This window comes from Pseudorasbora parva, chromosome 6 (genome assembly GCF_024679245.1).
Source record: "Pseudorasbora parva isolate DD20220531a chromosome 6, ASM2467924v1, whole genome shotgun sequence".
Classification (NCBI taxonomy): Eukaryota; Metazoa; Chordata; class Actinopteri; order Cypriniformes; family Gobionidae; genus Pseudorasbora; species Pseudorasbora parva.
In genome coordinates this window covers 13,214,703-13,358,881 of record NC_090177.1, presented here as the reverse complement: position 1 = coordinate 13,358,881, position 144,179 = coordinate 13,214,703, and the positions used below count along the sequence as shown (strand labels likewise).

Genomic DNA, 144,179 nt, shown 5'->3' with positions numbered 1-144,179 from the left:
GGCAGCGTCCAGTCATGAGGATCGTTCTGCGGCTGTAATGCAGCTTTAGAAGGCTACAGATGTCACAGGATTGTAAAACCCATGGAGGCTTTCAGTAGAAGTGCCGTGATCCCACTGGATGCTCGCTTGCCGTTTACGTGATTATCCGAGACTCTGGAAACAAACATCACTGGACGAAATGAAATTGAAGTGATTGTTTATGTAAGGCATATGCAGCAATGGAAAACAAAAACCAAAAAATTGGTTTCATCTGTACGGTTTTATTACACGAATCCATTGGTTCCTTGATTCTGGTTGATCAGTTTAATTGTTTTGAACATTGATAACAATAAGAAATGTTTCTTGAGCGGTAAATCAGTATATTAGAATGATTTCTGACGGATCATGTGACACTAAAGACTGGAGTAATGATGCTGAAAATTCAGCTTTGACATTAGAGGAATACATTTCATTTTAACATGTTCATACAGAAAACTGATATTTTACATTATGTTTCACAATATTACTGTTTTGACTGTATTTGTGATCTTAGGTGAGCATAAGAATTATTTTCAAGAACATTAAAAAATCATTCTGACCCCAAATTTTTGAATGGTATGGTGTTTGTTTTAGGGTTTAATTCTCACTAGTTGCTTATTAGCATGTACATTACTAGGATATTAGCTGTTTACTAGTACTTATAATGCACATATTTCCGGTTTCCCAGACAAGGGTTAAGCTAGTCCAAGATTAAAAGGCATTATTGAGCTGTTTTAAATGAAAGAAACTTGCACTGACATATCTTAAAATATGACACGGCCATTGTTTTGCTCAAGATGCACACCAGTAAAGTGTTTTTCTAGTGTACATTTATAAAAGCTACATGCAGTGGGCAGAGCTAAAGAGTCACAAGCACACACACCTATGCCCCACAAACACATCAGGCCATTATATAACTTTCGATTCATCATATGTTCGTGCCATTATATGCACTTTCACACGACTGCCAACAAAACACAGACATTTGATGCAGTTTAACTCACCGCCTGCAGGTTTCCACTCATGAGCGGGTACGGACAAACACTTTCAGAACTCAGTAGCTGCTCCAGAAAATCAAACTGCATCCACTGTTTCCTTAACTCTGGGTTATTTGGGAAGCTGAACAAGGTTAAATTTCCCTCACAACCAAAAACACACTTTTTTAGTGACATTTGTTGATTTTGTGGTCTAAAGACAAAATGAAAACTGAATATGCAGCTAAAAAATAATGTAGGTCACTCTGGACTTGTTTTGATGAGGATTTGACTGGCTCATAATAGTTAGGCTATGATATTATTGGCTAATCTTATTTATTCCTACTCACAGCCTTGGCGACGCCAGCAGAAAAGAGGCTACTTCAGAGGCAGAGAAAGTTATTTATGTTATTTATTTATGTCTGATGACACATTATATTTTAGCCCCGCCCCTTTTCAGAGCTGCGCTCATTGTATTCTGTCTTCCGGTTTGTATTTCCACAACATAATTGGTAAGATCTTACTGGTTTATGAATGAACCACACGTTTTAAAATCTTTTAACATATTATAACATCTGCTTTAAATATTGCAATGCTCATTATAACTTTCGTTAACTCTACAATAAGTAAATCCACTTCACCAGCGATGCCATAGAAATATACTATTTAACCTCCCGCGGTCTCTCTTGCAGCCAATACGGAAGTGACTTAAATTCATCGACTGGCCAAAATGGAGTCTCCCCCATGTTAAAATGCCCAACTTTACACCAGAAAAAAAAACATTTACAGATTGGTACAAAAAGTGGTTTTAGTCTATATAGCTAATTTTGCCCTTCATAACAACGGCAAAATTGTGAGGGGGGTGAATTTTTTTTATAACTCATCCGTTTACATTATATTAAGCCTTAAAGTTCTGCATAATTAAGGACATGGCCACTTGAGTGACAGGTTGATTACCTCTACAGTCAAACTAAGGGGGCATGGTTTCAGCAACCAGGCTCCTCAGCTCCACCCACGTCCTGCCTCTTTGCCCTATTTCAGTTATCCAGGAGTGACGCGCTGCCTAAATGGCACCGGCCAACTCCGCCCACTTTAGGATTTAAAGATGCTCTTCAGAAATCTATTTTTTTTAACGGCCATACTGCGTTTTCTCTTGCCCGCAGGGGGAGCTGTTGAGCCCATGCCGTTGCGACGGCTCCGTGCGCTGCACCCACCAGCCCTGCCTGATCCGCTGGATCAGTGAGCGAGGCTCCTGGAGCTGTGAGCTCTGCTACTTCAAGTACCAAGTCCTGGCCATCAGCACCAAGAACCCGCTGCAGGTAAAGCATCAGTTCGCTCCTCTAACTCCAGCTGTGAAGAAACTGGGTCAGGGCTAGGCACTGGCTAGCATTTCTATTTATAGGCTTCTACAAGCAAAGCAAGAAAATGCCATCTCATAGTATTGTTTTTTATGTCACACTTTTCAGTGGCAGGCGATTTCTCTGACGGTGATTGAGAAGGTGCAGATCGCCGCCATTATCCTGGGCTCACTCTTCCTCATCGCCAGTATCTCGTGGCTGGTGTGGTCTTCTCTCAGTCCGTCCGCCAAATGGCAGCGCCAGGACCTGCTCTTCCAGATCTGCTACGGCATGTACGGCTTCATGGACATCGTGTGCATAGGTGAGAAGTTGAACAACATGGGTAAATCAGTGCCAACACGTTTGTTTTAATAACGTTTAGGACCTCTCTTTGACTTCCTATAGACTAACATACAACCATTTGCATATACGCATGATTGGATATGTATAAATGTAATTTTGTTATGGGGAAATATGGGAACTCTTTACAATGAGGTTTGCAAACCGTAGTTAATGCATTAGGTATCTTCAACTAACACTGCATTTTTAGATGGTTATGTTAATTTCTACATATGTTAACATTGCAAAAACAGTTGTATTTAGTGAACAATAAATAGTAATAAATATACTATTGTTAATCGCTTTCATGATACTTTTGTTAATAATATGTGAACTGCTGTTCATTTGTGCAATATATTATGTAAAATAAACATTATTTATATTATTAAAAAGTATGTTTATATAAAAAACTTGTATGATTTATATATCATTTGTAATATTAATATAAAGCATTAGGTATCTTTAACTAACAATGAACTATACTTTTTAAGCATTCATTAATCTTGGTTTGGTGCTAGTTTCTACAAATACTAATACATGTGAATGTTTTAATATTACAAAATAATAAATTTAAGTATATTGTGAATTAATCTGTTAAGTTATTAATAGTAATATTCAAATGTTTACAAAACAATTAAATTAAATATATATAAAGAAAATTATGTTAATGTAAATTATTTATATATTATATATATAATTTATACAAGCAATTTTAATAATATTTTAAAAAGTAATTAATTTTAGTGTTATATGTATATAAATACAAAATTTTTAAAATAAAATAAATATATTAGTATTTGTAATATTAAAAGTAATGTTTAGATAAAGTAAAACATGATTTACATAAACATTATATATATATATATATATATATATATATATATATATATATATATATATATATATATATATATATATATAGTAATTTATTGTTATACAATATAAAATGCATATGAAATAAATTAAATTCAGTATCTATTTTTTATATTAAAACTAGTTTTTATATAAATTAACGTAACAAACTATGATTTTTAAATGTTTATTTTAATACGTTTCAAAAATATGAATATACTATTAACAACTACTAATATTAATTTGTTACTTATAAAGTAATATTATCCTAGATGAATAAATGCTGTTAGAAATGTTGTTCATTGTTAGTTCATGGTAATCTAGTGCATTTTCTCATAGCCTAAACAATTGAACCGTGTTGTAAAGTGTTAGCGAATCGATTAGTAACATCCCCTAATCTATAATTCCTCGCAGGCCTTATAATCCACGAGGGCTCCTCCGTGTACAGAATCTTTAAGCGATGGCAGGCTGTAAACCAGCAGTGGAAAGTATTGAACTATGAGAAGTCGAAGGACTTGGGAGACCCGCTGAGCTCCAGCAGTAAGGCAGGCAACCGCGGCTCACGCAGCAACCCGCACGGCCTGGCCAGCGGCAGCAGGGGGGGGCAGCGAGTGCGCAGGTTAAGGACTATCCTCAACCACCACTGCGGCTACACCATCCTCCACATCCTCAGCCAGCTGCGGCCCAGCGACCCGCGGCTCGGGACCGCCACCAACCGCGAGGTGGTCATGCGGGTCACGACCGTATGAGGATGCCACCGCATTTCAGGCTCCAAGCGCCTTCTCCTGCAAAAGCCAGGACGATTGGGATTTTTCCTTGCATAACGTCTCACTTCGACTTTTTAACACGGACAGGAATCCACACGGGAGCGCGACGAACAATGCGTGAGACATTGGCACCATTCGTTCCTGGAGTTTCTATTGGCGAGACTCTCATGATCTAGCACACTATTGCATTTTTAGTTCGATTTTTCTTCGCTGGTGTTGTTTTTTTATCGATGCGGTTTTTAAAACTTTTTGATTTTCTAAGGGAGAATGGTACATGAAGCGACACCGACGTGCGATGTATATGGTGACTCATATGGACCTGTTGTAAATGATGTTTACGGATGCTTCTGGCGCAGCAAGAAAGCCAACCATAACCAAACGTTCACCACACAATAACCAGGGAAACGAAATACGAATTGTTACATACTAAAATATATCAAAGGGGGAGGGTGCAATAAGACATCATAAGATTATACAGAGAATAAAAAGACGGAAACATTTAAAAGAATTTGATCTTCTCTGCAATAAAGATACCTGTACATTTTACAGTGACCTTTGCATGAGGGTAGAGTTTTATGCCTCCTCGACACATGGACATGATGAATTTTATTCAGAATGGTGCTCGTTTGAATAAACACTACTATTCATCTGCTGTTTGTGAAATGCATCCTCACACGAAGGCTTTTGTTTAAGTGGGTTCCTTTTACAGATACACACCTGTACTATACCTTTTTGTTTGCGGTTTGGAGGGTAACCTTTAAGCAATGGCTCAGCGCATACAGAGCTTTCATTTGAATATGAACACCAGCGAATTACAATCATTTGTACCATAAGCAACATCTTGATTTGAAAGGAGGTTTGATTAGACTTGGTATTACAAACACAATGAATTGAGCGCAAACATAATGTGTCAAAATGTTAATTATCACCCAAAAATTATTTAAACTCATCCTTCTTAAAAAACCCTACAACGATGAAAAGAAATCCACACAGGTTGAAATAGGAATACAAGGTGAAAGCTTTCCCCATGAAGATTTTGCACCGGGTTCAAGTTGGTCATGACCAACATAAAGCTTCTTGGTTTGACTTCTGCGTGAGCTGTGGTTTGTCCATCGCTACGCTTTCAATAGCAATCTATGGAAGCCACGGAATAAAAGTTTCAAGTTTATATCTAACGATTCTGAGAAGAAAAATCCGAATTGCGAGATATAAACTCAATATTCTGCCCTTTTCCCTTAGAATTGTGACTCTCGGACACTTTTCACAACCTTTTTCTCTTCTTAGTCCTCCTCACCACATTCTTTATATAAAAAACGACAACAAGAAGTGGCCAATTTTCCACACCACAAACCGACACACACATCTTAACACAGGGGCGGTCACTCATCCAGGCCATCCCTACAACAAATGTTGAAACCACAACCCTATTTAGTGTATGGCGATCGATCAGGCTGGGGCCGTGGAAGAGTTCGCTCTTGCACCTTCAATTCCATTTTCCTTTTCTCTTTCATTGTCCCATCTCTGTCTCTCACTTGTGTGTGTTTACAATTTGCACAAATGTTCTTGTACCTGTCACTTTTTCATCAACATCTGCACATTGTTGCAAAAACAAGCACCTCATTGTAATTTGTTTGCACATAATATACATTAATTTTAGTTAAAAAAGTATTACATTATGAACACGTTATTGTTTTATCTCTAAATGATTTAAATACCAGATTTATCAAAACTAGACTTTCTAAATTGCCTAAAATAGTACAATGATAACTACATCATGAAAAAATCTTTATAGAAAAATCCTAATTGTCATGATTCATATTTTTCCCTTAAGAAAATAACCATGGTTTTATTTTAGTAATATAGTAACCATGTTTTTGGCTGATTGATTTCCATTTCTATAACCAGAGTTTTACTACAAATACGATGGTTAAACCATGTAGTGTAGCAAAACCATTGTAGCTTTGTTAGTTACCATGATTTGACTAGTAACCATGTGTTGTTGTTGTTTTTGTGTGTGTTTTAGTAAAACCATGGTTAAATTTCTTAAGGTGTAACATTAATTGTTGTCTGCCCTAGCTCGCTCTAAAACTTTTATAAAACGATGTAGATTTTTGTCTGCTAAATTACTACTGTAACAATATATTATATAACGATGTCCTTTTGCATACGGTATTTTGAGTGATGATAGTAATGGGTGCTATTGCTAACAGTTGCTAGCATTTTAATTCTTAACTAAGTAAGCATACAACACTACAATAACCTATTTTACGATTACAGATGAAACTGACCTGCACTTGAAGTCCTGAACAGGTCAGTATTTGCCTTTCTGCTCCACCTGGGCACTTTCACTCCATTCTCAAGTCTCTCGCATTGATTATTACTCTGTCTGTCTGACCAAAACCGTTTGGCGAAGGAGCGGAGAATCACGTCGCCAGTCAAGACTAATCGATTTATTAACTTAGAGCTTTATAATTGAATGGCGAATTCAGAAATAATCACTTTAGAACATTCAAAAGGCAACAATATATAACAACATCACCAATACTTCTACTACTACTAATAATAAAAAGATTAAATAATAATAATAAAAAATTGACAGCTGCCAGGCCACTAGGAATTCTCCCGGTTCTCCCCTTCTCCCACGGCCAGTCCGCCACTAATGTGTAGGCCTACTGTTCTAGTCATAGCACTTGCATAGTCAGTTTGATGGCTTCTATTGTTCTCCTCATTTGTAAGTCGCTTTGGCGTATTTACAGCATCCCACTGGTTCCTGACAGTATCCCACTGTACAGCACCTGGTGTACAACTATGCAATATCTTATATGACATTTTTGTGGCTCATGACTCAATAGAGCTGTTTTGCAGTTTTAACCCTCTCAGACAAAAACTACTCATACCGTGTCTTGACCTTGATCCAATGCATCTTTGCTTTAGCACTTCATAGATTATCACTCCAGGTTCCTTGCATGAGGTCTCCTGGGTGCCACTATCATTGGGCGGCCCTTGCATAGGTCACATCACTGCAGGGAGGGCATCTGTCACATGCGTTCACCTGGCAGATGTGTGTCAACGCCAGGAACACACTGCGAGTCCTCTCACAATGTCACACCACTGAAACATCTAAAGACAGCAGCACCAGTGTATACAGAGTTTTAAAAATGTTCTGAGATTAGAACGTGTAAACGGTGTGTTCACCCATATGCTTTTATTTATTTAGGAGTTAAAAATCCTGGTGAGCAAAGGAGTATTTAGAAATGCACATGGTTGCACTCCGGAACCATTAGGAGCTTTATTCAGGAATTATATTTTTTCTTAACAATTTCCAATCCCTATGGCAATATTTAGCCAAGCATGGGAAAAAAATACACAACTTTTCCGATTTAAAACTTCTCCAATATTTTTAGGACTGGGAGCCCTGTGACTGTCTCTATACCATTTGTAATAAACAACACTTTCCAATAAGGTCCCTATAGAAGCTTGATTCTCAACACGAACATAAAAAAAAAACAAAAAAAAAACAAACAAACAAAAAAAAAAAAAATCTTACACTTCTGACTTTGTTACAATTGTAAGTTTACATCTTGCAATTCTAACTTTTTTCCCTCTCTGATTTTTTTTATTTGTAACTCACAATTGCAAGTTTATATTTCACAATTATGCAAGAAAAGAAAAAAAAAGAGTCAAAATTCGGACATAAAAAGTTGCAATTTCCTTTTGTTTTGTTTTTTAAATTCTGTGGCAGAAACAAGCTTCCAAATGTCTCATTAGTTAACATTAGTTGAATGAATTAAAGGATCAATTCACTTTAAAAGGAAAATTACCTCATGATTCACTCACCCTCAAACCATCCTGTGTGTATGACGTTCTTCTTTCTGATGAACACAATCAGTTATATTAATAAATATCCTAATGTTTCCAAGCTTTATAATGGCAGTGAATTGGGCTAACGAGTTTGAAGCTCAAAAAAGTGCATCCATCCATAATAAACCAGCGATGCGTTTGTGTATAAAAAAATATCATATTATATATAAATATTATTTGATGCAGGGCTCCCACATTCAAAAAAAAAAAAAAAATATAAAGAGAATTTTTAAATGGTGTATTAGAGGCCTGGAAACGTCCTGGATGAAATAGCAAATACATATATATATGTCAGCTTATTGATTCACGATTCGGATCGTTAATGTCACGTGATTTCAGCAGTTTGACACGAGATCCGAATCATGAATCAATACGCTGATTCATAACCGTTTGAATCTTTATTTGAGGATTGAAAACAAACGCGGAAGAGGAGAAAATGCTGAATAAAGTCGTAGTTTTTGTTATTTTTGGAACAAAATGTATTTTCGATGCTTCAAGAGATTCTAATGAACTAACTGATGTCACATATGGACTACTCTGATGATGTTTTTATTCCCTTTCTGGACATGAACAGTATAGTGTGCATACAATTAGATACGCCGTCGGACTAAATCTAAAATATCTTAAACTGTGTTCTGAAGATGAACGGAGGTCTTACGGGTGAGGAACGACATTAGGGTGAGTCATTAATGACATCAATTTCATTTTTGGGTGAACTAACCCTTAAAAGGACTTCCTCAAGTGAATTAGATTTTTTTTATATATATATATATATCCTACCGTACACTATTTTATTTATACAGGACAGATCAAGTCTCAACCTGTCTTTAAAAGCATAATTTCCTATAGCGCCAGAGGGAGAAAAGCCAAACTGGCTCTAAAAATGGCAGTGACAATGGATCATCACCAGAATACATTCCCCTTAGAGATGATAAAAATAAACCCATAGCTATGAGTGTAGTAAGCGGTTTATTCATCACTCAGGCTGGCTAGTGTACCTCAGATTGATCAGGCCCACACTGTGTTCAGGATGAGTTTATTGTGATTTCTTCTACTCAGCACTCCACTTCACACGGTGATTAAACGGTACAAACAGCTATCATCGCACCAAAGCCAAGAACCCCGGCAACATTCACGACTCACGAGACGAGCTCAGTACAACACATCAAGTGCTCGAAGATCAACTGAGATGAACAGCTAACATGTTACCCATCTGTCTAAGCGCTATCGAATTGATGTTGTCTGTGAGAGGTCTCGCTCTTATTTCACTGTGCACAAAGGGCAAGTTCTCACACGACAACACTGCATCCAAGCATCATCTTTTAGACATTACAGAACAAATAACAAGTAACTGTCCACACAATTCACACTGACAAATTCAGTCTTAGGTTATGGATAAAACACTTAAAACACAAATTAAAAAAAGATTCAACTAGTAGAATAAGAAGATACTTTCAAATCAACGTAAAAATATACAAAGTTGAAAAGAAATACAAGGATTTAAAATAAAGAGTAATCATTATTAGGTTAAATAAAAACAGATATAAAGTTCCTTTAATAATCCACACATAGTCAATAAATAAATTAAGCACAATACATTGAAAGTGAAAACTTGATTATTTAGTGCGTAACTAATTGATATGGCAATAAAATGTCACTTTTTAAACATTATATGAAAATCTAAAATATTTTAAATCATGTGCTTATGGTTCTTTCAAGACAAGTGATCTATAGCTGTTTAATGCTAATCATAAACTCAACTAGGAATATATTTCAGAATAAATTTGATATATAAATTTGCCGTGTATCCCTTTCTCCTGGTATTTTGGCAGGTTTCCCATCACCAAACCATTTCAGGTTCCCATCACCAATAAAACGCAGCGATGACATCCTGTGTCTGTGGCCGCCACTTCAAAATATGTCGCAAACATATTCATCCCAAATTTAAAATTTAGGTCAGTCAACAGTACGCTTTACTGTTGTCAGAGTGACATCAATATCACGTATCATAAATATCTTTCTAGAGGAGAGATCACTCCTGCTGACGCATGCCCCAAAGACAGTTTAAACAATTGTCGGACTGCCACTTTAAACTAATTCCTCCATTATTTTCAAAATTGTTGCCTATTTTTAAACATCATTAACATTTTTTCACAATTGACACTTTGACATGGAATACTAGCGTACTGTGCAGTGTACACTGCTTAAAAAAATAGTATGCAAAACACAATTTTAATGGGATTGAGAATTAGGTGAGGAAATGTGCTTAGCTGCAATGAAAATATAACAAAATTAAAATCTTATGTTATCTTAAATTAATCTTGTCATCAATATTTTTTTGTAGCATTTTTAATCCTATTTTTGTATAAAAATGTCTTAAATTTTGCCAGTCCAATCAAATAAGTCAACAGAGAGATGTTAAAGGTCCTATTCTTCGCGTGTTTTCGAAGCTTTGATTATGTTTACAGTGTGCAATATAACATGAGTTCATGTTTCGCGTGTAAAAAAACACACAATTTACTTATTTGTATACCGGTGTTTCCTCTGTCCTAAAAACGGCCTGATGATTTCCTTGTTCTATGAAGTCCCTCCTTCAGAAATACGTAACGAGTTCTGATTAGGCCAGCGCTTCCCGCGCTGTGATTGGACAGCAGCTTAGCGCACTTTGCCCGGAAAGGTCCCGCCTCTTATCATATTGGGGAGATAGGGAGATACGCGCGCTCAATGTTATTGCAAAAATGTCTATATTGCCTTATCAATTTGAGCCGGAATCAGACCCGGAGAATATCGAAGAGGATCGATTACAACCTGCTCAGGAAAAACTTTTGCTGGATGTTTCAGAATGGTAAGCTGTCTATTCAGTAGTTTAAACTGATCATTACAAACACCAACAATCGATGGTGTCTGAATGAATTACTACACTTTTATATGCTAAGTTTTTCGGATTAGTTTCAATTACCATCTAACGTTAGTTAACAAAGCTAAACAGCGTTGCACTTTGTGTCATGAGTTACATAAACTGTTAAACGGACTTAAATAATAAAATACACTTACCGGTTGTGGTCCATAAACAACGTCTTTTCCAGACAAAGAGGGAACTGCGTCGTCTTTTAAGAATAATCTTTCTGCGAATCCGGCATTAAACTGATTGAGACTGAGGAAGCAGTCCTCAGCAAAATTTGCTGCACAGTTTTAAATTGTGATTATAATTTTCCGGAACCGAGTTAACCATAAACTGTAGCCATTGATCTCTACGTACATCGTCCGTGGGAAGGCCAAACACAGGTGATTTGACTCCGGGATGAAAATAACAGCATTTCAATGGCATGACGACAAATACACTCTACAAAAACAACGCTTCCTATTCTCGACCCTCAAGAGCAAAAGGACAACGCCCCCCGAATTTGCGTGTTCTTGTGGGCGGAGGGTTCGTCAACAAACAGTTTTAGTTGCGTCATTACTGCAGGAAGTGCAGGACTGAACGGCCAAACCGGCCGTTCACTGTAGGCTTTGAAAGGGAACTTCTGTTAAATAAAATATCTCACTTGGCATTGAACTTTGAGCTTTATAATTTTACAGGTATTATTTATGCTCTAAGAGCAACATTACACACTAACTAAAGTTTGAAAGATGGAATCGCAAAGAATGGGACCTTTAAAATCTTAGTATGGATCATTTGTAAGTCACTTTGGATAAAGCCTAGTAGGTCATACAGGTATTTCCTTTGCATACTGTACACATTAGTATGCCAGCATGCTATTCCAAACAAATCAAAATCAAAGTTTGATGTGTTTCAATGAGATTTTGGCCCTGTCCACACCTGGTATTAAAGGAACTGTATGTAAGAAATGTATTTCAATGAATCATAAAATGGCCCTGATATGTCATTAGACATTAAGAAATCATGTTAATTTCAAATACTTATATCACTGACAACAGTAGTCCGGCCAGGATATTGTCATTTAAAAGTTGTTGTTGCAGCTTCAACTGATGTTGATGATGACATGTTGTGTTTTGGCCTGAAGCTCCACCTTCCATCTATCATCTACCAATCACGAAGTCAGTAGTGTTTAGGCATCCGGGTTGCCAGATCTGCTGTAGTTATCAAACGTTTCTGCTGGATCCTGCAGCTTATCTGGCAACCCCGAGTCAGGGGGGAGGGGGAGAGGGGATACACCGCTCTGCAGTCATTCGAAAGTGATTGCAGTACCAGTTTTGGCCACAATCTTGAATACACTTCCTTTAAGAAGCGCTTTGGTCAATCGGATTACAAGTGGACGACACTAAATACAGATTTAAAGCGTTTCGAGCGTGTCCACTTTTGGCCACTTCCAGATGGAGTCGAACATGCATTCGACCGGTTTGCTTATGAAGTGTAAACGCTCATGTGGTCAAATGCGCTTGAACAGCTGCAAATGAACGCCTCCGCTCCACCCACTGACCTAATTATGGGAAGCGTGCCAACCAGACGGGTTTAAATTTTGTCGGCTGGAGACACAAGTTTGGTTTGAAGATACCAAAAAAAATACCAAACACAATGTTCTCACACCATTCCTGATTTCTAACACACACTCAGCTGGTCTTGCAGCTTTCAGAGCAGGAACGAAAGCTGATGCTCTCTGCATGTCTTCTCCAGTAGTGTTCATATGTAAATTTAGTGAACTTGTTTTGTCCATTAGATTAAAGGATCTGAAAAAGCCCATACATTTATCCGGCCATAAACCCTCCCTTCAAAAAAAAAAAATCAGGACAGACATGGTTAAAAGTGGACAAAAGGGGAAGGATTAGAACACACAATGTAAACGGGAATGTCTCCCCCTCGTCCACTTGTGATCCTAACGGCCAAAACGCATCTTAATACCAGGTGTAAACAGGGCCTTTGATGCATTAATTTGGACATCCAGTGGCTTGTTTCAGACATAATGGGTGATATTTTAAGAAATGGTTGAAATAAGCCCAGCATGTTTGAAATGCAAGAAGTACTCCTTAGAAATGCTGTAAAGGAAAAAAAAAACACACCAAAAAAAAAAAAAATCAATAAAATAAGCTAAAAGGGCATTTCCACTTGAACACCCGTGACACCTTTCTGACATTTTCCACCAGCATGTATCAAACCTCATGTCCAGATGCCTGGTCCTCCTCACAGGTACGGGTACTGGTTGAGTTTCCTCTGGCTGAGTGGAAACGCTGCGGGACGCTGGTAGGACTGTGCCGAAAGCTGCTGTTGCTGGTACGGGGCCGAAGCCTGACACATGACGCCCATGGCACTGTTCTTCTGCAGAAGGCTCAGAGAGGCAGAGTACGGCCCGGCGGTGCGTGCGTGGCGGCCGGAGGAGGAGGAACATGTGGAACCGGCTGAATTGTGCAGCTGGTCCACCGCCTGCGACACAGAGGCCAGGGCTGCAGATGCCGGGTATGCGTATAGGCTGGAGGCGGAGCCGAAGAGCGACGCTTCATGAAGCCTGTAGGAGTGGGAGGGGCCTGTAGGAGGGTAGGTGGGTTGGCGTCTCAGTGGTCCGCCCCCTGCACGATCATGGGATGACGTCATTGATTGCTGCACCTGTTGGGACAGACATATTACATGCATTTATCTGTTACATTTTGGTTTGTCAACTTTTAGGAGTATACTAACATTTCCTATACTGTTCAAAAGTTTGGGGCTGGTAAGATACCTTGTACCTTTTCGAGAGAAGTATCTTTTGCTCACCAAGGCTGCATTTATTTTCAGCATCATTACTCCAGTCCTCAGTGTCACATGATCCTTCAGAAATCATTCCAATACGATAATTTGTTGTTCAAGAAACATTTATTATTATCTTAGTACTTAGTTATTATATTATGCACAATGTTTGTAATTGTTGGGCTACTTAAGGCAAGACGGCCCAGGTGAATCTGGTAAAAACATTAACTACTAGATATCACCATACTTGCCCAGTTCATCGATTACATTATAGGGTATTAAAGGGTACATAACACACACAGTGTCTGCCATCTCATGCTAATCTTGAGTACCTATAGAGTAGTATTGCATCCTCATATTACCAAAGATTCTTTAGGTTTATCATATTTATAAAAGACAGATACGCTGTACCGATTCTTTCTGAAAACAGCCGAACTCGTGGAGGAGGCCTGCAGTGGGCGGAGCTAAAGAGTCAAAAGCATATATATACACACACACACACACACACACACACACACACACACACACACACACACACACACACACACACACACACACAATTGAATAATTTTCAATTTACTATATGTTCGTGTTGTTGACATTATATGCACTTATGCACCGACTGCCAACGAAACACAGACATTTGATGCAGTTTTCACATTTACCGCCTGCGGTTTCCACTCTTAACCAGGAACTAGGGGTGGCCGATATAGCCTCAAAAATATTTGCGATAACGATATTCATGACAACATAGGAAAAAAATTATTGAACATTTTATTGGTTATTGCAGCGTGTAGGCAGCAACATTTATTAGTGCAAACAAGGGTATTGTCCATCCTTTCCCAATGAGGTACAGTCATTGATGAGAGAATATTTAATTCATAAATCTATTGTCATAAGGTGCAGTGGCGTGCACAAACTCTCTCTCTTTCTTGATAATTAATTTAAATAAATGCTATAATCCATTCATTCAAATAAATGCAATCGTTGTCATGTAAGGTCCCTGTTCTTGTTGGACAGACATTAAAAATAAAATTGCATTTTGTGTCTGTTAAGAGGCACAAAGACACTCTTTACATTTATGCCCCCAAAGCTGCCGTTTTAGCTGAGTGAGGGCTCTGGGCATTAACTGTAACAGCTCCATGTTGCAAGCACCAATCCGGTTAATTTTTTTTCTCTAGACTGTAGTCACCAAGGTTAAACGATCAAGATAAACGTAAAAATTTGCCGCAAATGTCCTTTAAATATGCATTAATGTGCAAATATTTTAGAACAAACAAAATCTGAACATTGGATGAAGCCAGGTTCAAAAATCTTCATTTTTTTTGGCATATTACAGTCAAAGGTTTTTACAGAGAGGATTTTTGATATCACTTTTATTACATAAATCAGTAAATATTGTCAACAGCCAGACAAATAAAAAAAATTGGGAATAAAATGTATAAAATCTGCCAAGTCTGCCATGAAACCCCTCTATAAAAAACCTTCAGAATATAGATAGGAATAAAACAAGATTGGTGTATGTAAGTGCTTCTGAAGTGGAGATTTCTGACTCATTTTGAGAAAATGGCCTTTAAAGATAAAGTACAGTAATTGAAATCTACAGATGCAAACAGATAAAGTGCTATAAAAGATGCACTTAAAAGTATAATTTCGAATGTTTTCTTTCCACTAGTCTGAAAAGCTAAAAACTCAAATCTCAAAATGGACATATGCATGAAAAAAACACAAAAAAACAGCATTTTGCCTATAGTGTCTCTCCTTAATATATTTGCCATGATACATCTTTGATGAATAAAATGTTTAAAAGAATGTTTATTCAGAAAATAAATCTTTTGTAACATTACAAATGTTACTGTCGCTATTTGATGCATCATTCCAGAATAAAAGTATTGATTTCTTACTGACCCCACACTGTTGACTGGTAGTAGATGACCTCTAACTAACCGATATTGTCTAAAAGCCACAAAACTTCAATTCTGATGTCACATGGTCTGTACAGATGTACCTGGCTCAGGTTGAGAGGCTGAGATCTGTTTGATGCCACCCTCTGATGCCGGTCGCTGGACTGTGAGGCCGTTCCTTTCTTTGATTTTCCAGAACTATTAGCATTGTTCTCTGGAAGTAAACAAAATAATATTTAAGGGTCAGATCTGCACAGCTATGATGTCACACATTATCATATGACTGGCATATCCATGTCTATTCAAAATGTAACAGTTTGTTCTTTCACATGAGCTTTTCACATTTGCTTAAGGTATAGTAGCACGAAAGCCTGTTTAATTATCAAATGGGCATTTAAAACTGATTATGATTGTTCTTGGTGTAAGAAGCAATTACTATCATGAATGGATTCAAGGGAAAAACTAATATTCAGATGATTAGAAGTCAGAATGACTCTCACTAACCTCCTGTCGCGCCGTCCCAGAGCTGTGTTTTCACTGAGGGCGCGACCATGGCTAGAGACTTGGAGTGTGTGTTGCTCTCGACGAAGTTAGAAAGGCGTTTGGGACTGAGAGGGGTGCTGGTGGAGGAGTCAGAGTCCTGGGAGTCATGGACAGTCACACAGCTGATGACGTTTGTACGCTGGTTCACACTGCAGCTTCCACACAAGAGAACACAGATTTGTTTATGTTTTTGAAAATACTCTTATTATTTCCAAGGCTGCTTTCACTTTAAAAAGGGGTTATTGTGAATTATCATCACAATTTGAAATGATTTCTATTTGTTTATAAATGCATTTTAAAATGTAATTTATTCCAGTAAGAAGAAAAATCTCCAGTCTTCAGTATTACATCCAGTAATCCTTTTGGAGCTTATGAAATATTTTTTCTTATAGACAAAATGCTTACAGTGCTTATAGGCTTTATTTTACAGTTACATATGTTCATGGGTGTTGGAACCATTGTGTGTGGGCGGGACAAGACCCACCCACTTTTTAAGACCAATGATATTGGACCCACTCACTTTTATCGTCTCTAATTCAGTCTGTTTACCTTGACTACACCTTAACCAAGAAACTTATTAGGAAACTTATTATTAAACACATGTTAAACGCTTTATTTCCCCTTTTCTAATATTTTCTCTTTTTTTATTGAAAATAAATACCTTTCCGATCTGATATGTGATGGGGAAAGGAAGTAGAGCGAGTATGGCAAAAGGTGGATTCGAACCTATGCTCGACGTGCGCCAAAACTTGATGCTGTACGCCCTACAGCCTCAGTAAATAATATGGTGATTTCTGTAATTTTGTCTGGCCCAATCAATCGTTTAGTAAATGGCACTTTTTCTGTCCGGACACGGAGCATAAAAAACATGCAACTTGTTCATTATCATTATTTGTGAAACTGTTGATTTCTATGGCAGTTAAATGAATATAGCCTTTTTATTAGACTATTGGAATTGACTGGTTTGAGGTCTTTTTTTGGTATAGGAAAGGGATATGGCCTCACACGCACCATAATGCTGGAAATCACATCTATGGAATTTTTTTTTATGGGGGAGAACCCCCAGACCCCCCGCAAAACAATTTCCCCATTATTTTGCTACTGACCCACCCACTTTTTATTTGCTTCCGACGCCCATGCCTATGTTCCATGTACTAACCATATTAATAACTATAAATTATGCATAATTACATGCAGCTAACCCTCAACCAAATCCTAATCCTACCCTAAATCTATAGTAAGTACATGTTGTACATTTATTTTATTAGTAATTCATATTAATTTAATGACACCTTAAAATAAAGTGTAACCAATATGTCTTATTATTGTGACTGACTGCTGAAAACATTGTGCTGGTTAATATTTTTGTGGAAACAGTGAGATATATATTTTTTCAAGATTCTTTGAATCTTAATGAAAATTTAATTCAGAAGAAATCTGTATTTAAAATAAATACATTATAAAAGTATTTACTGTCACTTTTGATAAATTCAATGTGTCCTTGCTGATAAAAGTATATTTTTTCTTCTTACTGACCAAAAATGGTAACGTATGGTGGTGTATAGCCACTTTTCCACCGTCAGGCCAAACCGTTCTCACTGCTTAACTGTTCAATTCCATGCCAATCCGGTCCAGATATGGTTTTATTTTCCATTTGGGGCTGATAACAGACCTCTTTGGAATTAGAGCTTAGATCTGGGACAAAAACTGAAGCCCAACCCTACCCGAGCCCGTCCCAGCCAGACACATTAACTGTAATTATGAGCCAGACCCCGATTTAAACCTGACCATTTTTTAATACATGGGTGTTCTGACGAGAACGAGCCTGTAATTAGCGAAGCAGACCGGTGTGACTCAGCTTATCTGATTATGATAAGTGCAAAGATGTGAGTGGGTCAGAAATGATTTTGGTGGTTATATTCCTTTTAATATAAGTTTTGTTTTGTAGAAAGCCTTTCTTTAAAGTGAATTTTGTTTTATATAAATTGTTAAAATCTAATTTTTAATAAAGGTTTCTTCGGCCAATTGCCTGATTTAATAAATAAGAAGCAAATAGCAGACTATAATCGTGACATGAAATCGATCGCTTTCATTGCTCATGAACTGGAGCTCGTCTCATTAATAAACTGAAACTCAGCAGTCTACTTGCCTCACAGACATGAGAAAAATGTGTATAGAAAGCTTGTAAGTCCACTTTTAAACGAAACGATTTGAAATGAAAAGATTTATTTAAGTGCACTGTTCACGCGAGCAGCTCATGACTCCATCGCTGCATGTGCTGTTAGTTTAACGGCAATTTTTAGACTAATCCTGACTTGTGCAACTTTGTACCCTACACAGTATTATTGCATAGCTTTCTGCCCACCCAATTAGGCTAATAAAGTAATGATTAAAAAACACAAACGCATGATCAAGGGCCCGGCCCGAGGATTTTGCCGGGAAATCTCGGTTTGGGCTTGGGCAGGGAATCTAAACTCAATTTGGAAAGCAGTACAAGTCCATCAGTTGTTGCCTTGCTAAGGCAAGAGATGCTAATAGTGGCCACATTATGAAGGATGATCCGATATTTCTTTTCATTTTATTATTAACTTGTTCTTACTTTGCTCAAATAGCTTGCCTGGACAGCTACAGTGAAACCGGCATGTAAAAGTGATCACACCTTTCAGGAGGAAACTTCCTGTCGTCCTCGTCCTCCGTGTCGCTGTGGATGGTGATGATGCTGACGGCAGGGCTGGGCGTGTCGGAGATGACAATGGGCTGGGACGCATCACCGCAGTTGTGCGCTACCAAAGAGGCCGGCTGCTGGGAGGACGTGGGTCTACAAGATAAATAATAAATAAAATTACTTGAAATTAACAATTGATTTTTTAGATTAACTTTTTTCCATCTGTGTAATATTATTCAGAGATGGCTGCTCATGGTGAGACTCATTAAGAGCGTTACCTGGCTCTGCTCTCGGCACGTCGACCCTTTGACCTCTTCACTCCGCTCTGCTGTGTACGATTGCTGCCGGCTCCCGCGTGGGAGGGCTGAGCGCTCACGTTACGCCCCTGCGCAGAGCCCTGCTGCGTCCCATCGCACTGACCTCCATGTCGACCCCTGGCAGAGTGTATTAAATGCATGCTGTTTTGAGAATGGTTATAATTGGTTATTAGCTATTTGCAATTCATAGAATTCAGTTTTCACTGCAGAGGCATATTGGTCTACATTACAATCAGCAGCAACAAAATCACAACATCAGTCTGCAATTTGTTCTAGAAAGAAATATGTCTGGAAGCACAGGTAACAGCAGCTGGGTGTAATATTCCAGTTTATTACTTTTAAGTTGTTTTCACACCTAGTACATTTGCAAAATGCTTTTTTTGTCACCCACCTGAGAACCACCAGAAGTGTTGTCACTGTAATCAGGCAATAAAGCACATGCGACTCAAACAAAACATGCCAAAAACATGGCCAGGTCATATTTCATCCTAAATCCAAATGATTTTACGCATCAGACCTATTATATATATATATATAATTTTACTTTAAATTGTTATATAATATATATATATATATATATATATATATATATATATATATATATATATATATATATATATATATATATATATATATATAATAGATATGATGCGTAAAATCATTTTGTATATGTTTGTATATGTGTGTACACACACACACACACACACACACACACACACACACACACACACACACACACACACACACACACACACACACACACACACACACACACACACACACACACACACACACACACACACACACACACACACACACACACACACACACACACACACACACACACACACACACACACACACACACACACACACACACACACACACACACACACACACACACACACACACTCTCTCTCTCTCTCTCTCTCTTTCTTTGATGGTAAAGTTGCTTACCTGTAAATCAAATAATATATAAAAAGTAATAATAATAATAATAATAATACTAACAAAATTAAATAATAATACATTTGATTTATTGTTATAGAAAAATATGTGTCATATATATGTTTTTTTTAATTAAATTGTATTATTTTATTAATATAATTATTTTTGCATGAATTACATACTATTAGTTTTTAATTTTTAGAATTAGATTTTATGTACATATTTTTCTTTTTCATGATAATTTTAGATACAATTTTAGTAATTTTGCTGTATTCATAAATAAAATGGGAAATGTTTCCTTGGCAATTAGCTAGTTTAAGTTTTTTTTATTTTTTAAACATTTATTTTATTTCAAGTAACGAAAATGTTTTTTGTGGTTTTAGTTTCAGTAATAAAAATAACCCCAGGAGAAATGTGTCATATTTCAACAGGCTTTGTGAGATTCACCAGTAAAGCAAACCCCAGATGCATTCGGTCTCGAGTGCAACACCACAGCAAGTCTTTCACTTGATGGTTAATTGAATCCAGGTTTGCAACAAAACCTGAAGTGTAAACTGCTGCCGTGGGGGCAGTTCTGACCTCCAGCTGCTGTTCTGTTGGGTGGTGTTGTCTGAGAACAGAGATCCCATGGGTGAATCGGACAGCACAGGCTGGCTGGGATTGTGCATGGCCATGCCTGACATCTGCTGCCATGAAGAGGGAATGAGGATCTGCTGTGTGCCTGCTGGCCATCCCTGCTAAACACACACACAAGACAAATGAACAAACCCAAAACCACTAGCTTTTTAGTAACTCTATTCATTTGGAGCAACAAGGTCTGTTCACACTCCCATCATAAGCTTTAATTTACAAAGCAAATAAACTGTCATTCAATAAACTGAATTATGACAACAGAAGTGATGGTGGGTATAGTATAAAAACGCATTATACAATTACTATCTTCAGCAACAATTGCTTTTAATATCACTCCTTTTGGCTCTATTTGCGGTGAATAATTACTCTTGGTGATTGACAGATGCATAATGAGCACTGTAGCGTCGCTCAGTCTGTCTTTGTTCGATCTCTTTCTGTCATACGTGAAAAGCAGCTCCTGTCCCGTAAGCTCTTAAAATAATGCAGAACTTCATTAAAACACAAAACACAGTAATAAAGTCAATTTCAATTTCATCTCAATTACATTGCTTGAATAATCGTGAATGGGAGTCAAAGAGAGTTTGAACAGATCAGCCTTTTATAAAGAAAAGAATAAATGCGAGACACGAAAAAACGATAACAATTAAGCAGGGAATTTAACTCAAGTCATCACCAAAGCAACCCAAGTGACGAGTTAAGGTTGCCAGTCCATTGATCTGCATAGAGAGGAAGTGACTGGTTAGCAGTGGAAGAAAAAGGAGAATGAGTCAATGGGGAGACATTTGCTGCCACAGGAGTGGGTCTGTGGAAAGAGAAATCACTTGGATTGCAGAGTCAAGCAGCCATGCTTCACTGGATAGAGCCCTGGGGCCCAGAAGAGATGCAGCTCCAGTACAAAAGAAAAAACGCCTTGTTAAATCACGATTGATAGGTGAAGAAAGAAGAGAACAAAACTAGAACAGCCCCTCTCCACCAAAAACCTCCTAAAGAAATGATGGGCAAATATCAAAATCACATCAGCTTTCCATTCATAAATGCCTTTAAGAGCTGCACGATCCTGGATGAATAGAGGTTCTGACAAAATTATTTTTTCTACAGCCTATTTAAAATATTTAATGAATCTGAATTAAAAAAAAAAATTAAATAGGCTTGAATGAATGATTAATTGTCTTACTCAAAAATACTTAATTAATCAGCGTTTTGGAATGAATCTCTTGAAAGAATGAATGATTTAATGGCAAATCAATTTTTTAACAGTCACTTGTCGCACCTGGTGTTGTAATTCACAATCTTTATTTGTGTGTATATATATATTATATATATATATTTATTATAGATAGATAGATAGATAGATAGATAGATAGATAGATAGATAGATAGATAGATAGATAGATAGATAGATAGATAGATAGATAGATAGATAGATAGATAGATATAGATAGATAGATAGATACCATATATAAATAATATAAATATATATATAAACAGTATATGCATGAAAAAGTTTTCCAAATTATATACAAGAATGAAAATGTATTTATATAATAATTATACACAGTACACATATTAGGTAAACACAAACTCTTATTATAAATGTGATTAATCGCAATTAATCAATTTGACTGCACTAATTTGAATATAATATAAAAAACATTATATATAAAACTATTATTATTATTGAATAAAAATATTATTTATAAAACTAGTCAACTAGTCAGTAGTGATACTGAATTAAGTTTAGACATCACTGACAGCAATTATAACTTGCAGTGAAGATTTCATCCAGCTGATTCAAAGTGGCTACTGCTCAGGTTATGAATCTTTTTGATTGATTCATTAAAAGAACCAGTTCATAAGAGTCATTTATTGTGAATTACACTACACTGATTGGTGGTCGCATAAAACGGTGAGTAGCCAATGAGCGCATCTCAATCCAAATTTGTTTTCTTGCAATTATTGTTCGGTATGCTGTCTTATTCAATTCAGAAGTTTGGCCTAACAACGCAACATGCAGCAAGGCAAAAAAATATCAAAGAAAAAAGGTCAGAAAGAGGAGGAAACAGGCGAGTCACATGGCAGGGCGCAGGTTTACCAGCATGGTGGCACTCTGCTCCAGACGCCGAGAGCCCAAAGCCAGTGGCGTCATTCCCGCCACTGGAAGACGCAGGGAGGCCACCGCTAGCGGCGTGCTGCTGCTGCTCTGGGTGGGGAAGGGATAGAGGGATGTGTGGAGGAACTGAGGATGGAGGAAAGGGTGGCACGATTACAACACGCAGGCTGAGCGGACGGAAAAAGTAACTCGCCCAAAAACTTTCTACTACCATCATCATTGACAAAATGACTGGCAACACATTAAAATCAGATCAGTATTTTTTTGACAGTAAAGGCAGCAAATCAAACTCACTGAAAATACACTACCATTCAAATGTTTGGGGTCAGTAGGACAGGGTTCCTCAAATCCAGCACGGCCCTTTAGAGGTTAGCTCCACCCTAATTAAGGACACCTGAGCAAGCTCATCAATTACTGTGTTCAAAATCACCCCTATAACCTTATTTAATATTGCCATTTAATAATAGCAATGAAAAGATTTATCTTGAACTCTTTCAAAGGAACTAAGATGTTTAATCCATTATTAAACCATATAATAATCAGTTAAAAAGTAAAATAGATAGATGATTTAGCTATGGGGGCCATCTTCTGGTCAGACACCATTATTCATTCAGACATAACCTTCCAAGTGCATTATGGGAATTCTATAGCTGTTGAGTGAGGTTGAGCATACATTGTTTGTATACTTGTTATTAGGGTGCATCATGGGATTGAAAGAGTGCACTTGGTAACGCCCACTATGGTTTTGGACACCACTACAAATGGCCTTCCCCTCAAATAGTGCCTGTGATTTCAGACACAGATGTTCAGAGTTACTAGAAAATTACAGGTAGGTGAGTTGAAGTTAAACTCAGCAGGACTGTGGCCCACCAGGGCTGGATTTGAGGAACACCGCTGTAGGATTTTGTTCAAGATATTGATACATTATTCAGAAAAGGACACATTAAATTGATCAAAAATGTTACAAAAGATTTCTATTTCAAACTATTTATGTTCTTTTGGCCTGATTATTCATCCAAAAAGTCTGGGGAAAAAAATAAATGGAGGCTTGGTGACCATAAGAGAATTCTTTCAAAAATGTAAAACACTTGACCAACCACAACCTTTTGACCAGTAGTTAATATGAACACACACTGCAACTACAACAGATAATTTGATATGGAAAAAATGCAGCTTGCACATGAAATGATCCTGGTTTAATCAGATTTCATGTAAACGCCAACTGATATTTTCCTGGAAAGACGTGTTCTGTACAGTTCATGGGACACACGATTTGAAAAACCGGCAAGTGAGACGCTGACTCGAAAGTACTCAAAACAACTGTGGGTTTTGTTTTTAGTCTTTACTGTTCTCACTGCAAATTAAAGAGGAATTAAATGATTAAACCACACACGTAATTATTAATGCCTACATGCTAAAAGGGAGGGAATCACAAAAACAAGGATCATATGAAATAGTGAAAGAGGAGAAACACCTCCAGATAACATACAATACATGGACACACAAACATGATGCCTACCTGTGTGAGCATGCTGGGCTGAATGTGTAGGGGCTGGGTGGATTGGTTCTGGGGCACTATGGGTACTGAGTTGTCCATTCTCACTGGATATCCAGCGTGTTTATTTGAAGTCTGCAGCCCTGGTGAATTAAACACAAGATTCGGTTCAAATGTATTTGGAAGCAACACGAGTCTAAAGGAAAGGATGGAAGGATGTAGGGAGAAGTGGGTTTGGACAAAGCTGTAGTAGGGGGGCTGGGTAAACGGGGTAGGGTACAGGCTCACCCTGGATGGTAGGAGGGCACACAATGAGGGTTTGCTGGAAGGGCTCAGTCTGGGCACACAGCTGAGTAGGGCGAGCCTGCAATGGCACACTCTGCTGAGCCAATCCTGGTATATTTATAGTGGCCTGCTGGTACAGACCAGGCTGGTAGTTCAGTAAAGGAACGTTGCTGCTAAGAGACAGGGACTGGCCCCCCGTGGAGGCCATCTGGCAGTTACGGAAAGAGAGGGAGATTCTTAACAGCACAGAAATAGCACTGAAGACCACACATATAGCATGCATACTACACTTTAAAGCTATAGTTTACCTAAAATTACATTGTTTACTCACCCTCATGTTGATCCAAACCTCTTTATGCAGACCATTGAACACGTCTGACAAAACCAGTCCCATATAGACTAAGGTAGTTCATATTGCTTGTATTCCATATTCAGTCATATTCCAGTGTTGTCATTATTGACTAAAGCTAACTAACATTTTTATAAAGTTCATAAATATATGAATTAGATGAAAAATCTAAGACATCTAGAAATATTGGTTTGGCAACCAACTGAAATAAATAAATGAAATACAAAAATTACTAAAACTGAAAGAATACTAAGGTATATTAAAAAAGATAATAATTATAAAAACTACAAAAGCACAAAAATCATGAACAAAAATCATGAAACCGTAAACTAACACTAAAAAAATGCTCATTCAAAATATAATTTAAATACTGTAATAATAATAATAATAATAATAATAATAATATATATATATATATATATATATATATATATATATATATAAATATAACATACTAAATATTACTATACCAAATAATACTAAAATAACACAGCTACATTCCAAGTCTTCTGAAGTCATATGATAGCTTTGTGTGAGTACAGAGCAAAGTTTTATTCAAATTCCCTTGTAATCTTGCCCTCTTTTGATCTGCTAACTCGAGAACTAAATAATTGAGTCATTGAGTTGAACTTGAGATTCAGATCAGTCTGATTTGTGAAAGAATCTTTTTCTCTTTTTAATGTTCGCTTCAGTCGTTTCTAAGTTTCTCTGATTTCAATTCAGAAGACTTGCACGAGTCATAAAAACTAATGTTATGGAAGGGTTTTTGTCATTCTTGGAGATTTAAAGGGACAGTTCACCCCATAATGAAAATTCTGTCACTAATTCCTCTCCCTTATGTCGTTCCAAACCTGTAAGACCTTCGTTCATCTTCAGAACACAAATGAAGATATTTTTTATTAAATCTGAGAGCTCCCTGTACCCCTCCATTAACAGAACCACAGCAACCACTTTCAAGGCCCAGAAAGGTATGAAAGAGATCGATAAAATTAGTCCATGTGACTTCAGTGGTTCAAACTTAATGTTTTAAAGTGACGAGAATACTTTTTGTGCGCAAAAAAAAGACTTTATTTCACAATATCTTCTTTCCCGTGCCTTTCTCCTAAGCGATTCACGTAAGCACCACGACGCATACATGTGGTGCTCAGCCAATAGTGAGCCGCCATTCTGCAGTAGAACTAGGAAGTGTTGCACTGTGTCGACAATCCAACAATGTGAATAGCGTAAGAGAGTGTCTAGAGATTGTTGAATAAAGTCGTTATTTAGTAAAAAAATTTGCATGCAAAAAGTCTTCCCGTCGCTTCTTTAAGGTTTACACATGGACTATTTTAACAATCTCTTTCCTACTGTTCTGGGACCAGAAAGCTCTTGGATTTCGTCAAAAATACCTTACGGGTTTGGAACGACATGAGGGTGAGTAATTATTGACAGAAATGTCATTTTTGGGTGAACTAATGGCCAAAATAAACTGCTGTTGAATGGAAAAAAGCAACATCAAAAATCCTTCTTGTCTTTCATGGAAAAACTGCATATGGATTTGGAATGTCACGAGGGTGAGTAAATGTTAACAGAACTGTAGTTTTTATGTAAACTATGGCTTTAACACACACACTAAAGTAGCTTGAAATTACCAGTGGTATTGAGTTGCATAATTATATTCTTATATTTTTCCACTACAACCAACATACTAAATGCAAATGTATTGCAAACAAATGAAGTTTCATATAAGGCATCTGTGCTGAAGCACACACCTGACTGTGCTGATTGAGTTGACTGCTGAAGGTGACAGTGAGGTTGGCGGCCGCGCTGGGGGTGTTGTGGCTGGCAAACAGGTTCTTGTTATTGTCGAAAGCTGTACACCTGCGCTTGCAGATCTCCATGTTTTGGAAGCAGGACTTCACACTGCACAACAAGAGAGGGCGCATTGAGGTTGTGTCCTCAGAAGAGTACACACAGAAATATGGCTATTTTATATACATTATATGTAAATAATAAACTCATCAACAGAGCTTACTGTGAGCTGTGTGGGAAGTGAAGTAGGTGAGCCATCGTCACAAACGGGTGGTTGAGGGTCTTAGTGGGAGTGATCCTCTTGTCCGCGTCTAGCGTTAGCATTTTCTTTAGCAGGTCAATGAACTCCCTCCGATCAGCCTTCTCCGCTAATATGTCCGTGCCTTCCAGACTAGTCATGTTGACCTGGAGTATCAGAAAGAACTATTTTAAACCTGCCAATAATATACGTTTTAATATTCAAAAAACAAACAAAAAAAACACCAAGTGTCATAAGGAAGTATTTTCAACCTCTTTTATGATTGGCTAACCAATCTGTTTTGAAAGAAGTCTCACCAAGGCTGCATTTATCTGATCTAAAATGCAGTAAATACAGTTATATTGTAAAATATTATTACAATTTTAAAAATCTGCGTTGTATTTTCTACCATGTCGGAGTGCCGTCCACGAGGCTGAGTGTACACATTTGTATCTGGTTATTCCTCACATTACTGTAGACACGACACTACCTGCATCATGTCATCAAGGCAGTTGAAAATGTATTTCCGAGCCTCTTTGGACTTTATCCCAAACTCTGCCTCGTGCTCTGCCGGAGTCTAAAAACAGAAACACATCAGTGAGGAAAGCATTCAATCACGTATTGACCGCTGATATCTTACAAAATAAAACACACAGCAGTGCTTTAAGGTGGACATGCCTTGAGTCTCCAAAGAGGGAAGCTGGAATCTGGGCTCCTGTGGAAGAAACGGCTGGTTTTAGTGCCGGCGCTCAGGAGATACTCAGCTGGCAAACCTTGAGTCTGGGAAATGTACCGAATCTGTAGAAAACCAGGCATATATATAAAGTCACTGGACGAAAACATTTTAAATGCCAGAAAATGGAAATTAATGTAAATGAAAATCTTGAAAACGATCCACAAATAGTTGCAAATTATTTCAACAATTATTTTATAGAATCAGTTAATGAACTTGGCAAATATTACAATTGTACTAATTATCAAATATCTGATCCATTTATTGATGATAATCCAAGTTTTTTGAAGTTCAAACCAATCAATGAATCTAAAATATTCAAAATCTTAGAATCACTGACAAACTCCAAATGTAAAGATATTTGGGGGCTTAATAGTTCAATCTTAAAAAGACAAATATATTTTAATGACTCCTATTACTTATATGACTAATAAATCAATCGAAGAAAATATGTTCCCCACTGTTTTTAAAAATGCAATTATCACGCCAGTTTTTAAAACCGGTAATAGATATGAAGTATGCAATTATAGACCTATCTGCATACTTCCTGTTGTCTCAAAGGTCATTGAAAAAGTAATTAAAGAACAGTTATTAGAACATCTAAATAAAAATAATCTTCTACATCCCATGCAATTTGGATATAGGAAAAACCACTCCACTGAAACTGCATGCTGCCATTTTATAGAAGGTGTAAAAGCTAAACTGGACAAGGGAGGGGTCGTTGGCACTGTGTTTCTAGATCTTCGCAAAGCATTTGACACGGTCAACCACTCAGTGCTTCTGAAGAAATTGAGCAACTATAAACTGTCCAACAGTGCACTGCAGTGGATAAAATCATATCTAAGTGACCGTGTACAGTGTGTGAGGGTCAGTAATATGCTGTCTACTCCAAAGGCTTGTGACACAGGTGTCCCCCAGGGCTCTGTTCTTGGACCTCTGCTGTTTACACTCTATATTAATGATCTCCCTACAGTGTGTGGTGAGGTGGATGTTCAAATGTATGCGGATGACACTATTATTTATGCACATGGAAATGACGCTACTAGTGTCGCTAATAAATTAACTAAGGTCATGAATAACATCGCTGACTGGCTCACCTCTGCTTCGCTTACACTTATTGTAGATAAAACGGTGACAATGTATTTCACTAAAATTAGAAAACCAACAACCTTTCCATGTGTTTTTGTAAAAGATAAGAAGATAAAAGTAGTAGATGAATTTAAATACTTAGGTGTCCTTTTGGAACCAACGTTAGGATTTAAAAAGCATTTAAAAAAAAATGTCTAATATTTTAAAATACAACATCTCAGTTTTTAAACATATTCGAAATATGCTTACTTATGATGCCGCAAAAATATTTCTTGATGCAATGATTGTTTCTCATGTTAATTATTGTATCTCGTGTTGGTCTCAAACAAGTGAAACAACATTAAAACCTTTAAAATCCCTTTATAATCAGGCTGTAAAGGTATTAGATAAAAAAACGTTGAGACATCATCACTGTCAAATTTTTAACCGGTTAAAAATCTTAAATTTTGCGAATTTAATTGTGTACTCAAATGTACGATTAATTTTTAAGATTCTTAATAATAGCGCACCTCCACCACTGAGGAGATTTGTACAGCTCTGCTCAGAACAGAATACCAGGACATCTAGGTCCACAAGTCGAAATGACTGCAGATTACCGAACAGAAGCTCTGCCTTTGCATAGACAGCCTTCTCATTCAAAGCTGTTAAAGAATGGAACAATCTTCCAGATAGTCTTAAATTATCCTCTGATCTGAAGTCCTTCTCGCAAAATGTTAGAAAGGTATTATTAGATAATCAGTTATGCCAGCATTGACTATGTTTATGGGTTAGTCAAGTTTTTAATGTAGAAATTTTAAATGGTTTATTGTTGACAGTATGTATAGGGTTAGTTTAGGCTGAAGTATGACTGTAAATATGGTTGTAAATAGATAGTGAGTTATTGATGTTTAGATGCATATATTTTATTGTTTTATCTGCCCAGGGACTGCGGATGGAAATTAGCTGTAGCTAAATCTGGTGTGAAGCATCTTTTCTCTTGGAAGATTAATGTACTTGCACATGGTCCCTGTCAAATAAAAAATAAACAAAACAAACAAAACAATTAAATGTAGATTATAGACACATTCTTTAGATGGACACATTGTAAACAAATTTTGTTGTAGCCATGTAGTGTATGCAGAGATAGATAACTAGTCCATAATTGTTATTTCTGTCATGACAACTCTTGGAGTGTTTGGTATGGATATGACAATGTTGATATTTGGCCATGGTGGGATAGATCTGCTACGCTGCTGCAGAGCAAGAACGGGACTTGATACTGCCAATACACAATATATTGCTCTGAGCAATTTAGCATACATGAATTACCCATAGCAGATCTATACAGGTGGAGCTGGTGAAGATGGAGGTGTTCTAAAAGTCCGCTCTACTGCTACAGCAAATGCTGACCATGTATTTGAAGGTTGAGCTGCAAGCTCATTGGCTACTGATACAGCAGGACCCAATCAGCTGTGCTCTATAGTGTGGATTTTGTGGATTTGTGCAACATTTAACTGCAGCCTGAACATAGCCTAATACATCTGCATGTATTGGCCGTTGTGAGTTTACCGGCATTGGCTTGAATCATCAGTAGAAGTGTTAGTGCTCCCTTGTATCACTTCGTAAATCTACTAATAGTATTCTCAATAAAGTTTTGAACAAAACTAATTGATTTTGCACAGAACCGATTACATTTAAGCAGCAAAACCGTATTACTGACCTGATCATATTCTGAAGCTCCTGGATACAAAGGCCAGCCCAGAAACAGTTCCGCAATGACACAACCCAGAGACCACATGTCAATGGCCTCACAGAAGGGAAGGCCCAGAATGATCTCAGGAGCTCTACACCGCAACAGTCAAATTAAAATGAATCATAATAAACTAATGAGAAATTTGTTTCATTTCATTGGCAGATTGAGGTAAAGATTGAGAGAATGACAGGTAGAACGACATATGATGTAGTAAATGTAAATTCTTTAGGGATGGAGGATAGTAAATGATAGACAGATTATAATATCGATCTTTGATATTGACAGAATAATGCTATTTAGCCATTTTATGATTATTCTGCAATGCCTCCAAATATCCTCTAAATGTTGAATTTGTGTAGTTTCCACAGAAGTAAAACAAAGAGATACAATATTTTTTTCTCAATTCAATGTTTTAAAGGGGGTGAAATGCTGTTTCATGCATACTGAGCTTTTTACACTGTTAAAGACTTGGATTCCCATCCTAAACATAGACAAAGTTTCAAAAACTAAGTTGGACGTTTGATGGAAAATTTCTGTGTCAAAAATACTCCTTCCGGTTTCTCACAAGTTTCAGAGAGTTTTTTCCGAGTATGGACATCAAGCGACTTCAACGATTCAACACAGCATTCCGGGAAGGCAGTGCTGCATTTGAACCGATTTGAACGCAGAAATGACGGGAAGCTTCACAACATACACTTCGGTCGCAAAAGGATCTCCACGGTCTCTGCTGTCAGGACTTCACGAAATCAACAGTTAACTTACCAAAGAAGTGTGTTTTTGAGGAGCGGTCCCAACGATAAAGGTTCACGTCCTGCTTTGGAAGCAGGCGGGGAGTAAAACTGCTTCAAATGTCTGTTGTTGGCTATTGTCGCGTAAGTTAACATCAGTAAACAACACGATCATGTATAACGTTAGTTAATTTATCAATGGAGCATGCGATCTATGGTGTGTGTTTAAATACATTTGTTTAGCTGACCACTATAGGTGTCAGTAAAACCACCCAAACATAAACCTAGCGTTCTCACAAAGCGTGCTTCGTCATTCAAATGCACTAACGGTTACTCCATTGTTGTTCTATGTGTAACATTACACTAGTCTGACGTGCAAAACTGTTTTGCTTGCTACTGCTAAGGTTTAGTCGCATACAATAGTCCATAAACCGAATCATGTCCTCATAAACGGCGAGTAAACACACACAAATGTTGACAGGCCACTAAATACAGTACATACCACAGAGACGGACATCCTGCTGCTGCTGTTTCTCCTGTTCAATTTATTTCAGCCTCTGGATCTGATTCTGGATCATATCTGTATTAGTTGAATCTGATAGCCATGGTTTATTTAGGGTAACGTTTCCATCTCCACGCTTGAGGATGTCAGCTTTCAGAAGCTCTCGTGCAGTAACTGCGCGCTCGTCATTCTTTAGCTCCGCCCACACGATACGCCTCCAGGCGCTCGTTTTTTTCCGGAAAGACTCGGTACAGCCTATATTTCTTTTATAAATATAATAAAACTAAAGACTTTTCGGAGATATGAAAGATGCAATACTACTCTATAGGTACTCAAGATTGACTGAAACTGAGTGTTTCACCCCCCCTTTAAGTAAATATTTGAGTGAATTTCAAATTAATACTATATAATAGAGCTGCACAATTAATACAGTTTCTAATTACAATTACTGATGCTACAATTACATAATTGTTCAAAGGCCCAATTACAAAAAAAGTCTAATGCTCAAGATGTTATCAGGTTTTTTCCCATAGTTTTAAATTTCAGTTTCAGTATACCATTATAATATGCATTTTTTTTTTCTTCTTCTTTAAAGAAGAAACTAAACCAATCTATAGTTGACATTTGAGGTTTAATGCTATAGAAAATCAATATATATTTTTCAGGAAGAGTGTTTTCAGCCTGTTGATTTACATATAAAAATATGCCATCCAGTTGCTTCAAACAATGATATAGGCCTAAAGCTATTCAAAACATCATTCAATGTAAATTGTGGTAATCGTAAATTCAATTATGTCAAATATGTCATTTTAGCTATGTTATCGATAAATTCTATTATATTTCATATATCAGAATTACTGCCATCAGGAATAATAAAAAAAGATATCAGCTGACCATTAGACAATATTAGCAATTTCATAAATGTTTAAGAACAATAGAGGTCTAGAAGTCAATATTTGTAGCCTATGATAAATTTACAGCTATTTATGCATAATAATTATGCTATTTTAAAATTACTTATAATTACTGACTTTGGAAGCATGTAAAAGTATATAAAACCCTAAAAAGAGTTACATTTCTGCCAAATGTATTTGGTTCCATCACATGAATTATATGAATTACCTTTTTTTGGTCATAATTTACATATATAGTCCACACAACTTTAGACAGCATCTTCTAAATGCACAAATGTATTTCAACTTCAACTGTTAGTTCCTTTTGACATCAAATATCCCTTACCGGTAGTATCTAGACTGCAGGTAGGTTGAGCACACCGCCTTCGAGACGTGACTGGCTGACCCGAAGTCGATGACTTTGACTCTGTAGGGCTGTCTGATGGGATCGACGAGCATGATGTTCTCAGGCTTCAGATCAGCGTGGATGAGACCCAAACTCTTCAGCTTCATCAGCGCCGTGGCAACCTGCTGCAGGACCGGCCGGATGCATTTGAGGAGCAGCGGGCTGAACTTGCTGTGCTTGAGGAAGTCATAGAGGTTCTGCTCCAGCATCTCAAACACCAGACACGTGTGGTTCTTGTGCTGGAAGCACTCGTAAGAGCGCACAAAGTTGAACTCGTCCGCATTCTCTGTGCTAAGACGGCTGAGGATGCTCACCTTTAAAAAACAGGATTGAGTTCAAATGAAACTCTTAAGCTAACTAACATCAAGCACTTGACTGATGATCAATTGCTTACTTTGAAATAGATGCATGAAGCGTTTGTAATTGAATCAGTCCAATATTATTGTATATCTCACAACTGCAACTATTTCTCATAATTGTGACTTTGTAAATTTAAAATTCCAACTATTTCTCGTAATTGCGACTGTGTGAGATACTAAGTCACAGTTGTAAGATACAATTACAATTTCATTTTTCAATTTCATATCTTTTTCATATCTGTAAGCCCCGCTCCCCTTAGTTATGGTTATTACAAGTATCCCAGGCACATTGTTTTACCATTTTTGTAGCATAAACACCATCAAACCAACGAATCCCTTTGCAACTGATACTCAACAGCCATTGGCTCATCTACGTTCGAGGGGAGGGGCTTACCGATAGGTCAATTGTGACTGTATATTTCACAATTGCTTTTTTTTCTCGTAATAGTGACTGTAGATCTCACAACTGTTACTATTTCTCATAACTGTGCCTGCATATCTCACAATTGCTGTATATCTTACAAATGCTATGCTACCATCTCTCATAACTAAGCCTATCTTACAACTGCTATTTCTTGTAACTGTGCCTATATATCTTACAACTGCTATTATTTCTTGATAATGTGACTGCATATCTTACAATTGCAACTGTTTCTTGACATTGGGACTTGATCTCACAATTTTGACCATTTTTCATAACTGCACTTGTATATCAAACAAATTTGACCATTTTTCATAACTGCACTTGTTGTATATCTCACAATTTTGACCCTTTTTCATAAATTCGCTTGTTGTATATCTCACAATTGTGACCATTTTTCATAACTGCACTTGTATATCTCACAATTTTGACCATTTTTCATGACTGCACTTGTATATCTGACAATTGCTACTATTTCTTAATATTGTGACTTTGTAATTTAAAATTGCGACTATTTTTCGTAATTGCGACTGTGTATCTTACAACTGTGACTTAGTATCTCACAATTTATAAATAATTAATATTTAATGTCTCAATTTCATTTCTGTAAGCCCAGATCCCCTTAGTTATTGTTATTACAAGTACCCCAGGCACATCATTTTACCATTTTTTGTAGCATAAACACCATCAAACCAACGAGTCCCTTTGCAACTGATACTCATTGGCTCATCTGCAGAGGGGCTGACCAATAGGTCAATTATGACTGTATATTATATCTCACAACTGCTACTATTTCTCGTAACTGTGCCTATATATCTCACAATTGCAACTTTTCTTGATACTGCGACTGTATATCTTACAAAGGCTACTATCGCTCATAACTATGCCTATATCTAGCACTTTGAGATTTTCTTTAAAATGTAAAGTGCTTTATAAATTAAATGTATTATTAGTATTATTATATATCTTACAACTGCTATTTCTTGTAACTGTGACTGTATACACTCACCTAAAGGATTATAAGGAACACTATACTAATACTGTGTTTGACCCCCTTTCGCCTTCAGAACTGCCTTAATTCTACGTGAATACATTTTTTTTTATTCTGTTTTGATCTGGTTAGCCACTCACCTCTATCTGACCCTGGCGGGCATATGACGGATGATTCTTGAGAATCTTAATGGCCACTATCTCATTAGTTCCACGCTTCCAGCATTTTGCGACCTGTCCAAACGTTCCCCGGCCGAGGAATTCCAGAACCTCGTAGCTGTTGGAGACGGAGCAGAGGATCTCGTGTTGCACCAGCTGGTAGTCGCCCTCACTGTGGGAGTTGCTGCTCTTGGTGGTGGACGTGGAATGAGCGATGGACTGAGCCGTGGCATTCCCTCCACCTCCGGCCACGCGGTTAGGGAGCACAGGAGCCGAGAGCTCCTCCAAAATCTGCACACTGTCGCTGCTGTCCACCTCCTCGCTCTTCCGCTTCAGACTGCCCTGTTTCTGATAGCCCTCACATGTCAGAGAGGCGGAGCCCTCATCTTTTCCACGCCGGCTGGATGTGGACGATGATGACGAGGAGGACGAAGGCTCCGGGACGCTACCAGTGCTGTCTGCGGCCCGTACCACTGTCTGTTCCCGCGAGCCTCCAGGAGGAGGAAAGACCAGGTTGGAGGAGCTGTAGTTAGAGTTGAATCCAGATGTGGAGGGGGAAGAGCCATTCGTCTGGTTCGGACTGTGCTGGTAGTAGCTGCTCTCACCTGATTGGCTACTCACATTCCATACATGGTTTTCCACCTTCAGTTTCTTGGAGCGGGACAGGCCACTGGAGGACACGGAGGGAGAGGAAAACGCTTGCATTTGGGAGGACATGCCTGGAAATGTGTAGAAAAAAAAAGGTTTATCAAATAATTTCATTGCACCTTGCATAACTTTCGTTATGTTTGAGAACAAATATCAAGATGTTTCTTCATTTTATGTGAATAAAATTAAAATTAGGCTTATGTAGGTTGGTTATGCTATGATTATTTATGATATAATGGATTTGATGGATAAAAGTTTTCAAATATAAATATTTTGGAAACAAAACGACTACACTGCTTAACAAATAATAATCTTATGATAAACTAATTTAGTCAAATTGTATATTTTCAATGAGATATTTTTTTTTTCAGTTACATTTATACTTTCTAGATATTGTTCACTTTATTTCACTTCAGTTCTTCACAAAATATGTTCAAAGATATTCAAAAATGTAATTTGTAGTGTATGGCTAGTATTATTTGTAGATTATTTTTTTTAATCACTTTGATTTTAATTTGATAAAATAATTTAATTGCTCACATATTTTACAATTATGTTGTTTTTAAAAAAAATGATAAAATATGAAGAAGAAAAAAAGAAAAGAAAAAGTTTTAAAAAGTTTTAATATCACTGAGACTAAGTTAGTTATATTACAACATGTTACAACAAAGTTTTTTTTAAATATTAATATTTTAAAACACAACTGCTTCACTTAATAAATAACAAATAACAATATTATGCCAAATTACATGTGTCAAAATGTTTTTTTTCTTTCAAGACTTTCTGCTTTTTACTGACAATTTTCAGTTACATTTACACACTTTTAGAGATGCATTCGAGTCATTGTCTGCCTGACTGCAATTTTACTGCATTTCTGAATATCCATTTCAAACCAAGAACAAATAAAACGTCCGTTTCCATAGCAACCGCTCTAGCTAGGTGATCCAGGGTGGTTGCTATAGAAACGGTTGTAGCCAGGGAGAAGTTGTCAAGGCAATGGTTGCTACTGTGTGATTTTAAAAAAAGAAAAGGAAAAAAAAGAGGTGTGGCAGCGACAAATGTGCCACAAACACACTATTTAACTTTTAGTGTGACAGTCAAACAGGTAAAAATATCTACTAACCATACCAGCCAACAAATCCCGTGACGTATCAAAAATTCCGCTGGCTGCGTAAATACAACCTGAAGTGCTGTATGCACGCGACATGCTTGATAAAACCTCACATTTACTGGCTGTCGTGCATTGCAGCATCTGTGCAGCTCACCTGTTGTGTGTTGAATTCCTCAGCTTGACACTTGTTCTTCATCTCTCCTATTAGGCCTCATTGTTTTTTTTCTTTTATTATCAAAGTGTTCCTCCGTAAAAACATCGCTTTATCAGAGCCGACGAGCTTTTAGGTGTCTAATAGCTTTAGATAAAGTCCGACGTGCCGTCAACACCATCGTTACACATTAAAATTCTGCAAGGACAGCGAACAGAAATGTGATTGAAACCTGGAGAGGAATGTAGGACATCTAATGGGCACCATTTCCGGGATGTAAGATCGTGCACTGATTGGCCAAACGCCTATCACGTGATGTATAAATCAGAGGGCCAGACTTGTTTTGAGTCACTTTTTTTTTTACGGTCTCTGGTCAGAACTTGTAGCTGCGGCACAGTAGACCTTCTTCGATTCTTTACAACTCACGCGTAACAAAAAAGCCCTTAAAAGATGTAAAATGTTAAAGGTTTTTATTTTTATGACAACCCCATTGTGTAATATTTTAGGTATTTAATTTATTTTGTAAATGTTTCTGTATTAATTCTTTGCTGCTATTTGGACTTTTTGGAATTGTACTAGCGTTGCCTTTTTGAGGCACAGTTTGTTGTATTATGTTCTCAAATTATATTCATATTATTTTGACTTATTTCTAATTTGATGTATTGTGCTGGTTCAGAAATATCACCAAAATTAATACAAATATTCACAAAATTCAAGATATAGTTGCAAAAAAAGTACTTGAATGAGATCTGGATTTTTATAACGTGATATAATTAAGCTTTTATACAGGCATTTTATATATATATATATATATATTGTTAGGTTTTTTGCCCCTTATTCGTGTCTCATCCCAGGTTTCTGAAGTGGCAGTTGAATGAATAAAGACTCAGCGCTGAGGGAGAGTATCCAAAATCTCTCTCCACTTTATTTAGTAAAGCAGAGGTTATATACATTGAATATGAAGGGTGTAAAATGATTTGAACCAATGAGAGAGAGAGTACATCATATAGCTCAGGGTATAGGAATGTGATAAACAAGTCTAAATATGGTCATCTCTTGGTCAGATATCCAGGCTTTCCTTGAGCTCCTGAAGATCTTGTAATAGAAAACAGCAGGGACCATTTTCTAACTCCCAGTCACTCCACCAGCACCTGTTCCTTATATGGAGTGGTTCCAGAAGATGTAAACCATACATTCCAATGTAAAACATTCAAACATAAAATACATCTTTCTCAGAGAGAGGGACAAGAGACCCTCTGACCACTTCTCTTCCATGCTGAGACCAACATAAAATCTATCACTGCCCCTTTTGGCAATAAAATTGTCACACTCAAATCTCAGCATTACTTTTCTTCTACACAAATACAATCACTTTCTTTTAACCTTACACTAATAATATTCTTCATCAAACATTTCTTTTTTTTTTTTTCATAATGCACTCAAGTTTTATTACCCGTAATAACAACAGCTTGTATGGAAATAAATACATTTGTTTAGCAAAACCAGGTGAAATTTCAATTTAGCAAAAATGGCTTGAGAGCTTCAATGATAATTATGGCTGGTTCTAGATATCGAACAATTTCTTCCTTCGTCTCCTTTTCGAACGTCTTGGTTCTCCTTCCGTTGGATCTTTCCTTGGTTCACTGGCTTCCCCCTCCTTATTGATCAGCACATTTCCTTGGGATGGAGCCACCTTCAGTCGACTGGCATGGATCCACTGTGGCTGGAAGTCAGTCAGCACTCCTGTTCTCGTTACAGCAATCACCGTGGCAGGACCCAGATATTTCGGCTCTCCCAGTTTTGTGGGCTTCAGACTCTTTATCAACACCTGTTGTCCTGGAACGAAAGGATGAGTGGGCTTTTCTGCAGGAAGAGGGAGAGAAAGAGAAACATCACCATTGATGCTATTCAAAGTTTTGACTAGGGAATCCACATAATCCGTGATGATCACCTCCGTGTCACCTGTGGAAAAATCGCCAGCGCGACCTTTGACCCATGGGGTCGGGAAAGGTCTACCCATAAGGATTTCAAATGGAGACATCTTTGTTGTTGCTGATGGTGACATTCGAATTTCTGTCAATACAGCAGGCAGCAGATCAACCCAATTTCTGCCTGTATCAATACACGCTTTATTCAGCCTATCTTTGATAATCCTGTTCAGATTTTCAACTTGTCTACTTGATTGTGGCGAATATGGTATATGAAATTTCCAGGTAATATGAAGTTCTTTAGCTAGCAACTGTGTGACTTTGGAAGCGAACGGTGTTCCATTATCACTATCTATGACCGAAGGTATTCCAAAACGCGGGATAATGTCTTTCGCCAGAGCTTTCACTACCGTCTGTGCATTTTCTCGTCCACACGGAAAAGCTTCAGGCCATTTAGAAAATCGGTCAACAATCACAAGCAAATATTTATTATTTCCGCAAGGAGGCATGTGCGTAAAATCAATTTGCAAGTGTTGGAATGGTAGCTCAGGATGTGGCAAAGAATCATATTTAGTTGCTTTGTGCTTTTGGTTTGAGCACACACCAGACAAGAATCCAGTATTAACAGAGTATTTCTTCGAGCATTTGCTATGCAGTAAGATCTATTCAACATTTGTATCACTTTCTTTTTTGACACATGTGATACACCATGATAATGTCGACACAGCATAACAATCGAAGATGCAGGTAATGCAAGTCTACCCTGTTTATCTCTTAAAATTCCAGCTTGATCTGGTTTTACTTCATTGTCTGCCCAATGAGTCAAATCAGCTTGCGTAGGGTTAGCTTGTAATATTTTAATGTCCAAATCATTAGTCAATGATGAATTCATCATAGGCACCTCTGTGCCCCTTTCGCTTACATGTGGACTTAATTTCACTTCTTTAGCAGCCCATTTCGCTATTTCATCTGCAAATCTGTTTCCTTTGGCCTCATCTGTTTCTCCTGACGCATGTCCAGCTACTTTGATAACAGCAAGTTTTGATGGTTGTTGTGCTGCATGAATGAGCTCCGCTACAATGCTAGAATGAGCAATTGGCTTTCCATCTGAGGTTTTAAAATTTCTTTCTTCCCATAATTTAGCAAAATCATGGACTATGCTATATGCATATTTGGAGTCAGTGTATATATTAACACACTGACCTTTTGCCAATTGACAAGCTCTCGTTAAAGCAATCAATTCTGCGACTTGTGCTGACTTGTATGGCAAAGAGTATGCCTCAATTACACGATTAGGTAATTCAACAATACTATAACCGCACAAGTATGTATTATCATTTGGTTTGAAACAGGATCCATCAATATACCAATTGTTCCCCTCCTCCAGGACAGATGTAGAAACATCTGGCCTGCAGGCTGTAGAAATCTGGATTCTGGACAGGCAATCGTGGTCGTCACTCTCAAATTCACCTTGCGTCAGCAACCTGTGCAAATGTACAGTAGGGCCATGAATAACAGAAGTTGGTTTCAGAATCAAATTAGCAGTAGCTAATAATATAGCCTCATAGCCTGATCGGCGTTGAGCAGTCATATGTTGTGTTGAAATATTATTCATAATGACTCCTACCTGATGAGAAGTGTGCACTATCAATTTATGTGATAATACAATTCGTTCAGCATCCTGCACCATGATCGCTGTTGCAGCCACTGCACGCAAACAAGCAGGGAGTCCCCTGGCCACTGAATCAAGAGTTTTAGCCAAAAAAGCTATAGGACGAAAATTACCTCCGTGAGCTTGGGCTAGGATTGCAGCGGCTGTGCCTCCACCTTCGTGCACGTACAGGTGAAACTCTTGAGTGTAATTCGGGAGGCCGAGTGCAGGAGGTCTCATAAGAGAGGATTTCAAATGTCTGAATGCTTGGTCCATTTCAGCTGTCCATGTAATGTCCTCTGTGTCCCCCAGAGTAGCAGTTCGTAGGATTTTGTCATACATGGAACAGTTAGGCACCCAGGATCGACAGTAATTAACCAGTCCCAGTAAGCTTTGCATTTGCTTCCGTGTCGATGGGTGCTTAAAGGTTGCAATAGCTTTCACTCTGTCAGCAGACAATTTCACTTTGCCCTGTGAAAGTTCATGTCCAAGGTACTGCACCCTCCTCTGTACCCATTGCAGTTTCTCTATAGATGCTTTGAAACCTGCTTCTGCCAAAATGTTGCAGACAATTTTAGAGGCAGCAGCACACATGTCCTCTGATGCACCTGTGATGAGAATGTCATCCGCATATTGAAGCAGACAGGTGTCTGGAGGAAGTTTGGCATCTTTCAGTGTTGCGTGCACTACAGCAGAGAAAACAGCCGGAGAATCTCTGAACCCTTGCGGGAGTCGTGTCCACGTCAATTGAGAATTTTCCAGGGTAAATGCATACAGTGGCTGTGTTCGGCGATCAACAGGAATGCTGAAGAAGGCACTACAAATATCCAAAACAGTAAAATATGAATGTTCAAAAGGGATAGAATTAATTATGGTTTGCACATCAGGTACAATAGGAGATAATGGTGTTACTAACTCATTAACTTTTCTCAAATCTTGAGTTAGGCGCCAAGAACCATTTGCTTTCTTAATTGGATTAATTGGTGTATTATAAGGTGAATGAGTGTGTACCAGAATACCTTGAGCCAGTAATTTATCAATAACAGGAAGAATACCCTCCACCTTTTCTTTTGAGATGGGGTACTGTTTCTTATAAACAGGCTTGTCTGTTATTAGTTTATCAAAATAGGGCTGGACATCAATGAATCCTGCGTCATCCTTATGGGCCGCCCAAAGCTTGGGGTTGACGGCCTCAATTTCTTGTCTGAGCTCAGTTGCGGACTCATCTTCGAGGAGAACACTTCCTGTATCAACAGTGAGAGAGTAGGCTGCAGGAAACATAAGTTGCAGAGAGTCATCATCAAAGGAAAGTTGAATACCCAGTTTATGCATCAAATCCCTACCCAAAAGGCAGAAAGGAGAATTGCAAATTTATGGCCAATTCATCAACAGAAATTGTGGTAATGTTTGGAGTAGTTATGCGAATTAACAGTGCAGTCTCTTTGTTCATATTATTCAGGAATGTATTTAAGAACAATGGACAATTTTCTTCAATAGGAATCGCAGATTCCTCCACCCATGCATGTTTAAATCTATTAAAAAATGCAACGGGGCTTTCCCCAATTTTCTGCTTCGTATTTGCTGCATATGAGATGTCTTGTTTAGCAGAAGACACTTTCAGTAAAAAAGCAGTCAATTGTTTGAAAAATTCTTTGAGTTTACCTGAGCTGGACCATACCCAATCAGCATTGTCTTCATTATCGTCATCTGAATCAGTAAATAACAGCTCATGCGGCTTAGACAAATCAAGAGGTTTAGAATATCCAGCTTTTCGAGACACTACACGATGTGTAGGCGGTGTATCATATTTGGGGTTTAAATACTCAATTTCCCCAATCATTTCATCATCCGTAATTTCTGCAGGCAGTGTTTTAGTCAAAATAAAACGATAATCTCGCCCTGTCAGTTGACTGTAGGCTGTTAACCGTTTCAATACTGATACAAATTGATGTGGTGTTTTAGAAGGATCCGGCAGATCTTTGCAGATTGCCACTGCTTCCGTAACACTCAAGGGAGTAATTTTAAATCCATCGGGAATTTGTACAAACAGAAAAACTTCATTTGTTTTTGGCAACGACGGATATAAGCGATTAGTCAAGGGCTTCGAAACTTCAGCAGAATTAACACATTCATAGGGCGGTAGGTACGCATCAGCTTTTAGCTGCAGTGGAGTTGGAGAGACAGAGCTGTCCCCTTTTTTCAACTCTGGCCCTTTTTCCCAGTATGTTTTCATCTTCATCCAAGTTTTATATGAATCTTTCATATACTCTTCAGGCCATTTTAATCACCCCAAGACCCATAGACCATATTTTTTTGCTAGACGCATATCTTCATTTTTAAAAGACCCATCACGAGGAAAAGGATCTAATTGTATTTTCCCTTCTGACCACCCCGCAAGATTAGAGAGATAGGGTTCCGTGAAGAACGCTTTATTATTACGAATCACAAAATCTTTTGGAGTTTCCCCAATTAATGGTCGACTAATTGTGTCACCCATTTGAAACAGCCAACAAAGATCTCTTTACTTAATGCAAGCTTTACAATATATTATTATTATTATTATTATTATTATTATTATTATTATTATTTATTTTTTAAAGGAATTTGCCAAATAAATTTCAAAGAAAAGTCTGCAGCTTTGTATTAACTTTTTTGTATTTTTGACCCAAAATAAAGAATTATTTTAAATTCAATATTATTCATTCAACTGCCAAAAAGAACTGAGGATATCACAATGAAATAGACTACTGAGAGAGAAAAAAATCTTCAACTCATATTCTATTTCCTTCCCACAAATAAAAATCTGTGAGGATAACACCAAAAAATGAAAAAGATGATCAGTCCCCTTTCACTCTTCCCGTATTTATCAAAAAATACGAGGATAACCACTTTTAACAACTATGAAAAAAGTGCGGCACGAAAATACGAGGATCAATTTCTCAACAGACAGTAAGATGCACTTAAGCATTTTATTTCTTACCTGTCTGGAGAAACCCCAGAGACGAGCCCCCAAATTGTTAGGTTTTTTGCCCCTTATTCGTGTCTCATCCCAGGTTTCTGAAGTGGCAGTTGAATGAATAAAGACTCAGCGCTGAGGGAGAGTATCCAAAATCTCTCTCCACTTTATTTAGTAAAGCAGAGGTTATATACATTGAATATGAAGGGTGTAAAATGATTTGAACCAATGAGAGAGAGAGTACATCATATAGCTCAGGGTATAGGAATGTGATAAACAAGTCTAAATATGGTCATCTCTTGGTCAGATATCCAGGCTTTCCTTGAGCTCCTGAAGATCTTGTAATAGAAAACAGCAGGGACCATTTTCTAACTCCCAGTCACTCCACCAGCACCTGTTCCTTATATGGAGTGGTTCCAGAAGATGTAAACCATACATTCCAATGTAAAACATTCAAACATAAAATACATCTTTCTCAGAGAGAGGGACAAGAGACCCTCTGACCACTTCTCTTCCATGCTGAGACCAACATAAAATCTATCATATATATATATATATATATATATATATATATATATATATATATATACATACATACATACATATACAATCACACATTTCTGAGTATGCATCATTAGTATTTGCATGTGTATACAAAGATCCATGTGCAAATATTTTAAGGGACTTAGGAAAGTTCAAATGCGATTTCATCTTAATGGTTGTAAATAAATGCCTATAATGTGACTATAATGCCTGTAAGCTGACATTGCATCACCCTCTTTCATCAAATGCAACGAGGCAAGATATGGAGTTGAATCACACATGAACAACCGCTTTCTTTAATAGAATATTATTTATTCAAAATGTAAACACAACATGACTATCTCTGATTACACGCCCCTCTAAAGGAAAGGATATCGATCAACAGTGTTCATGGAGGTGCTGAAAAAAGTATTACTGCTAGTATTGGGACATCAGAACACTTGAATTGGGCGAAGACCAGAACATACTGGTGCAATGAGAGTATTAATTCACTCCCGAGTCAGAACGGGCAGCGTCACGACCGCTCTGACCCAGAAAGAGATGTTTTGCGGTGCAGGTAGGTCTCAGCAAACTATACTTTGACTTGCAAAACTTCATTATTTGTGCAACTTGAGGTACTTTTCCTAATAAACACAAGCAAAGATCTTACGGTACAACAGGAAATGTACAAATTTAATGCATATCTGCTTGCCTATGTTTATAAGAAGAATTAATTGGATTTTTCAATTTATTAAGAATTATTGCATAAATCACAACCCTTGGAAACAAAAGAAGTGCTGTGTATCATGAAAGCCAAATAGTGCTGACAATCCTACATATTGCACAGAAACAATTTATAGTGTTACATGGCCTGAAAAAAATGAGTTCATATGCTTTTCTTTCAGCCAACAGTGACTCCGTCTGAAAGAAAGTTAATGTACACTTGGAGCATCGCATCACAGACAAACAAGAGACACATTTTCATTTCACGCCGCTTCCTTCTTGGCCTAACTGGTTGTTGCGGTTGGCGTAGCGTAAGCGAGCACAAATGCATTTAAGAAGAATTTTCCATCGGTAAAGCATGTTACAGTCGAGCCATTTCTGTTACATAAAATACTCTGGGATTTTCGGCACAGCAATAAATGCTGCGACGCACATCAGAACTCTTTTTCCTTTCTTTTGTTTTTAAGGAATGATTGGACTTTTTTTCTTTGAATCTTCCACATAAAAACAGAGCATCGTATATGCGCAGATTTAAAAATCTTACAGATCATTGAGGAACATGAAAAAAACAAAAAACAAATGCTGTTTCAGGGCCTAAAAAAAAGCCCACTCTGATTAATTTCACGGTCACACAAAGTTGGCTTCCTTTGGGAACTGTGTAAGGTAGAAAATTAGCTTTTTTTTTAAATTTCCTTACATATGAATAAAGCCATCTTTTCACGTGACCTTGACCTTTAAGTGGCCGAGTTACGCGAGATCTGGTTGTCACCACTATGGAGGAAATCACCAGGCTCTCAATTTCATTAACGGGACACTGCTTCGTTTTATTTGGTCATGAGAACAGCACCAGCCTTTCGTCCCTCCTGTCGATGGTTCTCATTGGGTGATTCATTCCTGCGCGATGCTCCGCAGAACATACTTGACCGTGTAGGCGAAAGCGGCGAAGCCTACAATGACGAACAAATTAGCGAGCGCTCCACCCAGGAGTCCATGGTTGCGGTTGACCTGCTGGAGGTCGGGCGGGTGTGCCGCACCCGGGGGCAGGTGCCCGTTTAGGGGCACGTGCCCGTTTTGTGCGTGGTGGGCTTCGCCATCCGGCACCACGTCGGGGAGGGGCAGCGCCTGTGAGCGAGACCTGAGCTCTTCCTGCATTCGCTGCTTCTGCTTGATTTCCTGTTTGACGGGGGACGAACGGGATCAAGTATTAATACATTTGTTGAAAGAATGAGCTTACTGCTTACATCTGTGGGGTAGTCTGGCACCAATACTTACTTCAACAACATCTGGAAAGAGTTCACAGAAGACTTTGTCCTTGATGTTGAACGCAAGACTCTGGGAGGCCAACTGTCTTTTCTGCAGGCAACACATTCAAACAAACAGTCATTAAAACTGATATCATCTACTTTCTTCAGACATGTCAAAGTCCCTTTAAGAAAAATCATTTCACTCTGCGGACATCTCTGAAACGCCTTTCGGGCATGCAAGTGCAGCTCCTATCTTTTTGAATGGGGAAACAAATTCTCCAAAACTGTATGCCAAGCTTGTGATTAAATTTCATATTTGAAACCACCAATGAAATCTGACAACTGTCTCATACATTTTGTTGATAAACGCTCAAATCATGGCCAAAAAAATCTGAATTTTTTAGCCTGGATAAAGCTAATGAGCATGCGCAGTCCTTAACGTGCGTCTCCGAACACTGCCTGTTTCTATAGCAACAGGAGCTTCTAACGGCAGCTGCAGTGACGCAGCCTTTACTAATCAATGATTGGCTCTTTCATTTAGAAGGCGGGGCTTATTCACAATATTCGTTGTTTTACAACACAGTCTCACTCCCAACTTGTCAAAATATTGACGCTTAGTCAGGACCCCTCGGCGTCACATTTTAACGCAGAAATCTTTGGCGTCAGACACAGATGGGTTGGGCTTATCATCATAATGAAAATATATATTAAGTTATGATTTTGGCATTATCACATGTTGGAGTATATTTTTATTTTTAGTATTTTATTTTATTTAAATTGAAATATAATTACAAACTTGGCCCATCTACATTTTGACCATTTCTAAATGGATAAAAAAAAAAAACAAATGCCACAAAGTGGCCGGCCAGGGAACAGCACAAGTTCTTTTGCGCTTTTATTAAAGTGTTAGTTCACCCAAAAATGAAAATTCTGTCATTAATTACTACCCCTCATGTTGTTTGACACCTGTAAGAGCTCCGTTCATCTTCAGAACACAAATGAAGATATTAATGTTGAAATCCAATGGCTCAGAAAGGTCTTCATTGACACCAATGTCATTTCCTCTCTCAAGACCCATAAAGGCACTAAAGACGTCGTTACAAAGCTCGTCTCACTACAGCGGCTCTACAATCATTTTATGAAGTGAGGAGAATAGTTTTTGTCGGAAAAAACAACAACGAAATAATAACTTATATAGTTAGGGGCCGATTTCAAAACAAAGATTTGAACGGTTATGAATCAGTGTATCGATTCAGGATTCGGATCGCCAATGTCACGTTATTTCAGTAGTTCGACACACGAAACCGAATCATGAATCGATACGCGGATTCATAACCGTTGAAACTTTGTTTTGAAATCGGGTTTGCACAAAAAAACTATTCTCGTTGCTTCATAAAACTATTGCTTCATTCTTACGGGTGTCGAACGACATTGGGGTAAGTAATTAATGACAGAATTTTCATTTTTGGGTGAGCTAACCTTTAATTCTTATTAATATCAAGCACGTCTTGCAGAAGACTGCATTTGACAAAAGCCATTTTACAGAATATTACTGATATGCACTAAACAAATTTAATGTTCAGGCAACCAAAACGTAGTTGTTGTGTAAATAAACAGCCAAAAAGCATATAAAGGTTTCCTTTTTAAGTTGAAATGGTGTCTTAAAAACAGTCCCTTAAACTTTTGAAAAAGGGATTCAAAGTGCAAGTTTTGGAAAATTTTACCGTTATCGTCTCGTAACAAAATCATTATTGCTATCGTATATTACAAAAACCAGAATGTGACGTCAGTGTCTTTAGTCGTGTTTGCAGATACATGTAAACGGGGATCATTTTGACAATTGTCATCTGTATGCGAAAAACACAAAGGAAGCACTTTTCTGTTTTAAGTACATCGTTGTCGTGTAAACGTACCATAAGTTCGGCCTATTAAGGAGGAGCAAAAGCGCATTGCTTTAAAGCCAAAGGGTCAGAATGAACAATATTATTCACACAATCCTAAAAAAAAGTATTGATAAAAGCATTATTAAAAGTAAGTGCTGAGGGCTTTTATATAATAAATATTAATAATAAATTAAAACATTTGACTTATTTATCCACTTGGGTAAAGTATTCCTTAGGGCTTTTCACACTTGAAATAGTTAACCCTGAGTCATTCTAAACCCCTGGGGAAACTGAATACTAGGCTCTTGCTTGACGTTTCACACTGCCCATAATTTACCTGGGGTTAACAATAAATCCTGGGTATTGATAAGCCGTTTCTTATTGTAACACTCTTATTTGCATATTTGCCATGTCAGTGTCATTGAATGAATGAATGTAGGATGCAACCTGTTTACATAAAAGCTCTAGCATTGCCGACTGTACTATGAAGTTTATACTGAATGGATACATCGGACTATAAAATGTAAGGATGAAACGGTTTCTTCTTCACTTATTAAATTGTTGTGATTTCTGTCAGCATTTAACATTGAAACATTCCTCTACCAGGGGTTAAAAGCAGTGTTTAGAACGACGATAACCAGGGGTTAAGCACAGTGTGAAAAGCTCTCTTAAATAATAAAATAATAATAACATGAGGAGGAACACGGCTCAAAGCATTTCTGTGTGATTTTAACTCAGCGTGACACTCACTGTGAAGTCAGAGGTTTCAATACTGCCGAGAGTCGGGCCCTTTTCAACCATGAAGCTCAGGAGGCCGGTTAGGATGGTGGACACGGACCACGCAGGGTTCCACGTGTCAGGGTGAAAATCTGTGATGGAAAGACACAACCTGAAAGAGAAAGTGAGAGCTAGTCATTATGCAGGAATTATATTGTTCTTCTGATTCGAGTCTGAGACTTATTATGATATCTATCGCTACGTCCGTACATAGCACTGGAAAAACAGTAGGCAAAAAGTACCCAGTGTCAGTTCCTTCAAAATTGGGTCTCCCGAAATGATTATCCTAAGTATATACGAATGATATTATTAAAAATAAGCATAGCTTACTATGTAATGCATACAAAAACACATTATAGTGCACAATAAAACCAACTGAGCGTAATTTCTTACACCTGATTAACTGTTAATTAATAAATAATAATAATAATAATACAGCCTATTAAGTGAATAATTGAACATTATTCATTTGTTTTATATATAACTGAAATATATGAAACAATTTATTTAACACAATTATATTAAAGATGATTTCGAATATATGTAGGGTAAGTACAAATGAAATGTGTGCAACTTAAACATCATAACAAATATCATAACCCAACTCAAACTAAGCTATCATGCTAATTGCTTATTTATATGCTATGCTAGCATATAAGATAACTAATACAGACATAAATGGACATTAGAACGTAGTTGAAACAGCATTTAAAAGAGAGCATTTTAAGACCATTAAAGCACTTTAAAGGAGACCCGATTTTCAGGGGGACCCAATTAGTCACTACACCGGATGACCTACTACTTCCAACAAAATTCTGAAGTGTGCATTCAAGGGACACTTTAATTTCCCATGAGGCCACGGGAGAGGATTTGTGAATGGAAGTGAAACGCCACAACTTACTGGAAAGTCACGTGACAGTAAAAACATGGTGGATGCAGTACGTCCAAATTTCATTCACACTACCTATATTTATACTACATAAAGCGTACTTTTTAATGGTTGCAAAGTAAATTCAAATTCAAATGTAGTACCTACTCAGACAGTACGTAATGTCGGATGCAAACCTTGTAAAGACGTGCTACACCATTAGCACGTGAACTATTAACCTTAGTTTACACGTAGCACGAGGAGAATAACTGTTTACACACTTAAGTAAACGTCAGAGTTTAAAAAGATTTTGTTTACCTTGTATTACATTTAAATCTGCCGTTGGGTGTGATCATGTATATGCTTGGTGGTTTGAAGGGAAATTCCCGTGGGAAAATCAGTTTGCCATGATAGTAACCACCTAAAAATAAATAAATAATAATAATTCAAAATGAAGCAGATACTGCACAATGCGCAATTTAAAAAAGAGAAGCAGTGATGTGAAATTAAAGGGGGAAATCACCTTCATATGGCGTTTTCTCAGGGCCACGTACTAAATAATGCCTGAAAGAGAAGGAAACATGTGATAATATTTCTAGAGTGATATGATTACAACCATTAATACATAAATGCCCGGTTTCATAAAGAGCTTAGATTAAGCCAGGACTAGGCCTTAGTTCATTTAGTAGCTTTTATAAATGTGCCCTAGGAAAAAACATCACTGGTGTGCATCTTCTTGAGAGAAAAAAAAATAGATTAAGATATGTGAGTGCAAGTTGCTTTCAGTTAAAACAGCTCAAAAATGCATTTTAGTCTGGGACTAGCTTAAGCCTGGTATGGGAAACCAGGAAATAGTCTTTAAAGTACAATAAGACAGATATTATTTCATCACTTACTGTAGTCACTATAACAAGTGATAAATAAATAAAAATCCTGTCAAATATTTTGATTTTTTTTTTACAAAACTTACATGCAGTGAAAGCATAGTGACAGTTATTGGGCTGACATGCTTCAAAAAGGACAAAAGCACCATGAACATATATCCATACAAGTTGTGCACTTCAGTCTGAATCCTCAAAGAAAGCTAGCATGCAGCATCATAAGACTTTGAATGTATTGTTTTGATTTATATACACCAGCTCAAAATCATCCGTCTGCATTCACTCTTATTGAATGAATGCAGATTCTTTGTTCTGCTCAATACAATAAGAATTGTGAAACCGATTATAAGCACTATTATGCTTTTAAAGGTTCCTAATTTTGTTTTGAGGTCTACTACAGTAGGTTTGCATGCATCCCAAGGTGAAAAAACACTTGCATTCTCTCAAATATACACTGCAGCTACACCTCTTTTTTTAGAGTCTCTTAACCGGTTCGATAAAGGCTTCAGTTTCTCTTAACCCCCTACTTCCCACAAACCTTCTCTGCTATGATTGGTCAGATGAATCGTTCTTTTGTGACAGGTCTATGGATTTGCTTTCGCCTTGATGCATCTTCTTCTCTTTATTTTCTACTGCACAAGAGGCGTGATCAACGAGCATAATTCAACTAACTCTGTATGCAATTGGATAGTCCTTCAACCAATCAGACCACAAGAGGCTCTGTCTGTCATTGAGTTAAACATGGCAATAGCTGGATAAGCCGGCTGTGATTGGTTCCCGCAAATGTGTAGCAGAAGCAGGATAAATTAATGTACAGGTTTCCAGACTAAGCTGCAGGGTGAAATCAAATCGCCGGCAGATCAGGCTGGGTTTACCCAGTCTAATATCGACACATACAAACCAAAGTCTTCCAGGCCTCGGCTACAACTACAATGTTACAGGGCGGGCCAAAGTTGGCGCTAATGATGACCATAGGCATTATAAAAATTTGTAACAAACCAACATAAATTCATGCAGGAAGTAAGACTGGAATTACTGATGACTCGTTTCAGACAGTTCAGAATTGGTTCTTACTTCTAGGAGACAATAAATCCCATTTCACCTTTTACGTTTATAACAGCCGTATAACACACTACAATAAAGGACGATATCCGAAAAAAGGCACTTTATAAATGAACAGCCAAACTTGACAGAGTTCCAAACTCAAAACACAAGGATTAAAAAAAAAACAGAAGTCACGTAAAATATCTATTGTAATGCTTGTTTTGAAGGAAATCAAACGTACCATTCCAAGATGTTTGAGGGCAGAGGTTCAGCACAGATATACGGGACTGGATCTTTCTTGATGCGGAGGTAGTCCTGTTTTAACCGCTGTGTTGCTGTTGTTGGGGCCCTCTTGTTTAAATTGTTGCTCATCTGTGAAAATCACATGACACTTTTAGTTCCACAATACTTAAACCGAACACTTCCTAGTCTTCATAAAATACACTAATGTGAAATAACAGATTCTTTAAAATAATCTAGACATCCGGGAACACATCAACACTATTCAGATCATGCTTGTTGACATTAACGGCAACCATAATATTGTTATGATTGTCAATAAGAAAGCAGCTTGACATGGGTGTATGATCGCAAACGGATATAGTACATAACGTTAATCGTCTTCTCAATAAAGTTAACGTTACACTAACTGTCCCATATTGAATACACAACGGCAGACATTTAGGCAAATGACTAACGTTAGAACTGTTGTGCTTTTTTAGAACAACGTGCTAGCATGTTTAGACAGCGATCAGCAACTGTAGACAAAAATAAGACAATAACAGTGACAGACAGGTGTGAATACGCTTAAATAACAACAGTATGTGTAAACAGGGAGCTTACACGGAGACATGGACCGTTTCAAAACCTAACATTAGTTAGCTAACTTACCTACCTAGACAGCATCTTTGGGTGGCACAGACGGGTTCCGAACATTTAGTTATACGTTATGATGGTAGCATCAGATGCTGTCTAAGTAGATAGTTCACTAGGTTTTAAAACACAGCCTTAGACACTGAAAGGGGATTTTTAACGGTTTCGCCTCACCTCTTTCAACGCCCTCCACGGGATCGACCAGGGTCAAATTGGGTGGATGTATTGATATCCCTTTATTTCAGAGTGAATACGCCCTTGACAAACTTTCAAAAATAACAAAAATGTAGCTCTTCGGCTAAGGTGAAATTGTCATCTATCCCCCATGCCAATATGGCTGCCGCAACACAAGGAAGTGATGATGTCAAAGGGAAAATAAAAGTTCTGGAAAGCGTTCGGCTATTTTTCAAAATAAATGTCTAGCGTTAGACTGACATGAAAGCATTTGTCGGATTTTCTAATTTCAAACAATTCTTGAAAATTATTTGATCAACAAATATAACAAATGAAACCATCAATTAATAATTTATTTGTATAGCACATTATATATATATAAAAGGCATCACCAAACCTGTCATATGAACATATTATGAGCAGTCAGTAATCAGTCTAAAGAACCGATTCACAAGAATAATTTGTTCTCCAATCATCCTGCACTAGTCGCCCTGTATGTTTATGATTCACTATACAGAACCGACTCATACAAATCAGTCCTTCGAAAATCGGGTTAAACTTGTCAAACTGTAAAGGTGCGTCACAATTCGTGTACTAAAGCACTAATAAATGTATGACGTTTTGTAGTCAAATAGCGCGTGCACTTCACACTGAAAACAACAAATAGGAAAAATAACTTTTAATACCCCGATGATTCACTTAATTAACCGAGAAAACGAGGCCGTTGGAATGTTTTTTTCTCTTTTCAACTGTCGCAGATTTAATTACGTTGCGGGGGGGGGGGGGGGGGGGGGGCAGGCGCTTTCAGACTCAGATGTCGAATTACAAAATAAGCTTATAATGTATACGTGCATAGTTTATAAGTGCTTAGTAGGGCGTAATTTTGGACGCAACGTATGATTTTTAATTCACGATAAAGAACTGGTTCACAACTAGAGTCATTCGTTTGAGAATTGCACTGAATCATTTAGATTCAATGAAGAACCGGTTCAAAAGAACTATTCTTTCGTCCGGAATGGATGAAATCTCGATTCTTTCTCGATTGTTTACATCATGTGGACACAGGACACATGAATGTATACAACTCTGAGGGATGTCTTGTCCGTCAAATGTCCTGTCTTAATTCCCTAACTAATTTAGTCTTCATCAGAAATACATGAAAACCCAGATTAATATACATCAGAATCATAATTTCCATTACCAAAAAAAAAAAAAAAAATGAAAAAAAAAATGAAAACCAGCTTTTTTTTGAGAGATTTATTTTCAACACAATATTGTAGTTGTATTTTTTACAAAATACCATCATTTTATATTATCAATTTGCATCTAAAAAGACAATATACAATATGCATTTGAATTTGCAATGATTTAGTGGGTGTACAGATAAAGAAGAAAAGAAAAAATATATATATATATATAGACTACACCAGCATAGTCAATACAAAACAGTACATTCATCATTACAGCAACAGACAAAATCACTGCAGATTCTCCAAAAACAGCTTCCTTAATATTTCAACTGCTTTAAAATAATCAGTACTGGATATGTTTTATATTAGAGCATAATAGTGATGGTTGTAATAGTATTGAGATGAAATAGTTCATGCATGATCTTTTGATTATATGTTTTAACAGACGTGTAACCATCAATTGTAGCTGTTTTGATGCATGCTACTGTCTATAGCTAAAAAAAGGAGAATGCAAATGAAGAAAACAAACACAAAACATTGGGGGTTAAGTCCAGCTGAACCCCATAAAGTTACAAAAACAAATCATTACACACATTCAACTCCACCACAATTGTTTTGTTTCAATTCCTTCACACTCATCTCCACCATACTTATTATATCAGCTAGTCAAAGTGTCTCCGGCTCCAGCTTGATTGGTGTCCAAAGTTTAACAGAGTTGATCGTTCATACTCTAGAATAGATTGGGAAGAAATATATTTAAATGATACCGCATTTGTGTGCATTTATTAAGCAATATTTGCATTCATTGAACAGATAACTAACGGATATCTTGCAGCTAGCTACCTGAAGGAGTGACGGAAGTGAACGCTCCTCCGCTTCAGCTTTTCGGGATTGTGGGATGCCATATGGGAAAACTCACGGAAAATATCCAGGTACGTGGTGTCACCTAAAATGGGAGAAAACACCATTAATTTTGACTATACAAACAGTGGCGTAGCGTCTGGGCATGCACGTGCAAAAAGGCCCGTGGCCGCCCATGGGGAACTTTTCATTTAAAAAAGGGAATTTATTTTTAATTCATGGCCTCAATAAAAATATATGTGTATCTATGCATGCTGTGAAATAATTTCTTGTTTCTCCGAGATGTCTAATTTCTCCGTGATTTCTTGTGTGCGTTTATAATTTTTTTGCACCCCGCGGCTGCCGTAGAACTAACTCACTCCGTCATTTTTATATGACGCTGCATCGCCGCGCCAAATTAAAAAAAGAAAACAGTATATGAGGTTGCTTGCGACTTGAACATTAAAGGATGGACAACTACAAACACAAAAGTGGTGCTTTAAAGAGAAAAGAGGATGGAGAAATTAGTCACGACACAAAAACTACCAAAAATTGACAGTTTTTTGCGCCGACCTAGTGCGAATGAGCGCGATGTCGATAATGAGGGAGAAGTTTTGTCAGCTAATATTAGCAGTTGCACGTCTTTGGATGAGAACAATAATGGAGCTGCTGACAGTTTGACGAGCGAAAAAGCAGTTGCAGACGAGCCAAAATCTGGATATACGGCGGGAAACTTGTCAGCGGGTTAACCCAATGGATAAAGGAAACTATCCAGGGCAAGTAAAGCATTTTATTGTGTCGCAAGGTTCATGCAAACCCCCCGGTCCCTTTCCTCGAGATCCACTGCAAGGAGATAGATGCTTTTCGACGAGTTTTTACTCAACCACAACAAAAGCTGGTATTCAGCGACCGAGATCGTGGCTGTGTTACTCGCCTAAGCTTGACGCTGCATATTGTGAACCATGCTGGTTATTTGCAGACCGCAGTCACAAAAGCTACAACATGGCATGGACACAAGCAATAAGAACATGGCAGACCCTGTCAAATAAAATTTCCAAGCATGAGAGCGCAGAGTACCATGTAGCAGCTTGCAGTATTTACGTCTGCATGGCACTATCGACGAGGTGTCAGAACAGCAAATACGTCAACAAGATAATTTTTGGAGGCAGGTTCTAGACCGGATCATTAATGTCACTTTAACTCTGGCATCAAACAACCTTGCATTTCGGGGACACTTCGAAGACACTGAAAGTGTCAACAAAGACAATTTGCTTTCCATAATTGACCTACTGGCCAAGTATGATCCATATTTGAGGGAGCTGCTCAGTCGCGCTTCTGGTCCCATGAAGTATCTCAGCCCAGAAACCCCAAATGAACTTATTGGTATTCTCTCTAAGTCTGTCCAGAAAGAAATTACTAGTGAAATTAAGGCCGCGCCATTTTTCTCAGTGATCATGGATACGACTCAAGATGTATCTAAAGTGGATCAGATGAATCTTTCGGTATGTAACCATAGAGAGAGATAGCTAGGGTGCTGCAATGGCAGTGAAAATCAACGAGTCTTTTCTGGGATTCCAGCAAATGCCTGACTCGTCCGCTGGTACAATAGCCAATGAAATTATACGTTTGGTTGAGGAAAAAGGTCTCTATTTCGAAATGCCGTGGCCAAGGATTTGATGGGGCTGCGAACATGAGTGCCATATACACGGGAGTTCAGGCAAGGATACAGGAGAGACCAAAACCAAATGCCACATATGTACACTGTCCTGCCCATAACCTAAATCTGGTCCTCAATGATTCAGTTAAGTCAGTAACAGAACTGACTAAGTTTTACAACACCATGAAAAAATTTTATGGAATGTATTGGCTGAGATTACTGAAAAACCCACTCCGGGCGTCACGCTGAAAAAACTGTGCGCTACTAGGTGGGCATCGCGCAATGATGCCGTGTCTGCAATCAGATACAGATATGTTGACGTGTTGAAGGCCCTGACCAAAATTTCACTTACCAGCAAAAAGACGGATGAGTGCAACCAGTCCATGGCTTTGATAAAGCTGATGGAAAGATTTGACTTTGTTTTTATTATAGTTCTTCAAAGTGAAGTCTTGGAGCCGATCAATGTCATTTCAAAAATGTTACAGGCGAAGGATGCTGATCTTCTTAAAGCTACAGAATTACTTGACACTGCCACATATACTTGCAACGTAGAAGAACGCAATATATGAAGGGGCGCAGAGGTTAGTGGAGAGATACAACAAAGACTTGTCTCCAGCCCTTCCACAACAATTGATCGAATTCCGTGTGGCCTTTAAGACAAATCTCTGGGATGACGACAGTTCAAGATCTGGCCAGTTTTTTTGATGGTTGAGAACAACTCACATCTAGCTTCAGTGACTTATGCACTGTTTTAATTGTTTTTCTTACAATCCCAGTTACTGTTGCTTCGGTGGAGCGCTCATTTTCAAAACTGAAACTAATAAAAAAATATTTGCGGAGCACCATGTCGTAAAACAGACTCTCAGGACTGGCGATTCTTTCCATCGAGAATGCACGAAGCCGGGAATTGAACACCAATGACATCGTGGGTGAATTTGCCGAAAGAAAGGCCCGGAGAATGCAACTAAAATGAGTGAGTTTTTATGGTTTTACATTTTGGGCCGCCGTGCCAAGATCAGTAGGCTATAGTTAAAGGGTTACTTCAGCGATTAGCATATGGCTTTGTATCAGTAGAAACCCTGGAGTATAATCAAATGATTGTGCCTCCCCCCCTCATATCCCCCTGAGACGAGAGATTTATGCATTTTATTTCTGGAAAAATTCCTCCCGTGACGCAAATTGACGATATTTGCGTCATCTTTAGAATGTTTGTCCAGAGGCTAAAGACTACAGCCAGCAGAGGGAGCCATTTCCACATGTTTTTAACTCGCACATGGGGAATGGGAGATTACACTCACAGTTCAGCTCAGCAGCAGGCATTCATTTAAACGGATGCTAAGCAATGTAAGTGTTTTAACATATCAAATTAATTTCTATGAAAGTTAAGCTTCCAAAGGCATGAATTGAAAATGCGCCAGACTGAACGTTGTGAATGTATGCCGCGAGTGTGATCGCGATTACCTCAGCTCTCATCATGAGAGCTCATCAGCTCATTTATGACATTAAATGTAATCTGACTCCTAATCTGAGTTAGTGCTGTGAGACTCACGAGGCAACTCAATCGTTATATTGAACAGACACGTTCAGTATTTAATTGTAATGTCTGTTCTCTAACTTAAACTCAGTCACTGTAATCCAGTAGTGGTGGCTTTGGGAATGGCCTCACAGGGCAGCGAAGCATTCTGGGAATTGTAGTCTTTCATCCCTATGAGACAATACATTTTCGGTCTTTTCTCAGTCTAGAAGGCACCACATTCAAAAATAATTTCACATTTCTACTACATTAATGACCCAGTTTAAATACAGATTCATCTTTCCAGCGCTGAAGTACCCCTTTAATTTATTATTGACATTAGCTGAGCTTTTTTTATTATTATTTGTTCTGTTCTGGTTGTGAAAAATGGTTGGGTAGAGTGTGCTTTTACGGTGAGATTATTTTTCCCCACTCAATTATGTCGTAATAACGAAATATGTTTTATTTTTATTTATTAATTATACAGTATTTTCTTGATAGACTGGACATCTATACATTTATTTTAGGTGTACTTTGGGGGCGGGGTTAGGGGGGCCCGTTCAATTTATTTTGTATATGGGCCCGGGAGTGACTTGCTACGCCACTGTATACTAAACTCCTAAAAATGCAGCTGCAAAGTGAAAGGAGCCATGGAATAAATAAAATAAAAAAAGATAATTGTGACTTTTTAATCTCACAATCACAAGTTTGGACTTTATAACTTGCAGTTACGAGTTGATATCTCATAGTTCGGTGAAAAAAGTCTGAATTGCATGATACAGTGAGAATTGCAATTCTGAACAGACAACTAAATAAAATAACATGTAAATGACCAGAGGTTCTGACAAAATGACAATGTTAATTGTTGCAGTCTATTTAAAAATTTTAAATAATTTAAATATTTAAAAAAAAAAAGTGTTGAATGATAGATTCAATGACTCGCTCATAAAGACTTCACTTCTTTCATTACTGGACTGAGCCGCGTTTTTGAGTGAATATGAATGAATGATTTAATTAAAAATACATTTTTAACAGTTACTCAATCGACAATGCAAACGACACAATCATTATTTTTAGTGTCATGTTATTTTATAATATGGGATATAATAGAGGATTTGTTCTATTTTGATACCTTATACATCAGTGTCGAGTTATAAACTTGCAGTTGTCAGAATTGTGTGATATAAACTTAAAATTCTCTTAAAATGACTCTTCACACAATCCCAAGTTTATATCACAATTCTGAGGGGAAAAGTCAGAATTGCAAGATATAAACTCAAAATTCAGACTTTTTTGAGTTTATAACTCATAATTATGATTTTTTTTTCTAAGACCTGTAAGATCTAAACTCACAATTGTGTGAAAAAATTCGTGAGATAAAAAACCTTTTGTACTGTGCTAATTAATTGAGATTTCTTACAGCTCTTACAGGTTGTTGGCCTTGTTTGTTTCGTTGCTTCGATTGCTCTCCCCTTTTTTGTAAGTCGCTTTGGATAAAAGCGTCTGCTAAATGATTAAATGTAAATGATTAAATGTAGTCACAGTTATCTTTTACTTTTATTTTGGGGTGGAAACAAGCTTTTAAATATTTTGCACAGAATTGAAAATGGTCCTTAAATAGTTTAGTAAAGCTTTACTAATGCAAAAAGCAGGGCTCTGAATTGCTAAGTAAGGCAAGTAAGTCTATTACAATAAGTGTTTTTATCACACTTTAGAATTAAGGGACAGAAACGACACTATAAAGCACCCCCATTAAAATGAACTTTCTCCAGATCTTTGTGCCATATAAGGTCTTTGTATTGTCTTGTAACCATGACAACAACTGAAACTTTGGAGGGGACAAAAGGGTGGTTTTGAACACTTTGCCAAACTGTGAATTTCACATGCTTGATTCACAATGAGGAGACTGTCCCTGTCTTCCCAGGATGGGTACTCATGCGTACTGACTAGTGCAGGAGAACCATATAAAGCAATATTTCAGTTTAAATAGAAGTTGAGTTCTGTTGAGTTTTATAAACTTATAATTGCAGTCTTTGGGTCAAACCATGTACCTGTTGTGCATTTTTGTCAACACATTTGTTGACTTCTTTTGTTTTCATAAACTGAGGTATGAGTTACTTTACAAACCGAGATACTAAAATATTGTATGTATAAAATAAGTATTGTATTATACTTTAAATGATTATTTATTTCTGTGATGTCAAAGCTGAATTTTCAGGATGGTTCCTCCAGTCTTCAGTGTCACATGATCCTTCAGAAATTATTGTCATATTCTGATTTATGAGTGTTGGAAACAGTTCTGCTGCCTAATATATTTGATGAATAAAAGGTTCAAAAGAACTGCATTTATTCAAAATAAAAGCATGTTTTCAAATAATATAAATCTCCTTCACTATCATTTTTAAAAATCAATTTAACACATCCTTGCTGAATAAAATTATTGATTTATAATTTAAAAAAAGACTGACCAGTAGTGTATATTGTTGTTACAAAAGATTTATATTTTTAAAACACTTGCTTTTCAAAAAAACTTTTTATTCATCAAAGTATTATAAAAAAGTATCACAGGTTATGAAAAAATATTAAGCAGCAGAAAACGGTTTCCAACTTTGGAAATGAATCCTCATATTAGAATGATTTCTGAAGGATCATGTGACACTGAAGACTGGAGGAATGATTCTGAAAATTCAGCTTTGACATCACAGAAATAAATGATCATTTAAAGTATAATAAATTGAAAACCAAATATTTTAAATTGTAATAATATATCACAATATTACATTTTTTTCTGTATTTTTGATCAAATAAATGCAGGCTTGATGAGCAGAAGAAACTTCTTTCAAAAACATTACGAATAGTAATGTGACCAATATATTATATTATACAAAAAAAAAATGTTTTCCACAGAAATTGAGCAGAACAAATGTTTTCAACATTGATAATCAGCAGTAATAAATGTCACGCCTGTTCACTGTCCCGCACCGGATCGCACTTCCTCATCATCTCTCCCGGGATTCCCTTTATAGTGAACTCTGTCCCTGCACTCCTTGTCCGTCGTTATCATTATGCTATTAGTGTTTAGTGTTCTGTTCATTGTGTTTGACAATAAGCCTATCTGTTTTGGAAGTCCTGGTTCTCCTCATCTCTGCTGCACTATACACACACCCGTAACAATATTACAATGATTTCTGAAGGATCATGTGACACTGAAGACAGGAGTAGCCTAATGATGCTGAACATTCAGCCTTGACATCACAGGAATAATTGACATTTTATAATTAGAATAGATAACATGTATTTTAAATTGTAATAATATTATATTACAATATTAGAGAATTTTTTGTTGATCAAATAAAATCAGCCTGGGTGAGCATAAAACATTACTTTAAAAAAATCGTAACATTCTTGAAAGATATTGTATATTTAATATTATATATATTTAACATATTACATATATCTTAAACCCTAACATTTTCGGATTCTATTTGATTCAGTCAAAGGACCATATTAAAATATTTTAACGGCAAAATAAATGTTAATTTCAAAATGAATATTTTTACTACTATTTTTGCATATACATTTTCAAGGTCTCTCCCCAAACATAAGAACAGAAAAAAACAATTCATCCCTGAAGAATAAAAATATTTTCCTCAAAAACTTACAGCAGCAAACTTGGGTTCATGAGTGAGTTGTGTTAATGCAGACTGTTACATAATAGTGCACACTAACTCAGCAGACAGAAAGAAAGAGGCAGGAGAAGAAAAGCCAAGCACAAGCAGTTAGTACTTCATTCACGTTTCATTTATTGTCATGATTCTTTTCGGGTTTAGGAGGAAACGACAGATAAAAGGGCAGAAATGAAGAGCAAAAAAGGAGGTGGGGGATTGCAGAGGTTCTAATTTACACACGAATCTTCAGTTATACAATATTCAGACATAATTTACAAAAACTGCAGCATGACACCGACATGAAAAGAAAGGCAGAAATATGAAAGCAAGCGGTAGAAGAGGTTATGTGCTACAGCCACCAGCTAGAATTTTTTTTTTTTTTTTTTAATATTGGTGCATCATCTTATTTATTTGAATAAAATGCTTTTGGTTGTCCAGTTGTTCGCCGCTTCAGGAGTCATACTGATTCGATATTCACAAAACGTTAAACAGAAAGTGCTACGATTTCAATGGCCAGCGAGACGAAACATGTCGGGGAACAACTTTACAGCATTATAGCCTGTTCAGAAACGACAAATCACACATTTACAAATTAATGTTCTCTCAACAAGTGCTATGTTTTCTGATTGCATTGGGAAAAAGTGTTCTCGTACACTAACATGTCTGTGGTCTTTGGTTGAGATCTGGAGTTAAAGTGATGGTACACACCCGACTTTACATAACATAACCAAGACACACCATGAGAACATGTCTCATGAATATATTTATGACTGCCAGGTATAAATATATATATATGACATCACGTTAACTGGTTTACGACGTCGTCCAATAGTATGCTCATGCTTTATCCACTCCACTCTAAAGCAGAAGCTTTGGAATTGAGAACGCATTATGATATTTCATTCGCACACACAAATTCATGAAGGGCAAAAAGCAGCAGGAAACCAAACAGACCAGAGCAAAGTCAATCAACAGAAAATAAAAACACTGCATTATTCAATAACATACACACTGTTCAAAAGGTTGGGGTCAGTAAGAGGTTTTTTTTTGTATACATAAGTATGCATTAAATTGATCAAAAGTGACAGTAAAGGCATTTATAATGTTGCAAAATATTTGTATTTATTATAAATTATTTTGACGAATCATGTGACACTTAAGACTGAAGTAATGATGCTGAAAATTCAGCTTTGATAACAGAAATTACATTTATAATATATTAAATAGAAAACACAATTTTTAATGTATTTTTAATCAAATAAATGCAGCCTTGATGAGCATAAGAGACTTATTTCCAAAAATATTATGAAATCATACTAACCCCAATCGTTTAATGGTAGTGTACTGTTAATCTGTATTTTTTTATTTTACAACCCAGTAATTGAATTGCCAATTTTGTTTTTGGTATCTGAACTGAGTTTGGTTGCAAACTGTAAAATTCACAAGTATATGAAGTTACAAAAATACAATCTGTTACTACAATACAAAAAAAAAAAAAAGCATTGTATAACTGCACTATTGCTCTGGGCGGTACTCATAAAAGCATAAAAATCCCGTTTTGAGGCCTTTTCTACACCATCATCCATAAAAGCATCAAAAACAAAAAAAAAGCGACAGTGGAGTTAATAAAAGTGCATAACAGTGGCATTTAAGTCAACAAAATCACGTTTTCAGTTAGTAGATTAGACATTTTATACATTTATGACATATAATAAATCACAGTTTTTGATCCCACTCTCCCTCATGCGTTTGCAAGAACAAAGCAGTTTTAAGAGGCAATCCATGTGTACAAAAACGCCTCTAAAACACTGTAAGAATAGATAAACAGCTGCCTAACATACTGTATAATACTGTTTGAAGTGTAAGTGACGAGTGAAAATGCTGGACTCTGAAGGTTAGTTCATCAAACTGTTTAGATAAGGGCTCTGTAAAGCCATGCACAGACTACAGGAGTTTCAGTCCGATTTATTCCTCCTGATATTCAAAGAAAAAAAAAAATGCATCCAGGGCATCGGTCGGTTCCAATATTTGGCCCATATTATCTGGTGATGTGAGGAGTTTCTCTGCTCGCGGGCACATCAGGGGCGTCCCGACAATATCAAACATGTTTTTAAATGGGATGATTACATCATCGCGTTAGGTGCTAAATCTGGCATGATAACCTTCTCAAATCTTTTAGTGTTTGCAGGTTTGAGATTTGAAATAAGATTCCCCTTATGTGCGGGATGCAACCTGATTTCACAATCGGTTAAGATGTAAAAACATCTGTAGTCTGAGTCCGGCTTAAGATCAGCGATTTCAGTAGTCTGTGAAACTGGTATTTGACCAATACCACCACAATTATCTAAACCACAGTTAACCTCCCTAATGTAAAAGTCTTAAAATGAGTAGCACCACTGTTTGCTAGGCCAAACTATTGCCACATTTTCACCGCAGGAACTTTCTCCAGGAATAGGGACTTTGGGGTGGTACTCTGTGAGTTTCAACAGCAAGGAGCCGGGGTCTAAATGAAGTTCCGGGTAAAAATGTCCCCCTCAAAACCGTCCTGCTCGCAAGCTAGTACTTTTTCAGTTTTTCAGAGGTAGTACAATTTCAGGATTTTTTTGGGATGGGACTTGGTGATTTTTACGTGACATTTTATTTCAACGTAAAAATCTTTTGGTGCGTGCGGTCAGAGTTATTTGCTATTCGAATCAACAATGAAGTTTAAAAAATACGCGGAGGACGAAATCCGTTGGAAACTGTAAAGTCACGCACAGACCTACGACAACAGACTAATCTTAACGGTACTTTAGTTTAGACCACGATGGAAACGCAGACCGCAACAGGGCTGGGGGAAAAAGTTCCTGGGACAAAATGTTCTGGGTAATTTCGATGAAAAACGGAGCTTATGGTGGCTAGTCAATCATGTGACTAAGTTTGAAATGAGATTTGAAATATGCAGCATGTGAAGTAGTCAACAAGTTCTGTTCTGGGATATGGTTAACCAGCCCTAACCAGTTTGAGCGAGATAGTCTAATAGGTTAAACTTCGCCCCATGGGCTGGAAGTTATAAATGATCAGCAACCAAAACCAGCTTAGACCAGGTAATGACAACTCCAACTTTCCAGCAAGACTGGCCCATCTTTACAGATAAACACATGGCAGTCTTTGTGGGAATGATGGGAAAAGCGCTACGGTGGGCTCTCTATCACTCTGCTATGTTGAGACAGATAAACTCTTGTATGCATTTCTTATACTGCTGCTCTGTTGGACTGCTGCTAGAATATTGACCTGGCTGACCGAACGGACCCTCCGACTCGCGCATCTCCTCGTTCATACGGGCTAGACGTAACCTGTCGAGAGAAAACAAAAAAAGAGAGGTTTGATTTTGGAATCAATTTCTTATATACACTACCATTCAAAACTTTGGGTCAGTAAGATTTTTTAAATTTTATTGAAAAAGGTCTCTTATGCTCACCAAAGATCAAAAATAGTAAAAACTATAAAATATTATTACAATTCCTTATTATCATCATCAATGTTGAAAACAGTTGTGCTGCTTACATTTTTTGTGTGGAAACAATGACACATTTTTTCAGGATTCTTTGAGAAATATATAGTTCAACAGCATTTACTTGAAAGAAAAATATTTTGCTACATTATTTACTTTGATCCTTTTCATCAAAGCATTATTGTTGAATAAACATATTCATTTCTAATAAATGCATATTACTAGAATATTGGCTGTTGGTTAGTACTTCTAAAGCACATATTAATGCCTTATTCTGCATGACCATATTCTACATCCCTAATACCTAAACTAAACAACTACCTTAATAACAGTAATGAGGAGTTTAGTGAGGCAAAAGTTGTAGTTAATAGTGAGAATTGGACCCTGTTCTAAAGAGTGACCAAAAAATCATACTGACCCCAAACTATTAAACGGCAGTGTAAACCGTTGCCTGAGAAAACTGCCTGAGTAAACCGTACAGAAGCACATAGAAACTTCTAAACTTACAGAGTAACTATGTCAGCGTTTGCAGCTTGAACTGCTATGCTCAGTGGGTCCTGTCCATCCTCATCACCATCGTTCTGGGTCGCTCCTCGTTTCAGGAACAAACACACTTGACTGGGAAATAAAACAACAGACGATTACATTTGGAGAGAAGTTTTGCTAATAATAAAATCATTTTTGGCCATGTATCATTCCATGTAAAAATCTTAATGGTAAAACAATGGTAATATCTAATAAGCAAAATTCATTATCATCATAAATTCAAGATAATATCATGTAATCACGCAAATATTATAATGCAAATAAGTATAATGATGATTCATCACTAAACAGCACATTTGTGTAGGGTGTTGAGCTACTAAGTAAATATAATGTACAACATGAATATGTATTGTGGCGTTTCCAACAAGTAAAATTGATCCATAGAGGGAATAGCACACCAAGGGTTTTCCCGTTAATGCCATAAAAAACATTTTGGTTCCTCAAAGAACCTTTTAGCAAACAGTTATTTAAAGAACCATTTTTTTTCTTAGTCTGAGGAACATTTGAATAATAGAAGAACATTTTTTAAACTATAAAGCAACTTTTGTGCAGTGGAAAGGTTTGATGGGATTCTCTTTGGAACCATCGATGCTACTAAAGAAGCTTTATTTTTAACAGTGTTAGACAGAAAATGAAGTGCCCTCACCCAGTATGACCCAGGTATGTGGCGTGATGCAGCGGGCCTCTTCCTCTGTGATCTCTTTGGTTGACATCTGCAGCATTTTGGAGCAGAAACTCACAGGCTATCAATGAACCCTGGATGTTAAAAAAAGGAGATAGGCTTTAAAACCTCAAAATATCATGGATGTTTAACAACTGGAAGTTTACATTAACTTCTTAATTAGATTACTGTTAACATGTGTGTAAGCAATGCATCTGAATATTTTTGGACTGACTCACTCCAATCACAGCCTGAATAAGGGGGCTTTTCCCCTCATCCTCCTCATTGACCGAGTTGACGTCAGCTCCATGTGCCAGAGCTTCAGCCATGATGGGCAGATTACGTGCATGACAGGCCTTATAGAGTAACGCCCCGGGATCCAGTTCTCGCAAATCTTCTGGATCCGATGCCTCCGGCTCAAGTTCAGCCTCATTACTTGAGTCTTCAGATACCTCACACTCTGAACATTACAAAAAAAAACATGATTCATCTGCTTCAACAGTCAGTATGGAATATGAAGACTTGGTTAACACCAAGCCACACATAGTGGCTGACTCACCCTCCTCTGTGACGCTGTCCACCACAGACTCAAACACCAAGACGTCAGTGCTGCCGTCAGTACTGCCACCTAACCCACTGTCACTGCTCAGACCTGCAGGACCAACGCAAGCCCACCGTGGGCGCATTACAACACTAGAGTGTCAATAACAACACTATAGTGTCACCCAACAAGCACTGACAGCAAACATGATGAATCTGTGTCATAGGTTTACAGTCAACTATATCAAATCACTCACGCACACACACGCACAGCAAAAAAATCTAAAGTGTAAAAGCTCAAAGCAAAGCAAAATTATAAGACAACAAAGTATACAAAAATAAAAATAAAGCAAAAGGCAAAGCAAAAAAAAAATGTAATAAAAACAAAGGAAATGCAAAGCAAAACAAAAGTAAAACCACAAAAGTAAACTAAACAAAGCAAACCCACATGCAAGGCAAAAAAACAGCAAAAGTAAACACAAAAAGAAAATCAAAACACAATGCAACAAAAGTAAACAGACAACAAAGCAAAGCAGATTTCAATGCAGAACAAAGCAGTAAAGCAAAGCAAAACAACAAAAGTACAAATTAAAAAAACGAATCAAATCAAAATGCGAACCTACAACAAAAGTTAACAGAAAAAAAACGAATCAAAGCAAATTTCTAAGAAAAATAAAAAATAAAAGTAAACAAAAAACAAAGCAAATCAACATGCAAAGCTAAACAAAATAGCAAAAGTAAACGAAACAATAATCCAAACAATAACACAAAACAAAACAAGTAAACAAAAAACAAAGCAGGGCTAAATAAAAATGAAATCAAAATACAAAGCAAAAATAAATAAAGCAACAAAAGCATACAAAATAAACAACAAAGCTAATTAAATGCAAGGCAAAATGAAACAATTAAAAAAAAAACTACACAAAGAAAAAACAAAACAAACAAATCACAAACCAAACAAATAAACCAAGTGTAAAATGATAATTCTATTGGCATATAATATAATATAATATAATATAATATAATATAATATAATATAATATAATATAATATAATACTTACTGCGAGGCCCTGAACCAGTGTCAAAATAGGAGAAAAGAGTGTCCAACTCATCTGGGCAAAAGAGGGATTCCCGTCTAAACTTCCTTTCCAGAGCAGCAGTTGCTGAAAGGTGAAAAGTTTTTTTTATTTTTTAATTTAACCATTGAAAACATCTACTGACCATCATTCCATCACCATCATTCACTGACGGTATGAGACGGTAATACTATTACACAGTGATTTCCATATTCATGTACCATGGTATATACTCCAAGCCAATTCACAAAATACCAATGGCGTTATCAAGCATTGAATTCGTCACTAATAAAAACCATTAGCATTGATTACCTGAGGAAAGGGTTGCTGGAGATGCACTGCCTGGATCCTGTCTGTACTTCCGGTGGGCTTTGGGGACGGTGGTGGCGCTGTTATGCCTCCTGCATTTCCTGGATTTCCATCGGTGCTCGGATTTTCTCCCGCTTTTAACCAGAACCTCACCCGTCATCATCTTCTTCAGGAACTTCTTCTCCACATACTTCGCTTTGATCCAGGCCTCCTTTTCTTGCCTGAAAAATCGAGGGAGCAACTGAACATTTAACGTTCAGCCTGGCTAATAAAGAGGCACTTTTCCCCCCTATGGCCCTCATCCCTCACCTGGAGCTGCTTGGTCCCGGTTTCTTCTGGCCCTGCTCTTCACAGCTCCCTTCATAGATGTGGTTGATGATACTGTTTCCTAGTTCACACATCAGCTGCATTAAGACAGAACAGACAGCAGTTATTGTCACGGCATGTTTGCTCATGTCACAGTGAAAGGTCATCCAAAAGAGATTAGGAGAGAACAATCTGGATATTTGAGCAGACCTTCAGTAACTCCGGTTCCCATGAGTCCAGGGTGAGAGAACGGACCTTTGAACAGTGCACTCCCAAACTCCTGTGAAAAGAAGGAAAAACATTAGTCAAAAAACGATTTCGGTGGTCTGCTTTAAAACACAAATACTGTCTTTGCCTTTGCATCACTGGATGAAATATGAAGCATACACAACATTTCTCTCAATTCTATCCGCCATCTTGGATGTTTGTCACATTGCATTTTGAGGACCGTCTGCGCCCCAAAAGATATATGACATTATACAAAATCAATCACACATGCAATAATTAAACATAACCCAAAAACACATGAAAATAATTATGCAACATGCAAAACAATTTTGCATAAATACATTTCATAAACGACAACAATCATCACCATCATAATCATCGTTATTATTTTTGCAATTTTACTCATTCAAAACTGTTTTGTGCTAGAAATGGATCATTTTCAAATTGCATTAATAAAGATGATAATGAGGTTTGTTGTCTATATTATTCATTATTATATATAAACAATTTTGCATAAATAACACTGCATTATAATAATGATGATGATATTGAGAGATGTTATTCATCTTATTAGTATTATATTAACTAAACAGTTTAGCATAAATGGCATTAATGATAATTACGGTGGTTATGATTATCATTTTTATAAATAAAACCACATAAATGATGATGATGGTTCTTGTTTTTCATGATATTATATTATATTTATTATATTATATTATATTATACAATTTTGCATGAACAATTGCATGAAGTGCTTCTATGGTATATTTTTCTTGTAATCTAATGGTTATTATTTATTATTGTGTCAAAATGCAGAAATAAAACAATTACAAATATTTTATATAAATATATGTTTTGCATATCTTTTACTTGACAAATAATCAGTATTTTAAAGCTATATCGGCTGGTCTCTAACTTCTGAATGAGCTGCTAAAGTTCTCCAAGGGCGTCAAACTCCCACCACTCACTAACAATTCAAGCAAGATGTTTGGTACTCGAGCTGAGGAGAGCAGCACCGGGGCGGCTGGCCCACACTGTCATGTAAATGTGTGTTCTGCCCACTTGATCAGCACGTTTCCTGGCAACCAAGTTGGAACGGGTGAAGATTGTGTGATGGCACACTGAGCTCACATGAGACTTCTGTCTAAGACGGTGTGAGAGGTGTGGCGTCAGGGAGAGGATGAATATTCATAAGAAAGTCCAGACAGGCTTGCATGCATAAACAGTATGTCTCATGTTTTGAACCAGAAAGGTCAGGTTAATATGTCTCATGGACTCTTCAAATGGGTAAAATTATGGAAAACATGATTTTATGTGCAGAGAAGGGTGGAGAAGGAGTGGAAAATGGTCATAATTTTTTTTATTTTTTATTGTAATAGTACTGTTTTTGATGCAAGAAACCACAAATACTATCAAAACTTATTTTATTTAAATATTTTATCTTAATAATAATTATATAATAATAATAATAGTACTACTAACATTAATTGTAATAATAATTATACTAATTATTATTATTAGTAGTAGTAGAAGTATATTAAAATTAATTATTTTGTAGTATTGTTTTTATTGGCAATTCATGCAAATTTGTTGACTAAAAATATTGCCATTAATACTAAAATAATAATAATAATTATTATTAACAATTTATGGGAAAAAATATGATGAAAGATTTCAAATGTTTTATATATATATATATATATATATATATATATATATATATATATATATATATATATATATATATATATATGCATGCATAAATCAACTGATTATTATTATTAGTGTTAGAAGTAGTAGCAATTTATGCAAAATTGTTTTGTAATGGTTGTATTATTGACATTGATTTTAAAATAATAAATAATAATAACAGTAATTGTTATTATAAGTGGTAGTGAACATTATTATTATTAACACCTTATGCAAAACAATTGTGATGAAAGACTTGAATAATATTAATAATAATAATAATTTCCTTCATATTTAGCGCTGTCTGCCTACAGGAAAGAAACAGCAGTCGCTGACCTTCTCTCTTGTCCCGACAATCCTCACACTGCCTCAGTCTAATGAGAGAATCAAATCTGACCTAATCCAATTAGGAAACCCGACCAAGCCCAGGGGCCAGTGACACACCATGTGTGCAGTGGCTGGTCTGGTCACAGACCTTTTCTTTTGGTATAGTAATACGTTGTGATCCCTTTCATGCCTTACCTGTGAATTCCGGAGCACTCGATGCAGAGCAGGACGCCCAGATTGATGCTGGCCCAGCGGGGGTCGGCCTGCCCACAGTCACAGCACTGCTGGTTCCCCGGCAGACACAGGATACGCTGCAGAATGCTCTCGCCCCTCCCACTGCGCTCTCTGGGCTCATTTGCTGAGTCTATACTGCTGATGGACGGTGAGGCGGTCCGGTCCAAACGCTGGAGACAGACACACAAGAGGAGAGCATAGAGTGACTGGGGGAAATGACACACACATCAGCTTTAAATGCCAGTGGCAAAAATTATGACGGACTTGGGAAGTATGAATAATTTATTTTAAGCTCTCCCTTTCAACAAAACAATGATTTATTTATTTGTTTGCGTTCATCAGCTTTACAAAAGTCTTCAGATGGCGTAGTACTTTAAAATAATTTACTAAAACAAGGATTTCTGAAGGATCATGAGACACTAAGATGTAATAATGCTGAAAATTCAGCATTGCATCACAGAAATTAATTATATTTTAAAGTACAGATATTCAAATAGAAAATCATTATTTTAAATTGTAATAATATTTCACAATATTACTTTTTTTCTGTATTTTTGATAAACTAAAGGCAGGCTTGATGAGCATAAGAGGCGTCTTTCAAAAACATTAAAACTAGTAATGTTAGTAAACTATAGACCACTACTATATACACATACAGTATTTAATGACTTTTACTGTCTACTAGCCCAGCTTTTTTTTGAGTATAGAGTCACCCTTTCCGTAACACAAACGGATAGATTCTTATGCAGGCTAGGTGTGGGATACGATACGATACGATACATAATACCGATATTATCACGATACAGCAATTCTGCGATAATCAGTATATTGCTAGACGATCCTCAATATCTGTCTAACTATGAAGAAAAAAATGCCAGCGAGAAGCATAAGTGCAGGTTTTCCAAACTTTGGACTTAAACGTGGCTAGGGCATCTATCATTGTACTCACACTGCTCTCCACCATCCTGTTAAAAAAAACTCTTTTTCTTAGACTAATTAACTTATGTTCATGTTTCCCTCATTCATGAGTTGAGCAGCTCGAGGAGCCATGAAGTAGCGACGCTGGGAGCAGGGAAATATATTTAGAGCGCCTTATTTTATTAATTAAAATATTGATATTTGGCACCAGCGCATTGATTCTCATATCGCACAGAGAGGACAATGATATATTGCCCTATTGATATTTTGTCCCAACCCTAATGTAGACTGTACAAACCTCAATATAATAATTGTCTGGACTCTCTCTGTACGCTGAGGCGATGCTGGCTTGGACTGCCTGGATCCAGGCCTGACGAAGTTTCTCTGACTCGGCCTGTAACATACAGCTCCTACGATATACACCCATAGAAAACAATTACTAGTCATGCAGCTCGAAATGATTTATCAAAATTCTGAAGTCTGAGCTTCGCTGAACAGGATCTGGTCAAGGACTCACTTGGTGGGAGACACGACTTCAAAACAGAACCTCCTCTCGATGTCCTCGCAAGGTTTGACAGAACACAGTCTCAAGTCCTCCACAACCACCGTCAGCGAATCCTGCGGAAGACGAAGATTCTTCAAGAACCCCTAAAACTTCGCTGACTCTGAACAACCTATTCCCCTCTGAAGTGTATTAAACAGCACAGCGTCACAGTGATTTAAGCAAGCACCCTGAGTAAGCACTTCGACAGGAATATATAGACGTTCTCCGAACAGACGAAGAGCAGGCAGCACTGTTCGCTTGCATTGATTTGTTGGGGAATGAGTTTGTTATCTTCAAAAAGACTGAGTGCTTTAGAGATATGCTGCCTGGCTAAACTAGAACTACTGTATCTAACAGCTCAGTGACCAATGAGGTGAAGATTCACTATCATCGATTCTGAGCTGAAGAATTCAGCTGATTCTCTCAAGGTACTGTTTAGAGTAGAGTTACTTGTTAAAATCAATGACAGATTACCTGTCTAAACTGCTGTGACTTGTGTCCAGTTACTGAATGCTGAACTGAACTTACCTTTAGCTTCTTCTGATAAACCAACTGGCCATTTTGGATGGAGAACCATCGCCTGAAACAAAGAAAACACACACACACACACACACACACACACGGAATTAGTTACATAATTACTTATTATTACAATAGCTTAGACTCTGTAAGCTAGGTTTTAAAAATACTACATAATAATAATTTATTATAATATATAATAATAATCCATAGCTGTAGAATATCAGTTATCAACTGAAGTTAGATATTTTTTTAAATTGTTCATTTATTATGCCTTCACGTGAAAAATCTTGGCCCAACGCTATTGTGTTTAGATGCAATAATTAAACGAGATCTATATCAATAAATTGACTATTTAATTGATTTCCAGACATCTTTATACAATTTTTTCTGCAATTGTTATTGTACATTTACATCTGATATAACATTGTATCAGCAATGCTACCCCCCCTTAATACGCCATATAGTGCATATCATATGCACGCGAAAAACTGCGTACCATATGCATGCCAAAGCTCATTTTGACTCGCCCCTCACACGTCAAAATGAGCTTTGGCGTGCATATAGTATGCAGTTTTTTGCGTGCATATGATAAGCAATTTATGTCCCACCCACTTTTTAAAACAAAGTTACGCCACTGGCTAAGAGTAAACTAAAAAATGTACACAGTATAGCTTTAAAATATTTAGTCTATAGTTAATTTATAGAGTGAAGACTATGCAGTTTTTCTTACATTTGATTAATTTCTTTTTGAATGCTAATCTTAAATAGACCTTTAATGTAGCTGAAAAAATAAAGCTTTATTTCCTTTCATTTTCCTTCTTATAGTATTTGTCATTGCTTGTAATTTGCATTTCTGCTTATTTTTAATAACAAAGATACAATAAAATTAAATATCTAAATTGTAATTATAAAATTAAATAAATAAAAAAAAAAATATAAAATTACTCATATCATGAAATGATATTGGCATCCCAACCTGTTCAGAATTGTGAAAGGTTAACAAATGTCAACATGATTGATTGATTGATAATGTGATTGTTGCAAACATCTCTGTAAGGACGTTCACACTGGCACACAATTACTATTATTATTTTTTAAATAAAGAGGAGGGAATGGTCAAAAACAGGGCAGGTACATGCTGCTCAAGTAAGTTTTAGATAAGTTAGTTCTGTCATATTTTTTTTTTTACAAATTACTTTTACTGTTTTTTTTGTTGTTTTTTTGCCGTGGTATCTATTCAGTATTAGAATCTGTATTTTAGTCTGGTATCGTATCAAAGTCATAATTTTGGTATCGTGACAACACTTCACTGTCAGAATTTTTTTTACATTTCTGTCACTGGGGCGGTACCCTAGGCTAGGGTACAAAACCAAAAAGGTACTAATATGTACCTTTAAGGTTTTACTATGTACCTTTAAAGTACTAATTTGCACTCTTAAGGTACTGATATGTACCATTTAGAGGTATTTTCACTTTGTACCTTTCTGAGAGTGTATTTCAGTCTATAGGTACTAGGGCTGTGCAATATATTGAAATTATTGAAATATTGCAAATGTACATATCGCAATATGCATATCGCAACAGCACCCAATATCTGAATGATTTTAATAGGCTACTTCAACATTGTGAAAAGTGGTAGACGCATAGAGCAGAATAGACTGGGCACACGACTGTTACCTATGGGACTTGCCTGACGTTAAAAAGAGTTATTAAACGCAATCATTTGAGAAAAACAATAACTTGCAATCTCGTGCTGTCTGACACACACAAACACACACACTGAAATGTGAACGATATGTGACAGCTAAAAAACAGCTGGTTAATTTCAGTTGTAGCGATGCTTTCTTTTCCCAGAAAGAATGTGAAACAAATTGTTTCATTCTCATTTTTTACATGTTTTAATTATAATTTAAATAGATTTTACACACTAATAGCAATATCACATCGCATATCGAATATCGCATTATTCAACGAGATATCGCATATATCGCATTTTTCTTCTATATCGCACAGCCCTAAAAGCCGCGTAGTGTTTCTTTACAAAGCCACATCACCAACTCTTGGCCTGGCATGAATGATGCAGCGTTTTTAGACGTTTTCGCGGATCCGTGTGAACGGGGATCATTTTGACAAAGTTTTCATCGGTACGCGAAAAACACAAAGAAAAAACGTTTCCGTTTTTAGTACATCATTGACGTGTAACCGTACCCTAAAATTACATTTAGTATCCACCCTGTACTGAATATCTTCTTATACCTTACCCATACCCAGGTTTGACCCACCTGTTCCATGTTTTGAAGGCATTACTGGCCCTCTTGAACAGATATCCCTCCATCACCAATCCGTTGGGCGCATCCACGTTGAACTCCAACTTTGGGTCGTCATATGCAAAGTCCTGAATGACAAAACAACAGAGCTTTAGAGCGAGAGAAACATCAAGTCATTGTTTAGAATTGGTTAAAACAACCAATAGAACAAAAAACATTACATTCAGTCTGCGGCACCGCTTTTGCTTCATTATTACAAGAGGTTGCAAGGAGAGCAGATGCACAAATTCACGCAAAACACTGTCACACTTGGAGCGTCTCATCCAGTGCTCTCAGATGTCCCAGCAGAGCATTTTGACAATGACGCAAGCTGTTGCGTAAGCATCTGAGCATGTCCAACCGATTACCACCGATGTGCTTTACATATTCACACTCACTCACAATAATGGCCCTCTTCCTGTTTCAGCAGCACACTCAATGCTCTCAACTCTCTGCTGAATCTGAGAGGTGAATCATCATGGGAGGTCCTTACGACAACAACCTCCTCAGTTCAGGTCATTTATATTGATTATCTCTGAGTGTCAGCCGAGCTAACACTTTAGCCCTCACATGTGCTTAATGGTATAGCATTATAAGCTCATGGAGACATGGAAAGCACCAGAAGGAAAGACTTTAATACAAGTACAGCGCTAAATGAGAGTCTTCGGCTTCTATAGTACTGACTAAAAGATTGTCTCAAGCCTCATATGCTTACCAAGGCTGCATTTATCAGATCAAAAATACAGTAAAAAAGGGTAATAATGTGAAATACTAATAAGAACTAACTGTTTTCTAATAGAATATATTGCAATGTGTAATTTTTTCCTGTGATCTGAATTTTCAGCATCATTACTCCAGTCTTCCGTGTCACTTGGTCCTTCAGAAATCATTCTAATATGATAATTTGCAGCTCAAGAAACATTTTTTCAAAAAATTCAAAACTGTGATTGTGGCTACTTAATATTTTTGTGGAAACTGTGATATACTACCATTCAAATTGTGGGGTAAATATAATTATTACTATTTTACTAAGAAATACATTTATTTTATTTAACAAGATCAAAATTGACAGTAAAAACATTTATGATGTTACAAAAGATTACATTAATAAACTTTCTATTCATGATTTTTTTTTTACTAGTTTCCACAAAAATATTAGGCAGCAAAAATATTTGTTGAGTTTATTAAAAACAAACACATAATAATGGAGGACAAATAATAATTGACATTTGAGCAGTAAATCTTCAGAAAATGATTTCTGAAGGATCATGACACTGAAGACTGGAATAATTATGTTGAAAATGCAGCTTTCATCACAGGAATAATTTGCATTTTAAAATATATTAATATAGAAAACAGTTGTAACAACATTTCACAATATTGACTGTTTTACAGTATGTTTTTTAATTCAAATAAATGCAGCCTCTGTGGGCACAAGAAACTTCTTTTAAAAAACAAATTTTTACTCTAATTTTCTCTCATTTGTGTCTGTTTCTAAGGAATTTGCAGAGAAACATTCGATACAAAGTTGATACCCAAAAAGAAACATCCTAAAGAGCAGTTTTTGAGCAGTACAATCAAAACTGCACTGTGAAAAAATGTTTAATTCAGTGTGCCACTTGCCGTTTATTTGTACCTATTTGTTAAAATGTACTAGCAATTTCAAAGTAAACATCGTTTCAAAGTAAATTTCTCTCGATGTGTGTTGTATAATGCACTGACACCACACTGATTAGGGTGCACAACTAGAGATAAGCGCTCATTCATCATGCCTTCATTACTAGATCATTTCACAACCCAAACAAAAGTCCTTGAAAAAGTGTCAGCATTAAGCTTCCTATCAGTCTGTGGCACTGTCAAAACTTTCAAAGTGTTCTGGCCTCTCTTGAACCCTCTGAAGACCTTGAGATAAAGCTGCTTCAACACTTCAGTAGCAGGTCTGACAGAGAATGGACGTTCTGCTGAAAGAGCTCTTTGAACAGAAACAGTGTGCTCTTGCATCTAAAACAAGATTGCGAAACATCATTTGATGTTGGGTGAAGGGTTAGAATGATTAAATGCACAGGGGACAATGTTGTTTAATATAATCATGTAAGAAATAAAAGTAAACAACCACCTAGAATATACAATATAATAGCCACCAGTCTTGCGAGTAACAAGTACAAGTAATCAGAGTTACGTTATCAGATTACTTTTTTCAAAAAATGCATTAATTTTAAATTTACGACAAAATATCATCATTACTTTTTTAAATGTAATGCAAGTTACTTTGTTTTCCCATGTATTGAATGACAGGTGAGAATTTGCATTTCTTTTTGCCATAAAAAACAAACAAACAAACAAGCAAGCCCAGCCCAGATTAGAAAAACTATCGCAAAAGTAACACAAAGCATTACTGGTCATAAAAGTAACAGTACAGCAATTAATTACTTTTTTTAGGGAGTAACGTATTATTGTAATGCATTACTTTAAAAAATAACTCTCTCCAACACCGCTAACCACCTTGCAAACTACACATTTCTTTAGTATTGTGGCTTGGAGCTCGCAAGTTCTAGTCTTTTCTTCTTAAGAACAATATGTGGCTTATTTATAGTCACTCATTTTACCCAAATCCACAGCAGGGTGACTGTTCAAACATTCACGTCCATTCAGTCCATGTGTCTGCTTACAGCACAGACTAAATGCTTCGCTCAACTTCTGAATGGTGCAGAAAACACCCTCCCTTTCACTCGCTCTCCTGCTCTGCCATATTCCCACACACTTAAAAACACACGGATAAAATGCAGTTATGCTCTCATAACTTTAAATCTATGAAAGTTGAAAGATTAAGAGAAAAAGAGAACATATAAAGACATATATATAAATAAAATGTTGTATTTATTATATATGTATATATATATATATATATATATATATATATATATATATATATATATATATATATATATATATATATATCATACATACATACATACATACATACATACATACATACATACACTAATTGGGCTACATGCATTTTTAGTGAAGCTTTAATGCAAAACTGTCAGACAAATGCATGCATTTATATTATATTAAACATTAAAAAATAAATTACAAATCCTGAAAAGGCAGACAAGGAAATTATATTTGTTATGTATTCCTATTCCTATCACTTTCTATTCAGCTACAGAATGTAAACATGAAAGCCGACAGTATTAATGCACTAACTCACCAAAGTGAAGTCCAACCTTCCAAAGATCTTCATCCTTAAATGTTTTATGTATTTTAAAATCATTAGGTCCTCTAGGAGCGGCTCAGCTCAGCGAGTGTGCAGCGCAATCAAGAGTGCAGTCAATGCAGCGTGTGTGAGTCACGCTCTCATAGTCAGCCGTACAGCTTCAGCAGGGTCACTCATGTGCGCTTCCACCTGCCCACTGCTGCCCACTGCCTGAGCCGAGCTCATTAACATACAGCTGCCGTCCCACGAGCTGAGCACCCGACGCCGGACCGCAGGGATCAAGTGGGATATATATATATATAATATCTTATACATTACAATTTTTTAGCAAATATTATAAAATAATGTTACTAAAATGTTTAGTCCACAACCCATCATTCCCTTTTCACCTCGTCAACATTTTACTTCAAAGGTGAAAATGCTTCTTATTATCATTTAAAAGAGCAATTAACCAAATATTTGAATGTTCGTCTTAAAACAAATGTGATTAAAAATCAGAAATGTTTCAATACCTGTCAGCTGTGGTTGAAAAATCTTCTGTGCAGCATCTCACAAAACATTGGAAGCCTGCAGAAGACTATCGCCGCTATTTTAGGAACTGGCGATGACGCGAGCGCTTATAAAAGCCATCGTCTGTTTGAACTACAAAGTCCATCAAATTTTAAAGTATTCCAGTGGGATAAAAACACTGGATGAAATATTAAACCTCAAATTTAGGGCGTCTTATTTGTAGTGAAGTGCAGTGAAGCCATTAGAACAGCAGTTTTACTTGCTGTGCATCAATGAAGACTTCAAGAGCCTCATGCTTACTTTATCCGATAGCACAAAACAACACCATCTGAGTCTACTGTAATAACAGACACATAATGTCATTAATCTGTGAAACATTAACACATCTTCACATCACATACTAGGTGGCACTATCCTATTTTCACAGGCTGTATTTTGAGACTGCAACAAGCTGTAACTCAAGCAACTGAAATAACACACATATTAGATTTTCGTCAATACGTCAGCACATGTGTCAAAATGCTTTTAACACAATTAATGATTTGTTAATTATGCAAGAAATATGCCTCACTGTGGGTCCTACCAACTATATACAGTCATAAAAATTCTCTATATAATTGTTGCTTCTGCTTATTTGCCATAGTATATCATATTACCAGAGAATGCAGGGTGTTTTTTTTTATTGGACCAGTAAACAAACACCCTAGTAACCACTCAGAACACCCTAGCAACCACCTATCAACTGCTCAGAAAAAATCTAGCATCCACTTAACAACCAAGAAAATAACTTTCAGTTGGACTCATTTGACTTGGGCCAGTAAGCAGCCCCCTAGCAACCATTCAGAACACCCTAGCAACCACTAAGGACCCTCTAGATGGGCTTGCTTGATTTGAACTATATGCAGCCACCTAGCAACCACTTAACAATAACCCAGAAAGAGACTTTAGGGTGGGCTCCTTTGACTTTAACAATAAGCAACTACTCAAAACACCTTAGCAACCCCTTAGCAACTTCTCAGAACTCCCTAGCAACCACTTAATCCAAAAAGAGAATTTAAGCTGGGCTCTTTTGACTTGGACCAGTAAGCAACCCCCTAACAACCATTCAGAACACCCTAGCAACCACTAAGGACCCTATAAGTGGCCTTTTAGAGCATCTAAGCAACAACTTAACAATAACAAAGAAATATATTTTAGGGAGGGCTCTTCTGATTTGAACAATAAGCAGCCACATAGCAATCACTCACAACACCTTAGCAACCTCTCAGAACACCTTAGCAACCTCTCAGAACTCCCTAGCAACCACTTAATCCAGAAAGAGACTTTAGGCTGGGCTCTTTTGACCTGGACCAGTGAGCAACCACCTAACAACCATTCAGAACACCCTAGCAACCAATAAGGACCCTATAAGTGGGCTTGTTTGATTTGAACAATAAGCAGCCACCTAGCAACCTCTCAGAACATTTAAGCAACAACTTAAGAATAGCAAAGAAAGAGATTTAGGGTGGGCTGTTTTGATTTGAAAAATAAGCAGCCACCTAGCAATCACTCACAACACCTTAGCAACCTCTTAGAACCACCTAGCAACCTCTCAGAACACCTTAGCAACCACTCAGAACACATGAACACCTCTCAGAACACTTAGCAACTACTTAACAATAACCCAGAAAGAGACTTTAGGATTGTTCTGATTTGAAAAATAAGCAACCACTCAGAACACCTTAGCAACCTCTGAGAACACCCTAGCAACCACTTAATCCAGAAAGAGACTTTGGGGTGGGCCCTTTTGAATTGGACCAGTAAGCAATCATCAAGCAACCACTCAAAACACCCTAGCAACCATTTATTGCAGAAAAAATACTTTAGGGAGAGCTCTTTTGACTTGGCTGTTGCTACAAATAAAACAAAAGTGTTCAACATTGTACTGAATGCATTTCAAACAAGCGGGTTCGTAAGAACAACCAGAGGGTTTGTGACAGAAGACAATTACTCAGAAACAGAACAGGCATCTGTGGTTTAAAAATCACAACATTATGGAATTACGGGTATGTTTCTCTTTTAAGTGGCTCTGAGGCCATATGTTCCTAACTGATGCCAAAAGCCCAATACTGTGTCACCATGGTTTATGGGTAATTGCTATAATGGAGTGTGACTGAGTGTTTCCTGAATGAATACTGAAGATCAACCGCATCCAAAGAAATCCCAAAAAACATCTCTCTGCCTTCTCATCAACCACAAGAAACTGAAAAAATAAGTCCATAGAGGGACAAACATCTACTGAATAATTGCTGTGCTGAGTGGAGGATGATGGGACTGCCATCAGCCGTTACATAACCCAGATACGTTTGTAGGACACATAAATCGATCTCACTGCACTGTAATTATATCATCAGTTACACAACACAGGATCATGTGCAAAATTACACTTTTTCCCTCTAAAAGCCATCTGGAAATTTCAGAGTGCTTCCATCACATTAAAGCAGACTTTTAATAAGCTATATTTGTAGGGCTTTAGAGTAAAACACTCACCTGTAGCAGAGTCTAAATCAGGATGAAGACAGTCCCAGAGCGCCAGAGGAAAGAAAACAAATTAAAAATGAAGATTAGAAATATACATGTTGTGTGAACACACATTAATTTATCTAGATTTTTGCTAAAAAATCTTGCAAGTAAAGAAATGACGACATAAGTCTTGTAATTTTGCTATAAAATATTGATATACTTATTATAAAATATTAATTTACATGTATTTTATAGTGCAGTTATATTACAATAGTAATACAGTAACACTTTACAATAAGATTCTGTTTTTTAACATTTGCTAGCTTCATAGTTAAAACGAACTAACAATGAAAAATACTTATAAGTGATGCTAAAAATACATTAAATAAGATTAATATGTTAATCTTATTTAATGTATTTTTAGCATTTACAAATACATGATTAAAATAAAAAGTTGTATCTGAAAATAAACCTGACTAAATATAAACTAACAATGAACAGTATTTTATTTAACTAGCATTAACAAAGAAGAATAAATACTTTAATAAGAGTCAGCTTCCTGTTAGTAAAATGGGAATCATAATACTAGAGCTAATATAATGCAGATATCCATCTGTAAATATTTCTTCACAGAAAGGTGATGAACTATATGTCAGAAGCTGTCAGAAAACACAAGTAGAGCTGTCAGAGCTCTTGCGGAGAATCTTCTAAAGGAACTTCAGCAAAGTCTATTTTCTGTTCACCCAAAATATATTCACTTATATTTGTCTGCTCAACATCATTAAATAACCGGAACATTTGAGGACAGAAGATTTTTTTCTAATCCTGCCAGAAAAACAAAAGTACAAACACAGATGGAGAAAGTATCCATAAAAATGTCTTTAAATAACTCCAGGCTTTATTTAACAACATGAAAAAACCTTAAAATCAATATTCCTTTTAATGTTTTGAAAATGGAGAGAAAACATGAAAAAGAAGAGGATGGGAAAACGACGCAGGCAAGACGTGAGCGTGAGCACCGTAGCTTTTATCTTTTTTCTCTTCGAATTTAACCTAGTTCTGCAATCAAACTTTATTGTGCTACGAAAAGGAATTAGGAGTTGTGTTTTTAGCATTTCGACTAGTCCAATTAAAGCATGAATAATCCTCTATCACTGACTCCAGTTTGAAGAATGCTGAAGACTTACTTTCTTTAAAGGATTACTGTCTTTAACAGCCTAATTCTGTTATTAGAATCATTAGACATGAGTCAGCAGTACTGTTAGTCAGAGCATCTTTAGGAAAAAAAAGTGGATATCAAGGTTTTTCTTAAATGGGATGTCTAATGCTATTTCATGCATTCTGACTTATTTTACTGTTAAAGAGTTGGATTCTCATGCTAAACATGGCCAAAAGTATTTCTGTGCCAAATACACTCCTTCAGAATTCCATGTTTTTTCCAAGTAATGGTGTGTTCACACGGGGCGTAGGCGTTAACGCTTGACGGAGGGCGCGGCTGAAGCTTGGTGCTGATGCGATCGTCATAGTGACAACAGCCAATCACATTAACTTACTTGCCGCTTGGACCACAACACAACACAAAAAAGCGCCTTTTTTGACAGCTAGTCTGTGAGACGAATTGGATGCCGATTTGGTTGTATGTGCGAATGCGATTGCCCCTGTGGTTGTTGTCAGTGCACTGCACAGGTGCTTGAAGCTGTTGGGTATATTCAATCCTAAAAAAGCACAGACAGCGGGAAGAATATCACGCACTGGTCCGGGAGCTGCGCCTGGATGGTTCACGGAGCAGTAATGAACGCAATTGGCTAGCGCCTGCTGTAGGATATTTGCATACGGCGATCTGATTGGATGACGCCTGCGCTGGCGCTTGAAAAGTTAAGAAATCTTCAACTTCTGCCGCTTGCAACGCGAGTGAAGCGACGTGACGGAACCCACAATTCAGTTCGGCAACGGATGATGTCACCCATTCAAATTAAATGGGAAGCGTTGACGCTTACGCCCCGTGTGAATGCAGCGTAACGCCGCATTCACACGGGGCGTAGGCGTTAACGCTTCCCATTCGCGTCAGCACCCAGCTTCAGCCACGCCCTCCGTCAAGCATTAACGCCTACGCCCCGTGTGAATGCGGCGTAAGGCTCTGTATGCCATATAGGAGTGTAAGAAAATATCGATAAACGTAAGTATCGCAATATTATGTTTGGCGATACTGTATCGATTCTCAAAAACACGATATCGATATTAATATATTTATTTATTTACATCCAAGATTTGTGGCTTTGTGTTCGAATTAATTCACAGACTTTATAAAACCCAACCGTTAGATGGCAGTGTTTTCTCAGAACGTAACTTAACTCACGCGGAGCCGGAGAACCACAGGTGAATGTGTGCGCATTAGCATTAGCAAACCTCACGAGACGATAGCATTATTCCGCTCCTGCGGTTTACAGAGCTGAAGTGTGGACTCATTTTGGCTTCAGCTACAAAGAAGCCACTAAGGAAATCGACAAGAGTCATTTTGCTTGTAAAATAGGGCAAGTTTGAATCCAGTACTCGGGAAACATTGAATCGGAGAGTTCGCTTAACATCCCGACGTCACCCATGCTGCTCAGAAGCTTTTCGATAGAATATAGCACATTTTCCTCTCAGTAACCAAATAAACACACACCAAAACTGACAGCGGTGGCAGCAGAACGAAAGCATCTGATCATAGCGATGTGGATATGAATGCACTAGCTCTGCACTCCAGTAGCCTACTTGAAATGGCACTTTATACAGTAAACTGCTTTAAAGATAACAGCTTTACAGAATTAAATATAAAACAAAGTCATTTAGTCATGGAATGAACTATGCACTTTTAGTTGCTATATGTTAGAAATGAAAAACTGTTATACTGTGAACCTTTAAAACATGTACACATAAGAATCCTGCAGTCACTTTACTATTTCCCTTCACTTAGATTGTACAAAATAGTGATTAGTGATATAAATGATACTGTATTAATTACATAAAACAGTTACTTGTCATGTTTTATGTGTATGGTTGTGTTTTTTATTCTTTTAAATTAATCTTTCTAAAAAATAAAAAACACAAAAAAGAAGCCTCTTACAATATCGCAATATATTGTATCTTAACCCCTGTATCGTGATACGTATTGTATCGCCAGATTCTTGGCAATACACAGCCCTAATAGGGGTGTAAGAAAATATCGATACACGTGAATATCGCGATATTATGTTTGGCGATATTGTATCGATTCTCAAAAACGCTGAATCGATATTTATATATTCATTTATTTACATCCAAGATTCGTGGCTTTGTGTTCGGTTTAAACCACAGACTGTATAACACCCAACCGCTACATGGCAGTGTTATCTCAGAACGTATAACTGACGCGGACCCGGAGAAGCGCAAGGTGAAAGTGCTAGCGTTTACATTAGCAAACCCAGCTCTCTAGACGATAGCGTTATTCCGCTCCTGCAGTATACAGAGCTGAAGTGTGGACTCATGTTGGCTTCAGCTATAAAGAAGCCACTAAGGAAATCGACAAGAATCATTTTGTTTGCAAAATAGGCCAAGTTATAATCTAATACTCGGGAAACACATTGAAACAGAGAGCTCGGTTAACATCCTGATGTCACCCGCGCTGCTGAGAAGTGTTTCGATAGTATGTCCTGCACGTTTTCCTCTCAGTAACAAAATAAACACACGCCAAAACTGACAGCGGTGGCAGGAGAACGAAAGATAATAGCGATGTGGATATGGATGCACCAGCTCTGCAGCTCAGTAACGTTACTTGAAATAGCACTTTATACAATAGACTGCTTTATAGAAAACAGCTTTAGGGTCCGATCACACAGAACGCGTTTTTCAGGTGCGCTTTAATGTTTCTATGCAACCCCCGAATCACCTGTACTGTCAGTCAAATCAATGTAACGGTCAACACAACGGAAGGCCCGCCGCTTCATTCATTCGATTGGACAACAGAACATAAGCGTGATGTTGCACGCTTTTCCGCTCAGAGTGGACTTTTTTTCAACTTCATGCGCTCGGAGCGCTCCTTCAAAAACGCGAGGCGCCCAGCGCGCATAACGCTCTCTGCCAACCGAAATCCATTCAAAAAAGGCACCTCTCGCTGCAAAAACGCGTTCTGTATGATCGGGGCTGCTGTGTTAAATATAAAACAAACAGTCATTCAGTCATGAAATGGACTGCACTTTCTGTTGTTAAATAGCCACTGCTATACTGTGAACCTTTAAAACATTTACACATAAAGAATCCTGCAGTCACTTTACATTTCCCTTAACTTAGATTGCACATTACATATGATTAGTGTTATAAATTATACTGTATTAATTAAATAAAATACTTTGTCTCGTGTTTTAGGCTTATGGTTGTGTTCTTTATTCTTTTAAATTATAAAAAACAAAAACACACAAAAAAGAAATATCGCAATATATTGCCTATCTTACAATATCGCAATATATTGCAATATATCGTATCGTAACCCCTGTATCGTGATACGTATTGTATCGCCAGAGTCTTGGCAATACACAGCCCTAAGCCCTAAGGGCGGAATTCCTCTTATAGGCACTTGAGCGTGCGCACATCAACCAGAGCAATAGCAAGAGTGCGTTCATTAACAAGCTTTGATCGGGTTACAGAAGCTGTCAGCAGTCATTTTGTTTGAAACTCACAACTCCTCGCCAATCACAGAATTTTCCAGGTTTCCGTGTTTTCACTGTTACACACTAGGGGGGCGCTTATTACGCATCTTCTGAATGAGTACTGAATCTTCTGATCAAAATGCACGCAAAGACGCAGCAAAACAAGCGATCGTATGTAAGCAGATGCATTCGTAAAATAACATGATCATCAACATTAAACATTATATAAATCAAAACTATCTAATGTTACTGAATGAAATGTTGACCCAGGTCGAGTGACAGGACTGCACAAGCATTAGGAGTGTTGATGGACTTGATCTAGTCCATCTGTGTTTGATCATCGCTCTGAATCTGATCTGAATACAGTCAAAAAATTTTTTTAAAGGGTTAGTTCACCCAAAAATGAAATTGATGTCATTAATGACTCCCCCTAATGTCGTTCCACACCCGTAAGACCTCCGTTCATCTTCAGAACACAGTTTAAGATATTTTATATTTAGTCCGAGAGTATGGAAGTGTATGCACACTATACTGTCCATGTCCAGAAAGGGAATAAAAACATCATCAAAGTAGTCCATATGTGACATCAGTTAGTTCATTAGAATCTCTTGAAGCATCAGAAATACATTTTGGTCCAAAAATAACAAAAACTACGACTTTATTCAGCATTGTCTTCTCTTCCTTGTTTTGTTCAATCCTCAAATAAAGATTCAAACGGTTATGAATCAGCGTATTGATTCATGATTCAGATCGCCAATGTCACGTGATTTCAGCAGTTTGACACGCGATCCGAATCATGAATCAATACACTGATTCATAACCGTTTGAATCTTTATTTGAGGATTGAACAAAACAAGGAAGAGAAGACAATGCTAAATAAAGTCGTAGTTTTTGTTTTTTTTTGGACCAAAATGTATTTTCGATGCTTCAAGAGTTTCTAATCAACTAACTGATGTCACATATGGACTACTTTGATGATGTTTTTATTCCCTTTCTGGACATGGACAGTATAGTGTGCATACACTTGCATATGGTCTGGGACTAAATCTAAAATATCTTAAACTGTGTTCTGAAGATGAACGGAGGTCTTACGGGTGAGGAACGACATTAGGGTGAGTCATTATTGACATCAATTTCATTTTTGGGTGAACTAACCCTTAATGAAACTTACCCATATTCAAGTGTTGATAAAAAAGGAATGCATGAAGCTAGAATAAAACTTTTTTTTATTGTTTTTTGTTTAAAAAAAAAAAGGGTCAGCTCTATCTTTTGATATATTGCATGCTCAGATATTCAGAAAACAAAATATTCTATGGGCTATTACATTTTTGTGAAAATGGTCAAAAATCCTGGCGATTAGAAGTTTTATACTTCTATTTTTAGAAGTATATTTTTTAGTTTTATATTAGATTTTTTATAAATTAATTTAAAATTATACAGATGTGTGAGTGTTCGTTCTTACCCTCTGCTGAATCGTGGCATGTTTATGTTCCATTTCTCTCTTCTCCATCGCTGAATCGATCACCAGTTGATCCAGCTATGACAAGATGAACAGTCATTAAGTTTGTTGTTGTCTGGTGTATTTATGAAGAAAACATGATCCTGTTCATTATCTGCAGGCATTGGTTGTCTGTCTCTGTCCATTGTAGCACTGCGCTTTCAGATGTGACTCAGGGTCAGGACTAAAGTTAGTGATGTAACAGTTCGTCGATGAACTAATTAGACAGAAATCAGATAGAGATCAGGCGCTTGTTGGTCTGAGGTGAATGTGTTTTAGGACTTAAACACACAAAGCACAGTATACCACCTAAAAATGACTTCACAGTTCCAAATTTGAGGATAGTCGATACTGAGGAATTTATACAAACCTCTTTTTCAGAGACAATTTTGGTTTGATTAGTCTTGTCACGAGAAATTGTTCAGTTGTACGAGTCTAGGACTGCCCATATGTCTAATCATAACTTTGCAAACAAACTGTGACCTCAAAATGAAAAAACGAAAAAGGATTCAGATAATTGAATAAACATATTAAATGTTTTGAGGATATACTTTGTTTTAATTATGCAAACCAAACAAATAAATAAATCAAATATATTTTTTAATGCATTTATTTGTAATTTATTTATTTATATAAATATGTATTGTTTTAAAAAAAATCCTATTTTGTACAGCTTTATAAATTAATAAAAAACTTCAAATTTAATACATGACATGATACAAAGACTAAATTAAATAGACTATATATGTAGACAAATAGCTTTTTTTTAAATAAAATAAAATATATTATTTTATTTTATTTTTATTTATTCAAACAAAACTAAATCAATGCAGCTCTCAGGAGGTAAATCGATAGCGCCCATAGGGAACACTGCTCACCTCAGCAGCCAGTTTCTTCATGTAGGGGTCAATCTCATCCAGCAGGTTGTAGCCTTGCTGATATAGGGAATACTGGGCATGCATGAAGGATAACATCTGCAGAAAACAGGATACAGATACAGATGCTGCACAGTCCTGAATAAAGCTTTACATTTACAGATACCAGGAAAACATACGTCACTCATACTTACCGCATCTAAGATCTCAAATTTCTTTTTGGCTTGAAGGACATTGATCTATATGGGAAACAAAGAGATTAATATAATTTGCTCGTATTTGTTCATATCCGTCCATCCGTCCATCCGTCCATCCATCCATCCATCCACCGTCTTGTCTGTTTATCTATCTATCTATCTATCTATCTATCTATCTATCTATCTATCTATCTATCTATCTATCTATCTATCTATCTATCTATCTATCTATCTATCTATCTATCTATCTATCTATCTATCTATCTATCTATCTATCTGTCTATTTTAGCACTTTGAGATTTTGTTTAATATAAAGTGCATTATAAATAAAATTTATTATTATTATTATTATTATCTATCTATCTATCTATCTATCTATCTATCTATCTATCTATCTATCTATCTATCTATCTATCTATCTATCTATCTGTCCGTCCGTCCGTCCGTCCGTCCGTCCGTCCGTCCGTCCGTCCGTCCGTCCGTCCGTCCGTCCGTCCGTCCGTCCGTCCGTCCGTCTATCATCTATCAATCTGTCTGTCTGTCTATCATCTATCAGTCTAGTCTATCTGTCTGTCTATCATCTATCTATCTATCTATCTATCTATCTATCTATCTATCTATCTATCTATATCTATCTATCTATCTATCTATCTATCTATCTATCTATCTGTCTGTCTGTCTGTCTGTCTGTCTGTCTGTCTGTCTGTCTGTCTGTCTGTCTGTCTGTCTGTCTGTCTGTCTGTCTGTCTGTCTATCTATCTATCTATCTATCTATCTATCTATCTATCTATCTATCTATCTATCTATCTATCTATCTATCTATCTATCTATCTATCTATCTATCTATCTATCTATGTCTATTGTATCTGTTAACATTAATGACCTGTGAAATGATAAGAACATTTTTTATTAACATTATTAAAAATTAATAAATGTTGTAAATTAGATTTGTCGATTGCTAGTTCATGTTAAAGTCACCATGAAATCAAAATGGACAATTCTAACTTTTTTATAGAATATTGTAGTATTTATTATAAATGATTTCTCGGTGCACAACATTATTTGGCCTCTGTAATCTCTTGCAGCAACAGCTCTTCTCTTCTCTGATGATGTGTTTACTGGTGTGAGGGCGGAACAACCGGTCTCTGACATGAGATCCACCAATAGAAAACCACAACCATCCAATCAATTATTCCCCATGGACAAAATCTAGCATCACCTACTTCTAACAAATGATACATTATTGTGAAGTGTTTTATATATATATATGTATAGAGTTTCTTCTACCTGAAGCACGTAGTCCAGTGCGAGATGTCGGAAGCACTTGCGGGTGAAGTTGAGGGTGCTGGTGGCTTCCTCCACCTCGTGGGGTTTGTTTCGAGGTGCCTGTGCGTTCTTCACCTGTGCTATCTCCAGATCCTCCCTCACCTTGTCAAAGTGCTTCTTCGTGTCCTTGAATTTACGCACGTCACTGAAAGAACAGACAGATATCCGTTTGATGGCTCATAGCCTAATGAATAAACTGGGCTGCTGATATGGAGGCTTCAGGTTTGAGCCCGAGGAACGTGAGTATGAACGTGAATACTATTTCACAGTATCTCAGGTTTTCAGTGAGAAATTTCATTTTTGGTGAGCCATTCCTTCAGCACTTTCAGGGTGAATCTGAGAGGCAATTGTCTTTATTTTAACAGAGTATCTCTGAAATATTAATTTTATCTGGAAAAAAAATTGCACATGGGAGATCAGATGGATCTAATAAAAGCTTCACATCGCAGTGATCTTCCTGAAATGCCATTAGTTTAACCACATAAATCTTCCGCCCATTGCATTTTCAGTGATCACCTGTGATAAATGGATAGGAACCTGTCTCCATTAACCTCCATAAGGACACATTAATTATTAATGAACTCCAAAAGTCAGATCATTATTTAGAGTCACCCAGCGGGAAGCAATAAATGAGAAAACTCTCCTCAACGCGTTTGATTTTGAATGCTTTCGACATCTGCAAAAGTAAAAATAAAATAAAAAACAGAGCAATACTTCCACATCACTGACCGTTCAGTGAGTTTCTCTTGGTTATCTTAAAAGCGTTTAATTTTCTCTCTTCAAGAAGAGAAAATCACGTACAAAAAATATGATTGCAATAAAAATATTTCTGAAAATACTCTAATAGACATGCTAATATACTTTTATTTTACTAAGAGCTTTTAGAAGCCATAAAAAAGAAAAATTATATATATATAAATTATTAATATGTGTGTGTGTGTGTGTCATGGTGTTGTAAGTAGTTGCTAAGGCATTGCTAGGGTCTTGTGGGTGGCTTATTGGTTAAAAAAAATTGCTGATGGAGGATATAGAAATCACAATTCTATATTATATACAAGTGCAGCAAACCTAGATATTAAAGAATTTTTTTTTTTTAAATAACAATTTTTATCTGAAAAAAAATTGCAGTTTGACTTTTCCCCATATGGTGCAGCCCTGACTACAGTAATAGCGATATTGCGTCAACATGTTAAATAAACAGTTCTTTAGCAGGATAAGTAACACTGCAATATGTGTTCTATTATAGTCCAGTACACTCACTCTTTCACAAAGTTGTGCAACTGCTGCTTCACTGATCTCTGAGCTTGATCAAACAGGATCTGAAAAACACAAAATAATACACATGAATGTAAACGTATAAATGTACCATCTTAGTTTGAGCCAAAGACATCTGAGTATTTCTTCATCAGACAGGCTTTACTCCCTGAGAAACGCAGGCAGCTCTAGCTCAAGATGAAGCTTTTATTTATTAGGACATTTTCACTAGTCAACATAATAGTCCTTGATCAGAAATCATATCACTAAATCATTGTCCTATGATTTAGGAAGTAAAGTTAGGATTATTGTTAGACCATAAACACTCAAACAAAACCCCTCAGCAATGACTGATTACCCTGTAAAATAAGATGTAGTTGGGAGCCGTTTTTTGTGCATGTTGCCTGTAATAATCCATTATCAACACTAGATGGCGCTCTCTCCTTTGTTTAATCTGAGCTGTAAAGGATGTAAACCTGCGAGTATGACCTCACAACACACACACACACACACACACACACACACACACACACACACACACAGACACACACACACTATCATCATCATCACACCCCTGCGCCTCATTGAGATTCTGCGCAGGGACGCCCGAGCTGATCGCGTATGCCATGCTGCAGCGGCGGAGTTAAATAGGTCACTCGGGCAGGGAGGGAGCGACATGAAAGAGGAGAAAGAAAGGAGAGGGAGCAAAGGAAACAACAGAAAAACAAGAGAGGGGATGCAAGATACTTAGGATGTGGTTTAGTCACATCCACATCACCACAGAAGACACAAGGGGACATCAAGACTAATGATCCCAGAGCGCTGGGCCCTCAGGGCTTTTTAAGAGCTTTGGTGTAAAGGGCATTTTTCTAGACTGCAAGAATAAATAAATAATCTTTATGTTTCTGAAATATTCAGTATTTAGTAAATTAGTATATCCGGACGGACATAAATCTGGGTTAAAATGTCAATTTTATACAGATGGTATCAGATCAAAAGAATTTGATTATATTTTTCATGTCAATATATCATTGTGGTACCAAGCTAGTTGAGAAAAATAATAAATATATAAAAAAATATATAAAAAAATATAAATATATATAAATAAATAATAATAAAAAACTAAAAAAACTAAATTGAACATAAAAACTAAAGAAAAACTGTGATTGGTCGACTCTCACAGAAAATAGGCCGCAAAGCCAGATCTTGAAATTATGGTTAAAATATAATACAAACGAGATAATTATATATATATTATAATGTATTAGGGCTGCAATAAAATGCGATATGCAATAAGGCTTTGTTTTATATTAGACAACCTAAAACTTAATTCTAATTCTTGTAGACCTCTCTGCTGCCTTCGATACGGTATCCCAATCCATTCTTCTCACTCGCCTCTCAAATCTCATTGGCCTCTCTGGTACTATGTACGTCTGGTTTAAATCCTATCTCACCAACAGGCAACAATACATCACCCTTAAGGATATTTGCTCTGGATTGGCGCCAGTCTTACACGGTGTGCCGCAAGGATCGGTACTGGGCCCTCTATTGTTTAATATCTATTTGTTGCCTCTTGGGATGATCATCCGTAAACATGGATTACATATCCGTTTCTATACTGTTGATACCCAGCTCTACATCAGTACTAAGCCTTCCACTCCTCTTCCACCACTGACACTCATCAACTGCCTGAAGGACATAAAGCTCTGGCCGGACAGTAACCTTCTTAAACTCAATAAAGATAAAACCGAATTCTTAGTGTTTGCTCCTCAGTCACTTCTTAAAAAAGTTGATGACTTCATACTGGATGTGGATGGCTGTCCAATATCAGCATCTCCTCAAGTACGCAACCTAGGCGTCATCATGGACTCAACTCTGTCCTTCCAGCAACACATTAAACACACTACTAAAACGGCATTTTACCATCTCAAGAACATCTCTATACTCCGGCTCTGCCTCTCTGACCCTGTAGCCGAGACCCTAATCCACTTCCTCATCACCTCCCGACTCGAATACTGTGATGGTATCCTGTTTGGTCTGCCCAGCAAAGCTACTGACAGACTCCAGTATGTACAGAACTCTGCGGCTAGGATGCTTACTTACAAAAAAAATTGGATCTCATATTACTCCAATCCTAAAGAAGCTTCATTGGCTGCCAGTTAAATCACGGATCAAATATACATTTCTCCTCCTGACATACAAATCTCTAAATGGACTTAAACCTCAGTATGTGACTGATCTACTCCATCCTTACAACCAAGCTCGGTCCCTGCGGTCCTCAGACAAGGACCTGCTCGCTGTCCCTAAGTCCAGGCTACGGACGTTTGGTGATAGAGCCTTCAGTGTGGGTGCACCTTCACTTTAGGAAAAAGCTTCCTTATGCCATCCGCTCTGCATCATCTCTAGCAAGCTTTAAAAACCAGCTTAAAACACACCTCTCCACTGAGGCCTATGGACCATAGCTGCTCTGGTTTCTCTCCCTTCCCCCTTTCCCTTCACCTTGCTGTTTGTTAAGCGTCCTTGGGTTTGTGAAAGGCGCTATATGAATGAAAGTTATTATTATTATTTTTAAATAAATAGATTTTTTTTTTATTTCTTCACATTTTCAGTGTTTTTTTGTCATTACATGCAGTTTTTCTTGGAAAAAAATACCTGAAGGCCTATTCTCCATAATACAAACATAATCCCAAACAAATGTCATTGATTACATCAGCACATTTTACTACAACAACACAAACCGGAAAATGATCTGAAATGTCGGTAGGGCAATAAACCCAGATTGTGATGTAACGCCCCAAAACTAAGCGGTTCAATTCACTCTTTTCGACTGCGAGTCGCTTTATAGCATCATAAACTTCGGCAGGGCCCAAATAAGGTGCTTGGTGATGAAGGGCGATGCTTTTGTGGTCCTCTGTGCCTCATGTCAAGGTTTACAGCCTCCCCTAGGGTAAGGCAACAAAGATCCCTCTATAAAACACAATACTTTTCTTTTTTTTAAAACTCATCACTAAACCGAGCTCTAATAGATGTCAGTGGCTTATTCTGCATCCAAACGGCCTTTAAATGAAGCAGCAGGTTCTTGGAAACCGAGCACCCAACCAACCATCAGTCTGTCACAGCAGAGCCAGGCTCGGGTCTTTGGCAGGAAGGGAGAGAAACACCCTGTGTGTGGTCCATGGACGGACATATTGAGGTTTAAAACATTGCCAAGTGCTAAGTGAGTATTTAATCTGGGCTCTGTATGAGATCACACAGATCCCAGCATCATAACTATGTACAAAAAAAGGTAAAAACTAATATAATTAGTTTTTATAAATAAACCATATTATAAATAGTTTAAATCACCACCCCTCTGATGAAAATTAAGGTTTTAAGTTTATACCCATGTGGTGTTTTTTATATACTTTAAGAAAACCATCTGCAAATTAAATAATATATGAATATATGTGCATTTAATGTTGATATCACAAATTAAATGTATAGATTTATTGTTTTAATTTATGTAATATGTATTAATAAATAATAAATGTATTGATTAATTAAACTAGTAGTACAATATAAATGTATATAATTTATTTCAATATTACAATTTATATTTAAATAACATAAATACAATCGAAATAAATGTATTAATTTATTACTTAAATATATTAAGAATTAAATAATATGCATATAATAAATAATAAATAACAACAATTGTATTGTTATTCCGAACGTGTCTAAATGTCAGGAGTGTGTGGCTATGCTGAATAATATCCAGGCTTTACTGTCACGTGTGCTCTTCCTGTGCTGAATTCCCTCTTTCCTTTCTGCAGACAACAGTATCTAGGGCTAACCAAAAGGTTAACTGTACCCACAATGCCAAATGTCAAGTAACCACACTGAAATGTCACAGGGGTTGGCGACTTTTCTCTCTGTATGAGATTTAGGAGAATCTGTAAGAAAATAAGTCTCATCAATAATTCCAATGTGCAAAAAGCCCTTTATTCACAATCCCTTTCATACGCTTTCCAAACAATCCCTGTATTGTAGGGACCGTTCAATTCAGGAAGTGTTCTTATGACATAACTTCCCAAATAACTCCCTAGCCTCCCCTCTTTCTTTCGAAGATCCCCATCTTTACATACTACTGCAGCATTTCCCTCGATTCTGATGTTCCAGTTTGAATCATTTCCTTCCTATTTCTTAATAAACATGTTGTCCAGAAGTCAGGTGAATCCCGTTAATCCTATTATGTGTTCCGATGCAGAAAAACAGACCATTCAGGAACATAAAAATTACTTTTCTAGCTATATAAAAAGTTTACAAATATGATCTGTCAATAAATTGTGATAACAGCTATGCAGTATGGACAAAAAAGTTTTTATATTTATAAAAAGTGATAAAATAACTAAATAATAAAAAATAAAAAATAAATCCCAAATTATTATGGTAACAGAAATGAATGTTTAGTTCGATTTTTAAAAAGTGATAAAATAACTTTAAACATTTTTTTAAAATCCTAAATGACTAATTATAAAATAAATGTAATTAATATAATATAAATTAAGTTCTATATTTACTGTTTAAATAATAAAATATGCATTATTTAAATGTTTAATGTGTGGATAAATTATGTGGCTGTTCAGTATGGACAAAAATGCTAATAAGAAATAATAAAAAACACACTTTTTACAATAATATTACCATATTATATTTCTAAACTACAGCTTTAAATGTTTTTAATCATAAAAAATTATTACCATAAATAAATACTAAAAAAATAAAGAAAGACAAGAAAACTTTACATTAAATTAGAAAAAGTTTATAATCTGAATTTATGAATATTGTATGATAAAGAACACATTTGACCATGACCTAACACGCAATTGGGTTAAGCAAAAGCTTTATATGATTTTACATTTTATTTTATTTTTTGGAGGGGGGAAGGTGGCAGGGATGATACTGCGTTAATGGTAGGTTGTTACGTGCCTGTTGTCTCACAGTAAGTGCTCTTGTGCACTGAGGCATGTGTTTGTCTTTTTGTATCCATTTATATAAGTGACCCTCAAGCGTTCATGTTTATACCTCACTGCACACACTGCTCAGGTGCTTCCCAAAACCCACACACACACACACACCATCATAGCAGGATTCACTCGCCGGCCCTCTGATGACCTTGCCCATTAACCTCGTTTGTGAGGTCATTTCCCCATGTGGCCTCTAGACAGTCCCTCTCTAAATACATGTTTCTCAAAAGAGCACATCAAACGCTCAGTGGGTTAACAGAGAGAGGGCCTGGAGAGCAAGGATCAGATTTAGCACCTTACGAGAGCTGGAAAACAAATGCCACTGCAACACATGCCAGCTGGACCTTTCAAAAGAAAAATGAGACCGATAATTAGCCAGCCTAATATTGTTCCGCACAAATCTTCATTGTCTTGACAGATTCAGCAAAGACCCTCTCATCCAGTTTTGGCTGTAAAGGGTTGAGTATGAGTAAAACTATAAAGTTATTTGTAATAACTTCTTGAGCAATTTGGCTATAGTAGCTCGCCTGTTTGATCGGACCACACGCAGCCCCCCGTGCATCAATGAGCCTTGGCCGTCGGTTCCCCATTGTTCCTTCCTTAAAGCACTTTTGATAGATTCTGACCACTGCAGACCGGGAACACCCCACAAGAGCTGCAGTTTTGGAGGTGCTCTGACCCCATCATCTAGCCCAGTTGTTTTCAAACCTGTCCTGGAGGCACCCATGCCCTGCACATTTCGTCTCCAGACACACCCAATTTAGTTCTTGCAGTCTCTGCTAGCGAGGTGATGAGTTGTATCAGGTGTGATAAATGCGGGAGAAACACAAAATGTTCAGGGCTGGGTTTGAATCTCCAGGACAGGTTTGAAAACCACTGGTCTAACCATCACAATTTGCCTCTTGTCAAACTCGCTCAAATTCTTACGCTTGCCCATTTTTCTAACACATCAACATTAAAGACAAAATGTTTACTTGCTGTCTAATATATCCCACCCACTAACAGGTGCCGTGATGAAGAGATAATCAGTGTTATTCACTTCACATGTCAGTGGTCATAATGTTATGCCAGATCAGTGTATATATACAGACTCAGTGGTGATAGAGGATGGTAAGATCAGATCATCCTGGCTGTTGTCAGAATGCTTGTTTATTTCAAAATCTCACTGTATTATGGCATATTGCCACATATAATGGCAAAAGTAATGTTTGGAAATGTAAACTGATATTTCCTACTAACTCACTACAGTAAAAGATACAAATAACTGGTTTAAAACCATTTATTTGGTGAAAATACTAATGTGCCCAAGACATTTGTGCAGTACTTTTTATTGAGGATAGAAAATAGTCTTATTAATTTTTTAAAAGGAACAAGAAAATGCTTTCCATACTGTATTTTTTGCTGTCAATACCAAAGACTGTGCCTCTACTTATACCAATATGCTATTTATTCATTTGGTAGAAACCAAATTAGGCAGATGCCAACATAAACAGGTTGTGTGACACTTTCATCCTGAAACTATATATGCATTTCTGATTGCTTTTGCAGAATTCTATTGCCATTTTGCATCCTCACTAGATGTCAAATGCAAAACGTAGGTCCTGAAGCTAAACAAGTCGAGAACCACTGCCCTAGATATGGTCTCTAAAGACCCAAAAAGACAACAACAGACAGAGCATCATATATGAATTACATGCAACATGATGAACAACGAGGATCATTCATGATTCACAGCATCATAGCATGTTAAATCATTCATACACATCACAACCAGGGCACCTTTACTAGCACAGAGCGACATATGATGGAAAACGCATCAACATTTCATAATATGATGACACCATGAGGTGGTCCCAGTGGACCCGTCCCACAGTCATTCACACGAGGAGAAAGAAATGAGAGAGAAAACACGAGACGCACCATGTGGTAGTTGACGATCTCCTGCAAACTCTCGCCGCATTTTTCCAGGCAATCCTGTAAAAATACAAGAACAGGTCATAATCCTTATTATTCAAATTATCAACAAAATGTTATCATCAAAAATGAATTGAGTGATACTGGTAATTCGGTCGCTTGTTTATTCTTCTCGTATCGTCATTGATTAATATTCTGGACTGCCGGTCCTTCCGACAAGGAAAACTTGCCCTGCTGAGTGCACAACAGGCTTTGTCGAAATGGAAATGTAATTGTGGGACTGACTTGATGTTTTTACAGTGGAAAATGCAAATAGCAGCAGGATTTTATAAGATGCTCAACATTAGTCAGCTGGGTACAAGAGAAGAGAAGGCAAAACGACTCTTAATAGCATTTACAGATGGCGGCAACGAGTCTAACCCTACTGGCACTACTGACAGAGAAAGGCAAGAGCACAGGAGCCCCGGCCTGCTTCTTTTTGACTGAACCCATGTCTAATCAAGGTCAATGAGTGTCTGAGACACTCAAAACAGCAGCCTGACGCCCTCATGTCAGCGAGCCTGCCAGTAAAGAGCTCACAATTAAAAGCAGACTTGTGTGTGTTTGTGGTGTACGGTTTTGTTAACAGTTCTTGAACGTCTACGTTGTTTATCTTAAGTGCCACGGTAAAAGAATGTGCTGAGAAAGAAATATTGAGCGCCAAAGAATACTACAGAGACTATAAATTTCCCTTCTTCAATCTCCTCACTGGTTTACACAATAAGGTCTGATTCATGAACGAATGACTCTTCTGGAGACAGTAGAATATTAAAGGGTTAGTTCACCCAGAAATGAAAATTCTGTCATTAATCACTCACCCTCATGTCGTTCCAGACCCATAAGACCTCCGTTCATCTTCGGAAAGCAAGTTAAGATATTTTTGGTGAAATCCGATGGCCCAGATGACCTTGGTACCTTTAATGGGTCTTGAGAGAGGAAATGACATTGTGGCTAATGAAGGCCTTTCTGAGCCATCGGTTTTTAACAAAAATATCTTCATTTGTGTTCCGATGATGAACGGAGATCTTATGGCTGTCAAACGACACAAGGGTGAGTAATTAATGACAAGATTTTAATTTTTGCGTGAACTAACTTGTGAGTTACTGGACTGAATCATTGATTCCAACAAAGTTACAAATTTTGGGGTAAAATGGTAGGTCTACTTTTAAAAAATTATAATAACAAAATAAACAATACAATTAATAAAAAATAAAAAAATAAAAAAACTGTAAAACATAATAAATAATAATAAAATAAATAATAAAAAATAATAATAAAATAAAAAAATTAAAATAATTTTTTTTTTTTTAAAAATTGACCCGAAACACATAATTTTTTTTTTTAAAAAATCGAGTGTTCATTGAAGTGGTCCAAGGCCTCAGGACTTTTGTTGCACTCAAACCACGAATACACACACACAAAAAGTACTGCCTCCGAGTCCCCCTCATTTCCAGCCCTGAATATTACCGATATCATCTGGTCCTTCTTGCACTGCTGGGATAGGTCACGGATGCCGTTGATAAAGAGCTTGTTGGCGGTGACGTACGCTTTCCCAGCTTCAATCATACCACCACACAGCTTTACCAGCTATTAAAGAAAAACACAGAGAGAGAAAGATGTTAACATAAGACACAATTAACCATCCATACATGATGTGTTTCAGTGAAAACATTAAGACTTAATAACCGTAACACTGGCCTGGTGGTTTTTGGATATTTTACTGCAAAAAAACTACATAGTGCACTTTTAAATACTTTCGAGTATGAATTCTGGTTGGAATTCGTTCTGAAAGTCATTCCAATGGTATAGTTTCTCTGTGCTGTTATCGTTATAGTTGTGGACTCCGCATGCTCTATTCTTTTATATTTATGTATATATATTTTTAGAACTACATCTTTATTGTTATTGGTGTGAACAGGGCTTTAAAGGGTTAGTTCACCCAAAAATGAAAATTCTGTCCTAATTTTCCCGCAATCATCTTCGGAGCACAAATGAAGACTTTTTTAGATGAAATCTGAGAGCTTTCTTTTTTTTCCATCCATCCATTGACAGATATGCAACTACCACTTTGACACTGTAAAAAGATCTTCATTTGTGTTCTGAAAATAAACGGAAGTCTTACAGGTTTGGAACGACCTGAGGGCGAGTAAATAACAGTTTTCATTTTTGGGTGAACTATATCCCTTTAATACAGAATACAGAATACTTATTTAAATCACACAAACACAGACACAACAGGTGCGGTCTCATCTGTGTGGTAATTCTTCTCACTAATGTGCCAATTACTAGATCCCACATGTAAAGGCCAAGGCAAAAATTTCCCACTTTCACACATGCCACAAATCCCCCCGACTCCGCGGAGGGCTTTCACATGTGGTTGTGTGTTTGCTTTATGCCTGATGGGACACATTCTCATATGGGCTCCATGTGTCTGTCCCAGCATAAGGAGTCTGACACGAACCAGAGAACAAAGTTAAGTTCCCTTTTTCCTAAACGGTTAATTTCTTCTGTATTTCATCTTCCTCTTTCTTTCCTCAGGTGTTGTTTCGATTACGTCCACACACGCACCCTGAAAGCTTGACAATATCGGCTTGGGAAAATTACTTAATTTCCCACACTCTCCTCGTGAGTCAAACTAACAAACACAGAGAGCCTTGTTCTACACAGCTGCTGAACAGACCCTCAGACTCGACGTCTGAGCGGCCAGACGCAGCAACTAACAAGACATTGTCATGCAAAAATAGATCTAAATGCATCAGTTTGTGAATGGGAATCCAAATGTTAGTTTCCTAAAAATGATTAGTATATACATATGTATGCATGAGTATGTGTATATACATAGACACTGCATGTATGATTATTGTGTAATATCTCATTCATGTGTGTTATGCATTACTGTTTTTAAGCACAGTGAAGCAGAAATGAATTGGCTTTCTCTCGTGCGTTTGGTTCAGCTGTTTGTTGGTGTGTGGTGTTTCCATGCATTTTAATCACAACAACATGCAACTTTTGATAATTTCATCAGGCTCCAGCAAAATAACAGCTTTACCACAGACTGTAATGATACAGACTCATGATTTTTCTCAAAGAAAACTGTTGTAGAAGTCACAATGAGGAGGAATCTTGTGGTTTTCTAAACAGTTTTTGCATTAATTAGCACTTTTCTAATTTAGCAAAAACATTTTTTTTTATTCATATTAAATGTTTGTATAAGGCTATGTAATTACTTTGTTTTAAAAATCGGAACATTTCAGGAATACATAAAAAATATAAACAAATAATAAATACATTAAATTATATATATATATATATATATATATATATATATATATATATATATAAAACCAATAATAAATATAAATAATGATAAAAACATTCAAGTGAAAAAGTTAGGACACCTCATTGAATTCCATGGTTTTCTGTATCGGGCATAAAAAAGGTAACACTTTATTTTAAGGTTCAGTTATTAACTGTTAACTAGTTGCTTATTAGCATGCATATTACTAGGATATTGACTATTTTTTAGTACTTATAAAGCACATATTAATGCCTTACATATACATATTAATGCCTTTACACATACACATACCCAATACCTAAACTTAAATAACAAAAACTACCTTACTAACTATTAATAAGCAGTAAATTAGGAGTTTATTGAGGCAAACGTCCAAGTTAATAGTGAATATGTGTTCCCCATACTAAAGTGTCACCACAAACAAAACAAAACTTTGATCCATGGCTGGTCTTAATTTGGAAAATAAAACCTCTGATGAACATTACATTGTGTCATTATTTATTTAGCAAAAATAAAGCTAAAATGGAAAAGCCATGGGTGACAAAGTTAGGACAGCCTTACTGTTAACATAGGAATTAAGAGGGTAAGTAAGGGTCAGACACTGCTGATCTAAAGCCTTTGATTAACTGATCACCAGCAGGTGTGTCACCTCTATAAAAGCTGAAGTTTGCTGGTTGGAGCGTTCAGATGTGTGTTCAAACAATGCCAAGGAGGAAAGACATCAGCAATGATCCAAGAGAAGCAATTGTTGCTTCCATCAATCTATGAAGGCAAAAGGTTACGAGGCTATTTCTTCAGTGAGGAAGATTATTTGCAAATGAAGAACATTCAAAAACAGACACCAATCTACCAATGAGTGGACGTCCCAGCAAATTCACCCCAAGATCAGGCTGTGCAATGCTCAGAAAAATTGCAGACAACCCAATAACTACACCTCAGACTCTACAGGCCTCAGTTAAAATGTAAAAGTTCATGACAGTACAATTAGAAAAAGATGGGTCGTGTGTGGCGTGTTTGGAAGAGTTGCCAGGAAAAAGCCTCTTCTCTCTAAAAAACATGGCAGAACGGCTAAAGCCTAGTTCACACTGCCCGATTTTTGCCCCGATTTTGAGTCGCCGACAGGTTTTGTGAAATCGCCGACAAATGCCCGAGATCACAGGCAAATCGGTGCTCGTGCACGCGAGTGACAATCAAGCAGTATGAATGATCAAAGACGCGATCAGAGAGAATCGCCGACGAGTCGCCGACGCCTGTGAGATATTTGGCATGCTTAATATCTGGACCTGTCGGCGATTCAAACTCCTGCTGTGTGAACAGCGCTCTGACTGAAAATTACACTGACAGCCAATGAGAGAGTGAGATACAGGGCAGCAGGAGGTTCAGGGAGGAGTTATAGAGCAGAATTTCAGTATTTTAATAGATATATTTACAATTCTATCAAACAGAAACAAAGGCCAAACATTTGCACATCCAGCCACAGCAGCAGCACATTAAATAATTATTTATTTACCTCAAACTGTCTTTGCAGAACACAATCCTGGCTCCCTCTGTCTCTCCAACAATTTCTTCCGCCATAATCTTTTTTCTTTTTCTCCACAAATCAGCGCACATACAATTTGAAGCAAACTTTGTGCAGTTTATCATTTTTAATAACAATTCCAAGTCTCGCGCGAGAACTCCGGTCTGACCGGTCTGTTTTTACGGTCTATGGGTATGACGCACGTGTGATCTCGCGTTGTTTACTCGGCACATCGCACGTGTGTTTGGGAAACGTAGTTTGCACACCGGAGAGCGAGAGAGTTGTCGGCGATTCTTCCTCTTGTTCAGTCATGCAGTGTGAACTCCTCTGTCGTCAAACCATCGTGCAGTGTGAACACAGCAGTGACTGAATGATACCCCAGATAGTCATGAGGTGTGAATAGAGCAGTGACCCGACGAGTTTGAAAATCGTGCAGTCTGAACTAGGCTTAAGGTTTGCAAAGTTGCATCTGAACAAACCATGAGACTTCTAAAACAATGTCCTTTGGTCAGACGAGACCAAAGTGGAGCTGTTTGGCCATAGTGCTCAGAGCCACATTTGGTGAAAAGACACAAAGTCAAGCATGCCGTTAGAGGGGTGATGATTTGGGGCTTGTTTTGTAGCCACAGGACCTGGGTCCACAGTCATTGAGTCGACCATGAACTCTTCTGTATACCAAAGTATTCTAGAGTCAAATGTGAGGCTGTCTGTCCGACAGCTAAAGCTTGGCCAAAATTAGGTCAGGCAACTGGACAATGATCCAAAGATCCCCAGCAAATCTACAGCAGGACTGCTGAAAAAGAACAGAATGAAGGTGTTGCAACGGCCCAGTCGAAGTCCAGAACTCATCCTGACTGAAATGCTGTCGCAAGAGCTGTGCATAAACAAATGCCCACAAACCTCAATAAACTGAAGCAATGTTGTAAAGAGTGCACCAAAAGAACAATAAATAAAAACATAAATATGAATAATGAACAAAATATAAACAAACAAAGAAAATATAAACAGAATATAAACCATACATACATACATACATAGTAAAAAAAAAAAACTCTAAGAGTACACAGGTGTCATCTCTAAATTACAATTTTTCCATATTTAAAATGTATACACTCACCTAAAGGATTATTAGGAACACCTGTTCAATTTCTCATTAATGCAATTATCTAATCGACCAATCCCATGGCAGTTGCTTCAATGCATTTAGGGGTGTGGTCCTGGTCAAGACAATCTCCTGAACTCCAAACTGAATGTCAGAATGGGAAAGAAAGGTGATTTAAGCAATTTTGAGTGTGGCATGGTTGTTGGTGCCAGACGGGCTGGTCTGAGTATTTCACAATCTGCTCAGTTACTGGGATTTTCACGCACAACCATTTCTAGGGTTTACAAAGAATGGTGTGAAAAGGGAAAAACATCCAGTATGCGGCAGTCCTGTGGGTGAAATCCCTTGTTGATGCTAGAGGTCAGAGGAGAATGGGCTGACTGATTCAAGCTGATAGAAGAGCAACTTTGACTGAAATAACCACTCGTTACAACCAAGGTATGCAGCAAAGCATTTGTGAAACCACAACACGCACAACCTTGAGGCTTGAGGCGGAAGACCCCACAGAGTACCAAAATAGGACAGTTGAAGACTGGAAAAATGTTCCAGACAATGATGAGTCTCGATTTTCTGTTGAGACATTCAGATGCTAGAGTCAGAATTTGGTGTAAACAGAATGAGAACATGGATCCATCATCCCCTGTTACCACTGTGCACGCTGGTGGTGGTGGTGTAATGGTGTGGGGGATGTTTTCTTGCCACACTTTAGGCCCCTTAGTGCCAATTGGGCATTGTTTAAATGCCACGGCCTACCTGAGCATTGTTTCTGACCCTGTCCATCCCTTAATGACCACCGTGTGACCACCCATCCTCTGATGTCTACTTCCAACAGGATAATGCACCATGTCACAAAGCTCAAATCATTTCAAATTGGTTTCTTGAACATGACAATGAGTTCACTGTACTAAAATCACAGTCACCAGATCTCAACCCAATAGAGCATCTTTGGGATGTGGTTGAACGGGAGCTTCGTGCCCTGGATGTGCATCCCACAAATCTCCATCAACTGCAAGATGCTATCCGATCAATATGGGCCAACATTTCTAAAGAATGCTTTCAGCACCTTGTTGAATCAGTGCCACGTAGAATTAAGGCAGTTCTGAAGGCGAAAGGGGGTCAAACACAGTATTAGTATGGTGTTCAATCCTTTAGGTGAGTGTATGATCGTATAAGGGAATATACGTATATTGTTAGACAATCTAACTGATCGACATTACCTACCATATTTTATTTATTTATAAAGAAGTCGTCAATTTAAGTCCAATTTGATTAAATAATTTTTTTTATTAAATTAAAAAGAAAAAAGATGCTACATGCAAAATAAAATAAAAGGTAAGTCCCCCAAGTGTATTGAGAGCATTAGACTAAACGTAAGTATTACAGAATTAGATCCAGCCATCTTTACAACATTTAAACAGGATTACCATCACTATACGTTAATGCAGATGAGATAAACCACAAATGTCTTTCTGCTCTCTAATGACAAACCACACTGCTTTCTCTGCTGGATTTGCACCAACATTTGCACATACTGTAGTGATGATCCGTAAAGCCTGAGGTTGACCGTTTGACCTTGTTGTAGACACGCCTGATGTCAGTGTTTGGCTACAGAGGTCTTGGAGGGTATTAGATGTGATTTCTAACAAAGGAAAAAGCTGTGATTTACAAATGCGTGTCCTAAATGCTCTCTGACGGGGTTAGAAACCAAGGTCATGTGACCACTTTAAAGCATCTTACCTTATCAAGCTTGGCTTCGATCTCCACCACCTCCGTCTCCACCTCATCGATATTTGCCCTGGAACACAAAAGAGATGACGACGTGAATTATTTTGGCTCGATGATTGTATTTTGGCGGATGACACAGAAAGGGACAGATTAACAGCAGATTTCAAAGGATCTACATTTCATTTGTAGAATCGCAACAATCGCATTCGCTCTAAATAGTTTGCGAGAACTGAAATGTTCAGAATATCAAATCTTCCTATATCTGCATCTGCACAGCATGCACATTTTACCCAGATGACAACTACATTGTGTAACTGTAACTGGATTGCAAAATGAAAACTCAAAATTAAAAACCCCAAGTAACCATTTTAATCCAGAAGATGAGCAGTTTGTAAGTATGTTATGAACCTAAAGTAGTTAGTATGAACCTGGGATTTAAAGTTGAAAAAAAAGATAACTATGATCTCTCATGCGGAAGTATATTAACATTTAGTGTACACTTCTGCTTGATGCTTAAAATACATACTTTCACATAGCCAGTGAAGTACACACTGCAGCCATTGTGTGACTTTATGGAGTTTCTGAGTAGTAAAAACCATTTATATCTTTGTCAAATTAAACTTGTCATTTTAAGGTAGCTCCGACATGTAAAAACATCCAAAAGTCTTTTAATCTTGTAATTATGGTCATCCTGATGAGACCTGAACACATCATTAGTCTCAGCAACTGACCAATCAGATCTGACAAGGGCCAAAATTACAATGTGCCAGCTCCTCCTTGTGTCTTTCTGTGTAAAAGAGGCTTTTCCTCTGAACTCAGAGGCTGTTTTAAAGCCTCAGGCTTTATGTTAATATTTAACTGAAATATTTTAGACTATTACAGTCAGCTGATCTCTCCGTCTCTCGCTGTGCTCTGCGTGTGATGTGTTTAAGAGAGGCTGCAGTGATGCAAATGCTCTCCATTTAGAGCAGAAGCAATTGTGCCTTGAGTACAGAAAAACACACACACACACTTGTGTCACACACGATGAGTTAATGGATGCTGCCCCTATTGTTTTTCCTCTCTTGTGGTCCGGTGGTAGTACAAGTGTATCAGAGACAAAAGAAAGACCAGAGATGCACTGTCACTTCCTGCCTCCTAAGGAAAAGCAGAATAATTGTGAAACATTTTTTAATGGAATAAAGTGTACATAGGTTTGGTCTTGGCGGACTAGATCTGCTGTGCTGCTTAAGATAATGTTGCTGCATGGCGCACGGCGATGGGGCATCTTTACGTAAAGGTTTTAAACGGACAAGATAATAAATACTTGAATTTGATTGGCTGGGAACTTGTTTGATAAACCAGTCCGAACTCAATTAGTTTCATGGCTTAACTATACATTTATGTTAAAAAATTATGGTAACATTTCATTTTAAGGTCCAGTTATTAACTAGTTGCTTATTGTGAATAATATGTGTTCCCCATACTAAAATGATTTATCATAATACACTGCCCGGCCATTGGGATGTGCAGGAGTCTTTGGGAGACTTTACAGAGTAAATACATATAATTTTTACATTTAATTGTAAAGGTTAACTGCAAGACACACACAAAGAAATAAGTTTGACATAATTATTATTAACATAAGGCACTGGCCTACAATTTTTGTTTGGCAGACAAAAAACATGGAGAACAGTCAGATGCATCTCCGAAACCTACATTAAACGGCTTATAACCAAACAGTAATATACTGAAAGAAAGCAACTCTGAATGCTGTAGTAATTACACAGAAACAACCATCCACAGCCCCTATATCTTGTCATCTAGGCAAAAGATTTCTCAAAGCATAATCTAGTTAGCATTGTTCTAACAAACACCGTTACTCTTTGAATCCCACAGTTTAGTAAAGTTTTTGTTCATTCTTTGTGTAACCTGCTCCATAATAAAGTCTGTTTTTATCCATACAAAAACATTTGCTCATTCTGGGATTCCTGCCCTGACAACAAACCCAGGTCCAGCTTATATAATGTCTCACAACTTGATGAACTTCATCTGGACTTTTTGCAGAGAATGCGGTGAGCTCATGAGGCTGACAGCATGGCCACGCCCCCGGCACCGCTGCCTGACCTCCTGATGTGTTTCCTGGGTGGAAGCACAGCTGCTCTCCCACTCGCTCCCTCACCCTCGACCATGCCAGTTCACTGCACATGGCACTCCCAGGATGGATGCGCATGTTACCCCCCCAGGCATGTAACCATGGCAACCGGTGTGGGGGCCGGCCCCACTTTTTCAAACCCTGTTGTGTTTGACTTGCCTTTTGTTTAACTATCACTTGTTCTTGCAAATGAAGAGAATACAAAGGCAATCTGGTTTAAAGACAACAATTTAGGTAAAACTCCACCCTTACACTGAATACTGTGTCTTACTGTTACACATTACAATAGCAAAGATATAGTTTGATATTGTCAAACTATATCTATTTATATAGTCAAGATATTGTATAATTTAAATTTCAAGCTATAATACTATACTTTTTTTTTTAAATAGCAAAATAAATAAATATATACACCAATCAGGCATTATGTTATTTATGAGGTGAAATGAATAACACTGATTATCTCTTCATCACCTGTTAGAGGGTGGGATTTATTCGGTAGCAATAGTAGCAATGGTTCTGATAGAAAGGTGTCAGAATACACAATTCAACACAATTTTGTTGCAAATCGGGCTGCTTAGCCGCAGACCACTCAGGGTGCCCATGCTGACCCCTGTCCACTGCCGAAAGTGCCAACAGTGGGTACGTGAGAATCAGAACTGGACCACGGAGCAATGAAAGAAGGTGGCCTGGTCTGATGAATCACGTTTTCTTTTACATCACGTGGATGACCGAGTGAGTGTGCGTCGCTTACCTAGGGAACACATGGCACCAGGATGCACTATTTATTGGAAGGAGGCAGTGATGCTTTGGGCAATGTTCTGCTGGGAAGCTTTGGGTCTTGCCATCCATGTGGATTTTACTTGTGAATGTTTGGAAAATGAATATTTGGAAATGTAAACTGATATTTTCTACTTACACACTAAAGCAAAATATATAAATAACTGGCTATATATATATATATATATATATATATATATATATATATATATATATATATATATATATATATATATATATAATAAATGTGTGTGTGTGTATGTTCTCCACAACAGATCAGCATTGAATACTGATTTAATATAACACATTAGTGCTGTTGTAGGTTAAGATGATGAACCAGCAGAGGCATATTTGCTTCTGGCTTAGTGACTAGCTGACTTCATATCCCCTAGCAGGGCTGGGCTCTGTTTACCCACACAAACCTTTTACAATGCTGAAAACCAGACAAAAGAAGAACAAGGTTTGTTTATATCAAGACTCAGACAGCTCTGTCAAATCAATCCAGCATTAACAAGGACAGTCTGAACAATGCTTTCAACATCTGAGACTTTTACAAGACAAAAAAACAGAAACGTTTGCCAGCATTTGAAGATTTGAATTAATTTCACGAAAAGCCTAAAAATACTAATATATTGCCCAGCCCTGTGTGTTTTTGCATGAGTGAACGGCATTATTGACCTTGACGCATTTGCCAGAAGGTACCAGCTGAAAGGGGCACTACCCTCATCCGCCGGGGAGACCACCATAATGAGAGAAACACTCCAGCGTACACGATCAAATGTCTCGCTAATTTGGACAGCTGGGAACAACATTCACTGTTAGTGATGGTTTCTGCTGCTGTATTCTCTCAGACACATATCACACTTCCGAGGGAACTGTCATACAGTAACAGCAATATTGACTGCATGTATTTAGACCCCTCAGTAAAACAGATTTGCTAAAAGGGTCTCCATCCAGATTAGGTCATCGTGGGGGTCCGATGATGACATCACTGGGCTGATTATTGATTGATGGCTCAGAGTGTTCTAGTGGAGGCTGGCCTTTTGTAACAGTGTATTAGAGTGAGTCATTCAGAGAGAAGTGTGTGTGTGTCTATTCTTAGACCGCACGCCTCTTAGTGCCCTGTCTGGACCTTTATATTCAGTAAAAGCCTTAATTCTCCTCCAGCCTCCATCTATGTGGCAACTGACCAAAAACAGAGCATAACTTGCATCATATAATTTAATTATACTGTAATGCACTTCAAAATGCGATTTATTAATGTGATTTATTAATTTAAAGACAAATCGTGTGAATAGCACAATGGTTTTATAGCTCTTTTTACTACAAAGTTGTTGTTTTTTACATTTTGAAAATGTATCAGTGATCAAAAACTAAAAATGCATCATTGCAAATGTTTAGAATCATCAATAATAAATCAGACATGTGGATACACTTTGTATGTAAATGTTATTTGTTAATTTGTATTGTGATATTGTTATATGATATGTTGAGATAGAAAACATGCATTCATTATTTTTGAAATAGATTTTTAATGCATTTAACTAATTGCTTTAAACATTTTGAATAAAATAAGTAGCCATTTATGGCCACTGAGCAAAAAAACAAACAAAAAAAAAACAGTAAATCTTCATTAATGTAGCCAGTGTGCAGAATAACCTGAGGGGACAGTGCAGTTGATCTGCACACGTTATCATAATGACCAAACAGAACGGACTTTAAAACCATTTACGTTTACTAAACACTGTGCCAGTCTGCTTAATTCAATTCAAAGACAAGTGTATGCAAATGCATACAAATTGAGGGAGCAAGACAGTGTACAGTAAACCAGCACATGGTACTCCCAGTATAAACACCTTCAGATTTAGAGTGATTAAAAAAATAACCCTCCACTCATGGCAAGGTTTATTTTTGTGATAATGACTGTACATTATCCCCTTAAACATCAATCAGTGATGCTACTTCTCATCCCTTAAGCAACATTACTCACTGTGTTTGTTTTGTAATTCAAGTCTGGTTTTATTCTATTGCAAGAATGAGACCTCTCCAAAAAGCCACAGACAGATTTAACCCAAACAGGCTTCCTTTCTAGCCTGCTTTATGGGTGTGTGGCGTGTGGAGGACGAGCCAAAAGCAGACAGGGTTGTCCAGCTCATTGAGTACGTCAGCTCTCAGACGTCTCTGGGCGAAAGCGTGTTGATTTTGGAGGGGTCAGCATGCAGTCAAGCATCAAAAATGTGTCATGAGCAAAAGAGCCCACCCGAACCCCTCCTCATCCCAGACCCTGCGAGGCCACCGCAGCCAGATACGATGAGTTATCTGTGTTTAGTGGTGTTCTGGCATGGAAAAGTGAACCCAGCTGCCGTGTGCGTGCAAACGATTCCCTAATCGCCGCTCTGAAACCCGCCTGCGTGGATCATGTGTGAGAAAGCACGGCGGTCCTCGCTTTATCAGATGCTTTCCCGCCAAAACTCTGTTCCCACCTGAGTGGTGATGTCCCAAAATGTCTCCAGACGTTCTGAGGTGCTAATGCGTCCAGAACCCAGGGATGTGACCAGTGCAGTGTAAGAGTTAACTAAAGTGGACGTCTAGGGAAACACACTGGCCAGGGTTTAACATTCTTACAGGTCAGAGCAGATGGAGGTCAGATTGTTATGGAGCCGACACTCCTGACAACACAAACATCATAACTCATTCGATGATTCAACTCCATGTGATACACACCTGAACTGTGTGGGAAACTACTTTAAAATAAATAAATAAATAAATAAAATCTATACTAAAACCTTTTATTATCTTATATAAAAATATAATATAATCCTTTTATGAAGAATTACTTCCCCGCTGTAACATTATCATGACAATTGAACAATACTTCTACAGAATTGATTAATCTTAGTTAACGTTAATTTCAATATTTACTAATACATTATTCAAATCAAAAGTTGTATTTGTTAATATTAGTTAATGCACTGTGAACTAACATGAACAAAAAATGTACCACATCTAAAACCCCAGTGTTAAATTACCTCTCCTCAGAGTTTATTGTTGTTAAAATGTATGTTATGTTAAAATAGCAGTGTTAAAATTAATGAGATAATTAAGTGATACGTGATGTTAATAAGCAGAATCACTGAAGGAAATAGTCACCATTATGGTGATCAGTGTTTGCTTTAGTTGGGCTCTCTAGACCTTTGACTTTTTAATATTACTTTTATCTGGCTGCTATAACTGTGTTAAGAAAAAAAAAAAATTCAGGTGTTGTTTTCATAGTATCAATCACCACGTAGTGACTGGATGAACTAATATCATTCTAAGCCAATCTTATATGGTTGATGTCTTCATTTTACATTATTTATTACAACAGTCCTGGGATTTACAGCATGAGTTTCTCATTTTTTTCAACTGATATTTTTCAGACACACTGGCATCAAGAACCAGCGTAAGAATCCTAACAATGTGACTATAGTATATTATAAAATAATATAATCCCTTTTATGAAGTTTCTGCTCATTAATTATTTTTGTTAATTAAAGGGTTACTTCAGCGATTAAGCATATGGCTTTGTATCGGTAGAAACCTGGGAGTATATTCGAAGGATCGTGCTTACATAATACAAATATATTTTTACATTATATATTATTGTAACACTTTAGCTAAGGGCCCAATTCTCACTATTAACACTCAAAAAAATTATTCAGGCCCTTCATAGATATGACACATTTAAATTATGTCCACTTAACTTAAACATATCTAATTTTGTCTCAGCTTAATTTAATTGTTATATCAACCTAATATATTTAAAACTGACGTTTGCTTAATTAATTTGCGTTAAAACTACACGAAATATTTGTGCTGACATAACTAACTGGGCAGTGGATCTGTAGCTCCCAGCATGCTTTGCAAGGGACTGCATTAAGAGAGAGGGATTAAATTGTTAGTTTGTGTTTTTCAGTTAAGGGAATGATGTTAGTTTATCTTAGTGTTTAATGTTCAGTTAAGTTGAACATTGAAGAGTTTCTGTAATTTTGTGGTTACTATTATGCAGAAGAGTGATGCCTGTGTTTAGGCTGTGGGCACTTATACACACATTCATTGGATGGAATTCTTCTTCTCAATTTAATTTGAGTTTGACCAATGAGTTCATTTTGCATTTTATTCCTAAAAATTGCTCAATATAGTTGTGTGCAACCACTTGACGCATCTTTAAGTAAATTCAACAAGTCATTTTTTTGAGTGTAGTTGCTTAGTATGCATATTACTAGGATATTGGCTTTTTATTAGTACTTTTAAAGCACATATTAATGCCTTATTCTGCATGACCATATTCTACATTCCTAATACCTAAACTTAACAACTACCTTAATTAGCAGAAATTAGGTGTTTACTGAGGCAAATGTTAATAGTTAGTTAATAGTGAGAACTGGATCCTAAACTAAAGTGTAACCTATATTATAGATTTACAATGAATATGATATGTAATATTGTTAACGTGACATGCTCTTGACAGGTTTTGTGAGATTGATCAACTGCTAAGTGCAAATTATCATCTTCAAAAAAGAAAAGTCTAATGAATACAGTCAGAGCTACACATTGCAGCAAATGAAACAATTCAGCTCTAAAAGGTCAGCTGAAATTGTCTGGGATGGACAGCCTTCCCACAACCCCACACACAGTGTGTTTTCTGAAAGAGTTCACAGCCGTCGCTAGAGGAATGTTCTAGCACCAACCTCGGAGCACGACTGGCAGAAGGGTCACTTCCTGTCGCCCAGCCACTGAACACCAAGACCACAATGGGACTGCCAATACTGTGGTCTATAGGAGTCATGTGGCATGTTTAAAGATGGGAATGTCTTTAAAGAACAAGTTGTAGCTCAAATTACACATTTGTCTCTGCATAAGCTTCATTTATTACAAAATTTTGTCTTGATATGACCAGAGGAAATGAGAGGGGAAGGACACAAAAGAGTGAAACTCTGCAGCAGGGGCGTGAAATCACTTCCTTCCTGACGTCCACATCCATGGCATATCTGCATCAGGAGATAAACCCTGACACAGATGAGATGGAACAATTACAATCCAACCTGACCATCATAATACCAAATCAGAGGCCGAAAACTCAGTAAATGGAGTCATCAGAGGGGACAACTGGGAAGAAATCAGTTTGTCTTAAGACTATTTTACAATTAATAATTTAGCTTTTATCCAAAGCATATCACAAATAAGAAAAGTTAAAATTCCATTCATTTTCTCCATAGTGTAGTTGATTTTTAACAATAAAGGGTACATAACACACAGTTTCTGCCAATATGTACATTCTGCCAGATATGCTGTAGCGATTCTTTCTGAAAACAGCTGACAGCACGTGGAGTGGGCGGAGTTAAATATTCACGAGCCCACACACACATCATCCTCATGGCATTATTCTGGGATACATTTTGATTCACTATACATTCGTGTTGTTTACATTATATACTTATGACGGCTTCCGTAACCCGAACGAATCGTGTTGATGGACGCGCTCTTACTCTCTCTCTGGTTGATGTGCGTACACGCTCGAAAAAATCTGAAACTTGTTTAAATCCCGAAGGAGTGTAGTTGGCACAGAAATACTCCATCATATGTCCAACTTGTTTTTTGTTTTTTTAGCCATCTCAGCCAATCAGAGAATCAAAACAAGCATATAATGCCAAAAGAACACTTACGAAGGATATTCAAACTAAAATATAATCTTTCAAACAATACTTTCACATTTCTCTATTTATTAATTTTTTTAATTATTTGTAGTGTTTCAATGGGATTGTAGTTCTTTCCCTCACTAAAGCCATTACGTACACAGTCTTGTACCTTTGTCTGAAGTTTGTAATGTTGTGATTCATAATGTAGCTGGTTGAAAACTTGTCATGCCTGGTTAAGACACAATTTAACCATTACTTATTTTATGTTACAGTACTGTTTGCAGGAAATCAATGATGACTTTGATAAAATATTAGACCAAAAGTGCTTCAAACTGAAAAACACTGCTGAAAAAGTGGTGCAATAAATTCTTTTCATATCAAAACAACTGATATGAAAATAAGCCAGTGTTTCACTGCAAACACCAATGAACCAATTTGAAGCAATGAACTTACAGTGTATTCAGCATAAGTATACAACGTAAGTAATGCACTGAAACGGCCAATAACATCAGGCCACCAATGGGCTTTGATGCAGCCAAGGATCCCTGCGTGACCTTGTGACTTCAGCCTGACCTCTGACCCCTGGAGAGAGAGCAGCTGTCCTAGCAATCCCTCATCCTGACTAGAGAAAAAACAGAGATGTTTATAGACATTCTTACCACACACGCACACACGTGCGTGCGCAAAATACCCTTTAATAACACTTCAGCAGAGACTGAAGTATTTACTCAGTCAGCCTATATTACAATGGTAAATGTGAGTCTTCAAACAGAGAGGGAATGTGTCAAATGGATTTACAGAGTCAATATAAAACAAGTGTTTCAGAGCTTATGTAGAAAGAAAAATATAGGTTTCATTTCTGTGGCGTCTGTAGTGGTTAAAATAATAAAAATCGGCTCCACAAAAGGAGCATAAGTTCAGCCGACAAAAGCTATAGTTCAAAATGAGAGTTTCAAAGAGCATCCCATCCATTTTGAGCCATTAAGAGTAATATATCTATACACTTAATGATTTATACATTTACAAATATATTCCCTAATACTGTATGAAGACAATGTCTTGTCATGTCGTTCTTCGCACAATAAAGGCTAGAAAATAAAAAGCACCATAAAGGTAGACCATACAACTTCTACACTATAATATACATAATTTAATGTCATTACAGTATGAGCTTTGTATCACAAACATTCTGGTGTTTAAATAGCTATTTGCTAAAAATCTTCTCCTCCACTGCAGCTCTCAAAACTCATTCAAATTTACATGAAATGTGTGCAAAACTGCAAGGTTTGATGCTTGTTCCTCAACAATAGCCATATGTATTCAGAAGACTTGGAATATGTCATATGTCATAAGTCATATGGAGAACTTTGATTTTATGATCTCCATTTACTTCTATTGTAGGGCTGGGCAATATAGCCAAAATATTAAATCACAATATTTTTATATACCATACATTATCGCTATTTATCGCGATATTAATTTACCATTAATTAGGAAGGAATTGCTTTCCATATATTTGTTAGACCTTGAAAATTAATTTAAACTTCTTGTTTCACAATTAAACTCCACAGAGTAGCCAGTCCATTTTATTCTGTTTTATTCTTTGATACAAATTTATAAAAACTTTAAACAATTTAATCAAGCTTTGAATATGTATTAAAATATAACAGTTCATTTACAAAAAACAAACAATTAATTTGTTAAATAAGATGCTGCTAACAGAAAATATGGATGAAAAAAAAATCTTGTTTGTATGATGTTCCTTAGTAATAAAAATATTATTATTACTTTGAGAAGTACATTTCAGTATACAGTAGTGAAATATTTCTGTTATAATTTCATGAAGTTAAACCAAACTTTTATTTAAGGTTTGTTGTGAAGATCTTTCAGTTTGTTTCAGTTTATTTGACGGTAGTGTGATAGGAAGTTCCATATCAAGTCAAGAATCATCGTTATTGCCGTAAATTGTATTGCAATCTCAATACAATATCGTGTATCACCCAGACCTATTCAATTGTGTGGTGATTAGCAGCGTGAGCATTCTGTTAAACATCTAATTTTGTGTTTCACTGAAGAAAGCAAGTCAAATGGAGTTTGAAGTGATATGTGGGTGAATGACTTCTATTTTTAGGTGAAATATCACTTGAAATGTTTAATAGTTCATGGCTTTTCTCCACACAATAACATTCATGAGATGTGCTCTCTCTCAGAAAGTTGTAAAGAAACCAAATTAAAAAAATTCTAGTCAAATTTTTAATTTGGCCTTCATTGCTTTCAAGTTTTAATTTTGGTTTGCTAAAGAAGAAATCCAGAGAATTCTTATTTCTTCAATGAACTCAGTTTTGACAGGCTGTGCAGCAGAAGTTTTGTTATCCATGTATTCTTTGTCGTGGACGAGTGGGATCGGCTGGGGCTTATGGGTGAATCCTTTGGGATTTCACCCTGAGTGGAAGAAGGACGTGGTCATTAGACACTGGCTCAGGTCTTGTGAGTTTGAGAGAGGTGGACGCCAGCCGGCCTCACAGCACTGACCCAAAGCATCCTTCCTGAGCTAGGAATTAGTGTCACTTTCCGCTGTTTTTTAGTAATCACACGCTTTGGTACCTGCAATGTCAGCAAATTATTATGTAATTAACGGATGTGATGGACGAGAAACGCCATCAGTGGATGACCAAGAGATGGACAAAGTGAATTTTTACGGTCCTAAAAAAACAGGAAGGAGGAAGAACAAAAAGAAAGAAAATACATCAAGCTCACTACAGTTTCACAGGGACATGTTTCATGGATGTCCCAAAGATATGTCATATAGGACACTGCCTTTGTGCATGACAGCAAATATATATATATATATATATATATATATAAAAAATACATTACATCTAATATTTTCAGTTTACATCAACATAACTTGACTTATACATCATCAACCGATATTTTATTAAATTTCAACTTTAATATATGTTAAAACAACAATGAAAGACAGACAGATAGACAACATCATAATTCTAAAAAATATTATACAAATTTTTATTAATAAACAATTTATTTTATTTTTGTTGAAAATACCAGTGTTGGATATTTAATAGTGATGCTCATTTTTGCAGTCAGATTACTTTTGCTGTCATCTAATACTATATAATAGATAATGTTATGAAATTCACTTTTTTTTGTGGTAGGATTTCCCTTTTTGGGTGAACTAACCCTTTAATGTTTTTAGTTTTTTAAATTTATTTTGAGAAAATAGTATTGAATTATAATATCTGTCATTTATCGGTCATCAGCAATATCATAAATATAATAATTATCACTTTATAGACTGCATCCTGAAATTGGTTCCGGATGGCAAATTCATGGCCATGTGCATTTTCAAAAACATTAAAGGAAATCAAAACACGTAATTTTGTTTCACAGTGAAGGTTTTAACCGCTCAGTCTGTTCTGAATCAGATTTAGCAACTTTTGGAAAGTGTCCTCCAACTTTTACAGGATTCATTTCCAGGAACAAAAACTCCCCGTGTCTGGTATGTTGTTCCAGAGCCCGTCTGAACTACAAGTGCAGCCCACAAAAATGTAAGATCTCCCCACATCAACAAGAGCCAAGACTGCTGCAGCGTCAGGAAATTATTTATGTGCAATTTTTCTTTTCGGGTAGAATCGGCATCATAAATCCTCATTCCCTCTTTTTCATGGATCTCTCTCTCTCTAGTACAGGGGTGTCCAAACTCGGTACTGGAGGGCCATTGAGTTTAGCTCCAACTTGCCTAAACACACCTGTCTGGAAGTTTCTAGTATGTCTAAAAGCTTGATTAGCTGCTTCAGGTGTGTTTGGTTGGAGCTGAACTCTGCAGGACAGTGGCCCTCCAGGAGCAGGATTGGACAACCCTGCTCTTGAATGAGAGTTAGGAGTCTATTTGTGTCCCTCACCCCAGCAGTGACACATTGTGATCCTCAATCCATCTCAGCCCAGCCAGCCGCAGTGTGTCTGTGTGTGTCTCTTCGAATCTCCATTGACATTTTTGCACGCTGGAGTCACGACAGACCACCCTGAGCTAATATAAACCAGCCCGACTAGCCAAGACGCTTCACATCCTGAACACTCACTGTCTGCCCCGTCTTCTCTCCTGGACCTACATTAGCGTCTGATATTTCAATACACAACGCCCGCCCGTGCCCCTGTGTTATGTCTAGCTGTCATGAAGATCTTACATTCCTGATATTCCAAGTTGCTCGAAATTGAAATGAAACACTGTAAGAAATGCTCGGTAAGGAATGTGCACCAAACGCTTGTCTTTAGTGGCGGGAACAGAATGTATGGCAGTACTGTGTGAGAACGAAATACGTGACCTGAAAGGGTTAATTATACCACTTCCTCCCCACCATGACAGCTCTTTGTTCGGTTGCCGGGCTTCATTTCTGAAGTGTCGGTTCTCCCCAGGGTCAGTGAACTAATCGCAGGGCACATGCAAACACCGAGCCTCCCTTCAATTTACACCCGCCTAAACAGAGACCCCTCAGGTTCTGTGGGAGACGAGACCCTTAAAGGGTTAGTTCACCCAAAAATGTAAACTCTCTTATTAATTACTTGCCCTAATGTCGTTCGACACCCGTAAGACCTCCGTTCATTTTCGGAACCCAGTTTAAGATATTTTTGTTGAAATCCGATGGCTCAGAAAGGCCTTCATTGACACCAATGTCATTTCCTCTCTCAAGACCCATAAAGGCACTAAAGACGCCGTTACAAAGCCCATCTCACTACAGCGGCTCTACAATCCTTTTATGAAGCGACGAGAATAGTTTTTGTGCGCAAAAAAACGAAATAACGACTTATATATGATGAGAAACATTATTTGGAATGTTTATTTTATTTTGAATGACTGTGTTTCATTAAAGGGGGGGGGGGGTGAAATGCTGTTTCATGCATACTGAGCTTTTTACACTGTTAAAGACTTGGATTCCCATCCTAAACATAGACAAAGTTTCAAAAACTAATGTTGGACGTTTGATAGAGTATTTCTGTGTCAAAAATACTCCTTCCGGTTTCTCACAAGTTTGGGAGAGTTTTTTTCGAGTATGGGTCGACTTGACGTTAATAGAGCGGAAGGTCCTTGTATGGGCTGTACGGGCTCTTCTCCCGGTAGGGTGTGCGTGCGTGACAAGAGCGAGAGAGGAAATGCACGCCCATAAACTCTCTCAGGTGCAGATCCAGTCGTCCGTGAAGACTTATGTCGCGCGCCGCGCTCCACTTTATTCCTATGGGTGACGTTGAGCAACTTCAACGCTTCAGCACAGCATTCCGGAAAGGCAGCGCTGCATTTGAACCGATTTGAACGCAGAAATGACGGGAAGCTTCACAACATCGCTTCAGTCGTGTCTCAAAGTGGATTTACACGCCACTGCCGTCAAAGGACTTCACCAAATCATACCAATGAAGTGTGTTTTTGACGGAGCGGTCCCAGCGATAAAGGTTCGGTCCTGCTTTGGAAGCAGCTGGTGAGTAAAACTGCTTCAAACTGCGAGTAAACACACACAAAATACACTAAATACAGTACATACCACAGAGACGGACATCCTGCTGTTGCTGTTTCTCCTGTTCAATTTATTTCTGCCTCAGATTTGATTCTGGATCATATCTGTATTAGCTGAGAGAGCCATGGGTTTCTCCACGCTTGAGGACGTCACCGCTTTGTTCGCGATCGTCATTCTTTAGCTCCGCCCACACGATACGCCTCCAGGCGCTCGTTTTTTTCCGGAAAGACTCGGTACAGCCTATATTTCTTTTATAAATATAATAAAACTAAAGACTTTTCGGAGATATGAAGGATGCAATACTACTCTATAGGTACTCAAGATTGACATGAGATTGACTGAAACTGAGTGTCCCCCCCCCCCTTTAATGTTAATTAAATAATTGTGGCATCATGGGAAAAAAAGAATATATCTTTTTTCTAATGGGTTATGTCTTGGTGTGTGCTAAATTTTGGCTTATTACCATGGTTTTTAAGGTATGGTTGCTAGGTGATTTTGTTTTGGAACCTTCGATTTTTCTTAAAATTTACTTTGCTGACTACATGTCACGTCACAGACAAGGGAAAAGGGTGCGAGGACTCAAGTGCAGAAAATGATAATTTATTATAAAATAAAACATAAACTCAAAACAAAACCCACGAGGGGGAAAAACATATAATAGAATAATATAAATACAAACTTAAACAAACCAACAGAATCACGGGGAGGACAGAAGACGCAGACATTACACAAGGATCCAACACAGACTGACAAACACAAGGAGCTTATAAGGGGAAGAAATCAAGAGGGAACAGGTGGGGCAAATTAACCAATAATCAGATAACAAGAAGGGCGGGGTGACAGTAGACCGGAGACATGACAAAACCCACATGTGCACACAAAACAGGACAGGCATGTGACATTACCCCCTCCTTAAGGAGCGGCTACCAGACGCTCCACTAGGGACAGGGATGGGAGAAACAGACCAGGGCGGGACGGGAGGGGCTGACCAGGGCGGGACGGGAGGGACTGACCAGGGCGGGACGGGAGGGACTGACCAGGGCGGGACGGGAGGGACTGACCAGGGGGGCACGGGAGGGACAGACCAGGGCGGGACGGGAGGGACAGACCAGGGTGGGACGGGAGGGACAGGGGAAACAGACAAGGAAGGAACAGACAAGGGAGGGGTAAACAAGGGAGGAACGAGGAAAACAAAAAGTTCAGGAGGCCATGGTGGCCCACAAAGTTCGAATGGCCAGGGCGGCCCACCGAGTTCGGGAGGCCCACCAAGTTCAAGCGGCCGGGGCGGACCATAGAGTTCAGGCAGCCAGGGCAGTGCGGGTAGAGCAGGACGCCAGGGAGGCGTGGTGAGAGCAGGGTGCCAGAGAGGCGCGGTGAGTGCAGGGGGCGCCAGGGAGGCGCGGTGAGAGCAGAACGCCTCAGCGGCGCACGGAGAGCAGGACGCCTCAGCGGCGCACGGAGAGCAGGACGCCTCAGCGGCGCACGGAGAGCAGGACGCCTCAGCGGCGCACGGAGAGCAGGACGCCTCAGCGGCGCACGGAGAGCAGGACGCCTCAGCGGCGCACGGAGAGCAGGACGCCTCAGCGGCGCACGGAGAGCAGGACGCCTCAGCGGCGCACGGAGAGCAGGACGCCTCAGCGGCGCACGGAGAGCAGGACGCCTCAGCGGCGCACGGAGAGCAGGACGCCTCAGCGGCGCACGGAGAGCAGGGCGCCTCAGCGGCGCAGGGAGAGCAGGGCGCCTCAGCGGCGCAGGGAGAGCAGGGCGCCTCAGCGGCGCAGGGAGAGCAGGGCGCCTCAGCGGCGCAGGGAGAGCAGGGCGCCTCAGCGGCGCAGGGAGAGCAGGGCGCCTCAGCGGCGCAGGCAGGGCGTTGGGGAAACTTCTCCAGTCCAGCAGTATCCACCGGCACTGGGACCACCGGAATACGATCTGCTGGCATTGGGACCACCGGAACATGATCTGCCGGAACTGGGACCACCGGAACATGATCCACCGGCACAGGGACCACCGGAACACGATCCACCGGCACAGGGACCACCGGAACACGATCCGCCGGAACTGAGACCACCGGCACACGATCCACCGGAACTGGGACCACCGGAACTTCCTCCGGGGCTTCGGATAAAGCCCTGTGCTCCTTCCACGCATGCAGGACTGCCACCACAAAGCATCCCATCACAGCCCTCCAGGCCGTTTCCGGACTCGGGACCACCGGAACGGAGTCCACCGGCACAGGGACCACCGGAACACGATCCACCGGCACAGGGACCCCCGGAACACGATCCACCGGCACAGGGACCACCGGAACACGATCCACCGGCACAGGGACCACCGGAACACGATCCACCGGCACAGGGACCACCGGAGCACGATCCACCGGCACAGGGACCACCGGAGCACGATCCACCGGCACAGGGACTACCGGAGCACGATCCACCGGCACAGGGACTACCGGAGCACGATCCACCGGCAAAGGGACCATCGGAGCACGATCCACCGGCACAGGGACCACCGGAACACGATCCACCGGCACAGGGACCACCGGAACACGATCCACCGGCACAGGGACCACCGGAACACGATCCACCGGCACAGGGACCACCGGAACACGATCCACCGGCACAGGGACCACCGGAACACGATCCACCGGCACAGGGACCACCGGCACAGGGACCACTGGAGCTGGGACCACAAGAACAGGCACGGAGGGAGCCTTCCTTCTCCTCCTCCTTTTAGAGACCACCGGAGCTTGGGCCACTGGAACTGGGGCCACTGGAACAGGAACCACCGGAGCTATCCAGCCCCTGGTCCTAGAGGGACTGGAGTCCAGCTGTTCCACAAACTCCCAAAAGTCCGGGGTTCCCATTCTCTCAACCTCCATGGGGCTGAGAGGCATGTCCAGGCAGAGGTTAAACACCTCTGCCTTCTCTGTCTCATTGAGGTACAGGTGATGCACCTCAATAAGGAATTTGCAGGCGAACTCTCTTACACCCGCCCCCTGTTGGCGGATGTATTTAGAGTTCACCTGCCGCATCACCTGTACGTGCCTGGTTAGCTCCATAGTTCAAAGAGCAAACAACAAAAATAAACAATCCTCTTGCTGAGTCCTCTATGGTTGGATCCTTCTGTCACGTCACAGACAAGGGAAAAGGGTGCGAGGACTCAAGTGCAGAAAATGATAATTTATTATAAAATAAAACATAAACTCAAAACAAAACCCACGAGGGGGAAAAACATATAATAGAATAATATAAATACAAACTTAAACAAACCAACAGAATCACGGGGAGGACAGAAGACGCAGACATTACACAAGGATCCAACACAGACTGACAAACACAAGGAGCTTATAAGGGGAAGAAATCAAGAGGGAACAGGTGGGGCAAATTAACCAATAATCAGATAACAAGAAGGGCGGGGTGACAGTAGACCGGAGACATGACAAAACCCACATGTGCACACAAAACAGGACAGGCATGTGACACTACATTGACTTCAAACAAGTGTAGCTCATCAATTTATCTGATGATTTCAACAACTCATTTTGAAGGTTTTTTAATAGAAAATAACAATAACAAAAAAAATGTATTTGCTCATTGCGACTCATTTTGACAGCACGGGTCACATATTATATAACTCTTACTGCTTTTAATCAAGGTGATGTGATCTGCAAGGATTTGCTTAAGTGCCCAAACTAAAGCTACAGTGATTCAGGGCTGACTTGTGGTCACTGCGGTTTACTGTATCAGTGGAAGGATTGGGGCTCTAGCGTCCTCAGGACTTCTAGGAAGAGCAAATGACATAACGAACTATCTAAGATAAACACACAAACAAATCCAGAAAGAGGTCATAGGTCAGAGGTTATGCCCATCTGTCCTTCCTCCAGGTGTTTCCTGAAATAATAAGCTCTTGACGTCACCATGCTGTCGTCCTGTGGGTGCAGGACCAGGATGTTGATAAACCATCCATAGCATGTGAAGTAAAACAGTCGGCTGACACAGTGACAGGAAGCTACACACACTGAATAATGTCCATCCTATACACACTGATTTTCATCACAATTGTGAACCCCACTAACTTACTTATCTAGTGTTTTTTTCTCATTTATTTTCTCCATATGCATTTCAGGGAATTATTTAATTAAAAAAAAATAATGATAATAAAAAATCACAAACTTTAATTTGAAGTAAAATATTTGAAAATTATATTATTTTGTGAGGAAATTAACTACTCATCTCATAAAGCACTGTGTGCTTGTAATCAGATCACTGATACAATATAAAACAATGAATCATTGACTGCTAAAAAAATACAACAGGAGATTAATCATAATGCACCAATAAGGCAAAACATTATGACCACTGACAGGCGAAGTGAATAACACTGATGATCTCTTCATCATGGCACCTTTTGGGATATATTAGGCAGCAAGTAAACATTTTGTCCTCAATGTTGACGTGTTAGAAGAAGGAAAAATGGGCAAGTGTAAGGATTTGAGCGAGTTTGACAAGGGCCAAACTGTGATGGTTAGACGACTGGGTCAGATCATCTCTAAAACTGCAGCTCTTGTGGGGTGTTCCTGGTTTGCAGTGGTCAGTATCTTTCAAAAGTGATCTAAGGAAGGAACAGTGGGGAACCGGCGACAGGGTTATGGGCTGCCAAGGCTCATTGATGCACCGTGTGGTCCGATCAAACAGACGAGCTACTGGAGCTCAAATTGCTCAAGAAGTTAATGCTGGTTCTGCTAGAAAGGTGTCAGAATACACAGTGTTTCACAGTGTGTTGTGTATGAGACTGCATAACTTATCTGGGGAACAAATGGCCCCAGGATGCAATATGGTAAAAAGGCAAGCCGGCGGAGGCAGTGTGATGTTTTGGGCAATATTATGCTGGGAAACCATGGGTCCTGCCATCCATGTGGATGTTACTTTGACACGTACCATCTACCTAAGCATTGTTGAAGACCATGTACACCGTTTCATATAAACCGTATTCCCTGGTGGCTGTGGCCTTTCAGCAGCATTATGTGCCCTGCCACAAAGCAAAAATGGCTTGAGGAGCAAGAAGTTGAGGTGTTGACTTGACCCCCAAATTCCCCAGATCTCAATCCAATCGAGCATCTGTGGGTTGTGCTGAACAAACAAGTCCGATACATGGAGGCCCCATCTCACAACTTGAAGGTCTTAAATGATCTGCTACTAACATCTTGGTGACAGATACCACAGCACACCTTCAGGGGTCTAGAGAAGTCCATGTCTCAACGGGTCAGGGCTGTTTTTGCAGCAAAAGGGGGACCAACACAATATTAGCGCATAATGTTATGCCTGATCGGTGTATAATCTACAATTTACTCTCAGAAGCGGAGAATGCGTCAACAAAGGAGGAATGAAGGAGAGATGTCAGCTCAGCTGTTCCACACTGAGGGATGTGGCCAGTATATATTTAGTCCTCTTGGAAGTGGCAGCAGGTCTTTTGGGAATCGAGCTTGCTTCAGTGTGCAAACAAGCCTACAGTGGGAAGAGGAAGTTTCCTCACGCCTCAATGAGCCTAAACGCAAACCGCAGGCTCTCCTGAGACACGGAAGCCATCAGTGCAATGAAGGGAAAGCCAGCTGCAAAGCAGTACAATTACACGGAGCACGCTAATGAGCATTAGCTGAGGTTTTATGGAGTAATTGATTATACTAGGCCATTAATTAGATGCTCATTTTATACTATCGATCAAATGTTTTCATTGTTTGAAAGAAAATCATACAGCAAGGACACATTTATAAATGCCATTTATAATGTTACAAAATATTTATTTTTCGAATAAATGCTGTTCTTTTAAACTTTCTATTAATCAAAGAATCTTGAAAAAAATTAAATGGGAAGATTTTTTTTTTAATTAATTCAAATAGAAAAGGGTTATTTTAAACTGTAATAATATTTCACAATGTTAATGTTTATTTATCAAAGAAATGCAGGCTTCAGTAGAAGAGACTGTATAAAAACGTTAAATCTATTCTAAAATATATAATTCCTCTAACTCTGTATTATGATTGGTTATGACAGTTGCATAACACACCTGTTTATTGAAAATCCAGTTAGTAAAGTATAGAAACAAAAGGGCAAAAATCGAATTGTTTTGCTTAAAAGTATTATGATATTTACCTGATAAAATTATGATTTAATTTTTTTTGTAAATAAATGATAAAACATGTGGTGACTTATCATTATTAATAAATAACTTTTACTATTTGTAACTATTGAACATAGGTGTCATATCATATTCCACATTTTAATGACACAAGAAGACTCAATTTGTGCACTACTGATTATTGTCATTGCCGTAAAGCATCTTATACACAAGAACTGTATGTCACAATGTGCTATTGTATTGGCTTTGAAAAAACCTGGCTCACTCAGTTTGAATGGAGCTTTGGGTGCAGTAAATTAAATCACACACACACACACACACACGCCCTGCTGCCTCTGACGAACCTTCATTAATATTCCAGTAGGCCACCAGAATCCACATGCGTTTCCTGTGCTGCACAGGGACAGGACGGAGCAGCAAAGAGCGAAAGACCCCGAGCGTGCTGAGAAAGTGAGTGGGTTTGGCCCGATCAGAACCAGATGCCTGTGAGAGCTCCAGATGTGAGTCAGCAACATCCCAGAAACAGAACCAGACAGAGCGACATGATTCACAACACACACACACACACACACACACACACATCTACGGTGGAAGAGGAACCATTAGGCACAGGACAAAGACTCAAACGGAAGAAATAAATAAAATAAAGAAGTCAGCTTAATGCCAGATTCCCTCTCTGGACTTCCTCTAAAGTAAAGTTATTTACTGTACTGTACAGAGTAAAGTACATCAATCAGTAAAGTACTGGGCAGTTGAAGCTGGATGTAATCCACAATTTAAGCACAGTTCAGGTTAATATACTACACTTAATATAAACTACAATATATTACAAAGTTGCAAAGCAAATGTAGTTCAGTCAGTTGTTCACCATGTCATAAGTACTGTTTTAAGACATGCCCTAAGTCCTAAGACCTTTAAGGCTGGTTAACACTGCTAGTTAAGTAGCCTGATGGGAGGACAGCATCTAAAGCATCTTTCAGTAGAGACTTTATGCATTTAGGTCATACATAAACATGGCTTATTTAGTGCAAATATTTGAAGTCAAGAGTTGATTGGCTGTTTTAAAGGTGCCCTAGAATGAAAAAAGTAATTAACCATGGCATAGTTGAATAACAAGAGTTCAATCACACACAGTGAGTCTCAAACATCTCTATTTCCTCCTTCTTATTTAAATCTTGTTAGTGAAAAACAACAAGAAAAATCAGGCAATTCTCGACATAACAAACTGTGACGCAATCGCTGGTGATCATTAATATGTATGCCCCCAACATTTGTATACGGCATGCGTTACGCAAGGTAAGCAAAAATGGCAGACCATGGAAATAGATGTTATGTTCCAGGCTGTGCAGGGGACGTGGGGACTTTTCATACCCTTCCCACTGAACAAAACTGTCAACAGGCATGTTAATCTATAACCAAATACCGCAACAATTTAATTAAAAGTTGTTCGTTTGCTCGGCCCATTTCACCACGGACAGTTTATCTAACCTGGGCAATAGCAGGCTTCGCTCAGCATCTGATACTGGAGAAGCGGCAATTCAAACTATATCCACGCAAGCAGTAAGCAGTGATTTTATCCACTTATTGATTGTCTAAACAATTTCTGATTAAACTGGAAGTTACTAGCGAGACAACATTAAAGATAATATCCCCTGTGTTGTCTAGATCCAACGCAAGATGCTAGTACAGTAAAAATAGGAAACTCCAAGTAGTATACACTACTTATCACTCAAAAGTGTCCATTTCCAATCTCAAAACATTTGGTTGTACCTCAAAATCATTATCTTCATCAGAAACAGGATCAAACATAAGGTTGGATGCATAATCTCTCCATGATTGACAGTATACGGTAGATGTGCTGTCACTGAAATGAGGCGCAGTGAAACAGCCAATCATAGCCGAACCCCATTAAAACCCACATTAAAATTCATGACCCTTTCAAATAAGGCAAAAACAGAGCATTACATCCTAGGGACAATTTCTGGGGTTGTAAATTGACCGGTAAAACCGTATCTGGACAATTTTAACCCTTAAATAAGTCACACACTCTATATGTAGATTTCAGAGAACAATTTAAAATATTGTTTCAGCTCATTCTAGGGCACCTCTAAATATGAGCAGGGACTAAACTGCTATGAAGCAGACCATTTCTTATAAAGTATCTTGCACTCAGAAGGAAATTCGATTTTTGTCCATTTAGGTTTCCTCCCCAGCCTAAGTGCATTATGGGTAATGAAATAAAGAGGAGTCTGTAATCGGGTACGGATATTCCTCTGAATAGTGCAGTTAGTAAAGCTACAGAGCTTAGCAACATTTAAAGCTGTAGAATTGATTCATTTGAAGCAATCTCGTTCTTCACTCATTTGATTGGAATACAAAAAGACTGTTTATTATACTTACCATCTAAAAAAATTATTTTTTTTTTGCTTTCATTACTTTCAAAAGTACACTGTAACTGTTCTCGGCTCAAGTCAGACATAAAAAAAACTGCGGTTCAGTAAAGCAAGTTGATTCCATCCATGATTCATTCCAACTGATTCGCCAGTTGATTCAACATTAAAAAGAATCATAAGAATGTTACATCACGTTGCAAAAGTACGTTCAAATTTTGTTAAATACACAAGATAAAAGCACCTACATCATTTCCCAGTCTCATTCCTGATGGCAGTAAATCCACAGCACAGTACATGAATAATCCACAGAGAGCGTTACGGTAACTATTTATATAACTCTGAATTATAAGAGATTTACAAAACCATAACCACCCGCTGAGATGCTGTGAACTTCCTGTGCGGGTCAGCGGAAAGGGAAGATGGGAGTGGGTGGATGACGATAATCCTAATTGAGAACCATTGCATCCACCTGTTCGTCACACTAGGGGGATTTTTACAGCTTTACCCGTGTTTTGTGGGATTGGAGATTCTTTAAGAAATGCTGCACATCTTAAAGTTTGAAAGGGAATGCCTAGCATTGAACGAATGGCTTCATGTTGTTCTTCCTGTGGAGATGGCATTAGAAAGACTGATCAACAGGGGGGCTTTATGGGAAACTCTTTTACAGTAACCTCCTGTTGTAGGAAGCATTGCGAGTGGGAGATTTACTCTTAACAAACAGAAATCTGAGAGCAATTGAGATCAGATGTGCATTACGCATATTCTCGTGAGTTGAAGAACCACTAATTCAACTTTGGTGTCAGGTTTCCCAGCCTCCAAAAACAAAATCTCACCCATTTTTTTTCTGCCTTTCCCTATGCAATGTGCAACCATCGACAAAGGATTTTGATGTGACTCAACAAAACAAACCTACATTATTAGCCAAACAGGAGCAGAATATCTCAGAGGAAGCAAACTGAGTCATATGGCCTTGTTATTAGATTTCCTTTCACTTAATAAACCGTTTGCACTCTCTTAGGGGTCATCACTCTTCCAGGATATTACATAAAAGCAGATTCACAAACCGCTCAGAAGGCACAGCCTTTGTGTGACGGTGTGTGAATGGGGTGGCTATTCAGCTTTTGTAGACAGGAAGATCTGCCAGGCTTCACACAGGGCCCTGCGCACAAAAGGCTGTAATGACGTCACCCCTGCCTCAGAAGTTAAGTCTGTTTAACGGGACTTAAAGGATCTTAGGTTACGTTCACACTGCCAGTCCAAATCCGATTATTTGTGTATCCGATTTGAATCTGATCTAAAATTATTGATTGTCTACATTGTGCATCATAACAGTTCAGATCCGATTTGTGTGCCGTTCTTTCATTTTCCGGAATATCTGTATTGGATTTTATAACAATAATGTTGCGTTGGTAGACAGTATATGCCAAAAACAACAGCTGCAACATGGAGGGATTTGCAATACAGATGTTGTCTTATTTACAACATGACAATGTGTAGCCGTGCTGGACTGAACTGTGATTTTTTTTAGGCGTTCTGACCGCAAGACTCAACTAATCTCTGCAATTCTCCATCTCTGATCCTCGGAGAGTCTTTGGCCACTCAAACTCTCCTCCTCTCGTACATTAGGACGATATAGTCACACGTCCTCTTCAAGCAAGATTCCTAACATCTTTAGTTGATTGGAACTTATTGCCCTGATAGTGGAAATGGCGATTTTCCTTCAAACACTTTCTATTTCGTGAAGCTCGACGATCTTTTGCTGCACATCAGAATTATATTCTTTGGTTTTACTTATTCTGATGGATGATTGAAGGAACACTCCACAGTTTTCAGAAATAAAGCTTATTCAACTTCTTTCCTACATTTAGATATGTGGGCAAATGGATTTTTGTCTCAGTGCATCGCTTGTTTTAGTTTGGCAGGGTCGCCGCTAGCTTAGCTTAGCGTAATGAATGGAATCCTATGTTGCCATCTAGCATGTTTCGAGTAAAAGTGATCCAAAAAAACAACAATACCTAATTAATTATTGTGGCCTGCGTACTCACGAGTACAAATAGCGATGGAGATTAAGACTAGGCGATTTCCTGACTAGGAAAAGTGCTTCGCACTGTGCTTCCCCATAATATAGTCTCAAGTCAATATCTGCCTAGGAAATCTCCTAGTCTTAATCTGCATCACTATTTGTACTCGTTGTGAATACCCAGGCCACAAAGTTATTTTTTATTTATTTTTATTTTTTTATCACGTTTACTTGGGACATGCTAGTTGGCAACATAGGATTCCATTCATTATGCTATGCTAAACTAAGCTAGCAGCGACCCTGCCAAATTAAAACAATGCATGCACTGAGACAAAAATGCATTTGCCCACATATCTAAATGTAGGAAAGAAGTTGAATAAGCCTTATTTCTAAAACCGGTAGAGTGTTCCTTTAAGGGAATTTAGCCTTTGTGATTTCTCATATTTATACTTCTGTGGAACAAGAAGTCATAGCTAGACAATGTCATGGTCATAGTCACCCTGGTGTGCTAAAAATGTAAATGTAAATATGAATGGGAATATATTTCAGAGATATTTTACTCATAAAAAATTCTAGGGGTACCAATAACTGTGGCCAAAGTGGTTTGTAGAAAAATAGTTTTTCATAATGTGAGTTTCCTCCACTTCTTTTACATCAATGAAAGGATAGGTTTTTGCAATTCCTTTGAATGAAAGATCAAAAGGATAAACAATGCAGATTTATTTTTACAGCCATCTTTGATCATATTTACCAAGCGTGCCAATAATTCCGACCACAACTGCAGGTAAAAATATTTCTAATTTCTCTTAAAGTTTAAATACTAAAATAACTGCTAAATAGAAAAGGTGCTGTATATTAATAAAATAAAATAACACTGAGCAAAATATGCTGTTTAACAAAAATTTGAGATGTGGTGGAAATTGCACTTTGGTGAGAAAAAAAGTGCTAGCCTAGAAATCTAGACGCACCCCAGCGGCAGCAAATTTAATCTGCCCGCGAGTGTTGTCTAGCAACTCTCAATAGCTGTAATCGCCAAACTCTTGCCGGGCCAATCACATCGTGTATAGAGTCGGTGGGCGGGGCCATAATGACGACGGCCGAGTTGCGTTTGCGTGCTTCTAGTGAACACAGAAGCTGCCGAACGGCGGTCTTTTCGAATCAGCTTTGATCGCGACTCTGGAAGACTTGGAGTTCAGCTTTTCTCTGAGAAAAGAACAAAGAACGGCACTGAAGTCATTCTTAAAAAGGGAAGATGTGTTCGGAGTTTTGCTGACCGGATACGACGAATGTTTAATCTATCAACAAGCTCCGCTTCACCTTCGTTGCTCTGGTTGGTTGTAGCGCTATCCTATCGCGTGCAGAGGGAGTTTGAAAAACAACCGTTTATCCCGCCCCTCGGATTGAGCCCTGCCTATGGTGAGTTTCCAGACCAAACATCTTGATGTGGGTCTGGCTTGTCAGGCTACAATAGTGCCTGTAGTTAAAGCAACGGCCATTTGCACTTCAAAATATTAACATTCTTCCAAATCAAAGATGAGAACTGGAATCAGATCCAGAGCCATAAAACGAAGCCTACTCCTCCACAATCCTCTGCAGATTATTCTTCCTCTGAAGTCAACTGCATGTTTTAGGACTGGTTTCTTTCACACAGTCCTATCATCACGTGGAAGGAATCCTGTGACGGCTGTCCTGCATTGCCTGACTAAGAAATCCTAACTATCAAAGATCTACGGACTCATCCTATTCCCTGAAGCGAAGTGTTCTGGCTCTGAGAGGAAGGAATGTGGAGTTTTCCACAGCAGGAAACAAACTCGTTGCTTCATGATTACTAAGGTGTTCTGAGTGATCTTCAGCATGTTATGCGGTTGTTCTGGGTGCTTGCTTACTGGTCAAAGAGCCTATCCTCAAATCTGTATTACCCCTTTTGCACCAAAATGGTGCTGGATCTCATGCCAGAGGAATGTTAACTAAAGCCGAGTACACTGACTGTACGATTTATAACAGTGCTTTATGACTGTTGCTTGTCAGACTATAAGAACATGGTTCCCGCTGTAAGCCATATCACACTGTGGGATTTCAGTTGTCATTAATGTCAGAATGAAATGTGTGTGTGAGAGACCCTGTGTGTGTCTGAATACTTTCCGTACCCACTGTATGTTAAACCTTATTCTTATACAAACAGATGCTTAAGCAGTGCATACATGAAAATGTCTCAGAAACATCTGTGTAGTTAACAAATATTACATTTATTTCACGTCACTACGGTAAGCAAATAGTGTCCGACTTCCCATCTCATGTCAGCTTAAGGGAGGAGAGTATTTAAATAAATTATGCAAGGCGATTTACCAAGGTTTGCGCTAGACAATTTTCTGCTATTTGTACCATTATTTACCAGCCAAAAAAAAGCACATCTTATACCAGAAGCTTATTTGCACTGCTCTTGGCAGATTGTGTTGGTCATTATGGAAATAATCCGACTGCGTCTGTGTTCTTTCATTAACGCGTTGTAAGTAGATCACGACACGAATTGCGTTCTCATGCTAATTTGCCCTGTTTAGTAAATCTGGCTCATAATCTGTTAATAATTTTATTATATTTTAGATGTGCAAGGATATGTATTTTAACATCCAAAATTTGATTCAGTTAATAATATATAGTTTTTACATAATTTTTGTCAGATCTGGAGCAGCTGGATCAATCAGAGTTGATCAAGTGGGCTGTCGTGTCCGCACACCTTGATGTCCCGGGACTGTGTTCATGAGGGAATGTGGGCTAATCCATGATTAGCAGAAATGTTTAAACTGCTGACCTAATCCCTGTTGTTTTCACATTGAGGCCGTCGTCCCATGTGGCAGGACAAATCACTGACACCCTTAGCAAGATCAATATAAGCTTACAGTGTCTTGTTTAATAATGTAGAAATAGGATGATTAAATTAGCAAGGCGTCATTTGAACTAGAAGTTCCAGTGACTCTGGAAACTAGAAAATGTGTATTTTAAGGCAAGAAAAATGCCGGCCCACTAATTAGCTCTATATACACAGAGCTAAAGGGGGCAATACACATTGATTTAAAATCAAAACTGTGCACTCAATATGCAAGCATATTATTTTAATTAGCATGATGATAATATAGATGAGAATATTTAGGCTAAAAACTTGTATGCAACCTCTAATCCGTCAGGAAACCTGTTTTGACCACATTGCTTCAGGGGCCGCAGTCGTGCAGCACAGAGGTTTGTAGACCAATTATGTGAGATGCGCCTGAACCCATCTGGCTTGTGATCGTGTGGGTCTGTCGAGGTAAGGAAGAAGTTGGGCCCTGCTGGCACACATTCAAAACAGAAAGAGGTCAATATGAAGTAGAGCAGAAGAAATAAGAGCATGTTGCAGAAATCCCTTCCAGCTCAAAGCAACAGCAACTCTTCAGGAACAACTTCAAAAACAACCAGACCATACCGAACAACAGCCTCTCTGAGGACATGCAGGAAAACTGCTCTAAATCCAGTCAAACGGTTTGCTCTTATTCTGTGCAACATGCATCAAATGACTGGTTAATAGTCTAGTGTACTTTTAAAGTAGCTTGTACAAAGGTTTTATAGATAAAAGCAATCCATCCCCAAGGTTCCCTTGGCCAGGCCGATATATTCTCCTGACTCTAATTACAGTCTGTATTTAGTCTAAGGATGTGCAACATTTATCTAAGATACCTGTAGACAACACATTTAATCTGCTAAAAATAACTCTAAAGCAGGGTTAAAATGATATGAAATCAGAGATGTATGAGGTCATTGTCTAAAACTGGATGTAAAAAACAATTCAACAATTCAGCTCCAGGAATCATCATAGACAAGGACAATGAAAAAAATGACCCATAAAGCATTTAAAATTAAGTCACAGAACAACAATTATTAGGCTCATAAGCTCATTTGGCTTAAACTTTCATATTATTAGAATGATTTCTATAAGAGTATAATGATGCTGAAAATTCAGCTTTGCCATCACAGGAATAAATTGCATTTTAAAATATTAAATATTAAATTTAGGGCCGGGACTTTAACGCGTTAATTAAGATTAATTAATTACGTGACTTTAACGCGTTAATTAATTACGCAAAAAAAATAAAAAATTTAACCGCATTTATTTTTGCACCGCGGAACGTTTTTCAATAAATCAGTTTCGACGGACCGATTATACTGGAACACCAACTAGCGCTCCGGAGTCACGACAACAACATGGGTGCGTCTCAATCAGCTCCCTAGTTCAGTAGTCAGGGGACTGATCAGGGAGTCAGCCCATTGACTTAAGTCTTGATCAGTGCCCTGACTAGGGAACTAGGGAGCTGATTGAGACGCAGGGCATGAGTGAACATGAACGAAGAAGCTGATGAGACTGCTTTGCTTGGCCCCGTGGATGGGAAATTTTGTTTTAAAAAACGAAAGAATGGAAGCGTCGTCAAGAGCAGGGTTGTGTGTAAGCTGTACAACAAGGAATCTGCGTATCACCGCAGCACATCGAGCCTCAAATATCACAAATATGCTTTTGCTAAACTTAATGGCAAACATTGCGCTGGTCTGCTGGACTGAAATAAATAAACAATATTTTGTTGATTAAGCTTATGTATTCAGTCATTATTCAATGGTATACTAAAAATACATGTGAAAAATTACTTCTCATTGTTCTCAGGTCAATTAAATTAAATCGATTAAAATGCGATTAATTTCGATTAATTAATTACAAAGCCTCTAATTAATTAGATTAATTTTTTTAATCGAGTCCCGGCCCTAATTAAATTATAACAATATTTTGTGGTACTAGTATTGTTATTACAGTATTTTCGATCAAATAAATTCAGCTTTGGTAAACATAAGACACTGCCTACAAAAACTATAACTTATATTTACTGTTGACATATTGACAAAATTATATATTTTTAATCTGCACATGAAAATTATTGTCTTATCAATATAAGCCACACTGTAAAAAAAGAAAGAAAAAAAAAGATTAATAAGTTATGTTTTTACATTTCTTTTAACTCATCAAAAGTAAGCAATTTTCAACTTTGAGAAGTTCTATAAGATTCAGCAATTTTTTAAAGCCAGTTTAATGTAATTTAAGTTTAAATTACTTAAACATACAAATTGATTGTACTTCATTTAAAAAGCAATTATTTTTTTACAGTGGTCCTATCAGATAGTACTTACAGGGCTCCAGACTGTGCAGAGTGAGACAAAATTTTGTTAGAGGTCGCGTTATCAGCTCATACCAATAATAACGTGACACAGTTCGTGACTACACAGTGCTGGGAGATCCAGTGAGAGAACGTTTGAATTTGCCGCAGAATTAATAACGGCATTCTGCGCATAATTCTCTTTATTTATTTAAATTATTTATTAACACATTACCAACATTTACCATGTAATGCTAACTGGAACCATGGTAGTGTGGCAGAAATAGTCAAATGTTTTTAGATTTTTAATTTCAGGGTTCATACAACCTTTTGATAGTGAAATCCAAGGATTTTCAAGTGCTTTACAAACCTTTTCCCAGCACTTCAAAGCGCTAAATATTATCCAATTGGCATTCATGGAAACGGTGCGGCTGGCGGAGCAAAGTGAGTATTTTATCTTCTCAAGTTAATTCCTATGAAAGTTAATCTTTCAAAGGCATGAACTGAAAACGCGCCAGACTGAAACCCGCCAGACTGAACAAGCGCTGAGAACTACTGCCGCGAGCGTGGACGTGTTTACCTCAGCTCTCATCACGAGAGCTCATTCAGCTCATCACGATGCGTGTAATCTGACTCCTGCTGCTTGTGCTGACACTTCCTCAGCGGCTAAATCACAATATATTGAACACACACGTTGTTTTTAATTGAAGTGTCTGTTCTCTAACTGAACTGATTTTATGAAGATGAACGCGGTCGCGGTGGGAAAGTGATCAGTGATTCAGTAGCGGTGGCTTTGGGAATGGCCTCACAGGGCAGCGAAGCATTCTGGGAATTGTAGTCTTTCATCCTCAAGAGACAAAAATACATTTTCTGTCTTTTCTCAGTCTAGAAATCACCAAATTCAAAAATTATTTTACATTTCTACTACATTAATGACCCAGTTTAAATACATATTCATCTTCCCAGCGCTGAAGTACCCCTTTAAGTTGTTGAAGTAAGAGAAAATCCTGTTGTAATGTTTACTAATTTATTTTATAATAAAAGAAAATTAAGCTTTGAAGAAAAAGTGGATTTTGGTTTGTATATGCTATCAATTATAGGTCTTAGAAAGAAAATCGACAAAAATCAGTAATGGCCGATTTCACTAACACAAAAATTGGAATCGGCCAAGAAAATTGCAATCGGTGCATCTCTACAAGATATAAACAAACAGTTTAACTCAGATCATCACAGTAATGTCACATCCGTGTCATAGCCTTTGAAAAATGCTCATTAAAATTGTACTGTGTAATGCGTTCATGTTTGCAGTCTGGCCTCGTCTTTGTAAATCCTAAATCAAACATAGCTCAGCTGACCTAGTAGTTAAATTAAATCTGTACACAAGTCCAAAAAGTCCTCCCCTGGTGTGACAGGGTCTTACAGTTCTCACATGATCATGAGAAGCCGCCATATATCAACCAGCTGTTGGTCTCCAATCATGTGTTGACCCAACTCATCGGTCTCAGTGAAAGAAGCCAGTGTGACAGAGAGGCATCATGGACAATGAGAACATTCTGCAACAAACTGGAGATGGCACATGTGAATCATAAACTGAACTTATGCTGCGGGTCACAGCAACAGGACGAGGATGTGCCCCCTTTCCACAATATGGCCCTTACATATAAACAGCAGGTCCATTCAACACTCTTTAAAATGATCTGTTTTTGATAGAGATGTAATGGAAAAACAATGGAAAAAAAAGTGTAATATTTCACAATATTACTGGTTTTACTGTATTTTTTATCAAATAAATACAGCCTTGACAATAAGAGACTTCTGTTAAAAACAAAGTATTACTGACCCCAATCTTTTTTTTTTAATATAGTGTATTGTGTGTGTATGAATACAGTTGCAATCAAATTGATTCAACCCCTTCGACCTGCAAGACATTTTTCTACCAAGAACCAAATTTTATAAAAACAATTTAATAGTCCTCAGTAAACTATTATAGAAAGTTTATTAATACAGATGAGTGATTCTGACAATGTAAGGTTGATCTTGGCCCATTCCTCGTTTGAGAAAGCTTCCTGATCTTCAGTAGTTTTGAATGTATACTTTGAGATGACCTTCAGGAAAGTCCATTGATCCTCAAGCTTCAGTCTCTGCACCAAAGGCATCAGCATCTTTGCCAAAGATCCTTCAAGAACTCATGATGTCCTTCATTCAGACAAGATTTCCACTTCCTGCAACAGCAAATCAACCCCTAATAAGAAGACTGGACATGTTTGACCACGGAGATGGTGTTCTTCTGCTCATAAGCTTTAAGCACCTGACATACCGCTGACCCATGGGTCCAAACACTTCCAGTTTGATCACGTAATTACATAAAACATTCTTCCAGAACTCCACATGTCTATCCCAATGAAGTTTAGCATGTCAAGTCGGCCTCCTATGTTCTTGTTGGTCAAGAGTGGCATTCGGCAAGATGTCCTAACATGAAGGCCATGCTTGTCTAGTGTTCTTCTTCTACTCTGCATTGAAAATGTGTTTTTTGCTTCTGTCATCAGGTCCTCTTGCAAGTCTTTGGCAGTAAATTGAGGGGTTTTCTCAGTTAGTCTGATCGAACATTTTATTCCCCTGAATGATATTGTGGTTTTTCCTCTCAAAACCATCAAAGGTTTTCTGATCTTCTTTTCTTTCGGCTGTTCCCTTCACGGGTCGCCACTGCAAATCATCTGCCTCCAAAGGTTTTCTGATACAACACATTTTAAACATATGAATAAGGCTGCCAATTGCGTCTCCAGGAACTTTTAGTGTTTCGGTAATCTTCTTGTGGCCGTAGACTCTCTCATGTAATGAAACGATTTGTTCTTTTGTGAGAGCTCTATTGACTTGGCCCTATTTGCTACTCAACTTAAGCACATGAATAAGCTAAATGTACATGTAACAGCACATGCTAATTCAGTTTTGTTATAGTTTCCAATGGCTTAATTGTGTTTTAACACCATTTGTACCATACCATACAAATAAGTGACTTAAAAAACAGAATCATTTTGATTGGAACGGCAATATATTTATATATTTGAGTATCATGTTGGAACTTTAAAATGTTTTTTTGTTGATATAATGACATTAAAATTCATGTTATGGGTGAATTTTTATAATCTACACAATTTTGTCTACATGAAATAAAATTTAAGATTTCGTAAAAGACTATGTTATATAATAAATATCATCTACATCTGTATAGTCTGTCCACTTGATTTATATTAGAATAAAAAAACCTTTAAGAATAAAAGCTCTTTTTTGATCATAGGGTTTTCTTGCTAAATGCAGTCTTGTTAAATGCAGAGACGGTTTCATAGCATAAAAAGCATCACAGGACGAAGCTTCTCTATTAAAAGCATCCGAGTCATTATTTAAGGCGCTTTATTGATTGAACCATTAACTTTAGCACCCAAACAACAACGGCTCATATAAGCCCAGGGTTTCCTCAGACAGTGAAAAAGATTTCAAATGAAACTGGAGATTGGTACTGAAAGTTCTGGAAATGAAACGAGTAAGGCCAGGCGCTGGAATGCCTCGGTCTGCTCGCAGCGGGGGTTGGAAAGAAAGGTGACGCAGCAGACTTGAGTCGGGAATGATGAATAATATTTGGTCAGGTGGCTACAATCTGCTCAACGCTCCATATCTGTTAACGCTACAGCTTAATGCGGAAAATTAAGATAACATCCGTTATGAAGACTACATTTATGATTGGGGACGAATAAAATACCACATCCTGCATAATGCAAAACCTACTGGCACTTTTATGGCCTTGCCTTTGACATTTCAAACTACCATCAAAGAGTGACTGGGCGGGTCTGAGTCCAAACCACAAGGTCTTTGAGGGTTGCCAGAGATTGGCAGGGATAGAATTGCTCCAGATTGCAGGGATGGACAATCGTAAAGGATGCCGTGTGAAGAGTCAGTGTGTGAAACCAGCCATGTGGAGGTAATGCGCAGTATGCAACCAACAAGTGAAGGAAGTAAATTGTATTAAATGTTTTAGATGAAGAAAAACATCCTGGGATCTTACATAACAGCTTTTACCTCCACAGAAGAGCCATTAATACAGTGGTTGTGCCCAGGGTTCTAATTAAGCCAAAACAAAAGGTGCAGCCTTTTAGTAAAGTCGGTTTTTACGGTTCTTTTAAAAGTACATACAAGATTTTTGATCAGATAAATGCAGCATTGGTGAGCATAAGAAGCATCATTTGAAAATATTAGTCAAGTCATTACAGATCACTTTATTTATTACTTTTATTATATATTTAAAAGTAAAAAGGTAGCATTATTGTTTTAGATAATTCATGCGTAGTCAAAAATTGTGCCTAAAAAAATTCTGAACATGCAAAATATTTACCAGATGTTTAGAAGTCCTTAAAACACAAAATACTTTATAAAAAAAATAATAATATTTGAATTATTCTAAAATAATCACCCTTTAAATTGCTCTTTTGGTTCCCTTACTGATACCTTAAAATGTGTGGCTTCTATAAAAGAGGAGGATTTAACAATCTAGTTTCTTCATAAACATTCAAAAGTTCCTGTAAATCCCTCAAAAGATTGAGGAGACCTGACTCACACAGCCAGATGGCATCCATTAAGGTGCTGCTTCCCAGTCTGGAAGTCTTTGATTTGGAGCGGGGATTATGCCGCCTGCTCACACACACTCTCACTCCGACGCATTTACTCAACACACACGCTCACGTGGGGAGTAATCGGAGCTGGTGCTGAGGAGGGGATGTGGGAGTAAAGGAATGCTGGTTTATTTGTCTAACCTCTGGATCTCGGTGCTTACCACAGTCACAGCTAGAGTCAGTGCGTGGGACATTCGGAATTCTTTAGATCCCATGTTCCACCGTAACGTTCAAACCACTGTACCTCCTTCCTCTCGGAATATATTGTCAGAGAGCCATCGGAATGGGAAGGAATTTTCTCAGCCATTTACATTTACACTGTACAGGCAGCAGCTTTGCATTAAATGATGTGGTTTTACCCAGAGTGCTTCATGACAACCAACATGACCTGAGAAATACCTGCAAAGGAAATTTAGGCTCACAACATTTAAAATGACTATCCATTCAATACATTTATCATATAACCATATAAACTAGTCAACTAACTGACTAATCTCTGGACAACTCGCAACCATCATGAGCCATAAATGCTGGCATAGAAATTTCACTTTATCTTTAAAGCAAAGACAAAGAGGCATTATTTGGAGAATTATCTCAATGAAACACAAGGAAAGAAAAAATATATCAAGAAATTCTGTGCATGATTCAGCCTTAAGTGCTCATGAAATCACAGCCAAAAAAAGTCCTAGGAACATTAGGACACTAGCGCACAGGATATAAGCCATGCTCAGTGAATCATGGAAAATCAATGACGGCTGGGCCAAACATCCCTCTCTCACACTGCTGTAAATTACAATCACCTCAATCTTTAAATTAAGAGATTTGGTGTAATAGTAGTGTAAATCTTGACTACTAAATTGGCCATTAAGCCAGTATAAGTGTTCAGCACCACCAGACTACTAATTCAACATCTAATCGTCAATTCTCACGGTAAGTAGGGTCAAATCAATGACTCAAGCAACAAACTGCAGACTAATTTCTCATTAAACTAAAGAAGAAAAAAAAGATTTGTCATCCTCATGTTGCTGTAAATCGATCCATACTGCCATCTGTCATAAGCTGTTATTTATATTTTTTATAAAGTTTTAAATATGGATATTTTTCTTCCACAAATGCATCGCTTCGCTTCAGAAGGCCTTTATTAACTCCCCGGAGCCATGTGGAGTAAGGACAGTTTGTTTATGATGGATGGATGCACTTTTTTGGCCTTCAAAATGTCATCTATTCACTGCCATTAATGGCAGTGAATAGATGACATTTTGAAGGCCAAAAAATATTAATATTAAATAGATATATATAAAATTAAATAGTATCCTCTAAAAAGCCAGGATACTATTTAATTAATATATTTCCGATTGTATTCGTCTGAAAGATGAAGTCAACACACCTAGGATGGCTTGAGGGTGAGTAAATCATGTGCTAATTTTCATAATGCCATAGCAGCTTGAAAACTGCAGTCACCATTGGTTTTAATTGCATGGAAAAGAGCAGCCTATGCAGTCCGCAAAATGATTTTGTGTTTGACCGGGTAAAAATAAAACAGTTAGCAACAAAACAGTAGATGATGACCATTTTGATTTAGAGCACAATGGTGATGATAGTTCATGAGATCCATCTGAGAGTTATACATTTACGTTCACTTGGCTGCTTAATCATTACAAACCTGTTTTCAAAATATACTGGTAAATAATATTTTTTGGGGGGAAATTTAGCAACAAATTTGTTCAAATGATATACATTATTCAGATTCACTAGGATGGGTACATAAAAACGAATTCATTAATACTGTCTATTTCGTGGCACTGACTTGACTGATCAAATCAGATCACAACACATTCATTGATTAAACTACAGAATAGCTGATAACTGAAAATATACAAAAGCGATATAATATCTCATTCTAAACATGATATTATTTACAACGTATAATATCACTCAACTAACGTTAACTCAATATAAAACCTCTCAACGCAAACGCTTCATTGGAGAACAGATATTTCAGCTTACCGAAAACGGGGCGAGTCTTTGATGCAGTCTTCAAAATCGACCGTCATGCTGGACGATTTATTTCCAGAGATTAAAACTGAAGTTTCATCGCCGTCAGTAAACACGAGTGTACATGTAAGATATCCCGCGCACTACAGCCTCTTCACTCCACGGACAGAGAGTGAATCCACTGAGCTCTAACACACGCTCCTAATACTGGAGCTAGGGACTATCAACCGTTTCTCTACTCTGACTAAAACGAGTAAAAACGTCCACGGCTACCTTCAGACTAGCTACTACCATACTGTAGGTAGGTGTTGTCCTTTTCATACTTGGTAATTTTTGCTACGAAAAATTAAATAAATCTTACAGGCTAGCCTACTACAAAAATAATACAACTGCATATTTTTTATAAAATCTGTAGCATTTGTCATCTATTTAGTTTTAAAATAAAGATAATTTAGAGTTATAATCTGCATAATCAGTAAACTGTTGATGTTTTCTTATAAGCACTTTTTAACAACCTGCTAACTACTAAACAACTGTTTTTGAGCTATAATAAAGCTATATGTAATGCCACAAAACATAGGCTATGTTTTTCTGCAGTGTTAAAGGGTTAGTTCACCCAAAAATTCTGAAATCCTGTTATAATTTACTCTCCTTCATGTCGTTCCAAGCGTTTTCTGTCCTGACATCTACGCAATTGACACTTTGGCATTTCAAAAAGTTAAGAGATTGTAAAGCTTCTTGAATTGAAAGGTTTAGTCCAAATTTTCTGAAGGGGCTTGATCGCGTTGTATGATTTAAGCTTGAATTAAGCTTGCTTTTATTCAAAGAAACATTGACCAGTGAACATAAGCTCAGATGAACCTGGCGCGAGAACAAACCTCTCGCTGAAGCTCCAACGTGCTGCGTAACATAAGAATGAACCTCATTGGTTCTTGAGGAAGCTCAAATGTGCTGCATAACATGAGATTGAACCTCATTGGTTCTTGAGGAAGCTCAAACGTGCTGCGTAACATAAGAATGAACCTCATTGGTTCTTGAGGAAGCTCAAACGGGCTGTAACACAAGAATGAACCTCATTGATTCTTCTTGAAGCTCAAACGTGCTTCGTAACACGAGAATGAACCTCAGTGTCTCTTGAGGAATCTTAAACACAAGAATGAACATTATTGGCTCTTGAGGAAGATCAAAAGTGCTGCGTAACACCCAAGAATGAAATTTGTTGTATATATCCACATAAGTCTGCCTCTGAGCTAGGCTTTAAATATATCCACTGAATATATTGAGCAATATTCCAAGCAGTAATATGCTTTATGTTTATGTGCAGATTTACTTCAGTGATTGGCATCCAGTTATAATGGCAGAAACAAACATTACATTACTATCTTTAATAGATTTTTTGAAATGCTTTTGTGTGAAGAGTCAATATTTTGAGATGATCCCTAAATCTGTTTGGACTCAACACACCCCCTTGTCAATCTTATATTTACATGAGAGAGAGAGAGAAAACCTAGAGCAGTCATTTGTAAAAGGGCATGTGCTGTTTTACATGTTATATAAGGAATATTTTATTTCTCTTTTTCTACGAAACAATATGTTATTAGTCTATTTGAAGTCTGTAAATGTGCAAAATCATATTGATCTGTAAGTAATCATTTAAATACATGCATAGAGCTCCAGACTTGAACTGCATTGAAGAATGTTTTATGTTATGATTTTAAAGTTGAACATTCATCTCTACACATACGTCATCTTCATCCTATGCGAATGTTTAGACAATGAATTCTCCTCTTTCCGCTCTCTCAGGAAACCTTACTGCAGCATGGAAGAAATCGTTCAACATGTTTAACTTTAATGACAGCTTCTCTCTTTCCTGTCTTGTTTTAAAATGTTTCTAGTTATTATCCAGGTCTGGA

General features: G+C 37.8%; 5 protein-coding genes across 10 annotated transcripts in view; 1 reads left to right on the top strand and 4 right to left on the bottom strand.

The window, feature by feature from the left end:
* Positions 1-4,934, top strand: part of marchf9 (membrane-associated ring finger (C3HC4) 9) — a 12,400-nt gene extending 7,466 nt beyond the window's left edge. The window contains exons 2-4 of the mRNA XM_067445685.1: positions 2,156-2,311; positions 2,459-2,651; positions 3,935-4,934. Coding sequence (XP_067301786.1) covers positions 2,156-2,311; positions 2,459-2,651; positions 3,935-4,269 — 684 coding nt within the window. The 3' untranslated portion in view covers positions 4,270-4,934. The remainder of the gene's footprint in view (positions 1-2,155; positions 2,312-2,458; positions 2,652-3,934) is intronic.
* A 4,234-nt stretch (positions 4,935-9,168) lies between these two features.
* Positions 9,169-37,302, bottom strand: hipk1a (homeodomain interacting protein kinase 1a). Of its 5 annotated transcripts, none has more exons than XM_067445679.1 (17): positions 37,031-37,302; positions 35,100-35,836; positions 33,129-33,502; positions 30,627-30,750; positions 27,784-27,903; positions 27,596-27,682; positions 27,091-27,272; positions 26,828-26,978; positions 24,731-24,935; positions 24,467-24,585; positions 22,930-23,073; positions 20,784-20,941; positions 19,219-19,374; positions 18,935-19,093; positions 16,237-16,430; positions 15,837-15,946; positions 9,169-13,708 (listed from the first exon to the last, which is right to left on the bottom strand). In XM_067445679.1, exons 2-17 carry the CDS (start codon positions 35,832-35,834, stop codon positions 13,289-13,291), a joined length of 3,438 nt encoding a protein of 1,145 aa, XP_067301780.1. In that variant the 5' UTR covers positions 35,835-35,836; positions 37,031-37,302; the 3' UTR covers positions 9,169-13,288. The 5 variants fall into 5 exon arrangements, with proteins under 5 accessions (XP_067301780.1, XP_067301782.1, XP_067301781.1 ...); XM_067445681.1 differs by having other exon boundaries at positions 16,237-16,424; XM_067445680.1 differs by having other exon boundaries at positions 20,784-20,938.
* A 564-nt stretch (positions 37,303-37,866) lies between these two features.
* LOC137078420 (uncharacterized) lies at positions 37,867-43,111 on the bottom strand. Its single transcript, XM_067445678.1, has 2 exons — positions 42,269-43,111; positions 37,867-38,890 (listed from the first exon to the last, which is right to left on the bottom strand). The coding sequence occupies exons 1-2, from the start codon at positions 42,867-42,869 to the stop codon at positions 38,592-38,594; spliced, it is 900 nt and encodes a 299-aa protein (XP_067301779.1). The 5' UTR covers positions 42,870-43,111; the 3' UTR covers positions 37,867-38,591.
* A 1,703-nt stretch (positions 43,112-44,814) lies between these two features.
* ube2j2 (ubiquitin-conjugating enzyme E2, J2 (UBC6 homolog, yeast)) lies at positions 44,815-52,745 on the bottom strand. The gene is made up of 7 exons (XM_067445677.1): positions 52,552-52,745; positions 51,746-51,876; positions 50,103-50,143; positions 49,898-50,000; positions 48,685-48,823; positions 46,080-46,160; positions 44,815-45,980 (listed from the first exon to the last, which is right to left on the bottom strand). The coding sequence occupies exons 2-7, from the start codon at positions 51,874-51,876 to the stop codon at positions 45,696-45,698; spliced, it is 780 nt and encodes a 259-aa protein (XP_067301778.1). The 5' UTR covers positions 52,552-52,745; the 3' UTR covers positions 44,815-45,695.
* A 1,064-nt stretch (positions 52,746-53,809) lies between these two features.
* Positions 53,810-142,445, bottom strand: acap3a (ArfGAP with coiled-coil, ankyrin repeat and PH domains 3a). Of its 2 annotated transcripts, none has more exons than XM_067445676.1 (26): positions 142,279-142,445; positions 105,787-105,844; positions 99,598-99,717; positions 98,098-98,151; positions 91,175-91,233; positions 89,876-90,059; positions 88,586-88,630; positions 88,395-88,490; positions 87,481-87,555; positions 81,382-81,393; positions 75,099-75,211; positions 72,823-72,874; positions 72,268-72,368; positions 72,049-72,160; positions 70,794-71,002; positions 68,562-68,631; positions 68,355-68,449; positions 68,049-68,266; positions 67,722-67,823; positions 66,679-66,771; positions 66,359-66,579; positions 66,105-66,214; positions 65,420-65,530; positions 64,693-64,754; positions 54,585-54,687; positions 53,810-54,471 (listed from the first exon to the last, which is right to left on the bottom strand). In XM_067445676.1, the coding sequence occupies exons 1-26, from the start codon at positions 142,323-142,325 to the stop codon at positions 54,465-54,467; spliced, it is 2,529 nt and encodes an 842-aa protein (XP_067301777.1). In that variant the 5' UTR covers positions 142,326-142,445; the 3' UTR covers positions 53,810-54,464. The 2 variants fall into 2 exon arrangements, with proteins under 2 accessions (XP_067301777.1, XP_067301776.1); XM_067445675.1 differs by having other exon boundaries at positions 53,811-54,471; positions 66,679-66,780.
* Positions 142,446-144,179: the final 1,734 nt, after the last annotated feature.

Excerpts from the sequence above, each read along its gene's own strand:
- hipk1a (XM_067445679.1), bottom strand. The coding sequence starts at position 35,834 with ATGTCCTCCCAAATGCAAGCGTTTTCCTCTCCCTCCGTGTCCTCCAGT. Across the intron at positions 27,683-27,783 it reads TCCCTCTTTGGAGACTCAAG|ACTCCGGCAGAGCACGAGGC; the intron begins GCATGTCCACCT and ends TTCTGTTTTTAG. Across the intron at positions 23,074-24,466 it reads AGCCCAGCATGCTCACACAG|TTCCTCCACACATCCCTCTA; the intron begins GTAGGCATCATG and ends CTCCATCCTCAG.
- LOC137078420 (XM_067445678.1), bottom strand. The coding sequence starts at position 42,869 with ATGAAAGATTCATATAAAACTTGGATGAAGATGAAAACATACTGGGAA. Across the intron at positions 38,891-42,268 it reads TTGGGTATGGTCCAGCTCAG|AAAAGCCCACTCATCCTTTC; the intron begins GTAAACTCAAAG and ends CTCTTCCTGCAG.
- ube2j2 (XM_067445677.1), bottom strand. The coding sequence starts at position 51,876 with ATGAGCAACAATTTAAACAAGAGGGCCCCAACAACAGCAACACAGCGG. Across the intron at positions 50,001-50,102 it reads TGAGAAAACGCCATATGAAG|GTGGTTACTATCATGGCAAA; the intron begins GTGATTTCCCCC and ends ATTTATTTTTAG. Across the intron at positions 46,161-48,684 it reads TTGAAACCTCTGACTTCACA|AAAAGACAGTTGGCCTCCCA; the intron begins GTGAGTGTCACG and ends TGTTGCCTGCAG.
- acap3a (XM_067445675.1), bottom strand. The coding sequence starts at position 142,325 with ATGACGGTCGATTTTGAAGACTGCATCAAAGACTCGCCCCGTTTTCG. Across the intron at positions 105,845-142,278 it reads AAAGACTCGCCCCGTTTTCG|GGCAAATATCGATGAGGTGG; the intron begins GTAAGCTGAAAT and ends TTTGTGTTCCAG. Across the intron at positions 72,161-72,267 it reads GAAGTCGTGTCTCCCACCAA|GAGCTGTATGTTACAGGCCG; the intron begins GTGAGTCCTTGA and ends TGTATATCGTAG.